Genomic DNA, 128,857 nt, shown 5'->3' on the forward strand with positions numbered 1-128,857 from the left:
AGAGACAGAGACAGAGAGAAAGAGCAGTCAGTAAGGAGTACTGCTGGCCCCAGGTCTGCCTAAGGCCCTGTGGGTGTCCCTGAGGGAGGTGAGTCAGATGGTGTGGACTTCCTTGCCGGTCCTCTGCCCTGTCTTTAACATTCTTCTTCCCTGAATGTGCCACCTTTTGGATGCTGTGACGTGTCCCAGCATCAGCGTCCGTCCCTCTTCTTGCCTGTCCCTGCCACACGAAGGGCTGCAGGTTCTGCAGCATCATCTTCAGGGACAGCCGGGAGGCTGACCAAGCGACTGACGGGGTTGAGGGAGAGAGGTGATGAGGGACCTAGAAAAGTGTTATGGGGCCGGCAGCCGGGGCTCTAGAAGATGAGCAGACAGAGCGTGAAGGTCAAGACGATGAACTGGGAAATGGTGGAGAAAGCAAAGCCACACTTCTTAGGGAAATTAGGCAAAGGCACCCTGGGGATAAGGGCATAGTTCAGTTGGCACAGGGCTTCCTGGCTTGTACAAGGCCCTGATTCCAACCCAGCAAAATTTATGCATATATAAATTTATATAATTTCCATCCTGAGTTTTCGATAGGGACAAATGCCAATTCACAGAGAATGCAGTAGGAAGGAGCAAACTGATTCCCAGTACAGAGGGGACTTAATTTATGATACACACATCGATTTCAGAATTTAAAGACTGATCTCAGCTACTCAGGAGGCTGGAGCAGGAAAATCAAAAGCCCGAGGCCTGCAGGCTGGAGAGATGGCTCAGGAGTGGAGAGCACTGACTGCTTTTGCAGAGGACCAAAGTTCAGAAGTCATAGCAGGGACCAAAGTTCAGAAGTCAGCACCCACATGGCATGACTTACAACTAACTGCTTGCAACTCCAGCTTCAGGGGATCCAACATCTTGTGGCCTCTTTGGGCATGGGCACATACACACAATACACACACACAGAGACAGAGAGAGAGAGAGAGAGAGAGAGAGAGAGAGAGAGAGAGAGAGAGAGAGAGAGAGAGAGAGAGAGAGAGAGAGAGAGAGACAGGGAGAGGGAGAGGGAGAGGGAGAGAGACATATAAAGAATAATTTTTTGTTGTTTTGAAACAGGGTTTTACTATATAGCCCAAGTTAGCCTTGAACTACAAATCCGCCTGTCTCCGTCTTCCCGCTAGGACTCTGATAGGCACACGCCACCATGCTATCTCTTACTTGGCATTTGTTTATAGCTCTGGGTTGAACCCACCATCTTGTGCAGGCTGGTGAGCACTCTATGCTTTTCACTGTTTTGGTTTTTGAGGTCTCATCCTGTAGTCCAGACTGACCTAAATATGTGGCAACCTTGTGCCTGAGCCTGATGAATACTGAGATTACAGACATCATCACTATGTCCTGCAATGCACCCCAGACTGAGATTACAGATATCATCACCATGTCCTGCAATGCACTCCAGAGCCGAGATCCATCCCTAGTCCTGCAATGCACTCCAGAGCTGAGATCCATCCCTAGTCCTGCAATGCACTCCAGAGCTGAGATCCATCCCCATGTCCTGCAATGCACCCCAGAGCTAAGATCCATCCCCATGTCCTGCAATGCACTCCAGAGCCGAGATCCATCCCCAGTCCTGCAATGCACTCCAGAGCTAAGATCCATCCCCAGTCCTGCAATGCACTCCAGAGCTAAGATCCATCCCCATGTCCTGCAATGCACTCCAGAGCCGAGATCCATCCCCAGTCCTGCAATGCACTCCAGAGCTAAGATCCATCCCCAGTCCTGCAATGCACTCCAGAGCTAAGATCCATCCCTAGTCCTGCAATGCACCCCAGAGCTAAGATCCATCCCCATGTCCTGCAATGCACTCCAGAGCTAAGATTCATCCCTAGTCCTGCAATGCACCCCAGAGCTAAGATCCATCCCCATGTCCTGCAATGCACTCCAGAGCTAAGATCCATCCCTAGTCCTGCAATGCACTCCAGAGCTAAGATCCATCCCCAGTCCTGCAATGCACTCCAGAGCCGAGATCCATCCCTAGTCCTGCAATGCACTCCAGAGCTAAGATCCATCCCCAGTCCTGCAATGCACTCCAGAGCCAAGATCCATCCCCAGTCCTGCAATGCACTCCAGAGCCGAGATCCATCCCCAGTCCTGCAATGCACTCCAGAGCCGAGATCCATCCCTAGTCCTGCAATGCACTCCAGAGCTGAGATCCATCCCCAGTCCTGCAATGCACTCCAGAGCCGAGATCCATCCCCAGTCCTGCAATGCACCCCAGAGCTGAGATCCATCCCCATGTCCTGCAATGCACTCCAGAGCTAAGATCCATCCCTAGTCCTGCAATGCACCCCAGAGCTAAGATCCATCCCCATGTCCTGCAATGCACTCCAGAGCTAAGATCCATCCCTAGTCCTGCAATGCACTCCAGAGCTAAGATCCATCCCTAGTCCTGCAATGCACTCCAGAGCTAAGATCCATCCCCAGTCCTGCAATGCACTCCAGAGCCGAGATCCATCCCTAGTCCTGCAATGCACTCCAGAGCTAAGATCCATCCCCAGTCCTGCAATGCACTCCAGAGCCAAGATCCATCCCCAGTCCTGCAATGCACTCCAGAGCCGAGATCCATCCCCAGTCCTGCAATGCACTCCAGAGCCGAGATCCATCCCCAGTCCTGCAATGCACTCCAGAGCTGAGATCCATCCCCAGTCCTGCAATGCACTCCAGAGCCGAGATCCATCCCCAGTCCTGCAATGCACCCCAGAGCCGAGATCCATCCCCATGTCCTGCAATGCACTCCAGAGCTGAGATCCATCCCCAGTCCTGCAATGCACTCCAGAGCCGAGATCCATCCCCATGTCCTGCAATGCACTCCAGAGCTGAGATCCATCCCCAGTCCTGCAATGCACTCCAGAGCCGAGATCCATCCCCATGTCCTGCAATGCACTCCAGAGCTGAGATCCATCCCCAGTCCTGCAATGCACTCCAGAGCTGAGATCCATCCCCAGTCCTGCAATGCACTCCAGAGCCGAGATCCATCCCCATGTCCTGCAATGCACTCCAGAGCTGAGATCCATCCCCAGTCCTGCAATGCACTCCAGAGCTAAGATCCATCCCCATGTCCTGCAATGCACCCCAGAGCTGAGATCCATCCCCATGTCCTGCAATGCACTCCAGAGCTAAGATCCATCCCCAGTCCTGTTCATTTATTTATGGAGAGACTGAGTATCGCATAGCCCAGGCTGGCCTTGCATTCTCTATAACGATGACCTTAAAATTCTGATCCTTCTACCTTCTCAGCTGAGCACTGGGATTCCAGGTATGTGTGCAACCACAACCAGCTTTATATGGTGCTGGTGACAGAGCCCAGGGCTTTGTGCATGCTAGGTAGGCACTCTGTCAACTAAATTACATTTATTTTGAATTTGTTGAGATTTACAACACAGGATATGATTGGTTTTACTAATAATTGTCTCATGTATACTTGAAAAAATTGTGTATTCTGCTACGATGAGAGCAGTATTTTCTTCCTTCCTTTCTTTCCTTTTTTTTTTTTGGTGGGGTGGTAGTGGTGGTTTTGTTTTTGTGTTTTGAGACAGGGTCTCACTATGTAGCCTGGGCTATTCTAGAACTACATAGACCAGGCTGACCTCAAACTCACAGAGATTTGCCTGCTGATGCCTACTGAGTGCTGGGATTAAACATATACACCACCATATCTGACCCTTTTAAAATAAAAAAAATTATGTGTATGGGTATTTTGCTGCATGTAAATCTGGGCATCATGTGTGTGACTGGTGCCCATGGAGACCAGAAAGGATCATCAGATCTCCTGGAACTGGAATTCCAGACAATTCTGAGCACCGTGTGTGCTGACACTTGGACCCTGGTCCTCTGCTGAGTCATCTCTCCAGCCTCAGAATGTCTGCTAAGTGTCAGTTCGGTCCTGCTAGTTGGTGGGATTGCTCAGCTGTGTGTATCTTGCTGTTTTCTGGCTATTGAGGTTAGTGGAGTCTAGTTGCTACTCCAGTTTCTTTAGGTGGCTGTGATAAATACTTGGACCGACAGTGACTTGGGAAAGGAAAAGGTCTATTTCAGCTTACACGTTAGAGTTCATCATCAAGGGAAGCCAAAGCAGAAGTTGGAGCAGGAACCTGGAGGCAGGAACTGAAACAGGCAGCGGGAGGCGCTGTACCCGGCTTGCTCCCTGGGCTTGCTCTGATTCCCTTTCTTGTACAACCCAGACCCACACACCTAGGGCTGGCACCACCCACAGTGGGAAGGGCCTCCTACATCAACTAGCACTTAAGAAAATGCCTCACAGCTGCAGTCGCAGGCCAATGTGATCTTGGTAATTCTGCAGTTGAGGGCCCCTCTTCCCAGGCTACTCCAGGTCTGTGTCAAGTCGACAGCCGAAGATAACAGTAACAAGAAGGGCTCTCTCTCATGCCCGAGCATGGCTGACATGCTGCCTGCAGGTCTTGCCCTCTCCTCTTCTTGCTAAACTGTTAGATTACATTCCTAAAGCTGCCACCAAGGTCTGTTCCCTTATTTAACCACTTCCTTATGCCTGACTAAAATACCAAGGTCCGACTATCAAAGCACCAACACCCAGCAATCAAAATTCATTATTTGGCTACACTGGCTAACCTGCCCCATCAGGACACCAACTCATCCCAACACAGACTCCCCCTTTTCTCCTTAAAACCCACTCCTGCAGCAGAGAAGGGTGGTGGCACACGCCTTTAATCCCAGCACTGGGCAGGCAGAGACAGGCGGATCACTGTGAGTTCGAGACCAGCCTGGTCTACCGAGTGAGTTCCAGGACAGGCTCCAAAACAATACAGAGAAAGAAAAAAAAAAAAAAAAAAAAAAGGAAGCAGAGGCAGGTGAACCTTGATGAGTTTGAAGCCAGCCTGGTCTACAGAGCAAGTTCCAGAACAGCCAGGGCTACTCAGAGAAATCCAAAACAAAACAAACCACTCAGGCAGAGATAACTGCTGCTGCCCTCACCTGATCCAGAGGCACCCCCAAACTCCCTCACCGCCTCCTGTCTCTTTGGGGTAATAAATCTCCTTTGTGCTGAGAATTTGATGTCTGTGTGCGCTCTGTGATGACTCAGAGGCCCCTTCATAACAGATGTTTTCAACTGTATTTGTGGCTGCCCCCATCTCCCTTAAGATCTCTCTTCCTGTGGCTCGAAGCTCTTTAGTTATAAACATAAATTACATTTACAGACATTGCTTTCTTGGAAAACTTCCTTTTTTTTTTTTTTTTTTTTTTTTTTTTTGAGACAGGGTTTCTCTGCACCTTTGGAGGCTGCTCTGGAACTTGCTCAGTAGACCAGACTGACTTCGAACTCAGAGAATCGCCTGTCTCTGCCTCCCAAGTGCTGGGATCAAAGGCGTGCACCACCACCGTCCTGCTGGAAAACTTTTTTTCATTATGTAATGTCCCCTTTTATCTGTTAACTGATAATACTACAACTAATTTTCTCTTTTACTGAAAAATTTTTAATTGTTTTGTTACGTTATGTGTATATGGGTATTTTGTCTGAATGTAAGTCGATGTACCACACGTGTGAAGGCAGCGCCTGTGGAGACCAAAAGAGAGCGTCAGATTGCCTTGGAACTGCCAAGTGGGTGCCTGGAATTGAGCCCAAAAACTTTGGGAGAACAGCCAGTACTATGGTCAGGTCCCAAAGAAACCTGGGACAAGAGTCACTCAGTACCTGTGGCTCCTCCCATCAACTTCCTTCCCCGCCCCCTGGGCGTGGCTTCCCTTCTGCCACAGCTTCTGAGTTCTATATAAACCCATCATTTTGGCCATGCAATTTCTTGTCTTCTTGGCTCTTTGCTCCTATCTTTGCCTACTCACCCCCACCCACCCTCGGCTCTCGGGGCCGGCTCAGTCAGGAAGGCCCGTTTCAGAAGCCTTTGGCTGAACTCTCCTTCATATCTACAATGAAACCCTTCTCAGCCAGACCTAGGAGCGGTCACGACCTCATTTTCATTCATTAACCTGAGTCATCTCTTGTGCCCCTTAATTAAAATGTTTTTGCTTTTATTTTGTGTATGTGTGCACATGCACGTGCGTGCATGCGGGGTGTGTGTGTGTGTGTGTGTGTGTGTGTGTGTGTGTGTGTGCGTGCGCGCGCGCCAGAAGGTAACTTTCTTGAGTCCTAGGAATCAAACAGGGCATCATATTTGGCAGAAGTCCTTCCATTAGCTGAGCCATCTTGCCGGTCCCAATTTAACTCACTGTTTAGTGTTGGATGGTGTATTTCCCAGTCTTTTACTTTTAACCCACTGTAGGGTTTTTGGAACTAGCATATGGTTGAACATTTTAAAGTTTGTTTTGATGAATTCTGTTTTAGTTGGAATGTCTAGGTAGGTGACTTATATTTAAGAGCTATTAATGTTTGATTTATTTCTATCACTGTTTTTTTTTTTTTTGCTTCATATTTGAAATTCCCATCACCACTTTCCAGATTTGTTCAGGTTCATTTGAGTGTTCTTTAGTATTCCAATTTTTTTTTTTTTTTTGGTTTTTCAAGACAGGGTTTCTCTGTGGCTTTGGAGGCTGTTGTCCTGGCACTTGACTCTGTAGACCAGACTGGTCTTGAACTCAGAAAGATCCGCCTGCCTCTGCCTCCTAAGTGCTGGGATTAAAGGCCTGCGCCACCAGCACCTGGCTCCATTTTTTTTTTTAAGATTTATTTATTATGTATATGGTGTTCTGCCTGCATGTATGCTGCAGGCCAGAAGAGGGCACCAGATCTCATTGCAGATGGTTGTGAGCCACCAAGTGGTTGCTGGGAATTGAACTCAGGACCCCTGGAAGAGCAGTCAGTGCTCTTAACCTCCGAGCCATCTCTCCAGCCCTCCATTTTTTTTTAAGATTTATTTTTATTATTTGCTGGACGTTGGTGGTACATGCCTCTAATTCTAAAACCAAAAAATATTATTGACATTTTGACTGTGAGCCTAATCTCTAATGGCTGAGCCATTATTATTATTATTATTTTTTTTTTTTTGGTTTTTCGAGACAGGGTTTTTCTGTATTGTTTTGGAGGCTGTCCTGGAACTCACTCTGTAGACCAGGCTGGCCTCGAACTCACAGAGATCCGCCTGCCTCTGCCTCCCGAGTGCTGGGACTGAAGGTGTGCGCCACCAACGCCCGGCCATTTTTATTATTTTAAGTTATGCACAGGTATGTGTGGGGTGTGTGTCTGCGTGTGGGTGTGTGCATGCGTGTGAGGTGCCTGCAGGTGCCAGAGGCATCAGACCTCTTTAGCTGGTGCTTGGGAGCTGCCTGGTGTGGGTGCTGGGAACAGAACCTGCACTCTGGAGGAGCAGCACATGCTCTTAACCACTAGGCTATTTCTCCAGCCCCTTTATTTCGCTATTTCAGACAGGGTCTCATTATAGAGCCCAGGATATCGATAGTACTACCTCTGCCTCCCAAGTGTTGGGATTACAGACCTCTATTACTGCACCCTGCATGTAATGTGTTGATTTTTTTTCTTTAAATTCCTCTGTGTTATTTCGTCACCTCTCTGCATACATATTTTTAGTGGTTGTGGGTAGGGACTGGCAAGTTTCTTCTGTGGCCAGGTGATAAATATGTTGGGCTTTATAGGCCCAGTATCTGTTCCAACACTCAACTTAGACACCCTGATACAAAAGCAACCTAATGCAGTATCTAAATAAATGAGGCATAGTTATGTTAAAAGTTTATTTATCAAATGTGGGGTCTGGGAAGATCGCTCCATGTGTAAAAGTGCTTACTTTAGTACCTGAGTTTAATTCCCAGAACCTGCATTTTAAAAAACCAATGGCAGCACAAATGTAGAATCTCCGTGCTGGGGAGGTGGAGACAACAGAACCCCTGGGCTCACTGGCTAGCCTGCCTAGCCCACTTGGTGAGTCCCCACTAGTGAGTGTTACCAAAAGACAAAATCAAAAACACAGAACTAAAACCATGGATGGTGCCTGAGGAACAACACCCAAAGTTGTCCTTAGACCTGTAGCACACATGAACACCTGTGTGTGAGTGTATCCACCCACTCATGAACATCTCCCCCAAACCACACACACACACACACACACACACACACACACCCCAGGTGAGGTAGTGGACTTAACAAAGCCTAAGGAGAATGGCTTACCAAATCCTCCTCCAGGGATTACAGAAGACATACTTATCACTGTCTACTTAGAATTTATCACCTTAAGTGAAATATGGAGGTAAGGTACCACTACACAGGTCCCTTTCCAGTTTTATTTGTTGTTGTTTTTAGAAACAGGATTTCTCTGTATAGGCCTGGCTGTCCTGGAACTCACTGTGTAGATCAGGCTGGCCTTGAAATCAGAGATCCTCCTGCCTCTGCCTCCCGAGTGCTAGTGTTAAAGGTGTGCACCACCACTGCCCAGCACCTTCTTTTATGTTTAGTTGTCATATGTATTTCTAGAAGGACAAGTATAAAATACTACAAATAAAGAAACTCCACATACTGAAAATTAATGCTGAGTTCTAGGGAAGACTATAATTAAAATGATCTTGAGGTAAGCATACAGACAGGGAGAGGGAGGGAAGGAAACAGGTTGGTTTTTTGAGGCAGGGTCTCCTGTGTAGGCCAGGCTGTGTAATCAGCTCTAGACTTGAACTCATGACCCCTACCTCAGTCTTCCAAGTGCAGAGCCCGGGTGCTATCTCTATGAGTGTGAGCATGGGTGCATGTTTGTATGTACACATCCTTGCAACCGCATTTCCTTCCTCAGAATTTGTGGCCCGGCCAGTCACTGCCATGCTCTCCAGGTACAGCCTAGGGAAATCAGCAAGAGAGACTTTTACGGCAGAGCTATTTCAGCCTGAAGCTCATGGACACCCTCCTGTGCAGGCTGCCTTTGAGTCCAGTTCAGGCAACAATAAAGAGAGGATATGGTGGAATGCTGAATCCTAGGCTCTCTCTACCGACACTTTTCTGAGATCCATGCATTCCATCTGGGGGTGTAACCTACTCAGAGGAGATGAGGACATTCTAAAGAGATGTTTGGGTTGGCTATCAATTGAAAAAATGGACTCCAAGAAACTGGAATATCATCCCCCCTCCCCCCCCAGACATGAGTTTCCCTGTGTAACAGCCCTGGCTGTCCTAGAACTCACTCACTTTGTAGGCAAGGTTGCCCTTGAACTCAGAGATCTGCCTGCCTTCTGGTTTCCCCAAAGTTTCATGCTGGCAAAGAGAAGTTTAAACCCTAGCCAGTCAGCAGGGAAACTCTTCACTTGGAAAGAGATTTACAACAGAAAAGATGGATCAGTAGTGGGCTGGACCACATCCTGACCTAGACTGCTTAGCTAGGCATGATGCTGGCCCTGCCCTCCACTCAAACCTTAATCTCACTTCAGGACCTCAAGGAGGGACTGCAGCGGGTACAGGGGTAGCCACTGGGTCTCTTTTCTCCTTTTCCCAGTGGGGCCACACTGATTAAGCCTTTTTTCGCTTTTCCATTATTAAGTTGGTTCTTTTAACTCGCTTACTGAGTACAGATGCTAAGTCTGCCTTGCTGGGGCACAGGCTGGGCTTCTAAGTCCAATAATGGGAGCAGTAGAATGACAGAGTGATGTGCCTATCGATCCCAAAGATGCAATTATTTTTAAGTCCGTGGGTGTTTGTTTTGTCAGCGTGTATGTCTGTGTACCATGTGCATGCAGTGCCCACAGTGGCCAGAAGAGGGCAGCAGCAGATCCTCTGGAACTGTAGTTACAGGGTTAGATGCTATGTGGATGCTGGGAAGCAAATCTGGGTCCTAAGCAAAAGCAACAAGTGCTCTTAACCACTAAGTCCTCTCTCCAGCTCCAGAATATAGATTCAGGCAAAAAGCCAAAAAGCCAAAAGCAAACAAAAAACAAAAACAAAAAACGCCAGGTGGTGGTGGCCCACACCTTTAATCCCAGCACGTGAGAGGCAGAGGCTGAGTTCGAGACCAGCCTGGTCTACAAGAGCTAGTTCCAGGACAGCCTCCAAAGCCACAGAGAAACCCTGTCTCCATAAACAAACAAAAACAAAAAACAAAAATCACCCCAAAGTCCAATGCCCAGAATGCTAACACAAACCTGTGTATTACTGTATTATCTCGGGTTTTCAGTCAAACAAAGCCTAGAACGTCCTGTACATCCTGCCCCCATGTGTCTCCTACTTCTCAGAGCTGCGGGCCACAGGCGAACACCCTGTGTCCAGGAACTGCTCTTCTCCCTCGGAGTTACCTTCCCTCATCAGTTCACTCCTACCTCAGCTTCTAGTCTGGTTCAAAGCCATGGCCGGTTTTTATAACTTTAGGTAAGATGTGGCTTTCCCAGTCAACCACTTTTTAGCTCATCATCCAGCACTTCTTAGCTCATGGACCTTCAATGCATAATCACGCACTGGAGAGCATCAAATGCATAATCACGCACTGGAGAACATCAAAAGACAAGTTCTGTCTCGCTTCACCTTGGTCATCCTTCCCATATGGTGGCTGAAATTTTGCCCATTATCCAGAGCCCTCAAGTGTCCATCAGCCTTCAGTCGGTGCATGTTGTCACTCACCTGTGCAACGGTGCTTCGTACCCAGGACTTCACGGCTTAGAACTGAGAGCCACATATGGAAGAGAAAACACATCCTGGAGATTCTTACATATTTAGTGTATGTGGACATGTGTGGGCATGTTCATACCATGTACACATGAGTGTATGAAGTCACGAGGGAAGTTTACCCACTAAGCCATCTCAAATTCCCTTTTAAGATTTATATAATCTAGTTTGATAAAAATTGGCACAGGGTTTTTTGTTTGTTTTTCGAGACAGGGTTTCTCTGTAGCTTTGGAGGCTGTCCTGGAACTCACTCTGTAGACCAGGCTGGTCTTGAACTCAGAGATCCGCCTGCCTCTGACTCCCGAGTGCTGGGATTAAAAGCATGTGCCACCACCACCTGGCTACTGCTATGTTTTAAATGTATTTTGAGATCTGCCTGTCTCTGCCTCTAAATTCTGGGATTACAAGTGTGTGCTGCCACTGCCTGACTAGCACAGGGATTTTGATGCTGGTGGTTTTGAAACACTGCTACACAAATACTGCCTTTGCTGGGGAATTTCCATCATGGCTGCCAATGCTCCCTGCTTTCTGTGTAAAAAATCGCCACCCTCTTGGGCATAGACCGGATAGTCCAGTGGTGGAAATGATAGGCCATCACTCTCTGTGACTTCATCCTGCTGGTGGAGTCTTTCTGGTTCTTGCTATGATGGTGCGGGTTTCCCGAGTGGTCACTCACCATCAGTCAGTGTCTTGGTACAATCACCCCTGAAGTGATTCCTGCTGACCACTGAGTCTAGAAGCAAGTCTGCCACACTGGAGCCTTGAGAAAGCCATGGTCTGATCTAACACCCTTTCCTTAGATGGCACTGGGGATCAAACCCGTGACAGGCAAGTGAGCCACCACTGAGTCACACTCAACCCAATAGCTCACACCTAAATTGTAGCCTTGTGGGAAACCCTGAAGCAAGAATTCAGCTCAGCTATACCCCGTTTCTTATCATACAAAGACAATATGCTGGGGATTTTTTTTTTTTTTTTTTTTGGTGACAGGGACTTGTCACATAGACCTGGATAGCCTGGTACCAGGCTGGCTTCAAACTTGCAGCTACTTTACCTCAGCATCACCAATGCCGGGATGACAGGTGTGCACCACCCGCCTAGCTAACAGGCTGCCTTAAGCCTCTAAAGTTTAGGCTGATCTGTTGCAGAGCAGTAACCCCATGCTTTGTATGTTCCAAAACTCTGTTCTACCCACTCACGTTAGACTAAGTCCACCTAAGGAGACAAACTTTCCCTAACCACTTACGAGTTTTAGTAGCCTTTTTATGTATGGATTCCAGCAGATTTTCTTGAGTTACTTTTACTGAGATACGTGTGCATCGGTGTGTGGATAAGTTCAAGGGAATGCAGGTGCCAGTCATCGAATCCCCATGGAGCTAAAGTTAGTCAGTTGTAAGTCATCTACTATGGGGGATAGGAACTTAACTTGGGTCCCATGCAAGAGTAGCATGTACTCTTGATAACTGAGCCATCTCTCCAGTTCTGATCTCTACAGCATTTAAATAAAATACTACACAGGGAGGTCCAGGTCAGGCTCTAGTATATAGCAAGATCCCACGGGTATGTATGATAGTGCACACCTATAATCCCAGCCCTTTGAGGAAGAAACAAGAGGACCAGGAATTCAAAGTCACCTTCAGCTACACAGTACATTCTGGGCCAGCCTGGGCTACATGAAACCCTGGCTCTCAAACTAAGAATAAACTGACTGGGTGTTGGTGGCACATGCCTTTAATCCCAGCACTCGGGAGGCAGAGGCAGGCCGATCTCTGTGAGTTCCAGGTCAGTCTAGTCTACAGAGCCAGTTCCAGGACAGTCTCCAAAACAATACAGAAAAACCCTGTCTTGAAAAACACAAACAAAAAAGAGTACACCACTGCATCTGCCTGGCTTAACCTTTGTAAGTCTTTATGTGAGTGTGGGAGGTCAGAGGACACTCTTAGGCCAGCCCTCACCTTCCACCTCATTTGGAAGAGTGTGTTAGCACACACACACTCCCCCCTCCCCCATAGTGAATGCCTGGTCAGAGCACAGTCCCTCCACCCTACACAGTGATTGCTAGATTAGCTGGCCCATGATCTTCAGGGTGTTCTGTCTTCACAGCCCATGTGCTGGAGGAAGCACACACACCCTCCCAGAATCTACAGTGGATTCTGGAAGTCGCAATCAAGCTTGCACAACAAACATGTTATCCACTGAGCCTTGTCTTCCTCCAGCCCTTGGCTTAATCATTTGTCATGTTTCATGTATATGAACTCTGGACTTCCATGATTCAGGGCTGGACATCTAAGACTGCAACATAGGAGGGATCAGCACATATGGGTATGCGTGTAGGTGGTATTGTTCTTGTTTAGAGGACTCCCCTAGTGCCCTGAGCACATAGAATCTTTAACCTTTGAACAAATTTCATGATTAAAAACCAAGCCCTTGGGCTGGAGAGACGGCTCAGAGGTTAAGAGCACTACATGTTCTTCCAGAGGTCCTGAGTTCAATTCCCAGCAGCGATATGGTGGCTCACAACCATCTATAATGAGGTCTGATGCCTTCTCCTGGGATACAGGCATGTATACAGATAAAAAACTATACATAATAAATAAATAATAATAAAAAACCCCAAACCCTCGCCAGGCGGTGGTAGCACACACTTTTAATCCCAGCACTCGGGAGGCAGCAGCAGAGGCAGAGGCAGGTGGATCTCTGTGAGTTCGAGGCCAGCCTGGTCTACAAGAGCGAGTTCCAGGACAAGCTCCAAATCAATACAGAGAAAGCCTGTCTCGAAGGAAAAAAACAAAAACAAAACAAAAACCCCAAACAACAAAAAAAAAAAACCCAAAAAACAAACAAACAAACAAAACAAAGCAAGCTCTCACTGGGCATTGGTGGCGCACGCCTTTAATCCCAGCACTTGGGAGGCAGAGCCAGGCAGATCTCTGTGAGTTTAGGCCAGTCCTGGTCTACAGAGCAAGTTCCAGGACAAGCTCCAAAGCAATACAGAGAAATCCTGTCTCGGAAAACAAAACAAAACAAAACAAAAACAAACAAACCCAAGCCCTCAACAGGCATAGTGACATGCCTGTAATTCCAGCACTTGGGAGGCAGAGAAATCTTTGTGAATTAAACCACTACATAGACAATTTCCAAAAAGCCAGGACTACATAGAAAGATGATGTCCCCAAAGAACAAAAACCAGCTGAGTCTTTACTACTTCCCCAGCAACAGTGTCTCTTCCCTTATGCTTGGAAAGCAGGATTCTCAATGCACCCAAGTAAGAGTGCATTAGTGTGTCGTGAGGGACGTGAACGCCCCTTTCTCAGGCAGTTCGAAGCCGGCTTGGGATTTTAGAGCGTTAATGTTAAACGTAGAAGTAGTGGTCTGGAACCAACATCCACGAGCGGAGACGACTAAATTCCAAAGGAAAACTGGAGCATAGGTATGGGTCAGAGGGCAGGCTCAAAACACCAGAGGCTGGCACCTTCTGTACACTGGAGGCCTGGGACAAAAGGTGTTTACTTCCGAAGCCAGAGAATCAAGTAGCTTATCTAGAGCAAAGCTGAGAAACCAAGAGTGATAGCCAAAGCAGGTTTGGTGGTGCACACCCAGCACTCAGCTGGAGATAGGAGGTCCTAATTCATGGCCATCCTTAGCCTGAAATGCACGAGACTGTCTCAAAACAATTAACCACCCTCAAACAAACAAACAAACAAACAAATAAACAAAACACCAGGACTTTCTAGTCCAATGACTGCTAGGTGCAGTTAAGAGTATAGTCAGGCATGGTGGCATGTCTTTAATCCCAGCACTCTGTGAGTCTAGGCCAGTGTCTGTTCAACATAGGGACGGACAGTCAGGGCTACATAGAGATCCCTATCAAAAAGTTTTTCAAAAAGGCAATTTGTCCTAAATTCCCAGCTAGAGAACAGAACAGGCCCAGTCAACCAGACCCACTAGGCACCTCAAAGACAACACTTGGCATTGGGTGAGGGTTCAACTGCCACCGTTACCTGCATCCCCGGAAGCAAGCAGTGCTCTAGGCTGCTCTCCTGCCACACTTACTGGGAAACAGTAAGTTTGGACAAAAGGGCCAAAGATCAACAAAGCTAACAGTTTTATGTGTTTTCAATGAGAAAATTCAAGTTCCCTACCAACAGCTCCCCCTGTAACTCTACAAGGTAACAGAAACAACTACACTGCAGGTCCTGGAGCGTAGGGAGTGGCGTCCGTCTGCATCTCCACTGTTAGACATGTGGAGTTCAGGAGGTGCCCATTGCTTCTGAACACGGGCTGAGGTACGGAGCAATCTGTCCAGGGTCTAGGCCTCCTGGCTGCTAGCCAAGAGTCTGCAAACAGTATCTGGTTCTTTTCACTTCCCAGCACTCGGCTTTAGAGTGGACTGGGATTAATCTTCTCCCTGTGTACAAACATCAAAGACAGAAGAGGCCCAGTTCCTGGCATTTTTGTACACAGATTTTCATAGATTTATTTCTGTGTCATGTTATATATAGACCTATTCATATATACCTTTTTCTTAATATACAATCTATATTCCCTTCCCCACCAAAATCACAAGAAGAAATACAAATCATTCCAGGATTTCCATTGGGTTTCCTAAGATGACTAGTTAACAAAGAACCATTTCTTAACATCTCAAAAATAGCTGTTCCGGTGCTCTGGGGTCACTGAAGCAGCAGTGTTCCCAGGCCCAAGGAGATGAGACAGGACAAGAAACAACTGTAGTGTGAGGGGTCTGGGATGAACGCGCCCAGCGACTGGCTCCAGAACTCTAAGGCTGGATGAAGGTGGAGGACCCCTCCCCATGCCTTTTCAGATGCAGCCCAACAGGCACAGGGAGGAGGAGGAGGAACTGCAGATTAGGCATGCGGGGTGGGCGGGTAGAGAACACCTGTGGGGCGAAGAGACCGCACCCTCCACAGGACCGCCAGCCTGGCGGGTGACACGGGCCGAGTGAAGACGAGAGCAAGCGTGGCAGGGGGAGAGCAATGGAACACGTAAGAAGTACCAACGGAACGTGACCTGTACTGGCCTTCTCCCTACAGAGGACGTGGCTTATGCTTGGGGGTGGAGGAGATGGAAAGTCATGAGCTAGGATTATCAGCTGGCCAGGGGCACAGAAGGCTCTGAGGACTCCTAAGGGGTAGGCAGGTAGGCAGCTGGGACCCCACATTCCCAGGGAAGAAACAAGTCCTTTCAGTTCGACTTGGACCAAATCTTGGCGCTCCCTCGGAGTCTGGCAAGGGGAAGAGAGAGAGAGGGGATGCAAGGGGTCCCCTAATTCCTGGAGGACACCCCCATTCCCGACCCCATGCAAATGACTAAAGCAAGTGGAGCAGCCAGGCTGAGGCCCCTGAGGTAAACGTGGGGTACCCAGAAGCAAGCGAGCGGCTCCCCACACGGGCTCACCCCTTGCCCTTTGAGGCTTTCTTGCTGGGCTGGCGCTGGTTGGTGCCAGGAGCTGGTTCTCTCAGCTCAGTCAGGTGTTGTTCAGGATCCTGGGAAGTGGCTGCAGCAGCTGCCGCCGTTGTAACTTTAATGGTTTTCTTAAGGTTGGCAACCTATCAGGATGAAAGGAATGGCAGATAGCAAAGTAGGTCCAGGACCTGACAGGCCCTGATTATCTATCAGGTCACCTCAGCCACATCCAGCCCGTGCACAGGCCAGGCGCCCAGGCTGGGAGCCGTAGCTGACCCCGTTCCCTGCCTGCTCACCTCACTCTCGATCTGCTGCTTCAGGCCCAGCTGCTGCTCCTTGTGCTGGTTGGCACGGCTGACTTGCTCCTCGATGCCGGACAGCACCACCTCACAGCCTACGCACCTGTGGGCATCAGAGCAGGTAAGTGTTAGCAGAAGAGGGCTGCGATCACAGACTCATAAAAACAAATAAACCAAACCTTAAAAGCAAGCCTCTAAGCTGGACTCAAACCCTTGCCTAAGCTGGGAGCCCTCACCAGGCTCCTGGGAACCAGCTGCAACAGTGTTCGCATCAGAAAACCCCTGGAGAAGGATAGGAAGGGAGAAGGAAGTAGCTGAGTAACACGTACAGTGTGGGTGGGACTGGGAGCGGGGAATGGCTCAGGTGGAGAAGATGTACTGCTCCTCCAGAGAGCCTGAGTTTGGTTCCCAGCACCCACACCGGGTGGCTCACAACCACCAGCTCCAGGGGATCTGACGCCTCTGGCCTCTGAGGACCTGCCCCCATCTCCATACCCCACCCTACCACACACACACACACACACGCACACGCACGCACGCACGCACACACGCAGACACAACTAAAAATAATAAATTAAAACAACAAAAAGATGAGAGTAGGACCCACACACAAAACAGGAGTGCCAGGCATGGTGGTGTATAATGGTGCAGGCCTTTAATCTCAATACTGGGAAGCAGAGGCAGAAGGATTTTGAGTTCAAGGTCAGCCTGGGATACAAAGTGAGATCACAATGAAGTTAGACAGGGATACAAAGAAGATTGAAAGACAGATCCATGGCCCATGGTGTCACGTGCCACTGTACTAAATTCCGTCTATGACAGTGACAAGCCTCTCATTAAGAACCCTCAAGGCCACCATTCACATTCCCTTCCCCAATTACTGCTCCAACAATCCTGCCTCTTAGCACCCAGCATCCCCTTCAAGCCTGTTCCCTCAGAAGCTTCCAGAGGAAAGTATTGGTCTCTTTCTCTCTGATTGGACTAACCCTCTGCAGCCCAATCCCTGCTCTCTCCCGCTTGCATAAGGGGATGGTTAAGGCTTGACAATTCTCACCACTCCTGCAGGGTTCGGGCAATGGCACTGAGGTCCTGGCGCTGGATGTCCCTCCCGATGCTGTAGTCAACCTCCAGCCTCTGATTGCGCTGGTCCAGAGAGCCACGGAGGATATCAGCATACACAGCCTCAATCACAAGGTCTTCCAGCTGGCGCACGTTACGAAGGGCAAGGGCCTCCAGCAACACTGCATATGGGATACACTGGGTCCAGGGGTCAGACCAGGATTTGTGGGGTTCAAAAGCAGAGAAGGACTTTTCATAACCCTCCTCCCTCTTTCCACACTGCGGACTCCCACATGCCCTCCTTTCCTACCTGGAAACCATTTCCTGGAAAATGTTAGTTCTAAAGCAAAACCTATCAGCACCTCAAAACATCATCAGAAAAGGACAATCCTTCCTTCCTTCCTTCTTTCCCTCCTTCTCTTTTTCTTTAATGTATTCTGACCCAGGCTCTCATTCTATAGCCCAGGCTGGCTTGGACTTCACTATGTAGTCCAGGCTAGACTTGATCTCACACTAATCCTTCTCCCTCAGCCTCCCAAGTGTTGGATTACATAAGACATGACCCCAGACTCAAAGACACTCCTAACACACATGACAGATGCTCTCATACTATGCCTCACCTGCCACAGCACAGTGAAAGAGTATGACATCTTCCTGTACCATTTTTTGGCAGTAGCTAAGGATATTGCATTACATCAGCTTGACATCAGAGGATGTTACTCTGTTTAACACTTGGACTTAGCCAAGTAACAAACTGGCCTCACCTTTGAGGCTTCCTCAACTATGAGTCTGATTCCAGCAAAAGTCACCAGGACTCAACTCTAGCTAAAACCTGGGAGAGTGAGCACTGGGGACACAAAAACACTTCTGAGGTGCACTCTATGTCTTACTGAGCTAACCGAAGCTGGCATTTCCCAGGAGAAGAGCCCCATTTCTAGCTCTGAGGCTTTGTTGGCCTGAGACTCTACTCTATGGTGAATGAGAGAGGACATCAGCATCCCAGAGGCTATTTTGACACCAAACACAAAAGATGGTAACCTAGAACTTAGGTTCAAACTGAGAGACTACAGCCTCCATGACTACAGCAACAGATTCAGTTCAGATAGAGAGACAGAGTGAGGTCAACAGCTCTCTGGTGCAGACTCCCAATGACAAACAACAGGGTGTGCCTGGCTTTTCTTTGGACTGTCACTTACCTTGACTTTGGCAGCCAGAGTGACAACGGACAGATGCCGAAGCTTATTCTTCTGAGCCTCGGTAAGTGGGGGCAGACTCCTGGCTTCAGCTAGGGAAGGGGACAGAAGCCCAGGCATCTTATGTTAGCAGCTTCTTACAAGTTTTCTGCACCAATTACGGTCTTAGATTGCCCAGGTTCATTTAAGGCATCTAAGTGGGGCATCCCAGGAATTTCTTGCACGTCTCTCCAGAAACCACCCTTTCCCTGTCTCCATAGTTCCACAGCTCCAGCCCCTATTTACCTAAGTAGTCAGCATAGGTCCCATAGGCGAACACTGTGAGCAGCCGGAAGGTGGAGGCAAAGTCACTTTCTGCCAACTGCAAGAACATATGGGAAGTGACAAGGAGGAGCTATTTTGAACTCAACTTTTTGACCCACCCTTCCCAAAAGCACCCATGCTGGTTCACCCAGACTTTCTCTGCATCTCCAAACATACACAGTTTCTCTAAGGCCTCACTTCTACCTCTAGCTCTTGTTATGCTATGCATCAAATCCCTCCTCTAAGTCGGGGGTGTTCGATGTATCACATACACACACATCAGTTATCGTAAGCTATTTTGGCCCTCAGAGGGCATAGAATCTGTGGCCTCTGCTTCAGACTGTCCTCAGTGAAGTGGTCTGACGTCATCCACTAGTATTTCCTGTCACTTCTCACTCATCCTGGCACATGACCTCATCCCTGCAGTTCTCACCCAACACCATCTTTCAACTAGGCAGGAGACCCAGCATCCGTTAGCCTACAGAGTAAACTCTTGCTAGTTAACTGACTTCCACATCTTCATCCAATTATCTGATCTCTTTAACTGAATACAAGCTTGAAGGGCAAACCTGTCTTCTTACACTCTGCAGAATACTAAACACTGTAAGGCAATTGGGAAATGTTTCTTCTACTATCTTAAAGATACACTTTAGTTCACTGTAGGTAAAATCAGGAACAAAAGATAGCCAGTTTTCTGTGGACAGCAAGTCAAAAGACATTACATCCTCTAATCCAACCACAGAGGCCTCCTCAAATTCAGCTCAGTTTAGCCACACACTACTGCCAGCGTCTCAGGACAGAGGCTGGTGCCACAGTACTGGCATTCCATTTGCTCTATACTTGAAGCTCTTGACTGGCTCTTTGCTGTGTTCGTAGCCGTGTACCATTGCCTTTGGAAAGAAGACAATGTCATCATTATCTAAATGAGTTCGTATATTAGACACTTGGGGAGGTAACATAGCATGAGCATATGCTCATCTTTCCATTTTTTAGGAGACTTTAGACTTTCCCAGTTTTACTTCTGTAATTGTAACAGGCAGTACGTTTTAGGTCTCTCCGTTTTGCAGTTCTGAGAACCAAGCTATAAAGAGCCCTGCATGCTATAGACAAGGGCTCTTTCACTGAGCTACAGCCCACTCCTTTTTGAGACAGAGTCTAAATTGCATAGGCTGGCCCAAAATCTGTGACCACCCCCCACCCCCCCACCCCCGCCTTAGCATCCAAAGTTCTGAAAAGGGACCCAAGGCCCCAGGAATGCCAGGCGAGCACTTGATCCACTGACTTAGGGTCAAGGTTCTCATCACTGTTTTAGGAGAAAACTGAGCCTTTTAATAAGGTTTCTTTGATCAAGTGACATGATTTTTTTTTCTCTGAGACAGGGTTTGTCTGTACCTTTGGAACCTGTCCTGGAACTCGATCTGTAAACCAGGCTGTCTCTGCAGGCGGGTGCCACCACTGCCACGCCTTGTTTTGATTTTTTTGAGACAGGGTTTCTCTGTGCAACAGCATTGGCAGTCCTGAAACACACTCTGTAGACCAGGCTGGCCTCTAACTCAGAGATCCACCTCCCTCTGACTCCTGAGTGCAGGAATTAATGGTGTACCTCTCCATTACTGAGCTGGTGATGATTATTAAGAGGTATCACACTGGTGGGCAGGCTGAACTTACAAGGAGTACTCTGAATGACTTGTACTTTTGGTTAAAAATTAAAAATTCAGCTGGGTGGTGGTACATACCTTTAGTCTTGGCACTCAGGAGGCGGAGGCACTTGAATCTCTGAGTTCAAGGCCAGCCTGATCTACAAAGCAAGTTCCAGGACAGCCAGCGCTGTCACAGAGAGAATCTTGTCTCCAAAACAACAACAAAATCCTTGCTTGCTTTGGCAGCACATACACAAAAAATGGACTGATACGGAGAAGATCAGCATGGTCTCTGAGCAAAACTGACAGGCAAACTCGTGAAGGGATCCACATTTTAAAATAAGACATACATTAAAATCCAGCACAAAAGCCGGGCGTTGGTGGCGCATGCCTTTAATCCCAGCACTCGGGAGGCAGAGGCAGGTGGATCTCTGTGAGTCTGAGGCCAGCCTGGTCTACAAGAGCGAGTTCCAGGACAGGCTTCAAAACCACAGAGAAACCCTGCCTCGAAAAACAAACAAATCCAGCACAAGGCATAGGCAGGAGGATTGCTGCTAGCCCAAGGCCAAGCCAGACGATGATTACTACTAGTCTGGGGCAGCCAGGTCTTCACAGAGAAACCCTGTCTCAAAAAGCCTGTGTGTAGAGGGAGAGGGCATTAAATTTACAGACCCCCTTTATCTCCAAAGAGAAATGAAGACCTTTACGTAATTGATGGTTAATTACCAATACCCTGTTCACCTGAGTGGTTACTGGTTACAAAATGGGCCCCGGCATTCTTCGAGTTTCTCTGTGGACTTCCCGGGCGAGCAACCCACCTCTCTAACGTTGGGCATATCCAGCAGTTCCCCAAACACGTAGACACCAGGGGCCTCCAGCACCTGATGAATGAGTGTGGCCAGCGCTGCCCCCTTAGCCGACTTGGCAAGGAGCAGAAACTGCTCCTGGTTCTGCCCTGTCACCTTCACCTCGGCACTCATGGCTGCACCGAGGTGCGGGGCTCTGGTCTCAAGTTGTCGGGAGCTGCAAGGGAAAGAGGACCGTGAACGTGCAGGCTCCTGGCACCGGCCGGATGGGTCAGCTCAAGGGCAGGGAACTGCACTCCAGAGGCACTAAGCCACTTCTGCAGTGAGAAATCTTGTTCGAGGGTCTAAAAACCAGCTCTAGGTTCCTTCAAGTCGGCCGCATCCTGGCTGTCCCGCCCACCCTGTCTCCCAATCCGGGGCCTAATCCCAAGCCCCACCACGTGCACCCCATTGGGCCCCAAGACAGAGGAGGCGGTGAGGGATGCGGTGGCACATGGTGTCCACCCTAACGACGACGCACCCCCAGCTCGGAACTCGTGTCCTGCACGCGCCCGCAGCCACGTGACCTCACCTCCAGGCTGCTCGCCCGTGGCCCCACCCCCTCCCTTAAAGAGGCAGCCCAGGAACCGCGGGTCCGCACCCAAGGCCGGGTCGTACCCTGGGACAAACCGCGGCCGCTACCTGGAAGCCTCGTCCTCCAGCGCACGGGGCGGGGCGGCCGCTCCGTCACCTCCGGCAGCTGCTCCCAGCCTTTCCTGCCACCTCCCGCAGGGCCGCTCTAGCCACCCGCTTCTATGGGCAGCTTCCGGCCGCCCTTCCGCTCTCGGGAGGCGGGTTCCGGGCGGCTAGGGCCTGCTTCCGCTTTCCGACTGCCCGGGACGTGAGCGCTTCCGCTCTGTGCATAAAGGCTTCTTGGTGAAAGAGCGGTGGATGCAGTGCGCTCAAGAGACGCCTGCCCGGGGGAGATCCTGGGTCGCCCGGGAGCTGCAGGAGGGGAGAGGAGGAGCAGAGGGCAGCACGGAGTTTCTGGGCGACTTGGGGGTCAGTGGCAGGCGAGAAGACGCAGAAAGAAAACCATGGGGGAAAGGAGGAAAACGGGGCGAAGTTAGTGGTAGACATAGTTTGGGTAGTTCACCCACTCATGTGTTTAAGAAGAAGAGGTTTAAAAGGTAAAGGAGCCTCGAGTACATGCCCTTTCTTGCATTTGCAAGGTAGAGGCAGGGGGATCGGGAGTTCAAAACCAGCCTCAGCCACATAGCAAATTCCAGGCCAGTCTGGGCTACGTGAGAGCCTGTCTCGAAAGGAAACAAATGGTAAGGGGGTGGGGGTTGGTTGTATTGATCGGACTTTCAAGATTTTCTTCCGTCAAATTGTAAGAACTTTACTGCATGACCAGACTTCTGGCCTTGGTTACCACACGTAATCCTTACGTTTTGACTACTTGAATCTCAGTTGACAGGAGAAAAGTGTTAAGTGGAACGGAGACAGATGAGGAAATTTAAAGATTGAAGAGTTTAGATGGGCACTTGTAATCCCAGCATTCAGGAGGCTGAAGTGGGAGGATTGCTTTGAATTCGAGGCTAGCCTGAGCTACAGTGTGAGAGACCCTGCTTAAAAAAACTTTTTAAGTCTCGGGAGGCAAGGCAGGTGGACTCCTTAGTTTCAGGCCAGCATCTTCTGCATAGGGAATTCCAGGATACCCAGAACTACTACATATTGAGAGCATGCCTCAAACAAAACAAAACAAAACAAAAATCCTTCCGGAAACCCTTTAATGTAAGGTAGAGCCAGATGTACAGGTGCTTCTCTGTAATCCCATCACTCAGGAGGCTGAGGCGTAGGAAAAGACTTGTTGCTCTTGCAGAGGACCTGGGTTTGATTCCCAACACCTACAACCATCTGTAACTCTAGTTTCAGGGAATCGAATGGGCCATGAGGCACCAGGTACACATGCATGAAAAACAAACATATAAAGTAAGTAGTTTTTTTGTTTGTTTGTTTGGTTTTTGATTTTTGAGACAGGGTTTCTCTGTGTAGCCCTAACTGTCCTAGAACTTGCTCTACAGACTAGTTGGTCTCCCAACTCATAAGATTTTTTTTACATGTATTTATTAATTATGTATATAGCATATGTCTGTTTGCCCGCAGGTCAGAAGAGGGCACCAGATCTCATTATAGATGGTTGTGAGCCACCATGTGGTTGCTGGGAATTGAACTCAGGACCTCTGGAAGAACAGGTAGTGCTCTTAAACTCTGAGCCATCTCTCCAGCCCCATTCATAAGATTTTTTTAAAAATCCTTTTTTTGTTGTTTTTAGGCTGGCCTAAATATCATAGATTAGCTTGTCTCTGCCTCCAAGTGCTGGGATTAAAAGCATGTGCCTAAAATCTTAAAAAGAAAATGACTTTATAGCCAGGAATAGTATACACCTATATAGCATACACCTATAATCCCAAGAGTTGGGAGGCTGAAATAGGATCACAAGTTCGAGACCAGCCTTGGCTACATAATAAGATCATTTCTCAGGAAAAAAATCTAAAATAATAATGTAAAGGCAAATTGTACAAAACTTTTAAATTGTATGTTATGGACTAGAGAGGTGGCTCAGCTATTAAAAGCTAGGCTGACAACTAAAAAGAGTGCAGATCATTTAAATTTTATAAAATATTTTCAGAAAACAGGAAAACTTAGAATGCTTATTCTATGAGGCCAGACTGTTTTGATAAAATCATACAGAGGCAAAACTAGATTGGAAACTAAGTCAGCATCACTCAACCAATACCAAAATTGTTGGTAAGATAGGAATCCCGAAGTGTAAAAAATGGAGGGTATCAGGACATCTTGAAGTCAGACATGATGGCTGGTGTCCATCGTACCCACATTTAGGATGCCAAGATAGGAGGGTTGTTATGAGTTCAAGGCCAACCTATAGTGTGAGATGAAATCTTAAATCCCTCAATCAGAAGGTACATGGAAATAGAGAAGGCCAAGTGTAAGTGTGGGTGCACATCTACCACCATGACTGTGTGGAGGTTCTCTCTTTCACGTTTCACCATGGTCCTAGACTCAGGTCATCAGGCTTGGCAGCCAATGCCTTTTACCCCACCTCACCCCCAGCCATCTTACTGATTCTTAAGAAGATATTCTCAAAAAGGACCAAGACATAAACACGAGCTCTATCAGATACCAAGACATATACTATGACATGGACAAGACCATAGGTATAGTTCTACATGCTTAACATGTGTGAGGGCCTAGTTCAATATCCAGTACACAAAGCATAGTGGGTGGTGGTGATGTCCACCTTTAATCCCAACACTCAGGAGGCAGAGGCAGGTGGGTCTCTGAGTTCGAGAACAACCAGGGCTACACAGAGAAACCCTGTCAGGAAAAAACAACAACAAAGAAAACATACTATTGATATACATAGAGACAGATGGACCACTGGATCACAATAGCCCAGATCAGATTCACACATACAGATAATTTGATGTGTGACTGTTTGGACTTTTGAGCAGGAAATAATAAACATCTCACTGATTCTGAGAACTGGTTATATATGAAGAAAGAGAAATCGAATCCTTACCTTAAATCATATACAAAAATCTATTCCCAGTACACTACAGAGTAAATATAAAGGGCTTTAGGAGATAACTCAGAAGAATATATCCATGAATTCGAGACAGAGAAGTGCTTATTTCTTTTCGTTTTTTGAGAGAGGTTGTCTCTGTAGTCCTGGCTGGCCTGGAATTCTCTTGGCCTCTTCCTCTGCTTCTGGATTATAGTCTGTGACAGAAGACAGGTGAGGACTGCTAATGCTAATGATAAGGTGAAAAAACTGGTACATTTGGCAACAATTGTTCATCAAAAGACAAGCCACCAGATGGGGATACAGGTCAGTTAGTAGAGTGCTTGCCTAATATTTACAAAGCACTGGGATTAGTGCCCGCTACCACATCCACCGCTAATCCCAGCACTCAGGAGACTGAGGTGGGAGGGTCATCTCTGATAACTAGTGTTCGAGGCCAGCTGGGCTTTATGAGACCCTGTCTAAGAAGAATGGAGCTAGGAAGACGGCCCACTAAGTAAGGTGCTTTCTAACAAGCATGTACAGAATCAGCTCCTGGTACCTGTGTAAACCACACTGGGCACAGCAGTGTACACTTGCAATCCCAGTTCTAGAAACAGGGAGACAGGATCACTGGATCTCACTGGCCAGTTAAGACTAGCAGAACTGGCAGGCCGCAGCCCAATGGGAGACCCCTTCTCAAACAAGGTGAGGAATGAGACCCAAGGTTGTTTTCTGTCAACCACACGTGGCCTCAGTGTACTTATCCTTATTTAAAAGATGTTTTCAGGATGCAGAAAGAACCACACAGGAAAAAGAACAAAGCCGAAAGCCTTAACAATAAGTTACAAATGTGGACTAGAGGTTTGAACCAACAGTTCACAAAAGAAATCTGCAAGCCCAACAAACAGAAGAAAACTTCCTCAATTTCATTTGTAATGTAAATTACAGCCACAATAAGTAGCATTGTCCATACCAGAGAGCTAAAATTAAAGCCTGAAAAATACCAAATGTTGCCTGGGTTCAAAACAAACACCCTACACAGATAATGAGAATACTAGTGGTTAAACCTTTTGTTTTTAAACATAACTGTCCCAGATTGCCCTCAAATGTAGCTGTTTCCTGACTCAGAGCATTGGAATAAAGGACTATAGTACCAGGCCTGGGTACTTACTTAAATCACTTTGGAAAAAGTTTAGCATTATCTAGTAAAGTGAGATAATTTAACACCCACATATATAGAAAAGAATATGGCATTATTACATACATTATCTCCAAAATGAAACAAACTATATTGTTAGGGAATACATAGCCATTCATAGCAAATACGAAGGAAAAACAAGGGGGCTGAGGGTAGAGCTCAATGAAGTACTTCCCTAGCACGCACTCGCCCCTGGGTTTGAGACACAGCATGGCATAAACTGAGCGTGTAGCCTGTGCCTGTAATCTCAGTGTTTGGGAGGTGGAGGCAGAAGAATCAGGCATTCGGGGTGCTCCTGAGCTACCTAGACAGTTTGGGCTATGTGAGATGCTGTCTTAAAAGAGGAAAAAGAAGCAGGTATTTGTAACATGTATTCTGTCCTGCCAGCTGCCTGGGTCCCGCTGCTGTCTTTGCCCTAAATAACACACAAAACACTATATATTAATTATGAAGTTGTTGGCCGTTTGCTATGGTTTCTCATTGGTTAGCTCTGACTTAATTAGTAACTCATAATTACTAATATACATATATTTTTATAAGGTCTTATCTTACTGAAGATGCAGCCTCATGCATCCTCTCTTCCCGGAATCACATGGTGACTCCCTACTCTTGACTACATTTTCCAGAATTCTCCTTGACTCCTAGTCCCACCTATCTTGCTTCCCTATTGGCCAACAGTGCTTTATTTATCAACCAACAGGACAACATATACACAGAAGGACTTCCCCCATCAGGTAGTAGCATCACCTTTAATCCCAGCACTTGGCAGGTGAATATCTGTGAGTTTGAGGCTAGCCTGGTCTACAGAGTGAGTTCCAGGACAAGCAGAGGTATATAGTAAGAGACCCTATCTAGAAAAAAAAAAGAGAAAAGAGCAAGGAAGTAATGTTTTTAAAAATCATTATGCTAGCCGGGCGTTGGTGGCGCACGCCTTTAATCCCAGCACTCGGGAGGCAGAGGCAGGCGGATCTATGTGAGTTCGAGGCCAGCCTGGTCTACAGAGTGAGTTCCAGGACAGCCTCCAAAGCCACAGAGAAACCCTGTCTCGAAAAACCAAAAAAAAAAAAATCATTATGCTATCTCACACTGGTGAGGTATGACAAACATATAATTGGGCAGGACATACTGTCTTTTGATCTACATACAAAGCTATTTTTATTATGGTGATGGTACAGTGTGAATGCTGTTACTCCGTTTATAACTATTCCCTCTCTAAGTACTTACTATTTCTTATGTTTTGCTACCTTTGTAATTCTGTCTATTCCATTCGAAATAAGAAAGGCTTTATAAGCATTTCATCCAGGGCTGGGAAGACAGCTCATAGTTAAGAACACGTACTGCTCTCTCAGAGGATCAGGGTTTGCTTGCTGATCACCAGCTGGTGCTCAACTGACAGTTCCCGGGGCTCTGACAGCCTCTTCTGACTTCTGCAGGTACCTGCATGAACATGGCACACGAAAGCAAGTACACACACACACACACACACACACACACACACACACACACACACAAATAAAATGTAAACAAATCTTTTTAAAAAAGAAGTGGTAAGACTAGAAAAAAAACATTGAATTAAACATCCTTACATGATAGAAACTCTAGGAATGTAGATGAGTCTTCCTTAATTTGTAGTAAATATTATGTTCATTGTTCTTTTGGTTTTTTGTTTTTTTTTAGAGAGGGTTTCTATAGGCACTCACAAATATGTGGATATATATACATACAATTATAATAAATCATAAATCAAAACAAACAAGGCCTAAATAAACAGAAAGGTAGCTTAAATTCATATCAGGAAATATCAATATCAAAAAGAAGTGGTTCTGGGCCATGGTAGTGCAGGCGTTTAATCCCAGCACTTGGGAGGCAGAGGCAGGTGGATCTCTGTGAGTTCGAGACCAGCCTGGACTACAAATTGAGTTTTAGGACAGCCAGAGCCACACAGAGAAACCCTATCTTAGAAAAAAAAAGGAAGAGAATGGGAAGGAAGGAAGGAGAGGGAAGGAGGGAGGTTGGGGCTGGAGAGGAGAGCTGGCTCAACAGTTAAGAGCCTTTGTTGATCTCGCGGTGGATGGATGCAGATTTGGCTCCCATAACCTAAATAGGGACTTACCACCCTCTGTAACCCCCATCCCAGGGAATCTTGTGACCTCTTTTGGCTTTTGCAGGGAGTAGGTACACACATGATGACTATAATACGTTCAGGAAAAACTCATAAAATACAATAAATATATCTTTTTATTTTATTTTTTGGTTTTTCAAGACAGGTTTCTCTGTATTGTTTTGGAGGTTGTCCTGGAACTCGCTCTGTAGACCAGGCTGTCCTCAAACTCACAGAGATCCGCCTGCCTCTGCCTCCCGGGTGCTGGGATTAAAGGTGTGCGCCACCACTCTCTAGTTGAGAGTCCCTTTATTAAAAGGTGAAATGTTGAGGCTGGAGAGAAGGCTCTTCCAGTGGACCCGCGTTTGTACCCAGCACCCATGGCAGGCCGCTTGCCACTGCCTGTCAGCCCAGTTCTGGGATCTGTCTCCTCCAGCCTCACTGGGACCTGAACTCAGGTGTACACATCCAGACAATGCATGCCTACAGTTAGCTTATTGATGGGAGATGTCATTCTGTAAATATGTCTGTCTTATTGGTTGATGAATAAAGCACTGTGTGCCAATAGGGAAACAAGATAGGTGGGACTTGGAGCCAAGGGGGATTGGAGAGTTGCCATGTGATCTCAGAAAGAGAGGATGAATTAGGCTGCGTCCTGGATAAGATAAGTCCTTGTAAAAATGTATAGGCTAGTAATTATGGGTTAATAGTTAAGTCAGAGGTAGCCAATAAAAAAACATAACAAATGGCCAACAGCTTCATAATTAATATAGCATCCTACATATTCATTTGGGACTGACACAGCTCTGGGACTAGTCTGGTGAAAAGAATGTATGCTACAACTTATATTTATTTTTTGACAGGTTATATCTACATAGCTCTGGCTGTCCTGGAACTTGCTCTGTAGACTAGATAGAGATCCACCTGCCTCTGCTTCCCAAGTGCTGGGATTAAAAGCATCTGCCACCACTGTCACCCAGATCAAATCTTTTTTTAAAGAAGAAATGTTTAAGAAGGGGTAAATAGGCTGGGCGTTGGTGGCACACACCTTTAATCCCAGCACTCGGGAGGCAGAGGCAGGCAGATCTCTGTGAGTTTGAGATCAGCCTGGTCTACAAGAGCTAGTTCCAGGACAGCCTCCAAAGCCACAGAGAAACCCTGTCTCGGAAAAAAAAATATATATATATATATGTATATATTAGAACCTAGAAACTAAATGATCTCTTGGGGGAATGACCATTGACATCAGATAGAGCAAGTCATCTGATGGGAGAGGAGCCAGCAATGAGACCTAGAATGGAGAGGTGGGAACAACCAGAATAGTAGACTGTCAGAGACACACGGTAAAGAAAGTCCTTCTAGGGGCTGCAGAGATGGCTCAGAGGTTAAGAGCACTGACTGCTCTTCAGAGGACCTGAGTTCAATTCCCAGCAACCACATGGTGACTCACAACCTTCTATAATGAGATATGGTGGCCTCCTCTGGCCTGCAGGAAAACATGCAGGCAGAACACTGTATACATAATAAATAAAATCTTGAAAGAAAGAAGGAAGGAAGGAAAAAAGAAGACTTTCAAGAAGGGAACAGGATAACTATGAAAGGTTGCCAGTTGGTAAGTAAAATAACCTATCAGATTGACCTTTGAGTAGGGGAAGATGGAGGTCATTTAGGCAGTATTCACAAGAGAAATTTCCGGAGGTGAGATAGGGCAGAGGCCTGCCTGAGAATGGATTAAAAAGATTGAGAGGAAATCCACACATCAGAATTCTATGAGTGTGTAAAATGAGCAGTGATTTTTATTTATCAATATGGGAAGATCTCAAAGACCCATGGTTAAAGTAAAGAAAAGGGGGAGCAATAAGGGCTGGAAAGATGGCTCAGCAGTTAAGACCACTGGCTGCTCTTCAGAGGACCTGGATCACTTCCCAGAATCTAGGTGACAGCTCACAACAGTCTGTGAACTACAGTTCCAGGGGATTTGATGCCCTCTTCTGGCTTTGGAGGATACTGCATAGATGTAGACATTAAATACAGGTCAAACATACACATAAAAATAAATGCACAAAAAAGTTAAAGAGCATTTATATGTTAATGCCCATCATATAGCTTGGTGATAAAATACTAGCTTGTGTGAGGCACTTGGTATTATCCTTAGAATTGAGAAAGGGAGGAAGGGAGAGAGAAAAAGATTTTTATTACTATTTTTGAATCGTTTTTTTATATTTGTTCTTATATGTGAATGAGTATTTTGTCTGAGTGTATGTATATGCACCATGTCTGTGCTTGGTGCCAGAAGAGGCCTGAAGACGGTGTCAGATCACCTAGTACAGGAGTTACAGATGGTAGTGAGCTTCCATGTGGTGCTGGGATTCTAACTGAGATCCTCTGGAATAGCCCCAAGTTCTCCTAATCTCTAAGCCATCTTTCCAGCCTCAAAGAAATCTTTCTGTGTGTTCATTCTTTTTTTTTTTGAGACAGGGCCTCACTTTGTAGCTCTAGCTGGACTGGAACTCACAATGTAGACCAGGATGACCTTGAAGTCAGAGAGATCTACCTGTCTCCACCTCCTAGTGTGGGGAGCCAAGGAAACACTGAGTGAATGTGTCACGAGAAGAGGTAAGGCTCAGAGGGACTGCAGAGCCTTCCTGTGGTGTAGATAGACTTTTATTTTGGCCATCTGCTTACAAAAATTGACACAGAGATTTGCTAAATATGAAAGCTCAGCTGATTGTCCCACTAGCTCTTACAACTTAAATTAACCTATTTCTATTCATCTATGGGCTGCCATGACTTTTCCCTCTCCTCCTGCATGTTTGCTCTCCTCTTCATCTGACTGGCGACTCTGCCTTTCTTCTTCCAGAACTCTCTGTCCAGATGTCCCTGCTATACCTCCTGCCTAGTTATTGACCATTTAGCTTTTTATTAAGCTAATCACAGTGACACATCTTCACACAGTGTAGATAAATATTCCATAACATTCCCCTCTTTTTGTATAAATAAAAAGGAAGGTTTTAACTCTAACACAGTAAACTTATACAATAAGAACAATTAGCCGGGCGTTGGTGGCGCACGCCTTTAATCCCAGCACTCGGGAGGCAGAGGCAGGCGGATCTCTGTGAGTTCCAGACCAGCCTGGACTACCAAGCGAGTTCCAGGACAGCCTCCAAAGCCACAGAGAAACCCTGTCTCGAAAAACCAAAAAAAAAAAAAGAACAATTATCAGGTGAGAATTACATTTACAATGTCAGTCCATTTGTATTTGGAAAATTTAGAGAAAATACTCCATTAACTATTCTACTTTACTCCAAAGTTTATACTTAAACTATTTTTGTCATAACTTGTGTTACCATCCTAAAAGTATCTTTTTAGACCTTAAAACATCTTTTTAGATAAACAACTTAAGCTTTTATGTTTCTCAACTTTATAAACTTCTCCTATGTAAGTTTCTTCTTTGAATTTTGTAACAAGAAAAACTATTACTATTTAGTCTTCAATCCCCATCAGAGACACAAGAAGGATAAAATATTACTTGAGTAAACAAGAAATGCAGAGAAAGGAACTTCCAAAACTATAGAAGTTATAAAGACATCTGGCTGCTTGGATAGTCACCCCAAGGTTCCTTTGTTTAATGGGACATCCATCTTTGTCCTACAGGCATAGAATATCTGATAGACTCTTCTGTGAAGCAGGAATTTTGAAGGACTGTCGTACCCTGTCTTGGCAAAGTTCAACATCCACTTTCCTTTGTGTCCCGCTTGTCCAATTTGGGCAGCATACTGTCAGCAGTTGAGGCAAGGGCAGTTTCTTTGCCCAGTGACTAAGTTTGCCACAAATGAAAGCAAACTCCATGTGGAGGTTCTTTGATGCCCATCATCCTTTTCTGAAGTAAATTGGTACTACCAGGAGCAGATGTGTCTCATTATCATGAAGGGCCTTGCTATTAAAACAATAAAATGTCATATTCTGTAGGTCTCTAAAGTGTTTGAAGATCACATGTCTATCTAAAATATATTTCTGCATGGCCTTGAAAACATACCTAGCATGGCTATAAGTTTGATGGTTATAGATAACTATTAACCTGTATTTCTTTATTATCCTAAATAGCTTTCGAGTACTAAAACTTTTAAATGGGTTGTATAGATACAATATCTTAAACAAGAATAGAAACATATATACAGTATAGCAAAATAATCTTAAATTTATATCAATATACAAAAATTCATACCAATGTATAATATTTGAGACTAGTGGTTGTTTAAAAGAACTCAACAATCTACCCTTCTATCCCATCATTTATTCATATTATATTCCCCCCTTTTTCCCTTCAGAAAGAGATCCCTGATATAATCTCCTTTGTTTATCTTTTTCCCAACCATGATCAATAATAATTTGTAACCAACCCCCAAATGATGACAAACAATTATAGCCCATCAAATGACCAAAAACCACCCACCCCACCTCTTGGAAATGCGGGCGTCATGTTCTTTAGACTGCTTTCTGTTCTCTGAGGGTGATGACATCTTTGGGGAAACCCTGAGAAAACTGGGATAGTGGTCAAGTCCTGGGAAAATTATTCATAACATTTGTCATCCAGGCTCTGTGCTCCGGTTCTGGCTAGAATAGTCTGTGTGGCTGAACCATCTCAGCCAGCAGTCTTGAAGCTTTTCTGGATGTTGAACACTGAGGAAACTTCAAGAGAGGGACACTGAGAGGCTGGATCACCTGGGTCACCCATTTTCATTGGTGTTGGATCCCCTTGCTCTGAAACACACAATGTTCAAAGGTAACATACATATCTGCACTAACATAAGTATGGACTGTACATTGTACACAAGTCAGTAAGAGATGATTTTTTTTATGTTTGACATCACCTGCCTTGTAGTTTTTCTAAGTTTATTTCTTTATGTCTGTAGCCAGGATTTTCAGGGGGTCTCCCTGATCAAATCTGATGTCTATCAACCTTGAGTGAATCCACAGTGTTTTGTTTTCTGTGGAAACAAAAGCATAACCTCTTTCCCAATGCAACATATTTTTTGACTTTCATTTTTAAGTTAAGACATTTTCAAAATATATAGGTTGGGGAAGGGCAGTGGTGGCACACGCCTTTAATCCCAGCACTCAGGAGACAGAGGCAGGTGGATCTCTATAAATTCAAGTCCAGCCTCATCTACAGAGTGAGTTCCAGGACAGGCTCCAGAGCTACACAGAAAAATTCTGTCTCGAAAAACCAAATCATTACATGGCTTATCCTTTTTATATTATTTTATTTTCTCTTTAAAGATTTTATTTTATTATAATGTTTGCTTTGACTGTCTATGCCCATTTTCTTTTCTTTTTTTTTAACCCTATGCACAGTTTTTGAACACACTGTAACCTGTTTAGAGTTTTTTCTGTCTGGATCTGTCTTTACTGATTATCTGCAGTGTTCTCTGATCAAGTGAGACAAATTTTTGTTGTTGTTGTTTTCGTTTTGTTTTGTTTTTGTGAGACAAATTTGCTATGTCAACCACAATGTGGCTCTGTTTAGCACATGGTGCTGGCGGCTGGCTCCAGCCAGCAGGCAGTCTCTGTATGCCGAGCCTACCTGAGAGGCCTTGGTAACCAGAGACCTGCATTTGACTCCATGTTTTGAACTTTTGATTTTAGTTTTTTTCAGTCCTTATATGGATATATGTGGCCCGATGTTGGGTGCTATGTGTAGTCAGATTATTCTTTGGGCAGCCAGCTCACAATATATAACATGGAGACTTATTAATTATGAAAGCTTGGCCTCAGCTTAGGCTTGTTTCTAACTACCTCTTTTTTATATATAAACACAAATCTTTTTTATTTTTAAAGATTTATTTAGGGCTGGAGAGATGGCTCAGCCTTTAAAGGCTAGGCTCACAATCAAAAATATAAGATTTATTTATTTATTATGAATACAACATCCTGCCTCCATGTATGTCTCCACGCCAGAAGAGGGCACCAGATATCATTATGGATGGTTGTGATCCACCATGTTGTTGCTGGGAATTGAACTCAGGACCTCTGGAAGACTAGTCAGTGCTCTTAACCTCTGAGCCATCTCTCCAGTCCCCCTGACTACCTCTTATAACGTAAATTAACCCATATTTTTAAAGTCTATGTTCTTGCATGTGCTCATTACCTCATCTCCATTATACCCATCCTGGTTATCCCACGTATGGCTGGCAGCTCTGCCTTTCTTCTTCCCACAGTTCTCTCTGTGCAGAAGTCCTGTCTACAGCTCCTGACTAGCTATTGACCACTTAGCCCTTCACTAAACCAATCACAGTGACACACCTTCACACCATGTAAAGGACTCTTCTACAACACTGTGGCCTGAATTTAAATGTTGACAGTGTGTGTAAAATCTAGCAACTGCAGCTTCTTCTCCAGGATGTTTTTCTGAGGCTGCTCACCACAGAGACCTCCTATGGAGGCTAGCTAACTCCTCCCCCTGTGCTGTACATAATGAAGGCAGTGAGGTTCAAGGTTTTGGGTAATTTTTGCCACTTTATTAGCGTGCACACAGATTTTCTGTTCTTGTGTTAGTGTGTACTCTCTTCTTCCTTCTCTTTCTTTCTTTCTTTCTTTTTTTGTGACAGGGTTTCTCTGTATAGCTTTGGAGCCTGTTCTGGAACTCACCTTGTAGACCAGGCTGGCCTTGAACTCACAGAAATATGCCTGCCTCCTAAGTGCTGGGATTAAAGGTGTGAGTCACCACCGCCCAATTTGGTGTGTATTCTTTCTTCATTCCTTTGTCACCTTAGTCAGGGTTTCAGGGTCAAACTGCACAGGCCATGTACCACCCAAGTACTGGTTGCACATCTGATACTGCATTGGTATTTTTGTAGACTGGAGTCTAAACCAGAGTCATGGACATGCTAAGGCAAATTATACCCTCAGCTCTGAAAAAAAAGTTTATTATTTATTTATTTTTTGTTTTTCGAGACAGGGTTTCTCTGTGGCTTTGGAGGCAAGTTTATTTATTTTTATGTGTAGGTTTGTTTGCCTTCATGTGTGAATGTGCACCGTGCATGTCGTGGTACCTGCAGTGGCCAGGAGAGGGGATCAGATATCTTGGGACTGACATTACAAATGGCTCTGAGCTATCGTGTGAGTGCTGGAAACCAAACACAGGTCCTCTGCAAGAGCATCAGATACTCTTTACCCCTGAGCCAGCTCTCCAGCCCTGGCCAAATGATTTTATAGTGCTATTCTTTTATATACATTAAGAAACTTTGGAATAATACTTTGGAAGGCACACTGAGGTCAGGGAGAGGAGCTGAAGAATGATTTGCTTTGGACATGTGCTTGTGTTACCAGTTCAAATAGTGAATTACAAGAGGTAAAAATCCTTGTAAGAGCTGGGTATTGGTGGCGCACACCTTCAGTCCCAGTAGTTGGGAGGCAGAGGCAGGTGAATCTCTGTGAGTTCGAGACCAGCCTGGTCTACAGAGCAAGTTCCAAGACAGCCTCTAAAATAATACAGAGAAACCCTGTCTTGAAAAACAAACAAAAATCCTTGTAAGAAAAATTTTATGACATTGGGAAAAGAAATTGCAGAGGATACTAGACAATGAAAATACTTCCCATGCTTCTGGATTGGCAAACTGGCTATTCTATGACTATACTATGAAAAGCAATCTACAGATTCGATGCAATCCTCATCAAAATTCCAGTGACATTTTCACAGAACTTGAAAAAAATCCTATGATTCTCATGGAAATTCAAAAGGCTATGGATAGCCAAAGCAGTTCTAAGCAGAAAGAACACAGGGTATTACATTCCCTGACTTAAAACTGTACTATGGGCCACAGTGACAAAGACAGCATGGCACTGGAGCAAAAATATATATGTAGACCAGAGGAGCATAATAAAAGACCCAGTGATAGCCGGGCGTTGGTGGCGCACGCCTTTAATCCCAGCACTCGGGAGGCAGAGGCAGGCGGATCTCTGTGAGTTCGAGGCCAGCCTGGTCTACAAAGTGAGTTCCAGGACAGCCTCCAAAGCCACAGAGAAACCCTGTCTCGAAAAACGAAAAAAAGAAAAAAAAAAAAGACCCAGTGATAAACCCATGCGTTTATGGAAATCTAATTTTTTATGCTTTGTTTTTTGGAGACAGGGTTTCTCCGTGTAGCTCTGCCTGTCATAGAGCCCAGAGAGCCATCTGCCTTTTCCTCCCGAGTGCTGGGATCAAAAGCACCACCACATCTGGCTTTTTTTCCCTCTTTTACAAAAGTGTTGAAAATGTACACTGGAAAAAAGAGATACCTTTTTCAACAAACGATGACCCCAATAGCACAGGAAATAGTTCCAAGAACTGAGAAATGGGATTACATATAATTTAAAAGCTTCTGTACAACAAAACAATCAACAAAATGACAGAATTTTCTCCCATAGAATTGGAGAAAATCTTGGCCAGTTATACTTCTGACAAGCAGCAGCTGTCTAGAATATATAAATAACTTAAAATAAAGCAAATACAAAAACCTGTCCATCAGTAAGTGGGCCAATGAACTGAATATCAAAAGAAGTACAAGGGGAGGCTGGAGAGATGGCTCAGTAGTTAGGAGGACTTGATCTTCCAGAGGACCCAGGTTCAGTTCCCAGTGCTTGCATGGTGTGACTCACAACCATATGCAATTCCAGTTTCCTTTTCTGGCCTCTGTAGGCACCAGAGTACACAGGCATACATGCAGGCAAACCATCCATATAGAGGAAATACATTTTTTTTTGTTTTTGTTTTTACGAGACAGGGTTTCTCTGTATTGTTTTGGAGGCTGTCGGTCCAGCCCGACTTTGAACTCACAGAGATCTGCCTGCTTCTGCCTCCCGAGTGCTGGGATTAAAGGCGTGCGTCACCACCGTCCGGCCGAGGAAATACATTTTTAAAAATGTATTCTTCTCTCATACAATACATCCTGAGTGCAGTCTCCCCTCCTTCCACTCCTCCCAGTCCCGCCTCCCACCGCCCCTCTCCCCCAGAGCCACTCCTCCTTGGTTTCCCTTCAGGAAAGAGCAGGCCTCCCAGTGTTGTCACCTGAACGCAGCATAATAAGTTACAAGAAGACTAGGAACAACTCCTGACAGCAGGGTTGGGCTAGGCAGCCCAGTAGAAGGAAAAGGGTCCCAAGAGCAGGCAAAACAGTCAGAGACACCCCTCCCCCTCACTGTTTGGAGTCCCACGGAAATACTAAGCTAACAACCATAACATACATACAGAGGAGCTAGCAAGACCCATGCAGGCTCCATGATTGCCACTTCAGTCTCTAAGGCCCTGCTTAGCCATTTCTGTGGGTCATACTCTTGTGGTGTCCTCGACCCCTCTGGCTCCCACAATTTTCCCTCAGGGATCCCTGAGGATACCCGAACTCCAAGGGGAGGTACCTGATGGATCTCCAGTTTGGACTCTGGCACTCCACCTAATGTTTGGCTGTGAGTCTTTGCATCTGTTCCCATCAGCTGCCAGAGGAAGCCCCTCTGATGGTGACGGAGCTAGGCACCAATCTATGAGTATACCAGAGTATCATTAGGAGTCATTTTATTGATTTAAAAATAATTTTTAAATAAAAAGAAGTATATATATATATTTTAAACTTTATTTACTTACTTAATGTACATTGGCGTTTTGCCTGCATGTATGTGTCTGTGTGAGGGTATCAGGTCCCCTAGAACTGGAGTTACAGACAATTGTGAGCTGTCATGTGGGTGCTGGGAATTGAACCCAGGTCCTCTGCAAAAGCAGTCAGTGCTTTTAACTGCTGAGCCATCTCTCCAGCCCTGGCCAATAAGTATTTTTAAAGTGTTGAAGGGTCTGAGGAGATGGCTCAGTGGGTAAGAGTGCTTGTTCTGCAAGCATGAGGACCTAAGTTCAAATCTCCAACACCCACATAAAAGTTAGGTATGACTGTATGTTTGTAACCCTAGTGGGGACGGGGGATGGGCCATAGGAAGGGGAGAAGAGGAACTTGCTGTCCCGCCAGCCTAGTTGATATGGTGGGCTTCTAGTTCAGTGAGAGACCCTGTCTTGAGGGAATGACATGGAGATGGATAGAGGAGGGCATCAAATAACCTGCTTTGGCCTCCACGTGTGTGCATCGGCCCCTGCACACGTGTGTGCATCGGCCCCTGCACACGTGTGTGCATCGGCCCCTGCACATGTGTGTACAGGACAGCGGTGAGATAGCCCAAGGGGAAAAGGCACTTGCAGCCAAGCCTGAAGAACTGAGTTCAGTCTCCAGATCCCATACGAGTTCAGCTCACCTCTGTCTAGAAAGCAAATGGCAACACACGCTGGCAATAATGTGAAGAAAAGGGAAGCCCATAGGCAGAGGCAGGCAGATCTCTGTGAGTTGAAGACCAGCCTGGTCTTCAAAGAGAGTTCCAGGACAGTCTCCAAACCAAAAACCAAAAAAAGAGGGAAAAAAAAAGGTCGGGGGTGGGTGGGGGTGGTAGCACCCGCCTTTAATCCCAGCACTGGTCTACAAGAGCTAGTTCTAGGACAGCCTCCAAAGCCACAGAGAAACCCTGCCTTGAAAAATAAAAAATAAAAAAAGAGAGAAAAGAAAAAGGAAGCTGTCTATTGCAGGTGGGAGCAGTCACTGTATGAATCAAACAACAAAACTAAAACTGCCACATGCTCCAGCTATGCCATCCTGGGCGCATACCCAAGGATTCTGCATCCGGCTACAGAGACACTTGCTCACTCATGCTCATGGTTGCTCTTTTTACAATATCAAGAAAGTGGAATCAACCTAGATCTCTATCAGCAGGTGAATGGGTCATGAAAATATGGTACGTATAAACAATGGAATTTCATTCTGTCACAAAGAAAAAAACAAAAGAATGAAGTTTGCAGGGACATCACTAGAATGGGAAATATATTAATTGCGATAACTCTGGCTCAGAAAGACAGATACTGCATGTTCTCTCTCAGATGGGGATCTTAGTTGCTAATTGTTAAATAAATACATAGAGTGGGAGTAAATATGGGTAAATGCTGGGAAACTAGGAAAGGTCCAGAAGACAAGAAAAAGGAGGCTTTGAGTGAGGGGGAGGGCGGGTAACAGGACTCATGAGGTACGAAAGTAGAAGGGGCAGAATGGTACAGAGGGGCAGGAGAGGGTGGGCAGATAGAAGCAGAATCCACCAAAATGATGTCTATGTGAAAACGCCATAAAGGAACCTGCTATTTTATAAACTGAATTTACAAAGATTATGAATTACAGAGGGGGAGTGGTGGTTCTTGTTTGTAATCCCAGCACTTGTGAGGCAGAGGCAGGAAGATCATTGCAAAGTTGAGGCCAGTCTGGTCTACATGGGCCATTCTGGGGCATCCAGGGCTATGTAGTAAGATTCCACCTCCAAAACAACAGACAGTGAATTACAAACACCAACCATTAGGTTTGTAGGAGAGAAAGAAAAGGGGAGAAGGGGGAGTTGGTGAGTAGAGGCCATCTTCTGAAAAAGCTCCTCCATAATGGGAAGCAGAGAAAGGCAACCGAGGAGGATTTGTCTGAGAAAGTTCAACATGCCTGCACACTGCTGGCAATAGCCAAGTAAACAAGGGGACAGGAAGGCTCAGGACAGGGAGGGACAGTTGCTGCAACGACAAGTTTAGGTGGTGACAGGGTCCACCAAAAGGGCAGTGGTGCAGGAAGATGGGGGTGGTAAGAAAGATTTCTCTGCCTGTTTCTGTTTTCTTCTTTCTTTTTCAAGATAGGGTTTCTCTGTGCTCTTATTGTCCTGGAGCTCAATCTGTAGACCAGGTTGGCCTCAAACTCCCAGGCATCCACTTGCTCCTGGGTGCTGGGATTAAAGGTGTGAGACACTTCTGCCAGCTTTCCATTTTCTTTTTCCTTCCTTCCTCCCTCCCTCCCTCCCTCCCTCCCTCCCTCCCTCCCTCCCTCCCTCCTTTCCTCCCTCCCTCCCTCCCTCCCTCCCTTTCTATTTCTTTTTCTTCTTCTTTTTGAAACAGGGTTTCTCTGTAGCTTTGGAGCCTACCCTGGAGCTCACTCTGTAGACCAGGCTGGCCTCGAACTCACAGAGATCTGCCTGCCTCTACCTCCCGAGTGCTGGCATTAAAGGTGTGTGCCACCACCACCACCCAGCCTGTTTTCTTAACAAAAAAGCAAGACCATCAGCTGAGAGAGAGACACTGGGCATTTAAGGAAAGGGTGCATAGAACTGTGGAGCCAGCTAGATGGTTCAGTGGGTAAAGGCACCTAGCACCTAGCACCCGGCCTGATGACCTGAATTTGCTCCCCAGGACCCACATGATGGGAGGAGAGACACCACATGTGTAAGCTGTCATCTGACCTCCACACCTGCAGTAGGGCACAGGCACATACACATAATTGTTTAAAAAAGGAAAACGTGAAAATTTGACTGGCCATGGCGATACTCGGGATTCTGGGTTAGGAGGATTGCAAGTTCAAAGCATCCCGGGGAAGGAAATCCAGCAGACAAATGGGGGGGGCGCTATCTGAGTACAGATAGCAATGAAGATACCAGAGTGTTGCCCATGCTCCACTAATGACTCAGAGCCTGAGCCTATCACATGTTAGCTCATTGCCTCTCTTACTAAAGTGTAAGTTCACAAAGAGTGTAGTGACTTTGCTCTTCACAGTATGCCCTGTTACAGTGCCCTACCCTGTGCAAAAAATATTTGCTGATGTCTGGATGTGGTGCTGTATTCCCATAATCCCCATCACTTAAGAAAATAGAGATAGGAGGTCAGGAGTTCAAGGTTACCCTCAGCTATACAGTGAATTCAAGACCAGTCCAGACCGTATGAGACGCTGTCTCACATAACCAAACATTTATTGAAAGGAATAAAAACTACTAAAAATAACTGATCATGATGCAAAGCTTCCTGTGCAAGGCATTACTGAGTGGACATTCATTTGATAAATGAAATGCAGCCCTCACCAGGTTACAGTGAGTCTACTAGAGTCTATCCCAGGGAGCCTAGGAGGTGGCAGGAATTGTGGGAGCTCCCTGGCACGGCCCTATAGCTGTGTTTTCATCAGATATGCACTGCCTTTCTCTTGCTACTGGGAAACACTGAGAGGTATCTCACTGACTCACTGCTGTTTTGACTTGGAATGAAAGGCTGTCAGGGACAGGCAAGAAGGAGAGTAACTGCCGCAGATGCTGGTCTCAACAGCAGGCTTGCTTCCTAGAGGCGGGAGTGCCCGAGTAATGACAGTGCTAAGGACAGAAGGAGGAGGATGGCCAGGAGGGGTATTGTGAGAGAGGAGACTCAGCCGCAGCAGAGCACAGAGATGAGGGAAGACAGGCGGATGGAGAGGAGAAGCAGGGGTAGCAATGGGGAGAAAGAAAGGAGTTCAGAGTGGGCAGGGGTTGGTCCCAGACCATGCTCACCAAGCGTGAAGATGGAGGCTTTACCATGTGACAAAGCACTGCAGTCAGGAGATGGGGTGAAGATGGCACATGAGGTGCTTGCTCTCAAGTGTATGTTGGAAACAATAAACAGTAAACATAAAACCACGCCAGAAAGTGATGCCTCGGAAAAGATGATAAGACAAGGATGCAGTGGAAAAGATGATGAAACAAGGATGCGTTGAGACCCCGTTAGGATTGGGGCAGAGGTCAGAATATCAAGAGAGTCAACCAGGAACAAATAGAGAGGCAGTAGCTAAGCGTTGGTGGCAGAGGGAGTGGAAGCATGGGGTTCTGAGGGAAAGAATGGCTTCTGATGCTCTGCAGCAGCAGGAAATCTAGCACTGTGTATGAGGGAGAACACGCTGGTGGTTTTCACATTGTACTCATTCGCCGTGCAAGCATGTGCGTGCGTGCATGTGTGTGTTTGTGTGTGTGCGCACATGCTAGAGCATGGCAGTCAGTACACAGCTTTATAGGAGTTTTTTCTCTCCTTCCACCCTGTGGGTCTTGAGCATCAAACTCAGGTTGTTAGGCTTGGTTACCTGCTGAGCCATCTTGCCAGCCCTTGAATATTTTAAAAGGGAAGAGCTTTTAGGTTTTAAAATATTACTGGCAACTGTAAAGAGCATTTTGTAAAAGATGAGCACAGAAATGAAGGAGCATCTAAGAAGCTGCTGTGATTCCAGATGTGAGATGGCAGCTTGGATCTGGACTCTAACAAAAAAGACGAACAAGGTGGACAGGGGACATGTGCTGAGGTAGAGGCTGTAGCACTTGCTGGTGCTGCAGATACAGCGAAGGAACTGGAAATCAAAACATTTTTTAGCTTCAACAACAAGTTGTCAAGTCTCAGGACGAAGAGCCCTGGACAGAAGTGAATTGGGGTGGGGTGGCTCAGGACATCTATTTGAGTCACATTAGGTTTGCATTGCTATTAGATACTGGAGTGGATGTGTCAAGTGGGCGGCTGGACAAATGAGGCTGGCACTATGGAAATAAATTTAGGACTCACTGACATTTACAGAGTACTTAAGCCCTGGGACTGGATGAGATCACTGGACAAAGAATGTGGAAAAAGAGGCCAAGGACTAAGCCCTAAGAGGCTCCAACACTTAAGAAGTCAGAGCCAAGGAAGACTATTAAAGAATAGCAGGGAGGCTGGAGGGAAACTAGGAGAGAGTGGTTTCCTAGAAGTTGGGGGTGGGGTGTGCGGACAAGGGTGAGGTATGAGTAGAAGTAGGGCCAGAGGAGTTTTTCAATTACATTTCCTTAGAGTGTGTGTCTCACATGCTTGGTTAGAGGTCTGATGACAACTCAAAGGAGTCTTCCTTCCACCATGAGGGTCCTAGGGGTTGGAACTCAGGTAGTCAGGCTTGGTGGCAAGCATCTTTGCCCCCGAACCATCGGGAAGGCCTCTCAGAAGAATGGATCTATAAATGAGACTGGCGTGGGTCATTTGTAAATGGCCAGAGAAAAGCGTCTAGAGGGAAGAGCGGGTGCAGAGCCCCGAGGAAGGTTCCAAATGCCACTTTCTAGGGACATATGTCAGCTACACTGTAGCTGAGACACAGAAATCCCTGGGAAAGGAAATCAGAGATCCCTAGAGACAGGAACCTACAGGGCTTCCTTGTAAGCCACAGTAAGTGGTTTGGATATTCTGATATCCTTGGAAAAGCTAAGGACTGTAAATGGGTATCAAATCACTTAAAAACTGTTTGGGTTGCTTCAGAGAGAATGAATTATATAGCAGGGTCAAAATGAAATAAGGGAATTAAGCTATTGGGGGCACTCTATTTGTTTATGCAGTTTTCTTTCCTACCCCTCCCTGGTCCTCTCCTCCATGGTCTTGAACTCCCATTCCTTTCCACCCTGGCCAGAGTTGGTAAATCAAATGTATGGGTGACTCAGAATCTCAGAACGGCTTGGGGGTCAGAAATCATGGGGTCTGTTGAGCTGCCCTTAGGTAGAGGGAAAGCATGCCATCATAACCCGAATAACGGGAGGGAGGTCTCTGCTCCCCATCCCTGCTGCCCTCCCCAACCTTGCTTGCACCTGGGACAAAAGCTGAGCTGGCAGTGTGGCAAGCGATGAGTTAAACTGTGCGTGGCCTACAGACGTGAAGAGGAGAGGCGGAGACGAGTGGTCCTAGTCGCCCGCCGAACCCAGCCGAGCCCGGCCGAGCCCAGCCGAGCCCAGCCGAAGCGAGCATCTCCCGCTGCCGCCGCTGCCGCCGCCCCGCGCCCTAGGCGCCCGCCCCCCTCCGGCTCCATCGCCTTGCTGCCAGGCAAACCTCCCGACCATGCCCGGCGCCCCACCCGCTTCTGCGACCCCCCAGCCCCACGCAGCTCCGAGCGCCTGCAGTCGTCGCGCCGCTACGCCAGGCATGCAGGTGAGAGAGGGGGGACCCAACGCCCCCACCCGGAGGGAGTGGGCCCTGCCCTCCCCAGTGCCAGCTCGGTGCCCTTCGCCTCCAGCCCCTCCTGGTCTGGTCCTCTCGTCTGGCTCCAGTCGCCAAGAGCTCCTTTCCACCGTGCCCTCCATCCCTCCACTGTCCCGACTCCATCCTACCCTCCTGGTGCAGCAATCAGCGTCTCCGCGGCTGCCTCCATCCCGCCTTTAGCTCATCCTGCAGCTTCGGGCATCCTCCTGTCTCAGGTCCCCTTTCCGCTCTGGGTGCTGCCTCCGAATCCCTTGGCCGATCTTTTCCTGGTTTTCCCGGCACGCGCCGCTTTCCAGCCCTGTGGAGGGAGTGCAGGCCTGTGGGATTGGCGGGTTTGGGGGCTCTGCTAGGGATGGGGCCCTGTTCCCCCACCCCACCCCCAGTTCGTTTTCTGCGCACAACAGGTCGGTGAGGAGCGCGAAGGGGGTGGGGTAGCGCACCAGCTTGGGGACTGCGGACTTCCTGGAGGGGGTGACAAAGGGGTAACGGGGCGTGTGCGAAGGGGCTGGAGTTGACATTGGTAGCGGGGGATGTAGCAGGAGGGGCAGGTGGGTCCTGGAGTCAGCGGGCTACTTGTGTCTCTGAGCCCTTATCCACTCCACTGGTTCCTACCGTTTCTTTCCTCCCTTTAGCCTCTCACCGAGCCCCCAGGCCTATCTCGTTCCTTTTCCTTCGCTTTCACCTGACTCCAGCTCTGTCTCCGTATGCCTTTAAATTTCAAGAAACAATCCCTAACTCCTCCATCTTTGCTGTTCCGTCCCCCCCCCATTCCCATCCCTTCCTTTTCTGATGTTGTCTTCAACACCATGTTCCTTTCTATCTCCATGACTTTCTCCTCTCTCTGATCTCCATCCCTTCCTTTCCCGTCCACTCTCTCCGCTTCTGTCCTGACCAGACCCCTCGGTCCTCTCCCCGGCCTGTTCTCCCACTCTCGCCCTCCTGCCCTCGCCTCCCTTCGGCGTCCCCCGTGGTTCTCCTGGAGCCCCTTCCCTCCCCGTCTCTTCCCCGCTGCCGTATACCTTTCTTCTCACTCTGGACCAACCTTTGCCTTCTCAACCCTGCACACCCCTCACACCTGTTCCCACCCCAGCTTCTTCCCTGGGAGTGTTCACCGTGCAGGTAGAGACTAGGAATTCAGAAGACACGGGGTGTCACATGCCCCTCCTCTCTGGAGACCCCAGCCCCTGGGATTCTCCACCCCCGGCTTGGAGACTGCACTTCCTTCTTGAACTAGCCATCTAGACTCTCCTAGGACTTTGCCCGGGAGAGCCACTACTGGGGGGTGGCTTCCTTTGAACACCACCCTCTTTCAGAAAGCACCTCTGCATTTGGATGGTTAAACACCAAGAGCAAAAGTCGTGCGCTTCCCTCCCACCTATCATCCTTCTGAAAAGGCAGCCAGCTTCTGGGCTTCATCGCAGAAGTGCCTGGCACTACAAGAGGTGAGGGGGCTTCCAGCACCCCCCTGCCCTCCAACACTCACAAAGATTGACTTCCCTCCCCTCCCCCACCCTCAAACTCCCTCCCTAGCGGTAGGTGCTCAGGGAATCACAAGGTTCTTGGCTCTAAATTAAGATCCAAGAAGCCTGAAGCTGTGGGCAGAGGAAGTGAGAAGGAAGGAAGGAAGGCAAAGAGGCCAGAGTAGAGACCCTGGGGCCAGGAGGTAGCAGGGACCTCTCCGGGGAGCTGTAGGTGGGGCTGGGGGCTACTGTGGGGAGTTTCCCCCCTACAAGGGTGCTAAGAAGCAGTGGATGCCGGGGAGCAGCAGCTGGCTGGCTGGTAACTGTGCAGGGGGTGGGGATGGGGCAGGAAGGGGCAGAACGGGTGGATGGGAGAGCTGGGGCAGTGCACAGGGCCGGTTGGGGTATGACACCCTCGTTTTTCCTCCAGTAAAGGCTGAAAATCTGGGTCACATCTGAGGAAGACCTCAGACACGGAGTGCAAGATGTGGTAAGTTTGGCCCAGCAGAGGGAGCCTGAAGACCACTTTCCCTGAGGGATTGGGCCCTTTCCCGCCTAGGCCAACTCAGGGCTTCAGGAGGACTGACACCGACCCCCTGCGCCCCCACCCCCACCCCACCACCAACAAGAAGAGACAAAATGAAGCCAGGGTCTTCCTAACTGACACACATCTGTTCTAGCAGGGAAACCTGGTGGGAGGTACCCAAGATTTCTGGTGTGAGCCTACCCTTCTCATACACGAGTTCACAGCGACCTGGGCCTCACCTGCTTCTTCTCCCTTCTTCTAGGCCTGCTCTACTGCTGTCCCAACTCCTCCCTCTCTGGCCACTGCTGTTGCTACCCCTCCCACTGCCTGTTCAGGGCTCCTCCCCTCGATCCCCACCAGCCCCTGCCCGTCCCCCCCTGCGTGCGGGGTGGCCCCTCAGCCCCTCGCCATGTGTGTGTTTGGGAGCGGGCTCCTCCACCAAGCCGATCCCCGCGGGTCCCAAGATCACGTCGGCAAGTTCTGCCCGGCACTGCACCTCCGGCCACCCCATCGGGCTTTGAGGAAGGGCCTCCCTCATCTCAATATCCCTGGGCTATTGTGTGGGGTCCCACAGTATCTCGGGAGGATGGAGGGGACCCCAACTCTGTCAATCCTGGATTTCTGCCCCTGGACTATGGCTTTGCAGCCCCACATGGGCTGGCCACCCCACACCCCAACTCAGACTCCATGCGGGATGATGGAGATGGACTCATCCTTGGGGAAACACCTGCTACCTTGAGGCCCTTCCTCTTTGGAGGACGTGGAGAAGGTGAGTGAGCAGGGCCGGTAGGGATGCGAGGGGTGGGGAGGGTGTTTGAAGACTATGCTGAAACTGAGGCCTCATCTGCCGGGTTCTAGGCTGATGAGGAAGGGTTGCCACCTGCAGTTCAGATCCACTGTTGAAGACAGATGTGTGAACATGTGGAGATGAGTCAACATAATAAACACTCTAAAGGAAACACGGACAGCATGTTGTTAGGAAAACAGAGAAGTGAGAGACTGTTTCACCCTGGGGATCGGGACAGATCAAACAATTGACATGTGAGATAAACCTTAAAACCAGAATGGGTATTCCTGGCAGAGGGATGCTATGGGGGAGGAAGGTGGCTGCCAGGCAATGTGTCAGCACATACCCTGCTGGATGGTGATTAGGACGGGGCCAGGGGAGATCATGCTGGAGGATGGCTCTCCCGGACCTTAGAGTCTCATCCTCATCACATGTGTGTGTAAGGCTTGGGGACGTAGAGGAGCTGACAGCTCAAGAGAAAGTTGATGACGAAGAACAGCCAGAGTCCAGAGAAGCAGACAGGAAGGAGGATTCACAGGGCAGTACTCAGCCACACCCTGCTTTGACCCCGCCTCAGGCTGTCTTCCCTCCTATCAGGTGTGGACCCTCAACTTTACGTTACCATCACCATATCCATCATCATTGTTCTGGTGGCTACTGGCATCATCTTCAAGTTCTGGTAAGCCGGGGGAGATGTCTGAAGGCTTGTAAAGGCTAGACAGAGGGCAAGATCAAGGACAGCCGTTTCGCTGGAGTAGGAAATCATGGATGAAGGGAAAAGACTGAAAAAAAACCTAATTGGAGTAGAGGAGGGCTGGGAGAACCAGTGCAGATTCCTCCAGAAAAATGCAAGGGTAGTGGGAGGGACAGGGGATTATTTATTTATACCAGGGACAGCTCTCCAAGACGGAGCAAACTGAACCAGGCTGCAGAACCCTTTCCTAGGGCTTCTATGGGGGGGGGGGACTGGAAGCTTCTTTATACACATTTAATGGTGGGTCACATAGTCCTTCACACTTTACTGAGAGAATCATTAAACTCAGGTGCCCAAGTCATTAGCTGACTTTAAACTTGAACTAGATCTGCCAGGTTCCTGCAGAGGAGAGAAAGGGCTCCTCTGGGCTTCAGTGTGGCAAGGGGCAGCTTGAAGGGGCTTTGCATTGGCGGGGAGGGGGCACTAAGCCTGTGGCTCTCCAAAGATGGTTTAGGGGGAAGCAGAAGGAATAGTTTGATGGGTGCATGATCTCAGAGGACAGTCTCCGTACTGTGGAGAAGTTGGAGGTGCCAGAGAAGGAAGGAGCAGCTGGGTTGACCAGAGGTGCTGGCCTAAGGTAGAGGGCACTCCAGTGTGTGAAAAGACCTCTTTTCTTCCGGTGCACCAGCTGGGACCGCAGCCAGAAGCGGCGCAGGCCCTCAGGGCAGCAAGGTGCCCTGAGGCAGGAGGAGAGCCAGCAACCACTGACAGACCTGTCCCCTGCTGGAGTCACTGTGCTGGGGGCCTTCGGGGACTCACCTACCCCCACCCCTGACCACGAGGAGCCCCGAGGGGGACCCCGGCCTGGGATGCCCCAGTCCAAGGGGGCTCCAGCCTTCCAGTTGAACCGGTGAGGGCAGGGGCCAATGGGATGGGAGGATGAGGAGGGAATGCAACTTAGGTCTCCAGACCTTTGGTGGGTCTTTCCAGGGCGGGTGGTTTTCTCCACTGTAGTCCATGACTCTCCTGCCTGACCTGTTTCCGGGACTCCCAGCTGCTCAGATCCTCTCCTGGGGGAAGGGGACTCCTGCCCCCCATGTCCTATTCTGTCACCCTTTAATTCCAGTTCTGCCCTCTTAACCCTGAGTACCCGCTGTCTTGAACTTCTCCTTCAGCCTTAGCCTACCCCTTGGTTCCTGACTATGCACTTTCCCTCTTCCTCTCAGGATTCCCCTGGTGAATCTGTGATGCCCCCCCATGTTGGGGTGCTGCCAAGCAGGAGGCCAAGTGGCCAGCATAGCCACCATCCACTGAGGGTGGGGCCACCGTGGGGAACTGGGACCGTGGTGGGGGCTCCCGGCCCCTGCCCTTGCACACCACCTGGAGCCCTCACTGACCCCACGGGCAAATGTTTGCCTCCAGTGGTGGGGGCTTCCCACACTTGTGACTTTGGGTCCCCATCCCCACCCTTGCACATTCACACAAAAGCCTTGCACAGCCACCTCCACCCTCACAGGTCACAGCACACACTCACGCTCGCCATGCTGCTCTGCTCCGTGTCCCCGTCGCGTCTGCTCCGCTGGCTCCTAGCTCGCTCCCTCTTGTTGCACATGCCCTGCCCCCTCTGCGTTCTGTGCCCACCTCAGACCGGGCTGTGCGTTTCTGGCCGGGTACATGTGCACTCACTCTGCCTCAGCACCACTGGTCTAGTTCCTGTGGCCCTTGCATGCTGCCCTAGAGGTGGGTGGGAGTGAGCTAGGGGCTCCTTGTGCCATCTGCCATGGCCGCATCTCATTCCATGTCTTGTTTCACTGTCCTTCCATCCCATTCCAAGGGCACTGGCATTACTCTGAGGGCTCCCCCACAGGTATGGGGGTAGTGAGCCTCAACTGCTAAATCCTGTCATCCACCTGAAAGATGAGTTTGGGGGAGCCACCTGCTGCACTACATAAGAAGGGACTCCCATGTCCTCCCTTCCCTCCCAAGTCCTTGTCTTGTCTGTCTGTCCTGGCTGTCTGTGTGTATGTGTCTCTATGGAATTCAGAGCCCCCTGAACAGGCCCTCCTCTCCCCACCCTTCCCTAAGGCCTCCCTAATTGTACTTAGGCTGCCAGGGACTGAAGCCAACTGGTTCAAGGCCATTGGAAGCTCGGCCTCCACATCACCCCTCTTCCCGGGTCCCCTCATGTCCCCTTCTTCCCCTTCCTGCCTCTCACCCTTTCCTCTCCTCAGGCCCTCTTTCTTGTTGGTTTTCCACCTTCCTTCTTCCTCTAACCTGGCTCCTATGCTGTGATATATATTTTTGTATTATCTCTTTCTTCTTGTGGTGATAATCTTGTGGGATGTAAGTTTCAAAATTTTCAAATAAAGTCTTTGCAAGATAATTATGCCCTATGTTGCCTTATAAACCACACACACACTGAGGAAGATTAACCTACACAGGATAGGGATGTCATATATTTTATTAGGGAGAAGTCACATGAGAAGCTGAGAACCCAAGGTCAGGGTTCCGCTGCTCTCCAAGACCCCACCGGAACCCCGAGAGAGAGTGAGTCCCCTTCCTCTTAGCTCTTTGTCCTCCATCTTCTACATACCTGTATATCTTTCCACACACACACGCGCACACACGCACGCACGCACACACCCAGGACTGGCAGGAGGGAGAATGGTTCACAAAGGGGAGATGGGGAACATCTCCAGTCTAGACTGTCACCTGGCTGCTCTACCTGATGTCTTCATTTGGGACAGAACGGAGGAGCTGAAGGAAGGGTCCAGAGGAGGAAGAGCCCTGCAGGAGCGGAACTGGAACTAGGAGTGTGGCTTACTTGTTCCTTCTCAGGGAGGGTCAAGAGAAAGTGAGAGAAAAGACAGAGAAAAGGGAGGCACTTCTTAGGACAGGCAATGGGACAAACCAGAAAGCGACTGATTGATTGTGGACAGTGTCTCTCACTCTGTATTCCAGGCTAGATCCCCCCACCTTGGCTTTTTGCATGCTGGGATTATAGGCATGAGTCACCGTGCTGGACAAGACAGCTAAGGCAGAGGATAAAGGGTCAGAGAGATGGAGAGAGAAAGAAAGTGCGCCACGGGAGAGAGGGTTTATTTTCACCCTAACCCTGAACATGCCCCACCAACTGCCCGCCAAAAGCTATGCGCACCAGAAGCCTGTGGTTAGCTCATTAGCTTTTCCATTCCCAGGAAGGCATTTGCTGGGCTGTGGGGGTGGAATCAAGGGGTGTGTCAGGGGAGGGAACACAGGCTGCCCAGCTGGGATCAGTCCCCTCTGAGGTCCCAATTCTAGGCTTGGCTCTTTAACAGCCCTAGTAAAGCCCACACATCAGCTTCTCAGCTGTTGCTAGGCTCTGTTGCTGTGGTAACCACCCAGGTCTTGCTCACCCCCCAATCTGTGCCTCACCTGCTCCCTGGAAATGGGTAGCCCCAGGGAAGTAGGAGACAATACAGTATCCAAGAGGGCAGTGTGGGCTTCCTGCACTGTACCTGCCTCCATGTGCTTCATCTTTGAAGATATAAATAGCAATGTTTATGTGTGTGTTTTAGATTAAGCTGGGGAGCTGTAGTGTATATTGAGGGACGTGTGGCTGAACCCCTAAAGCACACAGTGATGAGTAGGGGGAGGAAGGAACGTATCTCTCAGGACAACAGTAGTGTTTAGGACAAACTGCTCCAGGGGAAAGCAGCAAGCTGGCCAGAGTAATGAGCCAACCAGCAGAGGCATGAGGCAAAGAAGCCTTCCGAGGAGGGCTGTCAACACACCTTGAGAATCTAGAGGTATCAGAAAGGAGGAAAGAGGGCAAATCTGTGAGTTCGAGGCCGACCCAGTCTACAAAGCTACACAGAGAAACCCTCTCTCGAAAAAGAGAAAAGAGAGAGAGCTGGCGGAAACTGAAGGTGCAGGGGAAGCTGCTGACAGGCTGTTAGGGAAGGGCTCTGAGGAAGGTGAGGGAGCCTCCTCAACCTTCCCAGCTTTCCCCAGGGCTGGAGCCCTGGCCAGAGAATGCAAAGGAAAGAGCATTTGTGCGGATGGGCTCCCTGCTCTCCCCTTCAGCAATCCTCTCTAAAGGGACAGTGTGACCCTGTGGATCATCCATATGCAAAAGGCACACACAAAGTCCCTAATGAAGGAGGAATTAATTGCTCTCTGATTAGACTGCAGTCCTTCTAAATTTAAATAAATTAAACACACCATTAAAGACACTGGAAATCTCACCTGTTCCCGTTCCCCAAACGCCCTCTCCCGCAAAGGAAAGGCAGAAGGCTAGAAAGACAGGAGACAATCTGGAGAGCTGCATTGCCTAGAGTTATACCAGCCTGGGTCAGTCCTAACGGTGACAACGCACAGGGCCCTGGGGAGCAGAGCTTAATTTTCCTCTTTTCTAAAACTTGAACAGAGAACAAAGTCCTCAGGCAGCTTTGGGTAACAGAGCTATAGAAGGGAAAGAAAGCAAGAGCCAAGATGCTCTTTTGGAAGTTTCTTGAAGGCTACACATCACAGGCCTGATTGGAGGCGTCATCTTCCATCACCAGACTCTTTGTTGAGTACATCAAATGACTCAGCCAAGGTTCTCCCAGGCACGTTTCTGGAATGCTTACCATTGTGGCACATACCAAAGCAGGGGATGGGAAAGCCCCCAGGAGGAGGGATCTCCCAGTAGAGCTCAAGGTGTGGAAATGATTCAAGATGGAAACTGTGCCAGCTGGAGAACCCCAGGCTAAAATTAACAGCCCTCCTCCCCACCAAGTCCTACACTTATACTCTAAAGCATTGTTCTGGGGACTTGAGTAGCTCCTTACAGCAGAGGCACCAAGGCTCTGAGAGTGGTTGATGAATGTATGCAGGGGGCAGAGCTGGAGAACCAGGACTTTTGGGAATTAACGTTTTGCTTCCACATCCCCCCCCCCGGCCTTTTTTCCTTTCACCTCCTTCTCCTTTGCAGACAGTCTTCTCTATGTAACCTAGGGGTGGCCTGCCTGTAACTCTTAATCCTGCCACAGCTTCTTAAATGCTGGGATTACAGGTACATGATGACCAGGCCGCTTAAACCTTTATCCTGCTAAACCGGGCGGTGGTGGCACACACCTTTAATCCCAGCACTTCGGAGGTAGAGGCAGGTGGATCTCCGTGAGTTCAAGGCCAGCCTGGCCTACAAATTGAGTTCCAGGACAGCCTCCAAAACAATAGTCTCAGAAAAACAAAACAAAAAACAACAATAAAAACACAACAACAACAAAATAGTGCTGGGGGGATGTAAATCTGAGGATCTTGGTCAGGGGAGGCAGGAAGACACCCAGGGCTGGTTGACAGTTGATGTAATTGAATTGATGAGCTTTAGGTTCAGTCAGAGACCCACCTCAAAAAAAAAAAATGAGCACAGGGATTAAGGAAGATATCTGATAAACCTCAGGCCTCTACATATGTACATATACACAAAAACTCAAACCAAAATAAATAAGGGGTGTGGTGGCTCATGTCTATAATCCAGCACTGAGGGAGACTGAGGCAGCAGAATTGGGAGTTCAAAGTTATCCTAGAAAGTGGTGGCTAGCCTGGACTACAAGAGATTCTGTCTCAAAAAGTAGACAAGGTTCCTGGTCAACCTGATCTCCAGGCTAAGCCAAAGCTACAGAATGAGACCCTATCTCAAACAACAAACAAATATGTAAAGGTATTGTTTGCTATTCCTGGCTGTAACTTGGGGGTATGGGGAGTCACTTAGACAGTCTCACTTTAATCATCTGTAGAATAAGATCACAGTTATTTTTTAAAGTAATTTTGCTTTCTCACTGAGAAAACATAATTCTACATTAGCCAAAAAAAGTCCTTAGTTCAGACAGACTATAGCCAGATCATATTTGGCCTTGTGGCTACATAGATTTAATAAACACACAGCCTGACAGATATAATGTCTTAAAAATTAAAGATTAATTCCAGGTTTGGTACTGAGCTGGATTTCGGACAACCACATCCTTTAATTACACCAGTCAACTGAAGCAGATGAAGCTGGTATAGGAGACCAACAGGTATCTGCAGAACAAAGGAAATTACATAAATAGACTTCAGAAAGTAGGGGGTCTCAGAGCCTAGCAGATTAATGAAGGAGGCAGATGGGCTGTAAATGGGCATTTAGGAAGTTAATCCCATTGTCCCATCCTGCTGCTACATGCCAGCAGTTTGGCGCTTAGGGAAGGTACCAGATAGGATAGAAGGAAGCTGATCTCCTCTACAGGATAGCATCTGTGACTTAACACACATTATTTCAGTATCTAGTGTGAACAGGAACAGTTCCTGACAAATCTTGTAGAGATTCAGACACACAAGTTAATTAAAACAGTAAAAGCTATAGACGAAGAGAGGCTTAAAATCCCATCACCTAAGAGGCAAAGATTCAAGGTCAGCTTTAACTATAGCTACCTAAGATCCTGTTTCAAAGACAAAGCCGGGCAGTGGTGGCACACACATTTAAACCTAGCACTCACAGGGAGGCAGAGGCAGGTGGATCTCTGAATTCGATGCCAGCCTGGTCTACAGACAGAATTCCAGGAAAGCCAGGGCTTTACAGAGACATCCTGTTTCGAAAAACAAAAAACAATAAAGACAAAGACACACAATAAATGCTATAAAATTTTAAAAGAAACTTCTCGTTGCAGTGATCAGGGAAGGTTCCCTGCAATAGTTCATAATGAACTGCTCATTTATGCAACAAACGTTTACTGAATAGCTTAAGTTCTGGAATCTATTGATACCACAGGGACAATTCAAAGTCCTTGCCCGCACGGGGCTGGGAGGAAGTGGCTCGGTGAGTGTTGTATTTAAAAGTAGGACCTGGTAGGAAGATAGGGATGTGGTGGGGGCAACAAGAAAACACCAAAGCAAAGATAAGAGTATCAGTGTGGTCAGACGAAGACGGATTGAATTTTGAAAGCACAACTACGGGCACATTATTACCTTTTCTTGACTATTCAAAGCAATGAGACTTTCCCCACCCACGCTCAGCAAAGACATTCGTGAAGATGCAAGAAAAAAGGTCAATTGCCTTCAACAGCCTATGACACTCCGAAATGAACCTTGACCCCTGCCTTCTAAGAATCCGTACCGTCTTTATGAGGCTGAAGGGATGGCTCGGCGGCAAGGAGTGCTTGTTGCTCTTCCGGAGGGCCGGAGGTTCGGTTCCCAGCACCCAGGCAGGGAAACTCGAAGCTATCCGTAACTCCAGTGGGTTGCCGAGGGCAACCGCACACGCTTACATGATATACACATATAAGTAAGATAAAGCTAGAAAGGGAGGGGAGAACCTATGCCTTGATGCATAATTCATGAACCTGCCCAGCTTCCAAGCTCCCACTTCCCGATTTGTCTTTCCCGGAAGTCCGGGAGCGCTCTCCAATGCTCAGCTTCAGCCCTTAACAGAAGCTGCCTTCACTTCCGCTGGGCGTCACGTCTGTCTATCGCTCGGCAGGTCCCTGGGTAGGAGCCACTTCCGCCCTTTCTTGTCGTAACTTCTGCCCTCAGTATCCCTGAGCCCTAGCAGCGCCGGATGTGCTCCGGCCGCTCCCGGAAGTGACTCGGTCTTTGAACTCTTTCCCCCCCCCCTTTCCTGCCGCCACCCTCCCTTCTCTACTTCCCTCCCTCTCCCCCCCTTTTCGTTTCCGGCTCTCCCGCCTTCTCCGCGAAATGAATCCTCACTGAGGCTGTTGGGGGGGGAGGGAGGAAGGTGGGCGTGGAGGAATTGGGGTTCCCGGGAGCACGAGCCGCAGCACCACTTCCGGGTGAGTGTAGAGGAGGGAGGGCGGGGGGCCACACACTGCCTCGCCTCGCGCCCCCGCCCTGCGGGTGTCTCGCGCGCAGCCCTGCGAGTGTGGGGTCCGTCTGGCGCCCGCAGTGCATGCCCGCGCACCCCGCCTGTCGCCCCCCGTCCCGCGCCCTGCGGGTCCTCCCACTGCCTCGGCTCCCTCCCTTGCCTGCAAACGCCGCCCCTCCCGCGCGCTGGCTCAGGCGCTGGCGCCGCCGCCGCCGCCGGGTGAGTCTCGCGCCGCCGCCGCAGCCGGCGCGCGCCAAGCTCCTCGCTCCTCCCCCTCCCCTTTTCCTGGGGCGAGCGCGGCGGGAGGGGGGGTCCACGATGTGACTGTAAGTGTGTCTGTCCCGGAACCGGAAGTGGCAGCGGAGGAGCGGGCGATGAGGAGGGATGGGGGGGTTTAGGGGGCGGGTGCCTGTCTGGTGGGTGGCAGAGTTCAGCTCCCTGGAGGGGTGAAGGAGGGACGTCCCAGAGACCGGTCTTTGAGGAAGGAGTGGGAGTTGACACCGGGAGGAAGGACCCAGTTGGGTGTCTCAGGGGAGCGAAGGTTTTAGGGGGACAGCTGGGGGTCTCCAGTGTATAGACCACTGAAGGTTGAAGGAGGTACTGCTGGGCACAAGGCCTTGGGTAGGCAGGGGTCGAAGTCCTCCTAGGAGTGGAGTGGGGGGGCGAGGCCAGAGGAAGTGGCTGGGCCTGAACTTGGCACTGTGCCTGACACAAGGACCTGGGCATCCCCTGCCCTCAGCGCCACTTCTTAGGAGCAGGGACCCTCCCTCATCTCTGCTGTCCTCTGACTCCCGGTTACTTGTAGCCCTGAGGAATGAGGAATAAGTGTCTGGTCCTAGGAGTGAAACCCAAATGCTGATGATAGAATTTGTCTTAGTTTTAGGGAACTGGCTTTATTGCCCTTATGTCCACGGAGTGGGTGGCACTGCTCGCCTGAGCCTCTGTCCTCCATCCTTGGGTTGTTGGTTGGGGAAGCCGCCTGCTTTCCAGCCAGCTGACAGGTTCTCTACATCTTTCTGGTGGCCTCCTCTTACTGGCCTCTGTAACCTAGGGAATTTGTTTCCAGAAAGTTCAGGAGCCCTGGAAAGGAGAAGGAATAAGACGTCAGGAGGAAGAGAGAGAGAGGGTAAGACAATCTTGGGTTAAGGATTTGGGAGGAGATGGGGTCATAGTCATATGTTTTTTTTTTTAAGTTTGTTTTTCCTTAACAATGTGATAGAATTATGGAAGTAACCGACACTTGTGATACTGGTGATTGCTGGTGATTGCTGTTAGAGGGGGAAAAGCGGCCCTTTCTAGTTTGTTATGGTACCCAGGAGGTTTTTCCGTGAAAAGTCGGCTCCGCACCTTTATCACCTCTCGTTGCCCCTGGTACTCATCAGGAATGAAATGTGAAATGCTTAGGGAAAACCATTGAATGGGCTTGAATTTTGTCAGAGAAATTTATTCTGCTGTAGAGACACAACGACTCCGAGCAAGGATAGTCTTTACGGTGTAAGTGGCTTACAGAAACAAGAAGAACCAAGGTTGGAGAGTGTTTCCCATTTTTAGTGTCCAGTGGAGTGTTTGAATTTGATGTGTCAAGTGGAGTTTGTCAGGGAGAACACTGCTTCTAAGGTAGTTTGAAATAAAAGGGATAAAATTGCATGATTTCTGCTCTAGTGGTAAGTCAGGGATAAATCAGAATGAGACCTAATGCTAATAGTGAAACCTTTATATTTTATTTTTTGGAGACAAGATTTTGTTATATACTCCTGGCTAGCCTGGAATTCACAAAGTAAACCAGCTTGACCTCAAACTTGAGGTGATCCTTCTACCTCTGTCACCCAAGTACTGGGACTACAGTCATATGCAGTAAGATTCTTTATTTGAAAAGTAGCAGTTAAAAACAACAGGGACTTGAGAGATGGCTCAGGAGGCTAAGAGCATTGATGGCTCTTCAATAGGTCCTGAGTTCATTTCACAGCACCCATGTCTATAACTGTAGTCTCATGGGATCCAATGCCCTCTCTTCTTATCAGATGAAACACCCATATACCTAAGGTAAATAAGTACATCTTTAAAAACAACAGAGGCCAGGCAGTGGTGGCGCACGCCTTTAATCCCAACACTTGGGAGGCAGAGGCAGGCGGGTCTCTTGAATTCCAGACCAGCCTGATCTATAACGTTACACAGATAAACCTTGTCTTGAAAAATCAAAAACAAAAACAACAGAGGGCTGGGGAGATACTTCAGTTAGTAAAGTACTCGTCATGCAAGCATAAGGACTTAGGTTTGATCCCCAGAATCCATGTAAAAAAGCTGGGCATGGTAAGCCTAGCACGGGGAGGCAGAGACAGGTGGATCCCTGGGGATTACTGGCTAGCTACCTTAGCAAAATTGGTGAAGCCTAGGTCAGTGAGTAATGACACCTGAGGTTGTTCACAGGCAACACACGTGTGCACCTTCATAAACATGCACAAGACAAATAGCACCACGTCAGTCCAAACCTTCCCCTTTGGATGGCTGGAAACATCGAGTGTCTGGGTAGAGGGCCAAGCTCTAGTGCAAGAGTGCTTGCCCCATTGTTAGCATCTGCTTTTACTCCAATGCCTTTTGAAATAAACCTTTTGTATTTCTTGTTTTTATTTTATATCTGTTTTGTGTATGTTTGTACTCATAATGGAGGTCAGGACAACTTGTGGGAGTTGAATCTCCCTGTCATGTGGATTCTGGGGAATTGAACTCAAGGCCTGGTGGCAATCAGTGTCTCCACAGCTCTTTTTTTACTTTATTTTTAAGAAAGCATCTTGTCTGGATGTGGTGGTGCACACCTTTAATCCCAGGGCTTGGGAGGCAAAGGTGGGTGGATCTCTGAGTTTGAAGCCAGCCTGGTTACAGAGTAGAGTGAGTGTCAACGAGGACTACACAGAGAAACCTTGTCTTGAGGGGAAAATACACAAAAAAATAGGGTCTCACATTGTCAAGATGACCTCAAACTCACTTTTGCTGAGCTGACCTTGAACTTGTGATCCTTCTGCTTCCACCTGAATGCTGGGGGTCATCAGTTTTACATCACCTAGTTTTCTTCTGCCTTGTGTGTTCTGAGGATCAGAGTTAGGTCATTAGGCTTGACGGCAGTCACCGTTGTCTGCTGAGCCATATTGACAGTTCCAAGTTGGTCTTGAAATCATAATCTCCCTGCTCCAGCTTCCTGAGTACTGGGATTGCAAGCATGCACCACCACACCTGGCCTGTTTTTCCTTTAATTTTTTTTAATGTATAAGGTTGTTGAGCTTCGTGTACATCTGTGTACCATTTGCATGCCGAATGGCTCTGGAGGCTAGAAGGGGGCATGGAATGTCCTGAAAGTGAAACTGGTTGTGAGCTGCCATGTGGGTGCTGGGACTTGAACCCAGGCAAGAGCATCTGGTACTTTTAACTACTGACCCATCTCTCTCACTCCGTATTTATGCATTTGATTGTTGGTTGGTTGGTCTCACTACATAGACCAGGCTGGTTTTAAACTGACCAAGAGTTCCTGCTTCTGTCTCCTGAGTGCTGGGGATTAAAGGCTTTGTCAGCTACCACAATGAGCTTTTTTTTTTAAAGTTTTTATTTATTATATTGTATTTTTTGTTATTCAAGACAGGGTTTTTCTGTGTAACAGTCCTGGTTGTCCTAGAACTTTTAACGCAAGTGAGGGGATTAAAGGCTTGCACTTCTACTGCCTGTCTTCTCTTTTGTTTTTCAATGTATCAATACAGTTTAAACTGGGTGAGCTGGGCGGTGGTGGCACACTTCTCTAATCCCAGCACTCAGGAGGCAGAGGCAGGTGGGGTTCGAGACCAGCCTGGTCTACAGATAGAATTCCAGGAAAGCCAGGACTAATATATAGAGAAACCTTGTCTGGGGGTGGGGGGGAGTAAAGATGTTTTGTGTAGAGATGGTCTCCCCCATCATACCAGTGGACTGCTGTAAGTTTTGAGAATGTTGGGTAGTTTGGGGGGGATTTCCTCTGTGATAGATAAGGGGAGAAAGTGAGTAGTAAAATGGTAAGTCAAGAATTTTTGAGGGTTGTGGCATCTCGGGCACCAATTTTCTTTGTGTTTTAGCTATGACCTTCATTCTTGGCTCTCCAGCTGGTTTCATGTCAAGGGATATGTGGATTTAGGATAACTTATGAGGAGAAGGATAGCATAGATAGCTTTTTGTTTTTTTACATTTGTTTTGTGTGTGTGTGTGTGTGTGTGTGTGCGCGCGCACAAATGTGAGAAATAACAGACGTGTGGAGGTCAGAGGACCACTCGGAGGAGTTGGTTCTTTCCACCATGTACATTCTGGGGATGGAACTAAGGTTATGGGATTTGGCAGCAAGCACCTTCACCTGCTAAAACATGGTACCTTGTCTGTAACTTTTTTTTTTTTTTTTTTTTTTTTTTTTTGGTTTTTTGGAGACAGGGTTTCTCTGTGGTTTTGGAGGCTGTCCTGGAACTCGCTCTGTAGACTCACAGAGATCCGCCTGCCTCTGCTGGGGGTCAATTCTTGGTACCCAGATTGGCCTGGAACTGTGTAGGGAAGGAGGAGCCAGCCTCTAACTCATATAACAAAGTCTTCCAGTCTCAGCCTCTCAAGTGCTTAGATCACAGGCATGAGCTACTGTGTCCTGCAAATTGCAGTATTTTCCTCACATGTCATTTTACAGCTAACTATGCTTTGTGGGCAGTAGTTCTTCTGTGCCTGATTTTGGACTGTCCTGTTTATTGGAAATGCCTCTTTTATTTTGAGACAGTCTTTCCATGGATCCTTGGCTGGGAAAGTAGAGACCAAGCTGACCTTGAACTCAAAAGAAGAGACAGACCCTCTTGCCTCTGTCTCCCCAGTGCTGGGATTAAAGGGTTTTATTTATTTACCTTTTTAAACTTACTATATTTCTTTTCCCCATGGGAAGGGGGCTGTACCACAGAGCCCCTATGGAATTCAGAGCATATTTTGTCTATAGTCTATTCTGTCTGCTAAGTGAGTCTGAGGAACTGGACTCAGATCATCAGACTTGGCAGCAAGTGCCATTACTCCCTGGCCCTCTGTTACTTTAATTTTTTATTTTTAATTAAAGGCATTTACCGGGCAGTGTGGTGCACACCTTTAATCCCAACACTAGGAAGGCAGAGGCAGGTGAATCTCTCTGAGTTCGAGGTCAGCCTGGTCTACAGAGTGAGTTCCAGGACAGCCAGGGCAACACAGAGAAGAAACTGTCTCAAAAAACACACAAGAAATTATTTAATGTGTATGAGTGTTTTGCCCACATGTATATATTTACACCATGTGTGTTCCTGGTGTGTCGGAAGATGGGGTATGGATGGTTGCACAAACATATACAAAATTTTTTTAAAAAAATTCAAGGCCATCCTAGTCTATTTAACAAATTTGAAGCCAGTCTAAGATACACAAGGCCCTGGATCTCTGAGTTCGAGGCTGGGCTGGACAGTCAGCCTCCAAAACAATACAGAGAAACCCTGTCTCATAAAACCAAAAAAAAAAAAAAAAAAAAAAAAAAAAGATACACAAGGCCCCATGTGTATGTTTGTGGTTATGTGTATGTGAGTACTCAGGCCAGAGGAATTGGATCCCCCTGGAGCTGGACTAAAGGCAGTCATGAGCCACCTGCCATGGACCTTCTGCAAAAGCAGTATATACTCTTAACCACCAAGCCATCTCTCTTGCCCCCAACCCTGAACTTCTTTTCTTGCTCCCACCTCCTAATTGGTACTTAACTGTATACCATTTGATCAGGCCAGCTGCTTCAGTATGGTGGGGAACATGGTAGACCAGTGGATTCTGTGAACATGGGTTCACTGTCACAATTCTCTGACTGTGAAGTGACTTCTTGGTCAGAAACAATGCTGCCCGGAATACCATCACAGTAGACGAGGCAATCTGTAAATCCACGAATGATGCTTTTGTTATAAGCATGAAAGGCATAGTCGAGTAAGTGTCCGTTCTAGTAAAGACTAAGTAGTTTCCTTTTCATGAAGAAAGTAGTCTAATGTAGTCAGCCTGCCAACAGGTCCCTAGTTGGTAATCCTGGGAATGGTGCCTGTGGGTAAGTAGCCGCTGTAGCCAGGTCAGCTGTGACTGACGTTCATGTGGTCAAGCCTATGCATAACTTCTGTCTCTGCCACCATCGCAGCTTTGTTCATAGGCCCAATAGGCAATGACAGGGATGGGGCAGGGAGAGCACAGAATGGGTTATCCTGTGTACTTGATTATCGGACTCCTCTGCTAAGTCACCTTTTGATGAGCATTTATATGGGACACAAGTATTTTCACCTCCTTCACTTGTTTGGAGAGATCTACTCATATACTTCTTCCCCAGATGTCTTTCTCACAATTTTCTAATCATGCTCTTTCCAAATCCCTGACCAGTCAGGTAGTCCATTGGCTACAGCCCATGACTATGTGTTCTACCCACTGCGAAGACTTCACTTTACCTGTGTTTCAAGGTTGTCCCAGAAAGGGGTTGTAATGCTGCACCTGTCTTCTTCTTGGTGTCCCTGAATAGAACATAGAGCCATCAGTAAACTGGGCTCTGTTTTTGTCTTCCTCAGTCAACTGATCATAGGGCACACCCCACGAGGCTATAGGTGCATGCTTGGACTCAGATGCCATTGTAATGGGAGTAAAAATCAGGCATTTGGGAAACTTCTTCATGTAACTTGCTTATGCCATTTATGCTAGAATTGCAGGTTGTTGTGGGTTTGTTTGGTTTGGATTTTTTTTGTTGTTGTTGTTGTTTTGTTTTGTTTTGTTTTTGAGACAGAGTTTCTCTGTGTAATAGCCCTGGCCATCTTGGAACTCATTCTGTAGACTAAGCTGGCCTTGAACTCACAGAGATCTGCCTGTCTCTGCCTCCTGAGTGCTGGGATTAAAGGTGTGTGTCACCAATACCCAGTGGGTTTGTTTGTTGTAACATTTAATAATTGTATATGTGTGTGGACCTGGATGTGCCGCTGTGTGTGTGCAGAAGTTAAAGAGGGGACAACTTGTAGCTGTCAGTTCTCGTTTTACCTTGTAGGAATTAGGAATCAAACTTAGGTTGTCAGGCATGGCAGCAAGTTCCCTTACCTGCTGAGCCATCTTGCCAGTTCTTGACTGTTTTTTGAGACAGGAGTCTTATGTATCCCAGAATCTATGTAACAGAGGAAGAGGATGACCTTGAATTCCTGATTCTCCTGTCTCTGCCTCCCACAAGTGCTGTAATAGGCATGGGCATCCCACTTGAATAAGATTGGCCTTTTTATTCATACTCCATTCCAAAATGAATTATATTGGTTCTAAGTGAAGTTTCATAAGAATATGGTCTTGAGCTGCATGTCCGTTTGCTGCTATCAAAAACTTTGTCTACTATGGTTGCTCACACCTTTAATCCCAACACTCAGAAGGTAGAGGTAGATAGATCTCCATGAGTTCTAGGCCAGCTAGGGCTACATAGGAAGCCTGTTTCAAAACATAAAGCAACATTAAGTTTGGGGAACCGGAGAGATGGCTCAGTAATTAACAGCACTTACTGCTCTTGCAGAGGACCCAGATTAATTCCCAGCATCCACAGGCAATTTCATGCCTATTTGTGACTCCAGTTCCAGGGTCTTCAACATTGATACAAAGCAGGTACACGGTACATATACATACATGCAGACAAACATTCATACACGTCAAATAAAAAAATTTTAAAACTCAAAACTTCGTTTTGGAGGTTGGGAGCATAACTCAGTGGGGGAGTACATTTGACTAACATTGGGGAGGCTCTGTATAAAAACCCCAGTATTATTATTATTATTTTGGGGGGTGGGTTTTTGAGGTAGGGTTTCTCTGTGGCTTTGGAGGCTGTTCTGTAACTAGCTCTTGTAGACCAAGCTGGTCTCTGCCTGCCTCTGCCTCCCAAGTGCTGGGATTAAAGGTGGGCACCGCCACTGCCCAGCAATCCCCAGTATTAGTAAAACAATTTGAGGCAGTTGATGGTGGCACAATCCTTTAATCCCAGCACTCGAGAGGCAGAGGCAGTGAGATCTCTGAGTTCAAGGCCAGCCAGGTCTACAGAGTGAGTTCCAGGACAGTCGAAGCTACAAAGAGAAACCGTCTGGGGGAAAAAAAGTGAAAACATGGTTGAGGTTTAGAAAGGGTGTAGGTGTTTGTGCAAGTCTGTATGAATGGAGATCAAAAGACGATGTCAGGTGTTGTTTCTCCAGAGCTGGTTTGTGACGTTATACTTGGTCTCTCATTGACCTGGTACTCAGTGGTTAGGCTAGCTGGCTACTCAAGTCCCAGGGAGCCACCTGTGTGTCTTGGGTTTCACACTTGCTAACATTTGTGTGTGTGTGTGTCTGTTTTCAAGATTTATGTGTATTAGTGTTTTGCCTATATCTATGTATATGAACCACTTGGGTGCAGTGTTGGAAACAGCCCTGGAACTGGACGTAAAGGAGGCTGTGTGCTAATTCGTGGGTGCTGAGAACTGAACCTGAATCCTCTGCAAGAACAACAGGTACTTTTAACCACAGAGCCACCTCTCTGGTTCCTAGTTTGTTTGTTTGTTTCCTTTTTTTGAGACAGGGTTTCTCTGTAGCCTGGCTGTCCTGTAACTCACTCTGTAGACCAGGCTGACTTCCAGCTTAGAAATCCTCCTGCCTCTGCTTCCTGAGTGCTGGGATTAAAACCTTGTATCACTTCTGCCAGTATTCCGTTTTTTGTTTGTTTTTGTTTAATGTAATTTTTTTTCTTTGATAACTTCATTCGTGTATGTATGTATATTGTTCATATCCATCCCCCCATTACCCTTTCTTATTCCCTTCCCTTTGGACTACTTCGTTCCTACTTCATGCTTTTTTTTTCTTTTTATGGCTCACTGAGTTTAATTAAGATTGTTTGCATGAACATGCATGTGGGGTTATTTACTGAAGAAAAACTCATGACAGCCTTGAGCTGCCTCACCCTCTGGAGGACTGGGACTATAGGTGTGAGCCACCACATTCAACTGCTTTTTGAGACTGGCCTTTTAGAGCCCAGATCAACTTTAAATTCCAGTGTAGCTGAGGATGACCTGCAACTCCTGATTCTGGTTTGCCCCAGTGTTTGGTGTTCCAGGAGTGTACTGCCCCATCCAGCAGAGCCTTTTTCTTAACCTGTTCCTTGCTGCCTGGGTTAGTCTCTTGTCTTCCTTATTTGAAAAAGCAGAAGCTGGCCTTCGGGATACATGTCTTTAATCCCAACAGAAGTAGAGGCCAGCTTGGGCTATCTGAAATGTTACCACAAACAAACAAACAAAAACATGGCCATCCAGTTGGCTCAGTGGGTAAAGGCATGCCCTGCCAAGCCTGATGACCTGAGTTCAGCCTCCAGAAACCACACAATGGAAGGGAAGAACCAACTCCTGCTGTTTGTCCTCTGTCCTCCACATGTGTGGTGGTAGTTTGTACATGTCCTTCCCACATGTAATATAATAAAATGGAAAGAAAAGAACTTTTAATTAGGGTCTTGCTGTGTAGCCCTGGCTGGCCTCGAACTCAACAGAAATCTACCTGCCTTTGCCTTATGAGTGCTAGAATTAAAGGTTTATGTCACCAGAAAAAAATTGTTATACACACACACCCACACACAAACACAAGAAAACCCAAAAATCGTAGTAATAATTCATGCTTTTTAGAATTGTCAGGATTAAGTGGTATAGATTGTAAGGTCCTTCTGTCATTTTCTTGAGGACAGGTTCAGCCAGGTAAAGGTACTTTCCAATCAAGCCCAGAGACTGAATTTGGTTCCCAGAATCCATGTCAGGTAGAAGGAAGAGAACTGACTGCACAGAGTTGTCCTCTAGCCTCTGCATGTGCACTGTTGCTCCTACATACTGACACCCAAAACTTTTTTCTTGTTTTGGGTCTCCGAGAAAGGGTTTCTTTGTATAGCCTTGACTGTCTTGGAACTCGATCTATAGACCAGGCTGGCCTCAAACCCAGAGATCCTCCTGCCTCTTCCTCTCAAATACTGGGATTTAAGTCGTACACAATTGTCATTGGACTTTTCTTTGGGCTACCGGGTCACAGAAAACTGACATGGAGACTTATTATTATTTATGAAAGCTTAGCCTCTAGCTTAGGTTTGTCCCACTAGCTCCTTTTCTGGTTTTTCCAAACAGGGTTTCTCTTTGTAATAGCCCTAGATACCCTGGAACTCACCCTGTAGACCAGGTTGGCCTCAAACTCACAGAAATCTGCCTGCCTCTGCCTTTAAGTGCTGGGATTAAAGATGTGTGCTCTACCACCTCCTGGCCTCATTATTTCTTTTTTTGTTGTTGTTTTTCAAGACAGGTTTTCTCTGTGGCTTTAGAGCCTGTTCTGGAACTCACTCTGTAGTCCAGGCTGGCCTCGAACTCACAGAGATCCACCTGCCTCTGCCTCCCAAGTGCTTGGATTAGAGGCATGCGCCATCAACGCCTGGCTTCACTGGCTCTTATAATTTAAATTAACCCATTTCTGTTCATCTCCGTGTTGCCACGTGACTCATGGCTTTTACCTCTCCTCCTGCATGTCTGTTCCCTCTGTGTCCGCTGGCAACTCCTTTCTTCCCAGAGCTCTCTCTGTCCTGAAGTCCCTGCTATGCCTCCTGCCTAGCTATTGGCCATTGAGCATTTATTAAACAATCACAGTGACATATTTTTACACAGTGTAAAGGAATAGTCCACAGCATGCCACCACCACCTGACCAATAGGAACTCTTTAGTCTTCAACACAAAACACAATGCTGCTGCTGCTTGCATCCACACGACTTTGTATGGCAGTGGATAGCTCCAGTTGCCTGTAGTAGTGGTTCTGTAGGCCTTTTTGTCCTTTTTAGACATTGTATAAAGCCTCCGAATCCTTTAGGGACTCTTGGAGCTTTCTCTGCTTAACTGAGCAGTAGGAAAATATAAGCGCATGTAAGTTTTGTATTCTCATTTTCAGGAATTCTTTATGAGGACATTTTTTTTTTGGACTTCTGTGAATTTTCATATCTGTAATACATTTGCTTCTTTTATTCTTTAGGGAGAAACCAGAAATTAGACCTCCCTTTAATTCTGCAGCCTAATTCTCTACTTCACTCCCTTTGTCCATCATATTCTTCTCTTAATTTTGTTTTGTTTTTTTCAAGACAGGGTTTCTCTGTGTAGCCCTGGCTGTCCTAGCACTCCCTCTGTAGACCAGGCTAGCTTAGAACCCAGATCTGCCTGCCTCTGCCTCCTGAGTGCTGGAATTAAAGGCGTGTGCCACCACCTGGTGATGTGCCTTCTATTTTATTCTCTTCAAGGGAAGAGGAGAAAAACAAATGTTATAGCTGATGTTTGAACTTCTAAGCATCTTTTTGAAAATGTATATAGAGCCCACTATATTCAAATCAATACAAAATAACGTTTGAGCCACATCAAGGTCAGTGGGAAGATATCAATGTAGAATATGTGATCGTTGCCCCCAAAAAGTTTAGCCAGATTGGATCTTAAACTGTAATCACATTGTTTCTGTTGCCTTAGAAGGTCCTGAAACTCCTTTATATAAAAAGTCAGGTTCAGCTAGATTAGCATATTAAAAGAATTGTTATTGTTCAACTGGCTTCCATAGATTCAGTAGGAAATGTTACACTGTTGATGGTGTGCTGTGTGGGTGTGCCTGAGATGACTATCTCTTCTGATCATGAAGAAGCATTAGGACTGTTTCCTAAGGAATATGATACAACAGCTGTGTGTATGGCATTTATATTATATTTAGTAATTATAAGTCATCTGTAGAGATGTTTACAGTATATGTGTGGTTACAAGTATGTGTCCTGGCCGGGCGTTGGTGGCACACGCCTTTAATCCCAGTACTTGGGAGGCAGAGACAGGCGGATCTCTGTGAGTTCGAGACCAGCCTGGTCTACAGAGTGAGTTCCAGGACAGTCTCCAAAACAATACAGAGAAACCCTGTCTTGAAAAACCAAAAGAAAAAAAACAACCAAGTATGTGTCCTATAACTTGTTTATTTTGTGTGCATGATGTTGTGTGAGGGTCCAGGGCCACGTGCATGTCACAATGTGCATGTGGAGGTCAGAGGACGAGATGTGGGAGGTGTCTCTTTCTTGCCAGTTCTCTCATTTTATAAAAGGGACTTGAAGGATGGCTCGTTGGGTGTGAAGGTGCTTGCTGCCAAGCCTGACGAGTTGAGTTCAGTCCCTGGGACACACATCATGGAAGGAAAGGAATGACTCCCTAAGGTATCCTCTAACCTTCATACATGTGCCATGCATGTGACTACACATGCACAGTTACACAGATATAAATGAAGTTTTCAGTTGTTTAAAGGGAATTAAACATGTACTTTTGCTGTCCATTGGGAACAAGTCTTGGAATCAATCCCCTGGGGATACCCAGAGTGACTTGTAATTCAAGACCAGAATTTGCCTGGCATTGCTCAGTCATTCAGTATTAATCATTTCTTGTGTGAAGCTGTCAAAGCCACAGATTTGGTACATTCCTTTCCTTGGCTGAAATACATTTAATTTCTTTTGTAGATTTTAAGAAATTCAAAAGTTGGCAAGAATGCTTAGAGAGCAAAATCACTTGCTATCAAACCTGATGACCTGTGCTTGATTCTTGTAACCCATATGATAGGAGATAACTAACCCTCACAAGTTGTCTCTGACCTCCACATGTACTCACGCAGTGTAAACATGAAGACGTAATAAGTGGAGGAAAATTGACGATGCTGTCTACTAGAACAGATCATATGATGAGCCAGTCATGGTGGCTCATGTCTGTTAATCCTAGCTCTTGGGATGGTAGGACGGGAAGATTACTGTGAGTTCCAGGCCAGCCTAGACTACTATGGCAGATCCTGTCTCAAAGATTTTTTTGTTTAGTTCAAGGCCAGCCTGATGTATAGTGAATTCTAGGATAGCAAGGGCTATCCTAGAATAGGATGTAGGGTGGGGGGAAGTAAAAGAGAAAAGGACTAGAGAGATGGCTCAACAGTTAATGAGCTGCTCTTCCAGGGGACCTGGCTTCATTCCCAGCACCCCCATGACCGCTCACAACCATCCGTAACTCCAGTCCCAAGGGGATTGGCCTCTGAGGCCACTGCATGCACATGAAGCAGACATACATTCAAGCAAGTATTTGTACACATAAAATAAAAGTAAAACCTTAAAGTTATTAAAAATTACAGAAAGCTGAATATGATGGATATAGCACATGCCTATTATTCCAGCTCTCAGGAGGCAGAAACAGGTGAATTTTGTGAGTTTGGGGCCAACCTGGCCTACATATCAAGTTTCAGGTCATCCTGAAGATCCTGTCTCAAGAAAAGTTTTTTCCTGACTGGACTTGTTTGTTGGAAGTCTTTCCCACTCGATGGAGTCAGCATACTGCCTCGTATCTGCTGTCAGTCAGCCCTAGCATGTCCTCACTGGAAGCAACTCAACTTGTGCTAATAGCCCTTCCTTCATTTTCTGAAAGCTGGTTGCTCTCGACTCAGTGTGATGTCTCTTGCCTTTTAATTGACACTAATTGCCCATATTTGTGGAGGACAATGTGATAATTTGATACATGTATTCTAACAATCAAATTAGGGTAATTGACATTTCCTTCTTTTTAAAAAATGTATTCTTTGGTGGCAATGTGTTATCCCTGCTGTTCCTTTCTCTGTTCCACCATTCTTCTTAGTTAATTTTTGCATATAGCCTCACTATATAGTCCCGGCTGGCCTGCAACTCTCTACATAGACCAGGCTAGCCTGGAACTCATAGAGGTCTGCCTGCTATGCTTCCTGAGCTCTTGGATTGAAGATGTTTTCACAAGCAACTCAATTACTATTGCACAGGTGTGCATGCATACCACGGGTGTGTGTGTAAGGGAGAGAGAAAGATAGAGACACACAGAGAGAGAGGTGAGCTCAAGTGTCTTCCTTGGTCACTCTCCACCATATACATTGAGGCAGTGTCTCTTGCTGAACCCAGAATTTTTCCTTTTGGTAATCTGGCTCCTTGGGCAGTCCCTGACTCCAGCTCGTAAGTGCTAGGGTTACAGGTGGGCCACCACCCACCTGCAATTTTTGTGTGTTTTAGAGATCCACACTCAGCTTCTCATGCTTGCTGAGCCATCTCTCCAACCCTCTTGATTTTTCACTTATTCTTTTTATTATCTATTTATTTTTCCTTTCCCAAGAGTGGCTGTCCTGGAACTCACTCTGTAGACCAGACTGGCCTTGAACTCAGAGATCCAGTTACCTCTGCCTCTCCAGTGCTGGGATCAAAAGCATGTACCACCACATGTACCTGGTCAGAATTTCTTTTTAAAACTGGTAATCTGTGTTTGAAGAGTTGTCTTTTCTTCCAGTGGATCCAAGTTCAGTTCCCAGTACCATATTGAGTGGCTCACAACCACCTATAACTCTAGCTCCAAGGGATCCAACTCTCTCATCTGGGCACGTGGGCACGCACGCACCAAAATTTTTAGACTGGTAACTCCTTGGTTCTTTCTGCCCAGCCCATCATTCATATATCAATGAGACAACCTGAGATTTGTGTGAGGTTGTCCCAGGTATCATCTAATACTCAAAGATTGACTTTAGGCCAGGTGTGGTGGTGCATACCTGTAATCCTAGACAGGAGGCTGAAGTAGGAGGATCACCAGTTTGAGGCCACCTTGGGCTGTTCAGATTGTTCATGTTCCTGCCAGTCTAAAACCTTTTCAAGCTGTGTAGAATTGAAGCTCATAGATGTGTTGATTGGAAATCTGGGAAAGAAAAATTTTCAAGGAAAATGGATTTAAGGAATAAAAGAGAGGGAGAACAATGAAAGATAACATGGCTGTTTTCAAGCTTGTGAATGATTGGCTGCGTGGCCACAGGTACATCTCTTTTCCATGACTTCATTTCTCTTCAAAGTAAAATACCAATTCTGGTTTTTTTGAAGTTTGGCATACATTTTGTGACTCAATAAGATGGGCATAATTATTTTTATAAACATTGAAAACTGAGTTTTGGGGTGGGCCATATATACCATGCTGCTCGGTGGTCGTTTCTGTTCATCTGTTATTTTTAGAGAATGTTTCAGTAAGTAGTCCACACTGGCCTCAGCCCCTAGTTTCCTGAGTGCTTGAGATTACAGCTCAGTGCCACTTTGTCTGGTCTAGACATTGAGGTCATGACCCTTAATTCCCAGCTATGTGGTCAGGTGCCAGAGACCAGGATTCCAGCAACTGCTCTGCTCCCTTTCTAGCATTCAGTAGCTATTCCCAGGTGTGATGTGTGGCGTGTCTCTTTTCAGGTAGAATGGAAGAGTCTCACTTCAATTCTAACCCGTACTTCTGGCCTTCTATCCCCACAGTCTCAGGGCAGGTAAGTGGTGTTTGTTTTTTTCTCCCCAGTGTTTGTTTCAGCTCTGAGGAGTAAGTTCTTCATGATGTTTCTGCTGTGTGGAGGCTGAAGCAAAGGAAAACATACCTTGTTTCACTGAGGGTTCCATAATGCGTGGGTCTGGCTCCTGTTCAGAAATACCCATGTCAGGCACTGCTTCTTGATCTCCAACAAGACAGTGAAGCGTCCTTAAGGAGCAGACAGAAAGCAGGCTTGCTCAGTCTGAAGAGGGCGCTCCTCTCCCCTCCTTTCCTTTTAGATTGAAAACACAATGTTCATCAACAAGATGAAGGATCAGCTGTTGCCAGAAAAGGGCTGTGGACTGGCGCCACCTCACTATCCCACACTGCTGACAGTGCCTGCCTCAGTGTCCCTGTCCTCTGGCATTAGCATGGACACAGAGTCCAAGTCAGAGCAGCTGACCCCACACAGTCAGGCCTCTGTTACCCAGAACATTACTGTGGTCCCTGTGCCATCTACAGGACTGATGACTGCGGGTAAGCGCCCTTGCTTCTCTCCGATCTGAGGTGTTGATCTCTCATGGTCAGTACCCCAGTCTGGAGGGCTTTGAGGACATGGGGAGTGGGGTATGTGTTTAATTCCTCAATCAGATTTTTATTAAGTGCCTACTGTGTACCTAGCAATGTGCTAGGCATTGTGGGGGATACAAAGAAGTAGAAGATGCGTTTCCTGCCTTTGAGGAGGTGACATTCTTTCCTTCTCTGAATCAAGGCGTCTCCTGTTCTCAGAGGTGGAGAAGAGAAGGGAGTCAATCAAGGGGTAAATCTCACTGTTACCAGGGGGGCTGGGGAAAGGGCTTAGGAAACCATTGTTTTTGTACAGGGTTTGGGATTTCCTGAATAGTAATGGGCTGTGGGGTGGTGGTGAGGGGTTAATTAGACAACCATCTGGGGGAAATAAAATAGATTAAGAGTTAGAGGTGAACAGCATGACCCCATCTCTTTTTTCTCCCAATCCTAGGTCCTGGTTTGGTAATCACCTCCCCCTCAGGCTCTCTTGTGACCACAGCCTCATCAGCTCAGACCTTCCCTATTTCGGCTCCCATGATTGTCTCAGCTCTCCCCCCTGGCTCACAAGCCCTACAGGTGGTCCCTGACCTCTCCAAGAAGGTAGCATCAACCCTAACTGAGGAAGGAGGCGGTGGTGGTGGTGGAGGTGGCAGTGTGGCTCCTCCTAAACCTCCTCGGGGCCGCAAGAAGAAGCGGGTGCTGGAGTCAGGGCTTCCTGAGATGAATGACCCTTACGTCCTTGCCCCCGATGACGACGATGACCATCAGAAAGATGGCAAGACCTACAGGTAGGAATCATGGCCGGGGCAGGATGGGTTGAGGGTCGCTGTCTCAAGCCTCCCCTGTCTTCTTTGGGTCCTGCCCCAAGTCAGGCTCTGCTGTCAGCAGTGTCCCCCTGAGAGCCACCTGCATGTCCAGGTGTCCTGCACTGTGACAGGGAGACAGCTGCTGGCACTGCCCGTTGTTTAGACCCCTCCTCCCGCTCCCCTTTTAGACTCAGGTTGTCACTTCCTCACTGAGTTTTAAATGACAGGAGAGTTTCTCTCTTGTAATAAGGCTTCAGAGTGGGTTCCAGACAATGTCTGCAGCTCCTGTTTTTTCCTTTCTGTTTCTTATTTTCCAAGAAGTCTTTCTGGAAAGCACTTTACCTAACCCTGTGCCATCCACCAGCTCTTGGGCTGTGTTGAACACTGAGCCCATCAGCCCCTGCATGGTTGGGATGGGAGGAATCTACATGACAGGTGGGAGGAATAGTAAGCCTACAAAATGACTTGTTCACTTTCTAATTCATGGAAGTCATTTTGATCCTCCACTTTCTCTCACGTTGTCCACTCCAAAAAAAAAAGCACATGCATTTTTGCATGTGGCACTGTGTACAGAGAGACTCCTTGCCCTTTGAAAGTTGAAATAACTTTAATCTCCTTCAGAGCTGTCAGGGTCCCTATAGTGGGTTTTGGACACTTGGTCCCATGGTGCAGAATGGGTTATTATCACAGCTTTGATATGGATAGACAGGGGCAGAGTTGCATGGCTGGGAGACTGGTTCTGTCCTTAGTGTACCGAGATGGGCAATGTTGTTCCCATTTTTAGGAGCGAAGGGAACTGCGGCACAGGAAATGGACAGAGCCTTGGGCTCATGGATTCAGTTCCCGGCTCCACCACGAACTTGCTGTGTGACCCTGGGCAAGTCCTTTTCCCCTCTCTGCGCCTCAGTTTCCTCATCTGTAAAATGGGGAGAATTCGTTGTATGCCTCCCACTTGTTGGGAGTATAGATAATCTTTAAAATGTTGGGAAGTTCAGAAGGATGAGAGTGAATTATTACTTAGCATTATTTACTTGAATTGTGTAGTTCTATGGAGAGAGTATCCACAAGTCCACTCACTGTTTAAATGCCTCTTTCCACGTGAAAGAGAGGGCGGTGTTGCTATGCAGAGTATATTGAGCACTGCAGAATTCCAGCTGTAATTCAGAAGTTCATTGTAGCTTTATTATTACAGGTGTACCCCACTTTATACAATAAGTGTTCCTGGAAAATGTTTACATCATACCATATTATAAAGGTACCTGACACGTTTGATTCATTTAAAGGCATTCTTTTACTATATCAGTTAAAATGAAAATCCCTTTTTAACTTGATTGCGTAGATACGTGGAATTTTTTTTAATGTATTTACTTAGAGTGAGGTCATTGTGACATGAGGTGCATTGATATAACATGCTGAAGTAGAGGCGGCAGTCCTTCTGGTTGACTAGGGTCCTCGGTTCTGCCAAGTTAATTTTTTTCTCCATACTAAAATTATTCTGAATTTCCCAACTATGTATGAATATATACATGTATGTGTATATAAGGAACTGTTAGTACACAGTTGGAAGGAAGCCTTCTACCCTCAGTAGTTTTGAAATTCTTGAAAGCCCCTCACTTGATTAAAGGGAACCCTGAAGTTGAACTGTGACCATCCTAGTTGAAAAAAATTCATTCAGAAACTTAAAATTCTAAAGTCCAAAGGAATCTTCTAAATCACAAGAACCCTGGCTTTCTTTCCTACTGTGCAATTAAACTTAAGAAGAATCATGATTTTGGTGCCTGTGCGAATCAGCTGTTTCTGTTGGTAGCATGACTGGGTATTGGAGGAATTAGGTGCTGTTACTGTGGACAAGTCAACTTGAAGTCTTTGTTCCCATCTGTGAAATAAATGGGAAGGTCAGTGAGGTCTATTGTGTGAAGATATTTTGAGGGGAAATCTGAACATTTAAATTGTTTGTAGCATCTTAGGAAAAAAGCTAGAATAATTCAAAGTGATTATTGAAGCCCAGGCCATTGAATTGCATACCATTCTGTTTTGGTTTTTGGTTTTTCTGTGTAGCTTTGGAGCCTCTCCTGGCACTCGCTCTGTAGGCCAGGCTGGCCTTGCCTCCCGAGCGCTGGGATTAAAGGCGTGCACCCCACCACCTTGCACATACCACTCTTACTCTCTGATGTACATGGTGCCTGTTGGAGTAATGGACTAAATGATGTTGGTACTAGCTTTCCCTCCCCACTGCCACAGCTGTCCTGAATCAGATTTCTAACCACCCAGCACCTTACAGTAAAGCACTTATTTGACTTCCTAGCACTTCCAGAGTTTCTAAATACAGGTTAAATATTCCCTGTCCAAAAGTGGTTGAGACTTTGACTTTTTTTTTCTCAAAATTTGGAATATCTGCACATAAATAATGAGATACCTTAGGGATGGAGCCCAAGTCTGATCATGTAAATTTGTCAAGCTGGATGTGGTGGCTGGAACACACCGGCAATCTCAGTACTCAGGAGGCTGAGGCAGGGGGATCAGTTCGGTGCCACCCTGGTCTACATAGCATCTCAAACCAAAAACACAGTTGCTGTGAGGCTGCTCTGAGACTGTGGGTCTGCCAGCCTGCCTTAGTCCTGACGCAGAAAGGCATAACTATCCTCTCTCTCCAGATAATGGCTCAAACCTAGGAGTGCACTCCCTCACACTCTGGACTTTCTCACTCTTTCTCCGAAATTTCTCCAACCCATGTAACTGCTAAGCTGTCCTGTAGCTGAACCTTCATGCCTAACTCAAAAAGGCATGGCTTTCTTTTCCATCTTCCTCTTTTGGGCATCTGCTAAACTTTATAGCTTATCTTCCCTGCAGTTTTTCTTTTGAGCTTTAATAAAATTGTGTTCAAGTTTTAAACAAGAGAAATTAATTTGTTTAAATATACCTTACATAGGTAGCCTAAAGGTAATTTTACATAGTATTTTAATGAGACTGTTTTGACTTCCTTCTGTACCATGAAGTAATGTGTAGGATTTTCCACTTAAGGTGTGGTGTCACTGCTTAGACAATTTTGGATCTTGGAGGATTTCAGAGTTTAGGTTTTTGGATAAGGGAAGCACAGCCTGCCTTTTACTGGTCACCTAAGGTCATTGCTGTTACCTGGCAGGTAACAGCCTCTGCATGAGTACTTGTCATGCCAGGACTATGCTGTTAGCTTAGCATTGTGGCATTATAGGGGATAGTTTGTCCTCTGACAAATTGTTTTTGGAGCTTTGGGGTTCCTTTTTATAGAATTAGAATACCTACCAGGGTTATTTTGAGTAAAAACAAAGGTGCTTAAAAGTACCTACCCCACCCAGTCTCTGTCCATCTCAAACAGCAGTTATGGTCATGATGACTGTCTGACAGCTGTCATTGGCATTGTTATTACACCCTAGGATCTTCTTAGAGTTGTTACTCTGTTGCCAGTCGTTTGTTTTGTTTTAAGACAGGGTCTCATTCAGCCCCGACTGGCCTTGAACCCTGAATTGTCCTGCCTCCTACTTCTTGAGTGCTGGGGTTACAGGCCTGTGTGGTTGTGTACTCAAGTTGTCAGTCTGTTTTAGTTAGGGTTTTCAAATCCTTCTCTAATTAAAACATTGAAGATTTTATTTTCTTTCTGGCTTCTTAACACATGGTCTCTCACTGTAGTCCAAGCTGAAATACAGGCCTATCACAGACCTACCTCAGTCTCCTCTTCATAATTAACTTTCACTTCAAGGGATTTGAATTAAAATGTATGATTAAACTTACTATCTGAATTAAGATGTGTTGGTGCTTAAGGTACAGTTCAGTAGTAGAGCATTTACCTGGTATGTGGCAGGATCTAGGTTCAAGCCCAAATAGTGTAAAAACATTTTTTAAGCAATGAACATGTTCTACCTGAATTGAGAAATTTTACTTATCCAAGGAACTTATTTTACAACTTTAATTCAGTGTCCTATAAGTGGCATTATGCTCAGTTGCTAATCTCAGTCTTTGTAAAATACTTGTATCATCATCGACACACCCATCAAAACTGAGACTGTTAGCAATAATGCTATTTTATTAATAAAGAATATTTAGCACTTACCTTTGGTCCTGGGTGCTTGCTGGCCCTTCTAGAAGCAAAAATGACTATCTTCATTTAAAAGATGAGAAGACTGAGGTTTAGTCTAGGTTAACGGACAACTTATTACTGAACCCTTGGACTAGAGCCAGGCACCTAAATAGACTCCCAGTGACTGCTTACTTTGGTCCATGCTGATCTTTCCTGCAGTGTTTGAATATCTCAGTCAATAGTCAATAGCTGATAAAGTGGTAGTCAAAGTTTCTTGAGACTTGTAGAGAATTAAAATTGATTATCAGAGCCAGGCATTGGTGGCACACACCTTTAATCCCAGCACTGGAGAGACAAAGGCAGACAGATCTCTGTGAGTTCAAGGCTAGCTTGGTCTACAGAACAAGTTCCAGAACAGGCTCCAAAGCCACAGAGAAACCATGTCTCTGAACTCCCCCCAACCCCCCAAAAAGAAAACTGATTATCATTTACTATATGCTTTTAGTGAAAGCACTAATGCAAAAGTGATACCATTTTCTCAGAGGGAATTTGTTCTAGTCTTGATCTCAGCTATTTTCAAAAAAATTCTTCTTAAAAGAAAAGAATGCAAAAATTATCATCCCATACCCATTGATGCTCACTTTGCAAAGATAAGGTAGAGAGAGAAGAGCAGTTTACCCTAGTGGCCTGACTTCCAGACTGCCTCCCTTTCTGCTAACTCATAGTGTACCCTGGCAAGCTGTTTCTAACTCATGTATAAATAACTTACTCAACACAGTCTGAGGGGATATGGCTTGACTTGCAGAGAGATCTCCTTAGATATTGTTGTGTAGTGTCAGAGCAGGAGGGACCCACTGGTTCAGGTGACCAGTAAAAGTATATTCAGGGGCTGTTGATGTCACCTAGGAATGCCAGCATTGACTTCATGTGCTAAGAAAAAGGAGAAGTTTAGTATAGTGCATCATTGCTTTTCAATTCTTTGTTGTTTCAGGATTGTAATCTACTATAACTGTTACCTTGGGTTGTTTCAAAAGTGGTTCTCGTTTGATTAGCTTGAGGCTAGGGGCAGGAGCAGGTGATTAATGGAACATCAGCTACAGAATAGATACCAAATATGGTTGGGAAAGCCCCTCCAAATAATTCTGGTACTTTCCATCCTCATCTCTAGCAGTCACTACAAAAAGGAAGTAGGGAAAATCACTGAGAAGACAGTTGTCTGGAGATGGAAGATCTTAGCAGTCAGTTTTCCTTCATCTTTTGCATGGGGTGAGGGGCTTGAAAAAACACCAGGAAACAGATAAACATGGAGAAGCTAGGAATGGGGGTTACCTTGAAAGTTTGAAACCTTAACTGGCTCAGTAAGATCTTTTTCAGTGGTTCTCAACCTGTAGGTTGAACAACCCTTTCACAGGGGTTGCCTACAACCATTGGAAAACAGGCATTTTATTCATAGCAGTAGCAAAATTACAGTTATGTAGCAATGAAATAATATTATGGTTGGAGGACACTTCAGCATGAAGAACTTTATTAAAGGGTCACAGCATTAGGAAAGTTGAGAACCACTGATCTATATTCACCCAGATCATAATATTTACCTGTCTTAACAAGGTTGAATGTGTTTTGTTTTGTTTTTGTTTTTGTACACTCAGGGTATCTAGTTATTTACTAAGCATTGACACATTGATTGGGTATTTCAGAGTGCTCAGCACTGTGTTAGCTTAGGCAATAAGGAGAAATAAGAGGCTGGGCATGGTGCCACAAAGCTATAATCCCAGCATTTGGGAGGTAAGAAATAAGAGGGTCATGAATTCAAGGCCAGTCTGGGCTACATGACACCTTTCTTAAAAAGAAAAAATAAACCGTCCTACAAGCCTCACCATGTAGCTGGAATAGGAGATGGGGTCAGGTAGGCTCCTCTGGGCAGGGTTGTGAGGCTCAGCAGCACCTCCTGGTGGAAAGGCTCTAATGTTGCCCTTGCTTGGCCAGGTGCCGGATGTGCTCACTGACCTTCTACTCAAAGTCGGAGATGCAGATCCACTCCAAGTCACACACCGAGACCAAGCCCCACAAGTGCCCGCACTGCTCCAAGACCTTCGCCAACAGCTCCTACCTGGCCCAGCACATCCGTATCCACTCAGGGGCCAAGCCCTATAGTTGTAACTTTTGTGAGAAATCCTTCCGCCAGCTCTCCCATCTGCAGCAGCACACCCGGTAAGGCTGCTCTCACCCCCTGCCTGGTTCCAGAACTCCCAGGGCCACATGGCCTGTGCCAACTGTTCTCTCCTTTGCCTTTTGAAATCTTAATTCTCTTTTGTTACTGTCTGAAAATTAAACTGTGTGTCCTAGCAGTGTGGGGGCCTTGAGCATTGTGATTTCCAGCCCCCAACTCTGGAACGATTTTTGTGGTTTCTCTGTGTGTCTGTTTGGAAATCTTCTACAGAGCAGACCCTGCTTTTACTATATGCTTCAGTTCAGAGCCATGGTGTGCGTTCAACCTCAGGTCCATGGGGAACAGGCGGTATTGGCCTATGTTCAAATTGCTATTTGGAAACAGGGTAACCGTGGTGAGTGTGCAGCCTTAGGAAAAGGCCGAGGGTTGACAAGACTGAGCACTGTAAGGTTACCAAGAGCCAGGGTTGCAGCTCTTCATCTCACGCCATTCTAGCCACCGACCTGCGTCAGCAGCAACTAGACGTGGGTGTCCTCTTCATTAACCTCTCCAGCCGGAGCTTAATTGGGAGGAGGGAGGAGGGGGTGCTCTCATCCGTCAAGCAACATCATTTCACCCAGCAGAGAGCTGAGCCCGTGGTGTCGAACTGCTTCCTCCCCCCTCCCTCCTCTCCTCTCCGGCAGGATTCACTCCAAGATGCACACGGAGACCATCAAGCCTCACAAGTGCCCGCACTGCTCCAAGACCTTCGCCAACACCTCCTACCTGGCCCAGCACCTCCGTATCCACTCGGGGGCCAAGCCCTACAACTGTTCCTACTGCCAGAAGGCCTTCCGCCAGCTCTCCCACCTCCAGCAGCACACACGGTAAGGGAGAGGGGCGGCTACCGATCCCGCCCCGCTGGCATGCCCTCCCCACCCCCGCCCCGGACACATACAACCACCCGCATGCGGGGGGCCGGGGAGAGACCTGGCTGGAGGTGAGACCTGGCTGGAGAATATGACTGGCAACAGAGAGAAAAGAAGTGGATGCCAAGAGAACCTTTCTGGAGCACAAACTACATAAAAAAAGACACAGTGATGGTTTGATATTTCTTGAGTGATTAAAGACAGAGGCAAATTCGGAACAAAGACAACTATTTCCTTCACTTTTCCTCCCTGAAAATACAAAGCACATATCTTACCTGATTTCTTCTTCTTTGGTGCTAAAGCAGAGACACTGGTTTTAGAAGACCTACTTCTAGCCCTCAAGATACCAATTACAAGTGGGAGATATAATCATATATAAGCTGGCACCAGCCTGGATCTACTCAACAGCAACAAGCAAGATTCCAAGGGATGCCAAGAGTAGAACACAAAAGGAATCTGAACTAAACATTCACCAAGAACTGGAAATGAACTGAACAATAAATAGGATGCCGGCATCTAACCCATCAATGCGGAGTTCCTAGGGAGAAGGAAGTCTGACCCTGGAAGAGCTGATGGTTTTCTTTGGTGGTATCTCAGAATGAAGTGGAGTCCACACTCCTGGCCATTGGCTATCTTGCCCTGCATCTTGTGGATATGATGTTCTTACCCAAAAAGAGATCAGACACTGCCTTGAGTTTGCTGAGGGGAGTCTGCTGTCTTCGTATATTTGAGGCTTTGTTCACAGAGATGGTTCTGAAATCCCTGAAAAGGAGCAGGTGTTGGGGGCACCCTCATCTTGGGCTTATCTTAGCAGATAGAGTGTCCTGTGGTGTTGGGGAAGAGGTTAGAGTGGTTCTAGCCTCAAGATTTCCTGACATTAAGAGCTCAGGAAAAAAAAATCCCTAGAAATTTCCATGTGTTTCCACTAATGTCACCGCTACTTTCAACAATCGTAACTTGTCCTGGATCTGATGCTCAAGGTTGAAGGGACAGTTTCTGCCTATGGGGGGGGGGGGGGGACAAGGGGAAGTATTGTGTATTTTTCTTTTTCCTTAACATTGTAGTTACCTTTTGTCTCTGAACATTCACCATGGAATGGTTACTGTAGGAGCAGATTTATATAACAAATCATGGTCTGCGTGTGTCCTGGATGCTGAGGCCTCAGGACCTCTCCCAGCACAGTGAGGCTCTCCTTGAGCTGAATGCTGTAGGCAGTGACCAGAAATCAGACACTACAAAAAGCACTGCAGGTCAGAAGGAGCTGAAGCTCTAGTGCCTTGTGCAGGTGCGTCTGAGGAACTTCCTCAGGAGGCAACCTCAAGAACCTGAGATGTGGTGCAGAGCTGGTCTCTAAGTGACCTTGCTGATGTTCATATTCCTCTTCTCATTCTGTGCAGAATCCACACCGGTGATAGACCATACAAATGTGCACACCCGGGCTGTGAGAAGGCCTTCACACAACTCTCCAATCTGCAGGTGAGTACCTGATTTCCAGGTGAGACTTGGGAGTACCATTTGACTAGTACTGTGATTCTCAGGTTTTTGGGAGAGCTAAATTCTCTTTAAAATTACTGAAGTGAGCCGGGCGGTGGTGGCACATACCTTTAATCCCAGCACTCGGGAGGCAGAGGCAGGCGGATCTCTGTGAGTTCGAGGCTGGGCTGGACCGACAGCCTCCAAAACAATACAGAGAAACCCTGTCTCGTAAAATCAAAAAAAAAAAAAAAATGAGTTCAGGTCAGCCTGGACAACTTAATGATAACAGTGTCTCAAAATAAAAAAAAATAATAATAATAATGCACAGATACTAAAGTGCTTGCCACAACCATTAAGATGTGAAATGGATTGCTAGAACCCACTTAAAAAGAAACAAAAAAACCTAGTTGTTTTGGTGTATGCATGTTGTCCCAGCACTGGGAGAGTGCACAAAGGCAGATCTTTGGAGTTCTCTGGCCGGCCAGCCTAACCAAGTTGGCTAGCCCCAGGCCAGTATGGGCCATGTCTAAGAGAACAAGGTGGGCACATACTAAGTAATGACACCAAAGCTGTCCCTGGCTCCCATGTGTGTGTGCACCTATGTGCACCTGAACACACACCCAAAACCTGTTTTTAAAAAGCTGCAAGCTGGCCGGGCGTTGGTGGCGCACACCTTTAATCCCAGCACTTGGGAGGCAGAGGCAGGCGGATCTCTGTGAGTTCGAGGCCAGCCTGGTCTACAAGAACTAGTTCCAGGACAGCCTCCAAAGCCACAGAGAAACACTGTCTCCAAAAAAAAAAAAAAAGCTGCAAGCTGATGAGATGTTTCAGTGGTTAAGACTGGTTCTAGAGCTCATTGATAGTGCTCACCTAGCATGTGCCAGGCTATGGTAGGTTCAGGTCCTATACATACCACATTTTAACAAAACAAAACCCTTAGGTGGCTAGGAATGAGCCTACATAGACAGAAGAAACAATTAGGTCTGGAGGAATGGCTCAGCAGATACGGCATTTGCTGTGTTTGTAGAGGGCCTGGATTTGTGTCCCAGTGTCCATGTCAGGTAGCTTAGCACCACCTGTCTGTGACTCCAGCTCCAGGGAGCCTAGTGCCCTTCTCACAACCCAGGCACCTGAACAAATGTGCATATAAAATAAATGTTGAAAAACCACTGACAACCTGGGTTACATGACATGTTCTCAGAAAACAAAATTAAAAAATAATCACAATCTATAAACCAATTGCAGGTTAGCATTAATAGAACATAAATATTCCCAAATAATCCCACTAAAGGAGCTTATGTTAATGATATTTCACATTTTGCAAGGGTTATTTTTGTTTTTTTGTTTTTTGTTTTTTTGCTCACAGCCCTCTCTAGGCAAGCACTCTGCCACTTGTGATTTTTTTCTTGTAATTAAATGGTGTGTTGTCTAACTTGGACTGACCTTGAACCTGCCATCCTAACTCTTTACATCCTAACTCTTGAGACTTTTAAGTTCTGGGATTGTAAGTGTGCTACACCCAGGATTATTGCAAGTTTCTTTAGTCTTAACTAAAAGTGACTATATTCGGTCATCTGATATTGCCAGTCTATAACATGAGAGAAGAGGCAAGCACATGTATTTTGTGTCTGTAGATATGTTGTGACTGTTTATGTAAAAGTAACACTTGGATGTCTGCTTCTGTGGCTATCTTTGAGACTTTTACTGCAGGTAGAGCTCACCATGTTTGACTAGACCAGTAAACCCTAGGGAGCATCTTGTTTCCACCCCTGCCCAACACTAGGATTCTTGGTGCACACCATCACACCCAGCTCTTTTGTGCATGCTAAGCATCTGAAGTAGGGTTGGTTCTTAGTGCATAGCAAGCACTCTACCCACTGACTCATCTCCTCAGTCCTTGTCTCAGTATTTTGAAGAGTTCTGATTCTGTGAGCCCCTGAAAAGGGCCAGGCAGTCCCCAAACCTCACTTTAAGAGCCACTGGAAGAGGGAGACCAGGTAGGTGGACGACATTAGAATTTCCAGGACCCTGGTTTTATGCCGTGTGAAATCCATTTCCTCCCTTAGCCATTAGCCCTCTTGAAGAATGGGTAACTAGCATGTCCTGTGCTGACCACAGGGCTTGCTCTCCATAAAGGCCAAGGAGGGAATAGTGCTCACTTTGATGTCTCTTGTTTGTTTGCAGTCTCATAGACGGCAGCACAACAAAGATAAACCCTTCAAGTGCCACAATTGTCACCGAGCATACACAGACGCAGCCTCACTAGAGGCTCACTTATCTACACATACGGTGAAGCACGCCAAGGTGTATACCTGTACAATCTGTAGTCGGGCATATACATCGGTAAGTGCTTGGTATTTCCCCTTCCCATGTCTGTGCTCCTTCTTGATGGAAGTTTGTTGGTGAATGGCTTCTCATGTGCTTGCCCCTGCTCTCGATTAATCGAGTCAGTAGTCAGAGGTAATTAGCACCATAAGCCGTGATTCTTCATGCTAGACATACAAGTTTTTGTGATGGAGAAAGGTTTCAGGTGTATATTTTCTATGAGATTCTAGAACAAGATAGTCAAATGACTTCTTCCCTCAGAGATCTTTGAGAAAAATAACTTTCCCTCTGCCAGCTCATTGCCCATGGTGACTTCTAAAGGTCCTAACTCCATAGTATCCCTTTCTAAATACTACAGAGGAGGAGCCCAGGGTGATAGTTGCAAGTCACCTCTTTCCCTTGCTTTCACCTTAACTTCTTTTTACCATCTCTCTCAGGAAACATACCTTATGAAACATATGCGCAAACACAACCCTCCCGATCTTCAGCAACAAGTACAAGCGGCGGCGGCGGCGGCGGCAGTGGCCCAGGCCCAGGCCCAGGCCCAGGCCCAGGCCCAGGCCCAGGCCCAGGTTTCCCAGGCATCACAGCAACAACAGCAGCAGCAACAGCAGCCACCCCCACCACCACAACCACCACACTTCCAGTCTCCTGGGGCAGCTCCCCAGGGTGGGGGTGGTGGGGACAGCAACCCGAACCCTCCACCCCAGTGTTCCTTTGACCTGACCCCCTATAAGACGGCAGAGCATCATAAAGACATCTGCCTCACTGTCACCACCAGCACCATCCAGGTGGAGCACCTGGCCAGCTCTTAGAGATCCGTACTGCCATCCCCTGGAAAGAGGGAGAAGAAGTTCTGGTCCCTCCTTTGTCAACTCCTCTTGGTGGGAAAGTTCTCTTCTTCCTTGACAAGTCCTGTTTCCAGCTCCTTGGTCCTCAGGCATGGCTTCCTTCAAGACAACCATCCATAATCTCAGCTGCCCGTGATTGACAAAGGAACCCTGAGCTGATAGCGTTACCCAACAGCCCCATCCAAGCAGAGCTCTTCAAACTGGGGGTTGGTGCTCGAGAGAGGATCTGCTATGGCCTCACAGCTTGTCCAGTGTGGGCACTTACCTTTCTCTCTTCTTATCCTCAAAGTTGGGGCCAATAGAAGGCTGGTCGCTGGCCCTCCCAGGTAACAGAAGGAAGCTCTAAATGAGACCAGCCTTCTGTTCTATGCTTACCTGTAAAAGAACAGGTTTCGTGCGTGGCCTGGTCCCTGTGAGCCATTTTGTTTCCCTTACATGGTCTCACTTCATATTGGGTGGTGACTGTTCCTTTTTATTTCTAAGAGGGACAGTATTGGTCACCAAGGTGCCAGAGATTCCCCAGGTGACCAAGGGTGGTATACAAGTGTAGGTTATGATTTTTCCTTGCAGCCTCCTTCCATCTCTGTCAACCAAGGGCCTATATACTCTGCCTCACCACCCCAGTCCAAGAAGCTATGGGAGCTGTTCTCTGCAAAACCCCAGCCAGGGTATTGCAGAGAAGGAGAAGTCAGGACACATACATGAACTGGACTTAGCTCCCTAGGTGCCACGGTCAGATGCCGGACATGGATTTATATATATATATATACATATATATATATATATATATAAAATATATATATATATACCTGCTCATCACGGCCATCTTTGTTGTAACCATTTCTGTGTTTATAAACTGCATTATCTCAGAATTTTCATATTGATGTTTTATTTTTGTCTTATTTTTCTCCACCTTGTCCTCTGGCCATGGCATTTTAATTTTCTTTTACCTTTTAATTTTTTTAATCATGGCAGATTTCAGAGAAAAGAGAATTAAAATCAGGAATTATACAGTTGTTATAAAGCAATTTAAAAATGAAAAAATCTTATGTACAAACTAAGGGGTGTTTTTAGAACATTGTATAGAAATAAATTCATGTTTAAGGATGAGAGCAGTTGAGCTACTGATGTGATCTAGCATGGGAAAGGCTATTTGGGGAGATACTCAGGACAGAGTTAAGGACTTAGGCTGGAATGTGTGGTGATTGAGTGCTTGTATGATAAGCCCCCATTTGTGTGAATCCTCAGCCATTTTCAATTTAGGAACATTTGTATACCAATTCTGTCATGGGGGATTGCATTGCCTACATATGTGAGAGCAAGTTTTCATTAATGAAACAGCTGTGTTCTTTAACCCCCCACACACCATCAAAGGGGGCGTCGGGGGAAGTATGGCCTCTCCAAAGGACCTGCGCTACCTGTGCCTCCCCTATTTTGTCCAAATTTTACTGCGTATTGTATACATATTCATGTGTGTCTCATTAGACTGCAGTGCCTAAGACCAGAGGTTTCCATTGATGGAAACTATAACCAGCAACTGGGCGTAGGACTGAAGAAACTGCATAGTGCAGTGAGCTTCCCATGAGATAATGGTTATCATGTTCACCTAACAGTGGAAGACAAATAGTTGTACTGGACAGAACATGATCAAGAAACCTAAGACTTCTCAGTCTACCATAAAAGGATTCAGCCTAATTTCCAAGACTGCTTCATGAAGATTAAATCCTTCATAAGTACTGAAAATCTTGACAAAGTTCTCAGACCTGAGAACTGACTAACAGTCATTACGCAGTGATGTGGATAAATAAGACCCATTTAATTTGGGAGTAGGCCTCCAGGACAGTATCTAATGTATTACATTGTTGGTTAGCTTCCTGATGTTTTTTCTCCCCATTGACTACTGAGTCTGACAACCCTGTTTTCATCACAGGTATTGGGATAAGTACCTCTGTGGGTGAGTGTCCATTCCCACTCCAACTCGGTGACAATATGGCCTACTGCTGCTCATTGTATAGAGAAGGCACTGGGCAGAGGCTAAGCTATCCCAACAGCATGCTCTTGTAATTAGAGTGCGGTCCACATCCTCCTGCCGTGCCTTACCATCTGCCCAGCAGTAAACTTGGCCTTTTCTATATATTTGGTCTAAGGGCGCTAAAATTCTGTCTTAAAAGTATGCCGCATGGTGCGATTACTGTGAAAGATGTATGAACTAGAAGTGGCAGCCATCCTCAAGACTGACTAAGCACCACTATTACGTTATGGGGTTTGAGTTGTTTCCCTAAGGCAGTAGCAACCTGCCAGGCTCTTGCTTTTGCACAATGATGATACTTTTGACTAGCGGTATGGCTGATGTCTACTGGTATAGCTATCATAAACCCTGACTACCCAGCCCTTTGAGAGTCATATTAACATCATACACATATTAAAATACAAAACGAAAACATGGGATCTCCCGTTAATAGCACAACTGCAAAATTAGTGTTGTGTTCTATGTGAACGTATGTCAAGTATGAAGAAGAGGAACCTTAGCCAGATGTGGTGGAGCACGCCTTTAATCCCAGCACTCGCGAGACACAGACAGGCAGATCTTTTGAGTTCGAAGACAGCCAGGGCTACACAAGGAAACCCTGCGTTGTAAAGTGAGCGAATAGAGGTGCAAAAGTTGTCCAAGGTCTGACAACTTCGGAAGAAAGCATCTGCCTCGGAGATTCTTCCTGCTTTGACCAAATGCAAAATAAGCAAAGCAAAATAGCCGGATTCCTTACTTGCTGAAAAGAGGTGTTTGCAGAATATAATTCTAAACAAAACAGTTTCTTTCCCCATTTACCAAATATGCCTGTTTGGAAGGAAAAAAGTTTGCCAGAGAATGCAAAATGGCGACCTCCTGTGATGTCATACCTGTCTCGGTAACATACTGGCGTCTTAAGGGCGGAAGCAAGCTAAAGCAGCCTCGCTGAGGGCGACCGCAACTAGCGGTGCAAAAAGGTTCAATGTCGGGCGGATGTATCTGAGAGCGATAGTTTAGTAAGGGCGGAAGTTCTTTTAAGTACGGAAAGACTGTAGTCCAAGAATGGCTCCAGCGCCAGTCACTTCCGGGGCGGATCGGAAGTTGCTTTGTTTTGCTTCAAGATGGCTGCTGGGATGTATTTGGAACATTATCTGGACAGTAAGAGCCGACTGAAGAAGCGGGTCATGGGTTATGGAGTGGTGTGGAGGGTCCGGGTTGACAGAATCTATAGCTCTGAGATTCTAGTGGCCTGAAGCTCACAGTTGGGAAAGAGTTGCGTGGGAATATTTATTCGACGGTGAAGGAGGGGGCGGGGCAGTGGCAATAGAGGCCTCGCTAATGTTGTAGACCAGGGTAGAGCTGCCCGGTGGGGTCAGGGCTGTGTTTGAAGCGTTACGGGTAGCAGGGGAAGTAGTTCCTGACTCTATTCTTCAGGGTCATTGGTCTCGGGCTAAATTTTTCTCTCCTAAGTCGCGCACGATTGTTATCACTCATTGCCATCTGGAGCAGCTGCCAATACTGGATGTAGTTTCCTTTAGTCATTTATGTCCCCAAAGAGGCTTCTCATGAAGCTAGGTGGATGGAATGGAACGACCCCTTGAGTTGTTAAACTGGAACACTTGCTAAATCCAGTTCTCATAAAATGAAGTCACTATGTTGACACAATGGGAAGTGAGAATAGCCTGGAAGTACATTAAAGTGTTTTATGCCAAACTAAGATGTTTGCATCATAAAATAGAGTATTGATTTTATTAAAGGAAAATAACTTATCAGTTCAGTGTAGCAATCCAAATCTGATCTTAGATATTAAACATGACAAGATTTGAATGGCTTCGAGATTGAGAGAGAAGGAAAAATCAAGGGGAATTCTGCAGTGTAGGAGATTAGGACATCATAGCAGTATATTTATTTTTTGCCTTAGAAATAGGCATAAAAGCCAGGCGTTGGTGGTGCACGTTTTTAATCCCAGCACTCGGGAGGCAGAGGCAGACGGATCTCTGTGAGTTCCAGGACAGCCTCCAAAGCCGCAGAGAAACCCTGTCTGGAAAAACCAAAAGAGAGACAGAGAGACAGAGACAGAGAGAGGAGAGGCATAAAGTCTGTGACAGTGAGATTATTCAGGGAAAAGAAAGTGAACAAGAAAAAAAAAACTCAAGAAAACAGCCTTTAAAGGACAAGACGTTGAAGTTACAGGGTCGATGATTTAGTATTTGTCAGACCAGGAAGAAGTAAGTCACTTTCATGAGAAGATGATATGAACAAAGGATGGACCCTTTGATTTGGTAATCTGTTGGTGACTTAAAGGATCCCAGTGAGCTGATGTTGAAGCACCTTTTTGTTGTTTAGTTTTTCCAGTGTCTAATGTCCTGACTGGTACATAGCTGAGGGTGACCTTGAACTCCAGATCCTCTTTCCATTTCCCCTGTGCTGAGATTATAAGCATGTGACATCATGCATGGTTTAGTAGAGACATTTTTTATTAATTTACATTCAAGTCCCAGTTCCCCCTCCCTCCTCTCCTCCCACTCCCTTCACTCCCCCCTTCTCCCATCTGCTCCCATAGGAAGTCTACTAAGTCTGTCCCATCTAGTTAGTAGAATCATTTTTAAAGTTTGAGTTGGCTTTATAGAAACACTTTAAAAATTGGTGGGTGTGGTGGCACATGCCTTTAATCCAAGCTCTTAGGAAGTTCTCTGAGTTTGAAACCAGCCTGGTCTGTATAGTGAGTTCTAGGCCAGCCAGGACTACATAATGAGACCCTTCGTTTGAGGTGCAGTCTCCACCACCAAAGTGGGGGGATATGGGGAGACACAGCTAATAATCCATTTATTCGAGTGTTCACTGGACACTTTCTGTATGCGTGGCAATTCTAAACATGAGGGAACTTTAAAATTGATACAGAAATGTACCTGTCCAGGAAGGTTAGGGAGTCAGACACAGAGTAACTATGTTAATTATTTAGTTATGGTTGGATAAATAAAAAGTATTGGCTAGACTACCTTGGCGCCTGTCACAGCCTGGGAAAGTCAGGTTCTAGGCTGCACTTTGAAGAATGAGCAGAAAGAGTGGGCAAGGTGGGTGGGGTGAGGAAGACAGCTCTTGGGAAGCTGCTGATGAGCCTGAGGCACCCAGGAGAGCAGAGCAGAGATGGCTGAGATAAGCAAGGCAGGAAGCAGAGGCTTGAAACAAGCAGTTCCTGGGAGGCTGTGGTGTGTGCGGTAAGTACTGAAGGAACTAGGCTGTACTTTGAAGTTGGGGGCAAAGAAGATGGAGGCAGAAACTGAAAATAAAGGGAAAACTGATTTGTAGAATGTCACCAAAGAGGAAGAGGATGGGATGGTTATACAGAAACAGGCTAATTAAAAAAAGAGGGGCAACTCTTCTCTTTTGAAAAATGGCAAATGAATCCTTCACAGATAAATCTGTCATTTCAGGGCTGGGATGTAAACAGTGCTTAGCTAGCGTGCAGGAGACTATGGGTTTGATCCCCAGCACTGCATAAATCTGGCATATCGACACAGAACTGTTAGGTCCCAATACTTGGGAGTTTGATATACAATAATCAGAAATTCATTGTTGGTCATCCTTGACTACAAAACAAGTTTGAAGCCATCCTAGGCTACAGAAACCCTGTCACTGAAAAACCTCGGCATTAAAGCGCCAGGCACTGAACCGAACCCTCTGCCCAAGAACCGGGGCCAGACCACTGGCTGCAAATGCAAGAGGTGATTTATTGAGTACACAGGCGCCTGCGGATGCTACTGCAACTTGGGTGCAGAGCATACCAGGCTTGCAGGGAGCACAATATTTATAGAGTTTTAATGGTTACATAAGTATCAGCATAGCAACAGGCATTTCATTGGCTCATCTTGGGGGCAGGGGTAGTTCCCATGGACTAAGTTTCCTGGTATTATTACCTCATGAAAGACCCCGGCACGCTTCAGCAATTATTATCCGGGTCCCATGACTACTATGGTGATCATAGACACAACTGGGGGCAGGGGTAGTTGCCAAGGACTAGGTGTCCTGGTATTGCCACATAAAAGACCCTGGCACGCTTCAGCAATTATTATCCAGGTCCCATGACTGCTCTGGTGACCACAGATCCTGTTTGACATCCTGCCAGCTGGGCGAGGCACCTGGTCTGGGTTTTTTCATTAGGCAACGGCCTGGCCTTGCTTTTCTTTTCCTAGGGGGTCCTGGGTAGGGGTCTTTCATCACCAAAAGAAAAAAAATTTTCAAATGAGGGGAAACTGAACTACACTTCATTTTTTAAATGTTACACATTTCTAGAAAATGATTTTTAGTTCCTCATTTGTGTGGGCAGTGTCTGTGTGTATATGCAGGAGTACAAGTTCCCTTGCAACCCAGAAGCACCGCTTTCCTCCAGAGCCCGAGTTATAGGCTCTTGTAAGCCACTCGGCGCTGGTGCTGGGAACCAGACTCTGGTCCTCTGGAAGAACAGCCAGTGCTCTTTACCCACTGAGCATCACTCCAGCCCCTGCACTTTTGTCTGTTTGGGTTTTTGTCTGCTTGTTTATTCTGTTGTTTTGCCTTTGAAAACAGTCTCTTAAGCCAGGCAGTCGTGGCGCACGCCTTTAATCCCAGCACTTGGGAGGCAGAGGCAGGTAGATCTCTGAGTTTGAGGCCAGCCTGGTCTACAAAGCGAGTTCCAGGAGAACTAGGGCTGTGTAGAAAACCAAACCAAACCAAAATAAAGCAAAGCAACATCTTTTTTTTTTTTATTAATATTTTTTATTTTCCATTTTAAATTTAGATAAGAAACAAGGTTGCTTCACAAGTCAGTACGAGGTCCCTCTCCCTTTCCCTCCCCTCCGCAAAGCAACATCTTATATAACCCAGGGTGACTTCAAATTTCCTATGTGGCTGAGGCTGATTTGAGCTCCTAAGTCTTCTGCCTCCTGCTGCTTCCAGCCTGAATTTCATTTTAAAAGGAGCCCTAAGGCCAGTGATGTAGCTCAGTGGTAGAACACTTGCCAAGACCAGTATAATCCAGTAACTATATTTCTCTGTCTTCCCAGGTATTGAAAACCTTCCGTTTGAATTACAGAGAAACTTTCAGCTCATGAGGGACCTAGACCAAAGGACAGAGGGTACGTGGAGACTAGCAGGCTCTTGTTGATCATTTTTCCCTACTTTGTTACCATACCGTCTGGTATAACCTGAAGGACGGTGGCATTGTGCGTGTGTGCGTGCATGCGTGTGTTCTGCCTGTATGTCTGGGCATCATGTGTGTGCCTAGTGCACAAAGAGGTCAGAAGACAGTATCAGATATCCTGGAACTGGAGCTAAAAATGCTTATAAACTACAATGTGGGTGCTGGCATCTGAGCCCAGGTCCTCTGCAAGAGGAGCCAGTGCTCTTAACCACTGAGCCATCTCTTCAGCCTGCCTTTCATGGAATTCTTAAAAGAAGACAGACAATGGCCATCCTCATTCTACTTTCCCACATCGAATGGAGCATTGAGACAACACCTCAAGAGGTTAGAGATGCTGAGCTGGCCAGACAGCTCAGGCGGTAAAGAAAGGTGTTTGCTGCCAAGCCTGACAACCCAGGTCCTGGGGGACCCACATAGTAGAAGGAGAGAACCTCCAGGAAGTTGGTCGTTTGACTACCACCTGTAAGCCATTGTACACATTCATACACACATACAAATTATGCACACTAAATAAATAAATAAGGTTCGTAGATGTTATGAGTTTTGTACCTTCTTCAAGAATTCAAGACACTAGCCCTGGATGTTTCCACTGGTTTTGTATGTTGCCCTTGCATGATAACCATAAATTATGTCTCATGTATTATTATGTTACCATACAGTACACCGGGCTTTAGCCTACACTCATATTGGTTGACAAGAACTTTGCTGAGAAGCTCTTAAAAAGAAAGAAGGGCCAGGCATGGAAGCATAGGCAGATAGATCTTTGTGAGCTCAAGACCAGCCTGGTCTCTATATTGAATTCCAGTTCCAGGCCACCTAGGGCTACATAGTGATACCCTGTTTTGAGGGGAAAAAAACAACCTGTTATCTTTAGGTGCATACCCTGTTTAAGGTATGCCTGGGCTACATGAGACCTTTTCTCTAGATAGATAGATAGATAGATAGATAGATAGATAGATAGATAGATAGATAGATAGATTTCTCTAGATAGACAGGCCGACCGAACGACCCAGTTTAAGGTATGATAGATAGATAGATAGATAGATAGATAGATAGATAGATAGATAGATTTCTCTAGATAGACAGGCCGACTGAACGACCCAGTTTAAGGTATGTCAGGGCAACATGAGACCTTTAGATAGATAAAACTAACCAATAATAATAAAAATGAGAAAGAAGACAAAAGACATCACTTAACATCAGGAGATCTGTACTGTATTTTTCCACTCATGGATGCATTAGATATTGTCTCAGGCTTTGGACATGGAGCAGATTTGGCTACACTGAGGTATGAATCTGGAGCCTAAGAAAGGCTACACTGCAGTGCTCAGGTTGGTCTGCTCCAGATTTAAGGTTCATGTTGAAAGTGCCCCCCATACCTACTGAAGGATCCCTTCTATATAACCATGTTCAAAGATGTAATGGGCTAGGATATGGGAAGAGCATGTCTTAAGTTACTCTGGTTACGTTTCTTCATGAGAAGAGTATTAACTAGCATCCTGGACATCAGCCACTGACAACCACTGCCAGATGGTTAGAGTCAGCTGGATCCCTTGACAATGAAATTCTAACGCTTGAGTCCATGCTCAGAGACCAGCTGGAGATTCTGCACTTGCATCCTTTCCCACTTCTTCTAAAGGCCTGGAAAGCAGTGATGTTTGAGCATGGCATGTTCCCAGATGCTCTCATTGTCTGGTGCTGCACTGTGTTACAGTCTTTTGCCTCTTTCCATTGGTATATGTATGAACCCGACCTAATGTTAGGGAGTGGACATCTTCAGGTCAGTGGTCTGGGATAACACCAGCCCTCTTAGTAGTAAGGTGTTTGGAGCAATATCTAAGATGAACAAGCAGAAAAAAATGACAAGAATTGTAAGCAAAGCAAATTGCAACTGATGAGCGAAGTCAGATGAGCAAGCTGATTGCTCACAACTATAATCTCAGCGTACAGGAGGCTGAGGCAGGAGGATTTGCTTCAGTTTGAAGCCAGCCTGGACTGCATAGTATGTTCTAAGACACCTTGAGCTACAAAATGAGACTTGGTGCTAAAAAAAAAAAAGGAAAGAAAAATGTAGGGTAGACAGGGTACAAAAGCAGCATTTCTTGGAGGAATTAGGATCTAATGTTAAAATTTCAGACCCAGCACTGTGGCGACTTAGGCAGGAAAATCATAAATTTGAGGCCAACCTGGGCAGTATCTCAGAGAGAGAGAGGAGAGAGAGAGAGAGAGAGAGAGAGAGAGAGAGAGAGAGAGAGAGAGAGAGAGAGAGAGAGAGAGAGAGAGAGAGAGAGAGAGAGAGAGAGAGAGAGAGAGAGAGAGAGAGAGAGAGAGAGAGAATCTGGAGGCCATAGCACCAGTAAGTGACTCGGCCTGGTTTGCCGCATTCAGGTCTGTCAGGGATTCGATTAAGACAAGAAACAAGGTGGCCTTTGGAACCACACCCATGAGGCAAGCAGCAAGCCCTGCAAAGAAGCGTCTTGAACCGTCAGCAGAGATGCACTTCATGTTAACATGCACACATTTGAGAATCCCACAATGCCTTTCGGGAGTCTCAGTTCCAACTCTGGCAGCCATGTTTTCTGCAACTCGAAGGCACTTTAATAAGACAGTCTCAGCCAGGCACAGTGGCATATGTTTGTAATCCCAGTGATAGGGAGTAAGAGGCAAGAGGCTATCCCAAGTTCAAGGCCAGCCTGAGCTACATACTGACACTGTCTCAAACCAGAAAAGACCCAAATAATTTCAGTGTTGCATTTCCTGAATACAAGGCACAGTACCTGTGAACGAACAAACGCACTCTTCATTGGAAGGTTTCGATGGCCATTGGAAAAGGTGCAAGGAACAAGAGGAAGAAGTATGTTTCATCTAGCCGCCAGGGGCCATTGTGACCCAGGCCTCTGTCTCTGTTGTAGACCTGAAGGCTGAAATTGACAAGTTGGCCACTGAATATATGAGTAGCGCCCGCAGCCTGAGCTCCGAGGAAAAATTGGCCCTTCTCAGACAGATCCAGGAGGCCTATGGCAAGTGCAAGGAATTTGGTGACGACAAGGTGCAGCTTGCCATGCAGACCTATGAGATGGTATGGCCCTGTTCATGGCTTCCCACCTATCCCAATAACCCTCAGGGTCTTAGACCTCTCCTTGAGCTGTGTTGGGGGATCTGGTCTGGGTCTGGGAGAGTCATTAGTCTACCTTAGCTGTTTTGTTTTGTTTTTTTTTTTTTTTCATTAAAACCAGCCTTGTACCTCTTCCCTTCTCCCTCCCCCACAGGTGGACAAACATATTCGAAGGCTGGACACAGACCTGGCCCGTTTTGAGGCTGATCTGAAGGAGAAACAGATCGAGTCAAGTGACTATGACAGCTCTTCTAGCAAAGGCAAAAAGAGTGAGGAGGGGGCGGGGCTGTGAGTTGCGGGCAAGGATTCAGGGAGAAGAGGGTAAAGCCAGCTATGAGGGAGCAGCTTCACCTGGAACAGGAACAAAGAGGACTTAACCCATCTTTCTGTCTCTGCCTTCCGGCTTACCCCTTCTTCCTAGAAGGCCGGACTCAAAAGGAGAAAAAAGCTGCCCGCGCCCGTTCCAAAGGGAAAAACTCCGATGAAGAAGCCCCCAAGGCTGCCCAGAAGAAGTTAAAACTTGTGCGCACGTGAGTACACCACAGGGCGTCCACCTCCCGGCCAGCGCCGCTGCTTGCCACCTTCCCTGTCTTCTGTGCCACTAACTCTCTCTGTCACTTTGGTGTCTGCTGGATGGAGAAGAAGCCATACATCATTTGCCTCACCATGATCTTCTGCCACCTCAGAGCTCAGGTTGTAGCTTCCCTTCCTGCAGATGACATTTGTCTTCCTCTTGGCATGCAGAAGTCCTGAGTATGGGATGCCCTCAGTGACCTTTGGCAGTGTCCACCCCTCTGATGTGTTGGATATGCCTGTGGATCCCAACGAACCCACATATTGCCTTTGTCACCAGGTCTCCTATGGAGAGATGATTGGCTGTGACAACCCAGATGTGAGAACCATTTGCCTCAGGATTGGGGGAGGAGCTCTGAGGGGCATGAGGGCATGAACGAAAGGAGGGGGTGATTCCGTTGAAGAGGGGACTGCAGAGTAGGATGGTGGTTGGACCGGGTTGCCTTGAGCCTGCCAGGAAGTTCCCCAAAGGCTCAGGATCTGCAGGTGGCGTCTGTCCCTGCAGCCTGACGGCTGTGTTCCACTTTCCAGTGTTCCATCGAGTGGTTCCACTTCGCCTGTGTGGGGCTGACAACCAAGCCTCGAGGGAAATGGTAAGTGACAGCAGCTGCATAGACCACCCCAGAGCTGAGCGCAAGAGAGAACGCAGGCTTCTCTTACTTCTTGCTCGCCCTGCTCTTTGTTGGTTTTTAGGTTCTGCCCACGCTGCTCCCAAGAACGAAAAAAGAAATAGGTTTCCTTGGATTCCATCCCAGATTTCTTCCAAATCCCCCTGACCTGGGCTAGTGGCAGAGAGGAACGCCTCTGCTGGGGACTGGGGGTCCAGGGGGATGTCGACAGTGCAGTACCGTCATCCCTTCTCCCTCCCACTCCTGGTGCTGAGGCTGCATCCAAATCCCGGTAGGGAGGGTGCCACAGCCACTGATGGTATGTGCTCTCGCTCCCTCTCTCCTTCAGGGGAAGTGATCTCACTCACTGTCCTTTTGCCTCCACGGTGAGGTTGGTGCTGTATTTCGGAGGGAGGGGCCTCTTCATTCCCCTTGCTTTGTATTTAAGGGCTGGGGCAGTGGAGTGGGGCACTCTGCCAGGCTCCTCGATCTTCCCTGCCCCCACTGGGGTAGGTAGGATAAACTTCTTCTCCACCCTCTTTCTTTTTTCCACGGTGAGGGATCTTCAGTTGGGCTCCGGCCTAGTTGAGTGATTACCCCTTCCTCTGTGACCCGGGGGATTTATCCTGGCTTTGGATGGGAGAGGGGCAAGGTAGAACACAGATAACTCACATGTAAAAGGAACTGGGGTAGGTAAATAAAAGCTATCCACGCTAGCCTGCTGTGTTTATTGTAGAGCCTGTTTCCGTACATGTGATAAACATTCTTTTTGCACCCCCTGGATTGGATGAGAGGCAGGAGGATGGCTGCCAGAAGTAGGACAAGACATGAAACCCAAAATGGTACTTGTCCACCTGGAGGGTGCCTTGCATTGGGGGACTCAGAACTGTGTAATTATACATCTGCTCTCCATGACGCACTTTTCACCTGATTCCAATAAATCATGTATTTGCATTACGTGTGTGTGTGTGTGTGTGTGTGATAGTGTTAGCTTGATTTCTTTTAAATGCAAAAAATGCTGTGGTGTTGCACGCCTTTAATCCGCACTGAGGAGGCAGAGGCAGAGGCAGACGGATCTCTGTGGCTGTAAGGCCAGCCTTGTCTACAGAGCAAGTTCCAGGACAGCCTCCAAAGCCACACAGAGAAAGAAAGAAGCCCTGTATCGAAAAACAAAACAAACGAATAAAATGAAGTATTTTCTTCCCATCCCCCGTGTGGGTCACCTTCCTCTTGGAAACAGTGAGTCCCCTGGACCACTAAACCATCCTTACATATGTGTTCGTCTCGGTGGACCCTGTGTTCATTTTAACTTTGGACCTGCTTCTTACCTGAGGTGTCCTCTCTGGCTCCCAGCCAGGTCGCCCCTGCCTTTCTTTCAGATACTTGAGCTTTGCTGTCTATACTCAACAGCTAGGTCCCCATCCAGCTGGGTACATTATTTCCCTAAGTCCTCGTTCTTTATCTGTAAAACAGGTACGCACCTGGATCTAGGGCTAAGTGGCAGAAAGTAGTACACAGGGCTGGGATTTTAGCTCTGCGGTAGAAGCAAGGTTCTAGGTTCAATTCCCGGCAACGCAAACAAAAGACGAAAAAACAAAACAAATTCAAAGAAAGTAGAACCGAGCAACAGAGGGCTTTCTCTGTTGACGAGGGCTTGTTGCTGCAGCCTGTGGCTCAGGCCCGCAACTGGTGCAGCTCACAGGAGTTCTCCTCGCGGCCCGGCCCCGCCCTCACCTTTTGTGACGTAGCACCGCGCCTCCTGCCTCCGCGTTATCAGCCCGTGACCCATAGCTCTCCTGGCCCGTTGGAGGTCGCTTTGGTGTGAAAACGCGGCTGGATCTTCCCGGGCCATGATGAAATTAACTGCTGGCTTCCTTCTGCTGCTTCTGGAAGGTGAGCGGCTAGGGTCGGCCCGTTGGAGACTGTCCTGGTCTGAAAACTCGGGTGGATCTTCCCCGGGACTTCCTATGCTCCCAAAGGGCTTGAGGCCCCAGCCTCCTTGGACGGCTGTTTCCATGTGGTCGAATTGGACCACTTCCTGGCTTCGAAGAGGTTGGATTTTTATCTCTTGTCCCTAGAAGTGTCTAGGGACACTCTAGTCTTCAGGCATCACCCAAGACATCCCCCCCACACACACACACATACATACCAGTTCTTAATTAATGGAGAGTCCACTTCTAGTCTGGGTCTGGCCACTGAAGGTGGAGTTATGTTTTGGGGTAAGGTCCATTCTCGTCTGTCCCCCTGTCCTGCAGTGCGGCTCCTGCCTGTAACACCTGCTCTAGCTGAGGAGTCGTCTTCGGCCTCCACTCCAGGCAGCCCTCTCTCATCCACTGAATATGAACGCTTCTTTGCCCTGCTGACCCCAACCTGGAAGGCAGAGACCACCTGCCGCCTCCGTGCAACCCACGGCTGCCGGAACCCCACTCTCGTCCAGTTGGACCAATATGAGAACCACGGATTGGTACCAGATGGTGAGGATCAGACCGGTGGGGAAACTTAGATACCCAGAGGTGAACTAGGCGCAGGGCAAAAGCTTCGTGCTCATGTAGGACGACGTGGGGAAGCATATAGCTGGCAGCTCAGGCCAGATGGTGTAGACCTTGACCCAGCCCCGGCTTTCCTGTAACCGCGCTCGCCATGGGTGCCGTCCTCAGGTGCCGTCTGCTCCGACCTCCCATATGCTTCCTGGTTTGAGTCCTTCTGCCAGTTTGCCCAGTACCGTTGCTCCAACCACGTCTACTACGCCAAGGTGAGAAGGGTTGGGTCTCTTGATCCAGAACCAAGGTAGAGGCTGGGGGAGTGGGAAGTTGAGGAAGGGTGTCGTTTAGCTTATGCTCCCTGTCAGTTTGCCAAGGTGAGTAGCGTCTCTCCTCCGGTGCTCACGAGGGCTGAACAACCCTTGTTCCTGTGAGTAAAGGCGAGAAGAGACTCTGGGAAGAGGTAGAGCTGTGCCCTTCTGTTGCTTCGAAGGGTCTGTGTTTTTATTCAAGTCAGCTGGGAAGGAGTGAAGGCAGGCACGTAGCCTAAAAAGTACCCGTAGAGAAGCTGTGTCCCTTTGGCCCACCAGGAACTGTGGGAACGGGCTTTCGAGGAAGGGGTCTGAGGAGTCCCCTGGAGCAGGAGTGACTGCTCTCGGCAAAGGGCACCCCTTTTTTCCTTCTTCCCTTGCAGAGGGTCCGCTGCTCCCAGCCAGTCTCCATCCTGTCACCCAACACTCTCAAGGAGGTAGAGTCTTCCGCAGAAGTTGCTCCCACCACCATGACCTCTGCCATGGCATCCCGTGCCACAGGTGAGACTCCCAGTGTTGGGAAACCGCAGCTCCCAGGGTTCAGGGTGTCAGGCCTTCCTTGGTGGTAAGAAGAGTTAAGAGTCCGGGAGTGGAAAAGCTTTCTTTGCATGAAATACATCAAGGCTCTCTTGTCCCAGAGTTTCTTCCACTATTACTTAAGGTCTTTGTTTGAATCCGTTTTTCCTAGTTCCAAAGACAGGTTGGCCTCAAACTCACAGAGATCTCCAGTTAATAGCACTGGCAGCTCTTCCAGAGAACCTGCATTCAATTCCTTCCCCTCAAGTGGAAGGCCGGGAGATCCAGCGCCCTCTTCTGGCCTCCACAGGCACTGCATGAACATGATGTATGAACTTATATTCAGACAAAACACCCACACATAAAATGAAAATAAAAATAAAAGCCTTCTAGGCATTTTGTAAATTAATATCTTCATTTTAGAGAGTTTGTGGGCTGGGAGCATAGCTCAATGATGGAACATATGCTTAGCAAATATGAGGCTCTGGGTTTGAGTCCTAGAGTCCCCCTCCTTCAAATAGAAGGAATTAGTTGCTAGTTCCTTAATATACATGGTGTTCTCTAGATGGATAAAGGTAACATTTGTTCTAGGGAACAAGTCCACTTGCAAGGCAAGTGGAAAGATGACACATAACCACCGATACATTGGTTATGGGAATGTCTTTAATGTTGATATTAGCTTATTGAGTGTATGTACGAATATATTCACATGTGTGTATGTGTGCATATCTGTGGAAATCAGAGGTCAACACGGAATGTCTTCCTCAATCACCACATTTATTCTGAGACAGGGTTTGACTATGTAGCCCTGGCTGGCCTGAAACTCACAAAGATCTACCTCACCTCCAGAATGCTGAGATTAAAGGCCTGTACCATCATGGTAGACCACCTTAGTTTTTGAGACTAGTTCTTTCAAGAAACTTGGAGCTGGGACTAGAGAGGTTAGCCAGTGGTTAGAGCACTGACTGTTCTTCCAGAAGACCTAGGTTCAATTCCCAGAACCCGCATGGCAGCTCACAACTGTCTATATCTCCAGGTGGTGGTGGTGGTGGTGGTGGTGGTGGTGGTGATGGTGGTGGTGGTGGTGGTGGTGGCGGCGGCGGCGGCGGCGGCGGCGGCAGCGCACGCCTTTAATCCCAGCACTTAGGAGGCAGAGGCAGGTGGATCTCTGTGAGTTTGAGGCCAGCCTGGTCTATAGAGAAAGTTCCAGGACAGCCAGGGCCACACAGAGAAACCCTGCCTAGAAAAACTAAAAAATGAAAAACAACTGTTGGTAACTCCAGTTCCAGGAGATCCAATACTCTCATCCACACATACATGCAGGCAAAACACCAATGCACATAAAATTTAAAAAAATAAATTGTAAGAAAATAGACACATTAAAAAAAAGAAAAAGAAAGAAGGGAAAAGAAACCCCAAGGTACTGGGCATGGTGCCACAGGCCTTTAGTCTTAGCTCATGGAAAATGGATGGAACTCTACAAATTCCAGACCAGCCAAGACTATATAGCAAGACTTTCTCTCAAAGAAATAATTAATTGCTGGGCAATGGTGGCTCACACCTTTAAATCCAGCATTCAAGAGGCAGAGGCAGGTGGATCTCTGAGTTCGAGGCTAGGCTGGTCTACAGAGCTAGTTCCAGGACAGCCAGGGATACACAGAGAAACCCTGTCTTAAAAAAACAGAAAACAAAAATTAATAGAAAAAAATCTTGGCGCTCACTGGCTAGCCTGTAAATCCTCAGCATCCTTCTGATCCCAGCACTGAGACTGTAGACACGTGTTGCCATACCCAGCTTTTATGTAGACTTTAAGGTCTGAACTCAGGTCTCCATGCTTGTAAGCACTTTACCAACCACCCTCCAGCCCCAATTTCTTGATTAAAAAAAAAAAAAGAAAAAAACTTGTGTTACTGTTTTTAAGATAGGGTTCTCCAGCCTCATGTAGCCTCAAGCTCAGAATGTAGCTGAGGCTGGATTTGATGTCCTCCCCGTCTGTACCGCGACAGCGGCACATGTAAATGTGGTTTGTCCAGGGGAAGGAAGTCTGATCCCTTCTTTTCTCTTCTCTTCTTGGTCTCTTGTAAACCTTGCTGCAGCCACAGAACGCCAGGCCTTCCAGCCTTGGCCTGAGCGGCTCAACAACAACGTGGAGGAGCTGCTGCAGTCGTCCTTGTCCCTGGGAGGCAAGGAGCAGCAGGGCAACCGCAAACAAGGGCAGGAGCAGCACAAGCAGGAGCAAGTCCAGGAGCACAAGCAAGAGGAGGGACAGGAGCAAGAGGAGCAGGAAGAGGAGGAGGAGGAGGAGGAGGCAAAGCAGGAAGAGGGGCAGGGGACAGAGGAGGGCCTGGAGTCAGTGTCCAGTCTGCAGTCGGACCCGGAGCCCAAGTTTCAATCTGAATCGCTGTCTTCCAACCCTTCCTCCTTCACTCCCCGGGTCCGTGAAGTGGACTCTGCTCCATTGATGATGGAGAATATCCAGGAGCTCATTCGGTCAGCCCAAGAAATGGATGAAATGAATAAACTGTACGATAACTCCTGGAGAAGCCAAAGCACTGGCAGGTACAGGAAATTGTGACTTCCTCATGGGCCCTGCCATCCCTGCTGCCTTCTTTGGAATTGTGAAGCCCACTTACCAGCTTTTGGTCTCCAGACCCACTCAGATCTGCTTAGGCTTCAGGCAAAACTAGCAATGGCGGGCCCCTCCTGTTCTGTGCCCATCCTTGTTTTAAGCCCCACCCTGGGTTCTGGTCTTATCTCTGGCCTTGATTAGCACTAAAGCCTTCAGAAAGTTATTTCTCCATTTTGTTGTCGTCGTTGTTCTTTAATACTATTTTTACTTAAGTGTATGTGTGTGTCTGTGTGTGTGTGTCTGTGTGTGTATGTATCTGTGTGTGTGTGTATGTGTGTGTGTATGTGTGTGTGTGTATGTGTGTGTGTGTGTGTGTGTGTATGCACATGCATGCAAGTATCCATGAAGGCCAGAAGAGGGCGTCGGATCCCCTGGGACTACAGTAAATGGGGTGGTTGTGAGCTGCAAGAGTGGGTACTAGGGACCAAACTTGTGTCTTCTGGAAGAGCAACAAGTGCTCCTAACCACTGAGCCATCTCTCCAGCCGCTGTTTCTCCATGTTGGACTTCAGTTCCTCATTTGTAAAGTAGGCAGTTGGCCCAAGGTCCCCTCAGGCTGCAGGATGGAGGTCCGCTGCTAAGCATGCTGAATGCATATGACCAAGACCAACTGCCCAGCGGAGGGGAAGAGTAGATGTGGTTTTCTGCCCCACCCCACCAGCCCATCCCCACAAGTCTGTACTGTCTTCTTGCAGCCTCCTGCAGCTGCCCCACACGGAGACCATGATGGTGCTATGCTATTCCATTATGGAGAATACCTGCACCATGACTCCCACAGCCAAGGCCTGGAGCTACATGGAGGAGGAGATCCTTGGCTTCGGGGATTCGGTATGTCCACCATGCTATTTAATGGATACATGCCACTGGACATCCCATGGGCCTGGCACTGTGTGAGCCATGGGTGAGGGGGCTGGGCAAGGAGAGCGTGAGTCATAGCTGAAGAGATTCCTTGGAAGGACATCTCCAGCCACCATAGAGGAAGGTTCAAGACCTAGTCTGGAAGCCAGTCCCTTCTAGAATGCATCCTTCGGCTCTTCAAGTTGTTAGGCTGTAAGCCATCCTTGAATCCTGTTCAGCATCATCAGTACCTAGCTGTGCCTTAGACTCAGCTCTTTCTCTTTCCAGAAGGTTCATAGAGTTGAGTCTGGTGGTGCAGGCTGTAGTCCCAGCTGCTTAGGAAGCTGACGCAAAAGAGTCGCAGGTTCACTCTGTGGAATGGGCAGCAGAATGAATACAACTGACTGAGACATGGTCTCAAAATAAAGGAAACAGCTAAGGATGAAGCTCAGTGGTAGAGCACTTGCCTAGCGTGCAGAAGACCCCAGGCCCAATCCCCAGTACCAAAGGGCAATATGAAAAGAAACCATTTGTATTAGGATTTTCAAGAGAAACAGAACTGATAGAAGGAATATATATTAGAGGGGGATTTATTAGATTTGCTTACATGACGCAGTCTACACAGTCCAACAAAAGCTGGAGAGGCTGGGAATCTGGTAGTTGCTTAGTCTGAGAGGCTGGACGCCTCAGCAGTTCCAGACTGGCACTGGAGGCCTGAGGCTTCCTGCAGAGCTACTGGTCTTCAATCTGCGTTGGAAGCCCGAAGAAGCTGATTCTGTTATCAGTAAAGGAATGTTGCGTCCGCACGATAGACAGACTCGCCAGCAAGCATGAAAGCAAGCAGGCAAAAAGCAAAGCTTCATTCTCCCATCTCCCTATTGTCTGTGCTACTGTCGTCCTGCCTGGATCGGGTTGTTGTAGTTTTCCACTGACCTTAATCACAGGGCGCAATAACACCAAGAGATGCCCTAAAGCAGTGGTTCTCAACCTGTGGGGCCACGACCCCTTTGGGGGACTCATCAGATACCCTGCATATCATATTTTCACATTATGATTCATAACAGTAGCAAAATTACTGTTAATGATGTAGCAACAAAATAATGTTATGGTTGGGGGTCACTACACATGAGGAACTGTATTAAAGGGTTGCAACACGAGGAAGGTTGAGAACCAGAGCCCTAAAGTGTCCTCTGCACTCCAGACATAATCTTATCTCCATTATGAAGAAGGAATCCAGTTTCCCCTTGGTAGTCTGGATCAATCACCCCTCCTAACATTTAATCCTTTCTTAGCTTGTTGACTTCAAAGTATCATGGACCCAAAGTGGCCGGGGGAAGTCTTAGCTTCCGATGAAATGTAATGTTTACTGTGAATCCTGGCAGGAGTGTTCCCCTTATGGAACTAAAACTTCTAGGCTAGCAGAGCACAAAGTCCAAGGAACTGGAAGAAAAAAATGTTCCTAGGAGGTCAGTAGAGGTGAAAGTAAGTGGTGGTAACATCCTCATTTCCACTCCTTGCTTCCTAGACCATGAATCCTGGCTATAGAAGAAATACTAGTATATACTGGAGGTTGATTCAGAGCATATACAATCTTCTGGAAAACACTATCCCAGCCCTCTAGGCTACTCCCATCTAATTGGCACTGTAACTGTTTTTAAAAAGCCATTTCAAGGGCTAGAGCAATGGCTCAGTGGTTAAGAGTACTGATTGCCCTTCCAAAGGAAGGTTTAATTCTAAACACCCATATGGTGATTCAAACCATCTGTAATTCACGTTCCCGGGGGATCTGACGCCCTCTTTTGGCCTTCAAGGGCACCAGGCAGGCACACGTGGTGATCAGATATAAAAAAAATCTATACACATTAAATTTAAAAAGTAAAAAGCTCATTCTGCCATTCTATCAAGCCAGCTCTCTGCAGGGTGATGGGAAATATGGTAAGACCAATGAATCCCACCAGCTCTGGCCACTCATTCGGCTCAGAAGTGAGTTCATTGATTAGAATCAAAGCTGTGTGGAACATCATGGTGGTGGCTGAGGCCCTCTGTGAGTCCCTGGATGATTTCACCAGGAGCATCATGTGCAGGAAAAGAAACTCCATAAGGATTCAAGTAAGGAGAACACACTGCACAGTGCCACCTGCCATCAGGCGGATAGATATCACCCTGGGGACAGGTGTCATAATCTGTATCAGCATCTCTAAATGAACAGGACCAGTCGAATGAATACACTGAAAGGAGATTTATTAGATTTGCTTACACACTGTGGTCTGGGCATTCCAGCAATGGCTGTCTCACACTAGAGAAGCCAAGCATCTGGTGGTTGCTCAATCCACGAGGCTGCTGTCTCGGCAGCCCCATTCAGGTCCTAAAGCACCAAAGGTTCCTGGAGAGCAGCTTGTCTTCAGTCCACGTTGGAATCCCAGAGAAGTAGGTTCTAGTACCAACGAAGGAATGCAGGAGCAGCAGGCTAGATGGACTTGCTACTAAGAGTGAAGGCAAGGAGACAAAAAGCAAAGCTTCCTTCTCCCTATTGAAAATCCGGGTTACCATCCTACTTTTAGGGTGGGTCTTCTCACTTTGGTCAAGGAAATCTCTCACAGGAGTACCCAGTGGCTTGCTTGTTAGTTGATTTTAGGTCTAGTCAGGCTGACAATCAAGACCATAACAGCATTTCAGGGAATCAGTAAAAAGATTCCAGTTCCAACATTTCTCCCCCATTTAGCAAGCCCATTCCCAGAAGTGCTTTTAAAAAAAAATAATAATTTATAGCCAGTCGTTGGTGGCACACACCTTTAATCCCAGCACTCGAGAGGCAGAGGCAGGCAGATTTCTGTGAGTTCGAGGCCAGCCTGGTCTACAGAGTGAGTTCCAGGACAGCCTCCAAAACAATACAGAGAAACCCTGTTTCGAAAAACAAAAACAAAAACAAAAAAGTACTGCGTGAAGGTATCAGATCCACTGGAACTGGAGTCACAGACATTTGTGAGCTGCCATGTGAGTGCTAGGAATTGAACCTGGGTCCTCTGGAAGAGCAGCCAGTGCTCTTAACCGCTGAGTCATCTCTCCAGCCCCAGAAGAAGTGCTTTTTTAAAAAAGTGTTCCTTTGTTGTTGTCATTGTTACTGTCTGAGGCAAGGCCTCTTTTACATAGCCTGATCTGGAGCTCCTGGGTTCAAGTGATACTCTCTCAGCCTTGGGAGTAGTTAGTAGCACACACGGTTCCTTGGTTTTGAAATAGTACAATTTAGCAAACAACTGCCAACCTGCCATCCATTCATCTGTTTCTTCTGGGTACCAACTGTCTGCTAGACACTGGGGATGCTAGCAGAGTCGGTGCTTGGTATCTTGGGAACTGGGGGGGGGCGTGGGGGGGTGGAAAACCAAGGCTGGAATGTGCTCAGTGGGAGAGGTCGTTCATATCCAAGGCACTGGATTCGAACCTGGTGCCTCAACCGCGGAGCTGGGCAGTGTGAAAGATGAGCACTGGGAAGGGACGGTGTCGAGAAAGGAGCCCACAGGCCACTCTACGTGACTGCAATGATCAGAGAATGCGCGTGGGGGAACTGGAGTTTAAACTGAGACCTGAAGAGAGTTAAGGCAAAGTGAGGGCCCCGCGGAAGCTTCTGGCAGAGAGAACCGTATGCACAAAGGCTCCCCTGCAAGCAAGACCCGAGAGTTCGAGAAGAGCTCAGAGTCAACACATATTCTGACCAGGAGGAGCCTGAGTCCTCTGCGGGAGGCTCATGTGGAGTCGGCAGTGTTATAAAAGGGTGTGCTGCAGAGAGGGATTTTAGAAGCGTAAGTTCAGAGGTCACAGACTCAGGGTAGTGTGCTTGTATAAGGGAACAGAGTCCCGTTTTACTGAGCACATAGTAGCAGAAGACAGAGTCAAAAAAATAGGGTACTACTGTAGAAAGTCTGAGTGCCATCTGAGGCATTTAATGCTGCAAGAAAGGGAAAACTGATCAAGGTTCGAGGCCAGGAACCCTTGCCTGCTGCTGCAGGGTAAGCAGGGCCTGAAAAGAAGCTCACACCCTGTCTCAAGCTGTACCTTGGGTGATGGTGGGATTCACTGAAGGTGTGCTTGGCCGGATCTTTCTGGTTTTGCTGAGGACTATCATTCGGGACCAGCACTCAGCCAGGAGATGGGTAACCCTACCCTGAAAAGGCTTACAGGAGCTGGCAGGTTTGGAAGCTGGGCATTTGATGGAGAAAGGGTCTGAGAGACGGAAAGACCTGGACCCATGTCCTTCTTTACGTTCTTACCCACATGGAGCCTCGCTCTCCTCATGAGTGAGTGCCAGTGCTATTTGTTAGTACTTACGGGATTGATGGTGTTTGTTTAGTGTTTGAGTGTCTCACCAAACAAGTAGACCAGGTTGACCTGGAACTCAGAGATTCACTTGCCAATGCCTTCAGGGGGCTGGGATTAAAGTCATGTGCCACCATGCCTGGCCGGTTTTTGTTTGTTTGTTTTGTTTTTAAAGAAAGGATCTCTGTAGGCTAAGCTGGCCTGGTACATGAGGATTCTGAACTCCTGACCCTCTGCCTCCACCGTCCAAGAGGGTAACTCCCTGACTGCCGATTTATTTATTTTTTTTAATTTGGCAGTGTCTTGCCAAGTAGCTCAGGCAGTCTCAATTTTACTATGTTCCTGCCTCTGCAGGCCAGCACTGTCACCCTGCAAACGTTATTAGCACTGTCTCAGGCTAGGATGATTCCCTTCCCCCATGTTAGATGCCTGTGAGTTACTTGGCAAGGGAAGTCCCGGAGCTTGGGGAGGAAATGAGAGCTGGTAATAAAGACAAGGGTGCTACCTGCAAATGGAGTTCCCTTAGGAGCTGAAAGGAGGTCCCTGAGGGAGTCTCAGGAAGGAGAGCAGAGGAGGGAAGCCTAGTAAAAGGCCTTAGGGCAGAAAGCGTCAACCCTCAGGCTGTAAGCTCTGATGCTAGGGAAAGGTTGGCCTGCCGAGACTCAGCCTCTCACTCAAACTCCCAGGTCTGTGACAGTCTTGGACGGCGACACACAGCTGCCTGTTCCCTCTGTGCATTCTGCTCCCTTAAACTGGAGCAGTGCCATACTGAGGGCAACGTGCTCCGACAACGGTGTGATGCTTCCCACAAGATCCCCTTCATCAGCCCCTTCCTCTCATCCCAGAGCATATCCACTGGCAACCAGGTACCTGGACGAGGGAAGCCCAGCTGAAGGGACCTTGGGAAGGATGCCTGGGGGTGGAGAGGCCTGCGCCTCTCACATGTCACGTGTCCACAGGCGAGGATCCCAGAAAAAGGCCGCTTTTCTGGGCTGGACATGTACGGAGGGCTCAGCTCAGACTTCTGGTGTAACCGGCTCGCCATGAAGGGCTGTGAAGACGAGCGCGTCTCCAACTGGCTCAAGGCTGAGTTCCTGAGCTTCCAGGATGGGGATTTCCCCACAAAGGTCAGACCGCTTCCCTCAACCTCAGCCCCCTCAGCCACTCCCAGTTCTTGTGGAGGTACCCGTTCTGGAAAATCCTGAGTTTGAGACCCCAGCTCTGAGACCCAGTCCTTCACAGACGTTTCCCCCCAGTGAAGCAGGGTCACACTCAACAAAGCAGTAGGAACCCTGCCCAGTGGGAAAGCTCCAGACTAGGAGGCAAGATGGAGATAGAAGCGCTAATCCCGGCTCTGCCGGTCATTTGCTGAGTGACATTGGTCAAGTCACTGTTCACTGCAGGCCAGGATTACCCTCACTGCTGCAATAAAGGCCTAGACTCTTCCCAGCCCTGTGGAACCTGCCTCCCTCGCTCAGCCTGAAGCCGTTCCCCATCTTGTCCAGTGCTTTCCCGAGCAATAATATCAGCACATTTCCCCTCAACCCCAAGCCACCACCTCTGAGCTGTGTATCATCTGTTGTTGCTGAGAGCTAGACCCAATCCTACTCCACAGTCTGATAGCAGCAAGGTTCACCGCCACTCATCAGACCCCTGTTCCCTCCCCTTCACCATCACCAGCAGGCTTCCTGATATTGGACCACTAGCTGCCACCTTCTATGCTGTATACTCTCACCTCTGTGTGTGTGTGTGTGTGTGTGTGTGTGTGTGTGTGTGTGTGTGTGTATGTGTGTGTGTGTTAGCTGGGCCACCTTCCTCTTACCTCTGTGTGTATGTGTGTGTGTGTGTGTGTGTGTGTTAGCTGGGCCACCTTCCTCTTACCTCTGTGTGTGTGTGTGTGTGTGTGTGTGTGTGTGTGTGTGTGTGTGTGTGTGTGTGTGTGTTAGCTGGGCCACCTTCCTCTTACCTCTGTGTGTGTGTGTGTGTGTGTGTGTGTGTGTGTGTGTGTGTTAGCTGGGCCACCTTCCTCTTACCTCTGTGTGTATGTGTGTGTGTGCAAAAAAAGCCCTTGACCACCTTCTGTACCCCAGTAAGCTGACTGATTCTCCTTACCTCCCGACTGCTTCCCAGGGACCCAGGAGTAGGCGAAGGCAAACGGAAGCCCAGTGGGGTACACCCCAGCTAAGCAAGGCTTGCTTCTCTAGGGAGCTGTTCCATCCAGCACTGCCATGACCCTTGCCCTAGAGACGCATGTCCTGTCAGGGTTTTGATACTCTGTCCCTCTCCCTGGTTCCTGGTACAGATCTGTGACACAGACTATGTCCAGTACCCAAACTACTGTTCCTTCAAAAGTCAACAGTGCCTGATGAAAAACCAGAACCGAAAGGTGAGCCCCTCACCCTGTCCTCACCCTGCACCATCCCCTCAGTGCTCCTGGGAGGGTCTGCTCTGAGCCCTTCTCTCCCAGAAGCTGGGCTGTAGAAACAGCTCCCTGTCTGCAGCCCTGAGGCAGAGGCCTCCACACAGTGCCTCCTCCTCTTCCTAGTCTGAGGGAGCCAGGCCCTCTCAGGCTGGAGCAGGCTCCTGCCCTCTCAGGCAGGGGAGGCTGATACAGATAGGAGGGATGGGCCCCCAGGACCCCGCGGGAGACCCTTAGCTGGCCTGAAAACAGGCCTCCAGCCTACAGTAAGTTACTTCCTCTCTGAGTCCAAGCCTCCTCAGTCCTTAAGGAGGCTGAAGGCCTGGAGCCCCATGAGCACTGCTTTCTGGCCCCGCCGCCTGCCCCTGGTCCTGCCACCTCCTCACTCCATGCCTCCCCGTGTCCGTGACCCTTTTGTAGCTGTCCCGCATGAGGTGTATGTTGAACGAGAACTACAACGTGCTGAGCCCGGCTAAAAGCGAGGAGGTCATCCTTCGATGGAACCAAGAGTTTAACGCTTTGGCTCTGGGCCAGTTTGGATGAGCTGGGCGTGTGCGGTCCCCACCCCAGCCCTACCTTTCCACCTCCTCCGTCGCTTAGACCTCATCTGTCAGTTGGCTTCCAGGTGCCCCTCACAGTCTCTTACCTGGCCCCTACTCACATTTTCCTTGGGTTGGGACAACAGTCCCAGAGAGGTCCGTGATGGGAGTTCCATGTGCCTCGAAGAATACCTTCAAATAAAATGTTTATCTTCAGCCCACGTGCCCCATTTGTGTGATCGCCACCCTCAGCACCCACACCCCTAACCCTAGGCATCTGCCTCCAGACTCCTGAAGTGAGGGTTCCACCTTCCAATGAGGACTTCCTGGGAAGAGCACTGAGGAAGCAGCCGGGCCTGAGTGGCCAAGGAGTTGCACTGAAAGGGTTGTGACTGCAATCCCACAGGTGGAGAGGACCCAGAGGGTACGCTGGCCTTCGTCTCTGGAGTTCTGGGCCCCATGAGTTCACATGTCAACATGGGGTTCCCAAGGCCACAGCCTGAGATAGTGTCAACCCCAGAAAGTATGACGCTTCCCAGCTTGCACTTCCCTTGACACGAAGGGAGGAGTGGGAAACTATATCCTAGAGCTCAGAAGCCCTCGCTGTACTTGCCTTGCCAGATGGTCTGCACCACGAAGCACCTTGAAGTGTCACGTTGACACTAGCCTGGAATAATTGGTCCAACGGGGGAAACTGTACAGTCTCCTCTGTAGGCTACCAATCATTAACAGCTCTTTAGTGAATAAACAGCAGAACCTGGGTTTGGGGTGCAGCTCACTTGGCAGAGGGCTTGCCTAGCATGGACAAGGATCTGGGTTCAGTTGGGTGTGGTGGTGCATGCCTTTAACCCCAGCACATGGTAAGTGGAGGCAGAGGATCAGAAATTCAAGTCCTCTCTGGCTGCAGAGTTTGAAGCTACATGAGACCCTGTTTCCCAAAAGAGGGAGTGGGTAATTGTGGGGGACTAGAGAGAGATTGTTTAGCAAATAAAAGCATTTGCTGACCAGACCTGGTGCCTTAACTTCAATCCCTAGAGCCCATGTAACAGGTAGAAGGAAGACAGCCAGTTCCACATTGTTGACACAGGTATCATGGCATGATTGCACATTACACACCCTCTGTGTGTGTGTGTGTGTGTGTGTGTGCAAGAGAGAGAGAGAGAGAGTCTGTCTCTCATACACACACCTTAATAAATAAAAATATTTTATAAAACCAAAAAACTTTGTGTGGCGGCATATGCCTGTAATCCCAACACTTGAGAGGTAGAGACAGGCCAGCCTGGCTACATTCTGGGTGTGGTAATGCACGTCTTTGGCCATTAGCGCTGAGGAGACGGAGACACGTGGATTTGTGTGCGTTCTAGGTCATCCTGGTCTATATAGCAAGTTCCAGGACAGCCAGACCTACATAATGGAGAGACCTAGTCTTAAAAAAACCAAAACAACAACAAAACTACAAGGCACAAGAGAAGGTTCAGTGGTTGATACTAACTGCTCTTGCAGAAAACCCAGATTTGGTTCCAGCACCCATGTCTGGTAGCTCACAACCGTCTGTAACTCCAATTTCTGAAGATCTAATGACACCTTCCAGCTTTCACAAGCACCTACATGCACCTTGCACTCATAGATACACACACACATACACATATATATTTTTAAAATTTATTTTTATTTTAATTAAAATTTAATTAATTTCTCCCCTTCCTGTTCTCTCTCCAATTCCTCCCATGTTCTCTTTTCGCTCCCTCTCATATTAACAGCCTGGTTTTTCTTTGGTGTGCGCATGCGCACGTGCATGCACGCGCACACACACACACACAACCTGCTGAGTCTATTTAGTGTTGCTTGTGTATATCCAGTTTCAGGCTGACCACTTGGTATTGGTTACGTAACTAAGGGAGTCATGCCTGGGAAATACTAACTCTTCCTCTCTCAGCAGTCTGAGTGGCCAGAAGCTCTTTGGTTGGCTCCCGGTGAGCGTTCCCCGTCCGCATTGCCATGTACTGGTGGGGCTGTTGTTCAGATCTTATTTAGGTAGCCATAATTGCTGAGCTACCATGGGTGAAGTTTCCCTGTCCTTTCTAGGAGACATCTTCACATTGCACTTCCTGTTCCTCTGGTTCGGCGGTCGTTTTGCGCTCCTTTGGCGATGTCTCCTGAGCCTTGGCACAGGAGGTACACTGTGGATGTGCCCGTCGGGGCTAGGCACGCCAGCACTAGTTGATCTTTGCATTGTGATCAATTGGTGGTTTTCTGAAGCATAAAATTTACTTTAAAAAAATCAAGAGACTGCCAGTCATGGTGGTGTACACCTTTAATGCCAGCACTCAGGAAGCAGAGGCCAGGAGGATCTCTATGAGTTCAAGGTCAGCTTGATCTCCATCCTGAGTTCTAAGTTAGTCAGAGATACATAATGAGATCTGTCTGTTAGTTTTCATGCATCTGTACTGGCCTGTCCCTGGGGTTCTGACAGGATACAACCTCAGCTGCAGTCACTAAGAGCACCACCTGTGCACATTCACTATGCTCCTTTTTAAAGGGGCCCTGCCCACCTCTCACCTCTCTCTCTCTCTCTCTCTCTCTCTCTCTCTCTCTCTCTCTCTCTCTCTCTCTCTCTCTCTCTCTCTCTCTCTCTCTCTCTCTCTCCCTCCTTCTCTGCCTGTCTCTCTTTCTCTACCTCTTCCATCACTCTTGTCCCCAGGGACTAGTCTCCCCTCCCCCTCTGCCCCTTCTCTCTCCTGTTCCAATAAGCCTCCTATGTAAGTCCTGTTTGTTATGGTGGAAGCTTCACCCCAGCCCCTGGCATCCATATACCCAGAGTCTGGGATGTTATGGTGGAAGTTCCACCCAAACCTCCCCTCCCCTATCTCCCTCCAAATCCTGCTGCAACTCAGAAAGCCCTCCAAATGATGACCCCTCCCCCAGAGATGCTCAAGACCACTCCCACAGGGTATTTAACCTGCTCTCCCAGAAACCGGAAGGTGGTTTTTTCCTGTCTCCCTTTCCCCTCTCCTCTCTTGGGGGGATGTGTGGGGGTGGGGGCGGGCTGGAAGGCAATCATGGAGCATTGTATCCATTAAACTTAGGCTTTTTCTAATTCGGTTTAATTTGGTCTGATTTGGGTTGTTGCATCAGTGGAGAGGCTTATAGGGTGTAGAAACTTCACTGTTGTATGGCGTGACTTCTCTTCACAGTGTTTTTTAAAATTACAACAGTGTCTCAAAAAAGAAAACAGAAAAGTTGAAACATGCCCAAAATAGTTGATCTGGGTGTGGCTTAGTGGTAGAGCAACTGGTCTCATAGAGATCCTAGATTCAATCCTCAGAAAGGAAAAAACACAATTCGGACAATGCACCCCTATATACCCTCAGCCAGTTGGAGTGGTCAACCCATGCATGGCTTATCAGCAGAATGTTAATGCTGCATTTTGCCTAGTATTTGCCAGACTCATTTAACCATAATACCTTTTCCAGCTACCAACTCACACACACACACACACACACACACACACAACTGCCTTTGCCTATGCTCAACCCAAAGATGCAGACAGGAACCACCATAGGCTCCCTGCCTCCAGGAGCTCCCAGCCTGAGTCAGAGGGAGAGGAGGAAGCATCCAGATAGACCACAGCTTTGATGGAGGAACCGGGTGTGTACTCAGGAGGGAGAACACTGGGCATGCCCATGGGCCCTAGGCAGGAGAAGACGTAACCACGAGCCACATGAAGTAAACCAGCGAGCTGACCCAAGAGAGGAAGAGAGACAGGCAGGGAGGAGACAGGTGAGAGAAGCATGGGGGGGGGGGGTTAGTCATCAGGCATCAGTGGGTGGGTGTGCCTCCTGGAGTTCCCGGAAACTGCTGTCTGTGAGCCATAGGAGTTGGGTGACTGAGTTAGGGCTGGGTCTTCACCGGCTCTCGGGACTTGCGTCTCTGATCTGTTTGTGAAGGTGTCTGTGGCCAAGGCTTTCCTCCACGTTGACTCTGTGGGGTTGGATGAATACACCACAGAGCTGGGAGGGATGGACGGAGATCTGTGAGGTGGGTGTGTCAGGCCCGCCCAGGAGCGGGTCCTACCAGCACAGCTCAGCCCAGCCCGGGTGCCAGCCAGTGCCAGTGGAAGCAGTCTTGGGGCAGCGGCAGAGGAAGAGCAGCAGAGCACAGGTATGGGGGTGTGACAGGTGGGGCTGTACCACCAGAAGCGGGGGACGTTGTGAGGATGGAGACCTTGGATAGGCCACAGGCTGTCTGGATACAATGAAAGGACAAATGGAGAGGTCTTCCCAAGGGAGCCTGACACAGGAGAGTGCCTGAAGCCCCGCTGTGGCCACCCTAGGGTCTTCCCCTAAACCTCTAGGCTCCTGCTTTCATGCTGACCCTGTGCTCCCTGTGGAGAGCTCAGCTCTGCTCCCCTCACATCCATTCATCCTACAGGGCCTAACCTGGGAAACACTGAGCTGAACCGGTCCAAGTTGGTTAGTGAGTTGGCTGGGAAAAATAGCTTTCCCAGGTCACCAAGGTATGTTTTATTTGGTTACTTGGTGCTGAGGGTGGAATGAGTGTAAACTAAGCACCTGTCCTACCACTGAGTGCCACCCCCCCAGATGTAACCCAGGCTGGCCTCAAAATCTGTATGTAGCCAAGGAGGACCTTGAACCCGTGATCCCTTCCCTCTCTCCCTCTAGAGTCATAGGATTCTAGGCATGGACCACCACACCAGTTTTCTGCAAGTGCTGGGGGTTGAACCCAGAGCATGCTAGGCAACCAACTTGAGTTACATCCCCAGTCTCCTGACCTTTGGGGGGAATGTAATCATTATGCTTTCTAGAATGATCTTCAACTCCTAGCCACAAATGATCCCCCATCCCATCAGCTCTCCTGATAGTTGACACTACCCAGGTGTGCCAGAATGCTCAGTCTCCAAAGTCTAGCTTTTGCTATGCCAGAGATTAAGTCCAGGGCCTTGTGAATGCTGGTGATCTTTCTACTATGGAGCTGCCCCCAGCCCTTCCAGATATATGCTAATGGGTCTTGAGGAAGTGCTGCCCCACCGTGAAATGCTGTAATAGAGGTGTTGGGCTGTATGGGCTCTGTCCCCATGGTTCTGACAGAATATGGCTGCTGCGTGGCATAAAGGGGAGTAAATGAGCCTTTGTGCATCTGTGGGACTGCGGAAGGCTGTCTGGGATCTTTGCCATACTTGTGCAGGCCACTGCCTGCCTGCTGCCTATGGTTTTAGGGGCTCAGTGACAAGAAAGGGACTCACAGACTTGTCCTTCCAGAGCTCTTCACTTATGATGAGCTGAAGTCATAGCCCTGGGGGAAACAGAATGCAAGTAATGCGACATTGAACCTCACCCCCCAAACACCCAGACACACGAGAGGCCGGCTCAGTCTGTGCTGTCCGATGCCATTAGCTCTCCCTGCCCCATTCCTCCCAGTATGTACCCCACTGACACAGAGACCTCTTATGACCATGGGCATAATAACAACAACAACAACAACAATAGTAATATGCCCAGGAGGAGGCAGCGGAAGGGGGAGAACTGGTGGGAATATCAGCGCATCTGGGAGGCAAAGCGCTTGCCTAGTGTGCACGCCGCCCTGGGTTCATCCGAAGCATCGAAGGGTGTGGACCTCCGAGACCAGTGGCATGATGGAAGTTCAGAGTGAGGTCACCCAGCCTAAAAGGCTCCAGGAGGTTATTCAAAAGAGGCAGGACCTGTCAGGCCTGAAGCAAAGGGTAAGATGCACACAGGGCACAGATCAGCACCGGGCTGAGCCTACAGCAGAGACTTTGGGAAGAGGGGGGTTGGAACTTTCTTTCCTGTTTTTCCAGCTTTGGAGGGAGAGGTGGGTAAGCTGTCATCTACACATCAGGGAAGCTAATTACTGAGCTCTGGGATACCCTTGATTTCTGTCTTTCCCAGCAAAAAAACATTGTGAAGGGTGATTATATTCCCAGCACTCTGGAGCCTGAGGCAGGAGAATTGTCATGAATTCCAAGTCAGCCAGAGATACATTGTGAAACCCTACCTCAAGGAAAAGGAGGAAGTGTGAGGGGGGGAACCCACCGGAGAGGGCTGGATGGGTATAGGGAGGGAGATGGCTGTGCCCAAGAGGGGTACTGGGGCGGAAATGATGCTGGAAGGACAGGGAGAGGAAGGCTCTGGTGGAGACAGGATAAGCAGGGCAGCCTTGAGAACACAGGACCCCAGTGACCAGGCAAGGGTAGCTATCTCTGACCTGGGCCATAGGAAGCTTCTTCTCTCTGGTGACCCCAGACTCTATCTCCTTCTAGGCTGGATGACCTCGCTCTGAACTCCCCAAACCACAGCCCCTCCCATCTTTTCCCTGGCCCTCAGTCCCAGGAGAAGCTGACTGGCAGGAAGGATCGGAACACACCTTTTACTTTAATTTTGTTGTGGGAAAAAGTCTTACCGTGTAATTCTGCTGCCCTGAACTCACTGTGTAGAAAAGTGTGCACACCCTGGCGGACAGGGTTTCCTTGCCTGGTCTGAACCTGGCCATGTGGACCCGGCCTGGGGCTTGTGGTCCTTCCCGCTTTCTGCCTCCCAAGTGCTCCCATTACCAGCACACCTGAGGCTGGGGCAGAACTAACAAGTCTAAGACAGGATTCTCAGCAAACCCAGGGGTCTGTGGGGAGTTTAGCGAATAGATAGATGACGTCACCCACGCACCCAAGCCCGGGAGGGGAGAGGTGCACCACCCAGTGTTGTTCGAACAGCAGAGGAAGTGTCTAACTAGCAACTTAGACACTTAGAAAGAGGCGTGCTGTGGCTGGGTGGTGGTGGCACACGCCTCTAGTCCCAGCACTCCGGAGGCAGAGGCAGGTGGATCTCTGTGAGTCTGAGGCCAGCCTGGTCTACAGAGTGAGTTCCAGGACAGCCAGGACTGACTGTTTCACAGAGAAACACTGTCTCAAAAACAAAACAAAAAACCAAGAAAAAGAAAGGAAGAAAGATGAGTGCTATTTCCTGTGTTCCCACTGAGAAATGAACTGAGGCCATCCCAGAGACAACTGTGGGCACAAAGGCCTGAGTTTTGGCCCTGTGGAGAAGGCAGAAAGATGTAAATTGGTAACGGGAGTCAGCGAGCGAGGGATCTGTCGCACGTGTGAGAGACACACGGTGTGGGAACGCAGTGACAGTGGTGGGCAGACTCTTCCTGTCTTCATCGCTGCTGAGGCTGTGGCCTGCAGCTGTCTTCCGCATTGTTGGTTACGTGCTGGGGAGGATGGCCCCCTCAGACAGAGCTTTCGGAGCAGCTGGGAGGATTGATCATGAGCTAGCCTCTTGCCCACTTTACTCTTGGTTCTTACTTCCTGCCTGTGGCAGAAAATAGCCCTGCCCCTCTCCCTTATCTCAGCTAAGAGCAGCACCCAGCCCAGCTCAGAGGGCATTGGAACAGGTTCCAGAGGTCCTGAGGAGGTAAGGAGCCCTGGATGTGCACACGGGATCCGAAAGACAGAGATACCTGGAGCAATCGGCCTGCTGTGATTTGAATAGTGTGACTGCGGAGAACATTGGGCCTCTGGTTCCTCTATGTTGATTGTGGTTTCTTTGGCTCTCCATGCCTGTGGCCTGAGGTATTTTTGCATACATCTGTATGAGCATGAGCTTTTGAAGGAACGCGGCTCTCTGTGCATCTGTTTAAGATTCTCCCTGAGGCAGGGGACGGAGCTTCTCTTTCTTGTCTGGCCCATGTGGCCCTGCAAGTGTAACAGATGTTCACAGACACTGATTTGTATGCTAATGTATGCATGCCTCCGAGTGTCTATGTATGAAAATGTGTGTCATGTGTGCTTATGTGACATCAGCGAGTGTCCATGTTACCAAGCTGTGTAGGCCTCCATGGCCCTCCCCCTAGCTGGTGAAATGAAACTCCACTGTTCCTTCTTTTGGGAGGTAGCTGCTACTTAGATATTTTTTCCCCATCTCCCTCGAGCCTGGCCTCTTCTTCAAGGCAGAATTGGGGACAGGGTCTGTGCTACCTCTCCCCCACCCCGACACCCCTCTTCCCATTTCCTGTTTGCCTCCTCTTTGGCAGTTTTTCCCATCTTTGCCATCTGGCCTGGCACTGAGCCCATATAGCTCCTGAGCCAGGAGCTTGGCCAGGGCTCAGGGAAGGAGGGGAATGGGGTAAGGATCCAGGCAGGGACCTTAGCAGCTTGGCCTTTCTGTGGGAAGAGGTAGATTTTTCACAGTCTCCACTGTAAAGAAACCCAAGAACCTCTCTTTGGAATAGGGTAATGAGACCGTCACCATTTCTTCCTTTAAGTAGCAGTTCAAAGAATATTTGGCATTTTGATCTGCTCAAACTTAGTAACTTGCTTTAACAGAGAGACTCGAAATTATTGGAAAAGAATGCATTCCTGCACTCAGTATCTAGAATGTGATTAGTATCTTCCTAATGTCAGGAGTTAATTGATTTTACAGGTAAAATGGTAAAATGGTAAGCTTATGGTTAAAATGATAGTTCTTGCTGTTTTGCTTATAAACTGTTACTGAATTCTTGTTTTGTTTTGTTTGTTTTTTGTTTTCCAAGACAGGGTTTCTCTGTATTGTTTTGGAGGCTGTCCTGGAACTCGCTCTGTAGACCAAGCTGGCCTCGAACTGTTAGTGAATTTTTGAAATTTTTTATTTTCATAAATTTTGTAATTATGCATTTATTTTTATTTTGTGTGCATTGGTGTTTTGCCCGCATGTATATATGTCTGTGTAAGGCTGTCAGGATCCCTGGAACTGGAGTTATAGACAATTTTAGCTGCCATGTAGGTGATAGGAATTGAACCCTAATCCCCTGGAAAAGCAGCCAGAACTCTTAACCACTGAGCCATCTCTCCAGGCCCCATTAATTTTTTAAATAATGTATATACATGTGGTGGGTATATGCAGGTGCCTGAGGGAACCGGAGGTGTTGGAGTCCCTGGAGCTGGAGTTCCGGGTTGTGGGTCACCTGACATTCGTGCTGAGAAGTGAACCCTGGTCCCCTGCGAGAGCAACACAGGGCTCACCTCCCATTTACAGACCCCCTGCTGAAGTGTTTCCCTACGGCCAGTGCAGAGACTTGGTGCCCTGTGAGTCAGTAAAGAGCAGAGGCAGAAGTGAGGCGAGTGGTTAGGTGGGTGCAGTAACGCTGAGAATATGCTAATTGTTGGATGGAAACCATTTTCCTTCCAAGCGGCCAAAGAGACTCACTCAGGGGACCTAGTGCAGGGCTAAAGTGTGTGTCTGAGAACGAGATCCTCACCCTGGGGCTTTACCATCTAGTTGGGTGAAAGGATAAGTACATAAAACAGTGGGTGGATTCAAGCACTTAAAAGTAACAAGCTAAATAAATGGCTTTTTTTTTCCTTTTTGAGACCAGATGTTCCTTTTGGCTCAGGCTGGCCCTCACTCCTGGGCTCCTCCTGTCTCAGCCTCCTGAGTAGCTGGGACCTCAGGAATGTAGCACTTTTCCTTGCCCAGCACTTAAGCACTTCGGGGAAAATCGTGAAGAGGCGTATCTCAGTGTGTGTGTGTGAGAGAGAGAGAGAGAGAGAGAGAGACGGCGTATGCTACCAGTGTGCGGAGAGGATGAGAAAGGAAGTGGGTTAGTGAAATGAATGTCAATTGGACAAAAGAGGAAATGAAATGCCACCCATGGCATAGGTTTCATATGGGCAATTATAAAAGGCCAGGTACTCTGTGCAGCACCCACCACAAACCCTCCTATTCACCCTCGCTGGGAGCCGCAAGGTACAGCTTGGACTTTGAGCTGGGCGGCCCAAGATTTGGGTCCTGCCTTTGTTCCTCAGAGACCAGCTCTTGTGCTTTTGCTGTTTCCTCTAACAATTAAGGCAAACACCTGCCTCAAAGAACTGTAGGGAGGATTAGCGACCACAGGCATAGCCTGGCTGGGATAGGGTCACCCCATGAGGCTCCTCCTTCTCAGAGCTAAGGAGAGGAGCTAAGAGAGCTAAGAGCTAGCTGTTGCCATATATATAGGATCAACTGAGGTGTCTGTGTACCTCAGACCCTGGCTAGTACAAAGGAAAGGGCTAGACCACAGCTGCCCTGTTGAGGAGGACAGAGCCAGGAAGGGGTGGCAGGGCCTCATGTAAAACCACTGGGTTTGTCACGTCGAGAGTGGGAGGAAGGACACTCCAGGTTGGAGAAGCACCAGCTGCCACGGCAGAGGCCTGATAGCACATGGTGCGTGCAGGATTCACTGGCTTGCTGTAAGTGGGGCAGAGGGACATGGGGAGGGGTTGCTGTAAGTGGGGCAGAGGGTCGTGGGGGAGGGGGTCCTTTCCTTTTCAGGGTGTTCACATCTCATTCCGTACTAGTATAAGTATCTGTGGGATACTAATATCTCACACCCCTTTACGTGCCAACAGTTTTGGAGGCATAAATCCTACACATATTGTCACTATATCTTAAAGCATCTTTCTGTCTGTGAGCCCGGGCCTTGGGAGATGGAAGCTGGAGGAACAGGAGTTCAAGGCCACCCTCAGCTACTTAGTTTTAGAGCAGTCTAGGACACCTGAGACCCTGTGTTCTCCCCTTCCCCGAAACCGGCGATTTCTATTTTTATTCCTTTTTCTCTTTCTGTGTGTGCACAGGCACGCACATGCCAGCTCATACTGAGCCCCTTGCCCTGTTTGTGTTTTGGAAAAGGGAAGGGTTTCCCTATATAAGGCTATATCTTATATAAACCAATTGTATTACCCTATATAAGTCCAGTCTATTGTACTGCCTCAGCCTCTGGAATTACAGGTCTTTGCCCTACAGTCTACTTTTTAGAAAAAAATATTTTTTAAAATTTATTTTTGTGTTATGTGTATGGATGTTTTGCCTGCATGTAAGTCTGTGTAACACATTTGTGCAGTGCCCATGGAAGCCAGAGAGGGCATTGGATTCCCTGTAACTGGAGTTGCAGACAGTTGTGAGCTGCATGTGAGTGCTGGGAATTGAATCCAGGTTCTCTTGGAGGGCAGCAAATACTTTTTTTAAAATGGTTTTTGTTTGTTACTTGTTGTTTTGTTTTAAACAGAATCTCTATGTAACTCTGGCTATCTTGAAACTTGCTGTGTAGACCAAGAGATCCTTGAACTCATTGCTATAGAGTCTTTCTCTGTAGCCTAGGGTGGCCTTGAACTTGGGATCTTCTGCCTCAGCTTCCTGAGATCTGTGATAACCACCATGCCAGACTTTGTAAATACTTCCATACTGTACTTTTTGAGGGAATAATGACAAGGGTAAAGTCTGTGTATGTGTGTGTGTGTACTCAAGACAGGCTCGTGTTGTTTGTTTTGCTTCTGAGACAGACCCTGATGTGTTTCAACAGTTGTTTTTAACCTCCTGTGTTCAAATGATAATCGTGCCTCAGCATCCCAAGCAGCCAGATGTAATCTGTTTGGCTGGTTTTGTTTTAGAGACAAAGTCTCACTTGGTAACCTAGGCTGAACTCTTGGCAATCTTCCTAAATGCTGGGATTACAAGTGTGAGGTAGCACACCTGGCCTTTTATTGAGACAGGATCTCATGTAACCCAGGTTGGCCTCTGCCCCTCAAGTCTGTTTCCAGGCAGGATTACCAAGCCTGGCTTAGATGCGACATTCTCTCTCCCTCTCTCTCTCTCCAGAGCCTCACACACTATAGCCCAAGCTGGCCTCAAATTCCTTCTACTCCAGTCTTTAAAAACACGTTTAGATGCATTCATTCTATTTCATGTGTGAGTGTTTTGCTTGCATATGTATATGTGTACCATTTGTGTGCTTGGTATCCACGGATCTCAGAAGAGGGCATTGGATCCCCTGAAACGAGTTGTAATCCCATCAGGTAGGTGCTGGCAACCCACATCCTCTGTAAGAACAGCAAGTGCTCTTCACCACTGAACCATTTCTCCAGCCCCTGCTTTAGCCTGTTAAGTGATGGGACTACAGACTAAGCCCAACTACTACTAAGCCCGACTTTAGGTCCATTAAAAAAACCTAACTGTATAGCTTTAGCTGGTCTAGAACTTGCTATGTAGACGAGGTTGGCCTCGAACTCACAGAGATCCTGCATGTGTCTACCACATGTGCCACCATGCCTGACTAGATGCATATTTTTAAAAAATACTTGTTTTCTTTGAGATTGGATGAACATATGTTGCATACATGGAACCTACACATGGAGGGCTGATGGTATTTTCATTATTGAAATTGGTATTTTATGGAGGAAATAATGTATTCCCTTTTAACTGTTTTATTATGCTTCCTACAAATCTTGAGATGCTGGTCGCTGGAGTGAGAACAAAAAAAGCCCCCATAAATTTGATATAGTCAGGCTTACAACTTAGTACCATAAGTTAATTTATTTATTGAAATGATGGAGATCAAACCCAGGGCCTTGAATTTATAAGCAAGTAGTTTATCACCGAGCCAGAGCCACAATCCTAATACAATTATTTCAATAGTGCCTTTAATATATAACATTTATTTCACATATGTGTATACAGGCATGCATGTGTCACTGGCACTTACAGAGGTCAGAGGATAGCTCTCAAGAGTTAGTTCTCTCCTGCCACTATATGGAACTCTGGAATCCAACTCAGGTGGTCAGGCCTGGGCACGGGGGCTTCTACACACTGAGCCAACTCACCAGCCTTTTTGATAAGAATTAGTTTGGGGTGCCGGAGAGAAATGGCTCAGTGGTAAGAGCAGTGACTGCTCTTTCAGAAGACCCCAGTTCAATTCCCAGCACCCACATGGCAGCTAACAACTGTCTGTAACATACATGTAGACAAAACACCAATGTATATAAAAATAAGAATAAATTATTTTTTTAAAAAAAGAATTAGTTTAGTATTTGGTTTACACGTATGGGTGTTTTGTCTGCATGTATACCTTCACACCAGAAGAGGACATAGGATCCCATGAGATTACAGTTATAGATGGTTGTAAACTGCCATGTGGGTCCTGGGAATGGAATTCAGGACCTCTGGAAGAACAGTTAGTGCTCTTAACTGCTGAGCCATCTCTCTACCCCAATTTAGTATTTTGGAGATAATACTCAGAATCTAAGACAAACCCTTTCCCTGAGATATTATCTAGACACCTATGTTCAACAGCAACATTATTCAGTAGTCAAACATAGAACTCACAGATGAGTGATAAGCAAAATGTGGTGTACACATTCTGTTGAACAGGCTGGGTTTGTAGCCAGTGGATGAGTGCAAGCTTAGTGTTAGTTTGTTTGAGACAGGGTCTCATGCAGTTCAGGCTGGCCTCCATCTTCTTTTTTGGGGGGGGTGCAGTTTCAAGACAGGGTTTCTCTGTGTAGCTTCAGAGCCTGTCCTAGAACTCGCTGTGTAGACCAGGTTGGCCTCGAACTCACTGAGATCCACCAGCCTCTGCCTCCCAAGTGCTGGGATTAAAGGCGTGCGCCGCCGCCACCACCACCACCTGGCCCTTGAATTTCTATGTAGCTGAAGATGTTCCGCCACCCACACGGCTGCTCACACCTCTGCTCCTGAGGAGCCTCATGCCTTCTGTTAGTCTCCAAAGGCATCAGGCTCACACATGATGCAAGTCTATACATTCAAGCGAAATGCTCATAAACATAGAATGAAAAAATAAATATTTAAAATAAAGTATCTTTTAAGATGAAATAAATAAAACGGTGTTAGAGACGGGTGCAGTGGGAGACACCTACAGCCCCAGCTGAGACCGAGATCACTTCAGCCCTGGAATTCAGGCCAGTCAGCCTGGGCAGCACAGTCAGACTGCGTCTCTAGGGAGAAAAGTAAAATAAAATTTAAAAAGTAAAAATGGAGCTAAGGATGGTGCACACACCTGTAATCCCAGCACTTGGGAGGTTAGGGCAAGAGGCTAAGGAGTTCAAGGCCAGTCTCAGCTACACAGCAAGTTTAATGCCAGCTTAGGTTACATGAGACCCTGTCTCAAAAAAAAAAGTCAAGGATTAAGTTATGTTTATTCTGATACGCCCGTACGCATTTGTGCACGCATGCACACACACACACACACACGCACATTCTCACACACGCACGAACTGTGTATGAGGCAGGGATGGAAAGGTGTCACCTGTGCTTCTCGCACACGAGGAGGTGGGATCCTAAGACCCCACCTTGTCCATTATCTACTTGGCTGTCCTTGAACTAGTTGGTTCCCTTGTAGGGAATGTACTGTGGTTTAGCAGGGAGGGGTCACACAGGAAACACCTGGGGAAGCTCAGCCCCGGTGGGTTGTGACCTCTTTGGAGTAGCATATCACATCCTGCATACCAGATATTTACATTATGATTCATAACACTAGCAAATTGTTTTTCGTTATGAAGTAGCAACGAAATAATTTTATGGCTGGGGGTGGGGGTCAGCACAACATGAGGAACTGTATAAAAGGGTCACAGCATTAGGAAGATTGAGAACCGCTGCCTCAGGGCTTTCCCCCACCTTCCTAACGGGAAGGCTAAAATACTCTGACAGCAACTGCCTTGCGGTACACCAGTACATTCTTATACCCATTTTATAGATGAAGGAGTGGAGGGTTAGGTCATCCAAGCTGAGGCCAGCAGGTCTCTCTGAACAAACCCAGCCCACAAGGGAAACAGTGACTATGATGAACAGGACCGGGATTTTGTACTGGACTTGAGAGTCTGAACTTCATTTCTCAGATAACAGGGCACCAACCCAGCCCCTGGTCCAGAGAAAGGGCCCATAGCCCTTCTGCCTGTCTGTCACACCTATTTGTGTGGTTTTCTGTTTGTCTTCCTCTAATGGAATGTGAAGTAGGTGGGGGGACCAAGCCTTTGTTTTTGTCCATTGCTGGAACAGGCTGGAACCTTCCAAGGATCCAGTAAGCATTAAGGGGAAGGCGGCTCCTAAGAACAGCAATCGAAGCATTTTAATCTCACTTAAGGTCCAAACAGCATCTTGAAGTAGAGGACATTCAGACTCCTTCACATGCACCCAGATGAGGAAAATGATTTCTCTGAGGTCACCAAGTGAGGCAAGTGCCAATGCCAGCACTCATGCATAGCCTGTCTGGAATCCATGACTGCAGGACCCTGGCGTGACCCCGGATGACAGAGCCCAGCTGTAAAACACCGTTCTGGCAGAAAGATGGGGAAAGACGGAGTGAAGAGCCTTGAGGCTGGGAATGGACTGGGGCCAGTCAGGTTAGCTAAGCATTTAGACTATGGTTCTGTTCTAGTAACTCTACTTCTGGCTTGCCTTCTGATTCCAGGTCTGCGCTGCTGAAGCTGTGCCACCAAAGGCTTCCAGCCTTGACCAGTCATCTGCCCCTGAGGTCATAGACCACACTCCCATGTCTCGCCTCTGCTTGCTTTGGGACAGACTCTGTATAGACACCAGGCTACCACCCTGGAGGTGAAAGCCATGCTCGGACCTTAGTATTCCCCCATAATGCCTCAGCCTAGTTTCTCTTCCCACTTGGACATGATGTTTGCCAATTCTTCAGCCAACGCCTCTTCCACCAACAGCTCTGTGCCCCAGTGCCGTGACTACCAGGGTACACATCGTCTGCATATGGTGGTCTACAGCCTGGTGTTGGCGACTGGTCTCCCCCTCAACGCTCTGGCCCTCTGGGTCTTCCTGCGTGTGCTGCGCATAAACTCGGTAGTGAGCGTGTACATGTGCAACCTGGCAGCCAGCGACCTGCTCTTCACCCTGTCACTGCCCCTGCGCCTCTCCTACTACGCCCGGCACCACTGGCCCTTCTCGGGCTTCCTGTGCCAGACGTCGGGCGCCATCTTCCAGATGAACATGTACGGCAGCTGCATCTTTCTGATGCTCATCAACGTGGACCGCTACGCGGCCATCGTGCACCCGCTGCGGCTGCGCCACCTGCGGCGGCCCCTCGTGGCGCGGCGGCTCTGCCTGGGCGTGTGGGCGCTCATCCTGCTGTTCGCCGTGCCCGCCGCCCACGTGCACAGCCCGTCCACCTGCAGGTACAAGAACATCACGGTGAGCCTGTGCTTCGAGAGCTTCAGCGATGAGCTGTGGCAGGGCGGGCTGCTGCCGCTCCTGCTGCTGGCCGAGACGCTGGGCTTTCTGCTGCCCTTGGCGGCTGTCCTCTATTCGTCCGGCCGGGTCTTCTGGACGCTGGCGAGGCCGGACGCCACTCAGAGCCAGCGGCGACAGAAGACCGTACGCCTGCTGCTGATCAACCTCATCATCTTCCTGCTGTGCTTCGTGCCCTACAACGCCACGCTGGCAGTGTACGGGTTGCTGCGAGCCAACTTGGTGAAATCCAGCCTTCAGGCCCGCGATCAGGTGCGCGGTGTGCTGATGGTAATGGTGCTGCTGGCCGGCGCCAACTGCGTGCTGGATCCGCTGGTGTACTACTTCAGCGCCGAGGGTTTCCGAAACACACTTCGCAACCTGGGCACCTCGCTCCAAACCAGGCCTTTGGCTACCAATGGGACTAGAGGGGTGCTCACCGAACCACCCTCAGAAGCCACCCAAAACACCGGGCAAGATGCCACCAGTCAGGGGCTACTCCAGCCCGCCAATCTGGAAACACCGGCTACCCAGTGCCCCCAGGATTCGGCTCTCTGAAAGGACCAAGTGTCACACTGCAGGCTTGGGCCTCTCTCAAAGGCTTAGGGTGTACATTTGAGGGAGGCGGGCTGGGAACTTGGACGGTGAAGCAACTCCAGTCCTAGTGTGCAGAAGGAACGGGCGTGTAAGCAAGGGTAGAGGAAAGGAAGAGCGTTGGCGGGGACAGTGTTAGCCTCTGGTTTTCATACAGAGGAACCCTGCTCCAGTATGCCGGAAGCCATGGAGCGAGCATGCCCCTGCCTAAGAGCTGGTACATGGAGCAGAAGATGGATCTCCTGGGTTTAGGTCGTCAGTCTGAGAACTGAAGGTCCCCTGACCCCCGTGAATCAACTACACAGAAGTTCATCTGTCATCTTCAAAAGCAAAGCAAAACGCAGGGCTGGTGGTGGGACTTGGAGCCCACTGCCTGTACCCGCGGGGCCATCACATTCCCCCTGAACGCCATCCCAGCCCTCATGCTGCCTTCTACGCTGATTTCAGGGCCATACACACCAAGCCACCAGCCCTCACATACACGTGGTCTCCCTGTGCAGGTGGGAGGCCTAATACAAAGTTTTATTTGAAGTGCACTGACCTATTTTGTTGGTTTAGACTTGACACCCAGTATGAGGTGGTTGGGACAGGGCGGAGGTGTGATTGCATCCCTGTCAAAACTAGTTCTTGGTTCTTTTTCTAGTCATCCTTTCTCCTTCTGTCACGCGTTGGGCCTTTTCCATTCTGTGTCTCACTTCCCTCCTCCCTCCTTCCATCTCCTCCCCTCACCCCTACCCCTTATGTGTTGACCTTGAACTTGGTATGTAGTAGAGGTTGACCTTGAACTCTTTTTTTATTGTTGTTGTTGTAGTTTATTTTTGTTGTTGTTGTGGTTTTTGTTTTGCTTTGTTTTTCAAGACAGTGTTTCTCTGTGTAGCCATGGCTGTCCTGGAACTTTCTCTGTAGACCAGGCTGGCCTCAAACTCACAGAGATCTGCCTGCCTCTGTCTCCTGAGTGCTGGATTAAAGGTGTGCACCACTAAGTCCATAAACTTTTTTGTTCTTGAGACAGGGTTTCCTTGTGTATCACTGGCTGTCCCATCTAGAAGTCACAGAAATCTGCCCACCTCTGCATCCTCTGGATTAAAGGTGTGTGCTACCAGGGACTGGAGAGGTGGCTCAGAGATTGAGAATGCTGACTGCTCTTCCAGAGGTCCTGAGTTCAATTCCCAGCACCTACATGGTGGCTCACAACCATCTGTAGTAAGATCTGGTGTCTTCTTCTGGCATGCATGCAAGCAGAACACTGTATACATGATAAATAAATAAAATCTTAAAAAAAAAAGGCATGCACCACCACTGCCGGGATTGGCCGTAAACTCTCCGTCTCTCCGTTCTCCTGTTCCAATGTCCAGTGCTTCCTCAGGTTGGGATTATAAGCATGCGCACCATGCCGGCTGCAGTCAGTATTTTATGGAATTGTTACTTTTTGAGAGAGGCTCTCTCTACATAGCCAACACTCTGCTTCTCTCTCTCCTCTTTCACTCTGCACCCCCCTCTGCCCTCCTCCCTTTCTCTCCCTCCTTTCTTCCCTCCCTCTCTTTTCTCCCCTCCCTCTCCTCTCCTCACACCTCCTCTTCTCATTCCTCTTTCCCTCTCTGACCCTTAACATTTTTGCAACCAAGCATCATTCCTCAAACTGTTTGGTCCCCAATTCCTTTATGCAAAAATTGGAGGACCTCAAGAGCTTTTGTTTCTTCTTTTTTCTCGTGATGCTTGCCATGTTATAAATTAAGGCTAAAGTGTTTTTGAAACATGGAGATACAAAGGCATGCACTATTCACTCTGTTTAGCTAAGAGCAGTAATTTGGTGGCGCATGCCTTTAATCCCAGCACTTGGGAGGCAAAGGCAAGGTGGATCCCTGTGAGTTCGAGGCCAGCCTGGTCTCCAGAGTGAGTTCTTTTTTTTTTTTTTTTTTTTTTTTGGTTTTTCGAGACAGGGTTTCTCTGTGGTTTTGGAGGCTGTCCTGGAACTCACTTTGTAGACCAGGCTGGCCTCGAACTCACAGAGATCCGCCTGCCTCTGCCTCCCGAGTGCTGGGATTAAAGGCGTGTGCCACCAACGCCCGGCTCCAGAGTGAGTTCTAGGACAGGCTCCAAAACAATACAGAGAAACCCTGTCTCAACAAACCAAATAAATAAATAAATAAATAAAAAGTCATCACATTTCATGACACTTCCGTGAGAGAATGAGTGTGAAAAGGACAAGGGGCATGTGTTATGAACATAGTTTTGACCTTAAGCACCTCCTCAAAGAGCTGGTCTCCGGGTCACTTTGCTCTAAAGTATTAGAGTCACATCTAACTTCCTCGAGGACATTATTTTTATGTCTCTGGGATGAGGGCACTGATCAGCTAATTGCTAATAGTGGTTCCTAAGGCTCAGGACTTTCTGGAGGACAGATAGGAACTGTAACATCAAATGTAACATTATCTTGGGCCTGGAGGTGGGGAGTGGGGGTTGGGGGCTGGCGGCAGCTGTAAAGCCAGACACACTCTGGTGGAGCATTTCTGGGGAAGGAAAAGGAACAGTGTTCACCAGGAGAGAAGACTGTACAAGGAAGTGAGGGAGCATAGTTAGAGCCTTTGTACTGTCTACACAGCAAGCAGGAGGCTAGAAAAATGGGTTTCTTCCTTTACCCAAGTGGTGGCTGGGTTGCTGGGAGGGGATGCAGAGTTGGTGCTGTGATATTTTTAGACCCCGACATTGAGAATTGTTGTCATGTATGTGTCCTATATGCACTATGTCTCCGTGTCTCCCATTTCAGATAGCTTTCCCAAGCGCTTCTGTTTCATTTAAGATTTGGGCCTTTTGTGTTTTTAGGAGGGCTTCAGTTGGTGATTTACAGGGATAAAGT

At 47.6% G+C, this 128,857-nt stretch overlaps 6 protein-coding genes, 3 long non-coding RNA genes and 1 other non-coding gene across 32 annotated transcripts; 6 read left to right on the forward strand and 4 right to left on the reverse strand.

Moving 5' to 3' along the window:
* Positions 1-14,374: 14,374 nt before the first annotated feature.
* Cops7a (COP9 signalosome subunit 7A) lies at positions 14,375-22,173 on the reverse strand. Of its 4 annotated transcripts, none has more exons than XM_005066001.4 (8): positions 22,021-22,173; positions 21,352-21,556; positions 18,876-18,951; positions 18,594-18,682; positions 17,393-17,595; positions 16,336-16,441; positions 16,031-16,182; positions 15,064-15,857 (listed from the first exon to the last, which is right to left on the reverse strand). In XM_005066001.4, the coding sequence occupies exons 2-8, from the start codon at positions 21,511-21,513 to the stop codon at positions 15,818-15,820; spliced, it is 828 nt and encodes a 275-aa protein (XP_005066058.1). In that variant the 5' UTR covers positions 21,514-21,556; positions 22,021-22,173; the 3' UTR covers positions 15,064-15,817. The 4 variants fall into 4 exon arrangements, with proteins under 4 accessions (XP_040593692.1, XP_005066058.1, XP_005066057.1 ...); XM_005066000.4 differs by having other exon boundaries at positions 21,997-22,150; XM_021224700.2 differs by lacking the exon at positions 22,021-22,173 and adding an exon at positions 21,860-21,877.
* LOC121137314 lies at positions 20,768-20,870 on the forward strand. The gene has a single exon (XR_005874573.1). It is a non-coding gene; the product is annotated as a U6 spliceosomal RNA (small nuclear RNA).
* Positions 22,174-32,389: 10,216 nt separating the features above from the next.
* LOC121136916 lies at positions 32,390-44,485 on the reverse strand. The gene is made up of 3 exons (XR_005874103.1): positions 44,191-44,485; positions 37,603-37,722; positions 32,390-32,970 (listed from the first exon to the last, which is right to left on the reverse strand). It is a non-coding gene; the product is annotated as an uncharacterized LOC121136916 (long non-coding RNA).
* A 129-nt stretch (positions 44,486-44,614) lies between these two features.
* Positions 44,615-49,912, forward strand: LOC101839969 (PILR alpha associated neural protein). The gene is given in 7 exon segments (XM_040738445.1): positions 44,615-45,504; positions 45,953-46,012; positions 46,311-46,419; positions 46,421-46,817; positions 47,433-47,514; positions 48,218-48,439; positions 48,756-49,912. Coding segments are annotated over 6 exon segments (837 nt in total). The 5' UTR covers positions 44,615-45,504; positions 45,953-46,007; the 3' UTR covers positions 48,778-49,912.
* Positions 49,913-49,972: 60 nt separating this feature from the next.
* Positions 49,973-55,112, reverse strand: LOC121136918. Its single transcript, XR_005874105.1, has 2 exons — positions 54,641-55,112; positions 49,973-53,571 (listed from the first exon to the last, which is right to left on the reverse strand). It is a non-coding gene; the product is annotated as an uncharacterized LOC121136918 (long non-coding RNA).
* Positions 55,113-55,162: 50 nt separating this feature from the next.
* Znf384 (zinc finger protein 384) lies at positions 55,163-84,967 on the forward strand. Of its 15 annotated transcripts, none has more exons than XM_040738436.1 (12): positions 55,173-55,313; positions 56,412-56,471; positions 70,649-70,719; positions 70,997-71,234; positions 71,470-71,517; positions 71,719-72,055; positions 72,858-72,950; positions 78,114-78,338; positions 78,981-79,163; positions 80,603-80,681; positions 82,866-83,024; positions 83,444-84,967. In XM_040738436.1, exons 3-12 carry the CDS (start codon positions 70,654-70,656, stop codon positions 83,819-83,821), a joined length of 1,806 nt encoding a protein of 601 aa, XP_040594370.1. In that variant the 5' UTR covers positions 55,173-55,313; positions 56,412-56,471; positions 70,649-70,653; the 3' UTR covers positions 83,822-84,967. The 15 variants fall into 15 exon arrangements, with proteins under 15 accessions (XP_040594377.1, XP_040594370.1, XP_040594374.1 ...); XM_040738440.1 differs by lacking the exon at positions 55,173-55,313 and adding an exon at positions 55,420-55,564; XM_040738442.1 differs by lacking the exon at positions 55,173-55,313 and adding an exon at positions 55,631-55,671.
* Positions 61,114-70,998, reverse strand: LOC121136917. The gene is made up of 3 exons (XR_005874104.1): positions 70,825-70,998; positions 61,816-61,878; positions 61,114-61,261 (listed from the first exon to the last, which is right to left on the reverse strand). It is a non-coding gene; the product is annotated as an uncharacterized LOC121136917 (long non-coding RNA).
* Positions 84,968-86,905: 1,938 nt separating the features above from the next.
* Positions 86,906-96,297, forward strand: Ing4 (inhibitor of growth family member 4). Of its 3 annotated transcripts, none has more exons than XM_040738446.1 (8): positions 86,906-87,023; positions 90,908-90,979; positions 93,957-94,123; positions 94,314-94,428; positions 94,581-94,689; positions 94,904-95,051; positions 95,264-95,325; positions 95,426-96,297. In XM_040738446.1, exons 1-8 carry the CDS (start codon positions 86,987-86,989, stop codon positions 95,463-95,465), a joined length of 750 nt encoding a protein of 249 aa, XP_040594380.1. In that variant the 5' UTR covers positions 86,906-86,986; the 3' UTR covers positions 95,466-96,297. The 3 variants fall into 3 exon arrangements, with proteins under 3 accessions (XP_040594380.1, XP_040594383.1, XP_040594381.1); XM_040738449.1 differs by having other exon boundaries at positions 94,314-94,419; positions 94,584-94,689; XM_040738447.1 differs by having other exon boundaries at positions 86,907-87,023; positions 94,584-94,689.
* A 771-nt stretch (positions 96,298-97,068) lies between these two features.
* Positions 97,069-109,597, forward strand: LOC101839703 (acrosin binding protein). The gene is made up of 10 exons (XM_005065997.4): positions 97,069-97,233; positions 97,596-97,814; positions 97,998-98,092; positions 98,515-98,632; positions 100,744-101,206; positions 101,971-102,103; positions 107,110-107,289; positions 107,383-107,550; positions 108,726-108,809; positions 109,263-109,597. The coding sequence occupies exons 1-10, from the start codon at positions 97,191-97,193 to the stop codon at positions 109,383-109,385; spliced, it is 1,626 nt and encodes a 541-aa protein (XP_005066054.1). The 5' UTR covers positions 97,069-97,190; the 3' UTR covers positions 109,386-109,597.
* Positions 109,598-113,267: 3,670 nt separating this feature from the next.
* On the forward strand, positions 113,268-126,531 carry Lpar5 (lysophosphatidic acid receptor 5). Of its 4 annotated transcripts, none has more exons than XM_040738598.1 (2): positions 113,268-113,542; positions 124,631-126,531. In XM_040738598.1, exon 2 carries the CDS (start codon positions 124,810-124,812, stop codon positions 125,962-125,964), a length of 1,155 nt encoding a protein of 384 aa, XP_040594532.1. In that variant the 5' UTR covers positions 113,268-113,542; positions 124,631-124,809; the 3' UTR covers positions 125,965-126,531. The 4 variants fall into 4 exon arrangements, with proteins under 4 accessions (XP_040594532.1, XP_040594531.1, XP_040594534.1 ...); XM_040738597.1 differs by lacking the exon at positions 113,268-113,542 and adding an exon at positions 116,601-116,829; XM_040738600.1 differs by lacking the exon at positions 113,268-113,542 and adding an exon at positions 116,839-116,987.
* Positions 126,532-128,857: the final 2,326 nt, after the last annotated feature.

The sequence above is a fragment of the Mesocricetus auratus genome, unplaced genomic scaffold, assembly GCF_017639785.1.
Source record: "Mesocricetus auratus isolate SY011 unplaced genomic scaffold, BCM_Maur_2.0 Super-Scaffold_100676, whole genome shotgun sequence".
NCBI lineage: Eukaryota > Metazoa > Chordata > Mammalia > Rodentia > Cricetidae > Mesocricetus > Mesocricetus auratus.

Bases quoted from the DNA above. Each gene is read 5' to 3' on its own strand.
- Cops7a (XM_005066001.4), bottom strand. From the start codon at position 21,513: ATGAGTGCCGAGGTGAAGGTGACAGGGCAGAACCAGGAGCAGTTTCTG. The intron at 18,952-21,351 runs GTGGGTTGCTCG...ATGTTCTTGCAG, and splicing joins ATATGCCCAACGTTAGAGAG to TTGGCAGAAAGTGACTTTGC. The intron at 15,858-16,030 runs GTGAGCCCGTGT...TCCCCTTGCCAG, and splicing joins AAAGCCTCAAAGGGCAAGGG to ACTCCGAGGGAGCGCCAAGA.
- Znf384 (XM_040738429.1), top strand. From the start codon at position 56,198: ATGCTGATGATAGAATTTGTCTTAGTTTTAGGGAACTGGCTTTATTGC. The intron at 56,472-70,648 runs GTAAGACAATCT...GTCTCTTTTCAG, and splicing joins AGGAGGAAGAGAGAGAGAGG to GTAGAATGGAAGAGTCTCAC. The intron at 79,164-80,602 runs GTAAGGGAGAGG...CATTCTGTGCAG, and splicing joins CACCTCCAGCAGCACACACG to AATCCACACCGGTGATAGAC.
- Ing4 (XM_040738446.1), top strand. From the start codon at position 86,987: ATGGCTGCTGGGATGTATTTGGAACATTATCTGGACA. The intron at 90,980-93,956 runs GTACGTGGAGAC...TCTCTGTTGTAG, and splicing joins CCTAGACCAAAGGACAGAGG to ACCTGAAGGCTGAAATTGAC. The intron at 95,052-95,263 runs GTGAGAACCATT...TCCACTTTCCAG, and splicing joins TTGGCTGTGACAACCCAGAT to TGTTCCATCGAGTGGTTCCA.
- LOC101839703 (XM_005065997.4), top strand. From the start codon at position 97,191: ATGATGAAATTAACTGCTGGCTTCCTTCTGCTGCTTCTGGAAG. The intron at 98,093-98,514 runs GTGAGAAGGGTT...CTTCCCTTGCAG, and splicing joins ACCACGTCTACTACGCCAAG to AGGGTCCGCTGCTCCCAGCC. The intron at 98,633-100,743 runs GTGAGACTCCCA...ACCTTGCTGCAG, and splicing joins CATGGCATCCCGTGCCACAG to CCACAGAACGCCAGGCCTTC.
- Lpar5 (XM_040738598.1), top strand. From the start codon at position 124,810: ATGCCTCAGCCTAGTTTCTCTTCCCACTTGGACATGATGTTTGCCAAT.